At 44.9% G+C, this 144,179-nt stretch overlaps 1 protein-coding gene across 4 annotated transcripts; it reads right to left on the bottom strand.

Moving 5' to 3' along the window:
• Positions 1–52,625: 52,625 nt before the first annotated feature.
• Positions 52,626–127,748, bottom strand: HIC2 (HIC ZBTB transcriptional repressor 2). Of its 4 annotated transcripts, none has more exons than XM_080355250.1 (3): positions 127,658–127,748; positions 63,397–63,540; positions 52,626–57,213 (listed from the first exon to the last, which is right to left on the bottom strand). In XM_080355250.1, exon 3 carries the CDS (start codon positions 57,175–57,177, stop codon positions 55,468–55,470), a length of 1,710 nt encoding a protein of 569 aa, XP_080211376.1. In that variant the 5' UTR covers positions 57,178–57,213; positions 63,397–63,540; positions 127,658–127,748; the 3' UTR covers positions 52,626–55,467. The 4 variants fall into 4 exon arrangements, with proteins under 4 accessions (XP_080211376.1, XP_080211375.1, XP_080211374.1 ...); XM_080355249.1 differs by lacking the exon at positions 127,658–127,748 and adding an exon at positions 87,674–87,729; XM_080355248.1 differs by lacking the exon at positions 127,658–127,748 and adding an exon at positions 87,674–87,690 and having other exon boundaries at positions 63,397–63,561.
• Between the last annotated feature and the right edge of the window lie 16,431 nt (positions 127,749–144,179).

The following is a 144,179-nucleotide window of genomic DNA, read 5'->3' as shown; positions in this document are numbered from 1 at the left end:
ATAGTTGTCTTTTCAGTATATTTTTATTGCATTTGCAACACACTTGGAATAGGACTACTGTTTTATTATCATCCTTCTATAATCAGTACAATTGTTCTACTTTTAAGAAAACAAAAATCTATGATCTAATATTTTTAAATGGATTCAATTAAAATGAGAGAGTTGCATTGTAGGCATTATGTCAAGATATGCTTAAAAGCATGTGGCTGCATTTATACATTTCTGCAGGTAAAAAGCAACTTCATTCTTTCAGTCCCAAACAAGAACATGTAAGGAATAGAAGGACAAACAGTAATGTCTCCTAGTAAGACCAGAGCTCTGTAGTATGCTTTGCAGCAGGCTGTGCTGACTTGAGAACAAGACAGTTGCTGTTTACGTAGAAAGTTCATTCATAGAAATGTAAAGACACAATGAATAGCGAAGGAGAGGAACAGTGACAAACTGTCTGTGCTGCTTAGGTTCTGCTGAATGAGTTTCTGCATCCTCTGCTTTTATGAGAACCTGGGATCTCTGGCACTTGCCATTTTCAGCACCATTTTGTATGGTGACCTGGTGACTCCCTGCTGGAAAAAAAAAAGCACTCAGAGGATTAAAAAGGTCTTTTTTGGCCGCTTCCACCTTTCTTTGAAAGCTTTGCGTAGAAAAATGTAGCTATACCTGAAGAGGATTAGCCTGCTATATATCTGCATGGGTTATTATTCTATCACTCTATCTAGAGATTTTCATGCCAGCAGTTTACTGAATTCTTCTGTTGGGCAGTTGTGACAGTGTTAAAAAGTAGGTCATTTGAATGCACTGCTGATAACAGTAATGGATTCACACATCAGCTGGCTGCTCCATACACATGTAACCCCTGCCCAATGTCACCTCCAGAGTGGTTCACTCCCACGCAGTGGAATGTGCCATTTTGCTAATGCACATATGCGTACTTTGCATTTCAAACTAAGGAGAAAGGAGAGCTAAGAGCTTAGAAGGTGCTAGTAGTAGCTGTTTCCTACACGTTTTTTCAAAATCTCAGACCTGGGTTCTGTCACCAACCATTCGCAAAGGCTGCATGGCTGGGATATATGAAGGGATATTGGGATTAGAACTTGCTTAAGAAGTTACATGTTACAGGGAGGCTGTTTAGGAAAAAAAAATAAATTAAAACACCCTGTTTGTCTTTATGGAGTACACACAACAGAGAACGCATGTGGAATAAAGTCTGTGGCTGCTCAGTCTGCGAGCATCCTTTCTGCTTCCCTGGACATGTTGCAGCGTGCGCTGGTGCCAAGGGGTGTGTGGCTGCAGACCCCATAACCAACAGCTCTGCGTTGCTTTGCATGAGTATTTGTTTCCTCCTACTTTCAGGAGAACCTGAAACCAAGTTTTGAAGGTTGAAATCTTAAATACCGTGTGTACTTCCTTCTGCTGTCCCCCAAATGGTGTAAAGCAATGGTAGCGACCAGGAGCTGTGGTTACCTTTATGTGTACTGCTGTAGCTGCAGTTGGGCCAGAGGAAGCAGCACAGATAACTCTGCCCGCCCCAGGCAGCTCCTCAAGGAGCAGCCTCTGAGTGAGGGAGCAACTGCAAATGTAGTGATGCTAGCAGATCAGAAGGGCGGTGGCAAAGGGAATTAGCATTGTCATTTGGCTGCTGCATCCTGAACAAGAAGGGTGACCAGAAACTGAGACATTTAGAGCCTTCTGTAAGCATCGTCTGGTGAAGCAGGCTTTAGTTCCCATGGAGAGGATAGTGAAGTCCATAACCTCTACTTGGTCTCACCTTAGAGAGCCACAATAGTCTTGTGCTTGCTATCCAAAATTAAATCAAGTACAGAAACACTGCAGAAATCGTTTGCTTTTAAACAGGAAGAAGCAAAACAGGGCAAAAGCAAATCTAATCTCTTTTTGGAACCCACTTGTTCACATAGAACACCAGGACTGGGGTAGGTGTACTTTGAAGTACAAGTTAGGAAACCCCAAGAGGTGAACTAAAAACCTGCCAAAATACAATAGAGGCACAAAACACCGAGTTAACTATTTGCTAATTGACTGTGTCATGAAAGGAAGAGGGCATTACCCAGACTGCAGAGTGTGTCTTTCAGTAGTAGTGCTGGGCCGTACAAAATCTTACTCAATACGTGAAAGTAGCCTGGTTAAGGTCGCACACAGCCTTTGCCTTCCCCCCTAGTTCTGTTACAATCAAGAATCGCATCTGTCTTTGAGCTACTTAAAAATACTTTATTGTTGGGTTCGCTGTTCTTGTGTATTCAGGAATTGCTGATGAGACCAAAACCTGCAGCTTTAGAGAGAATGTATCTGAAGAGTCAGCAGTGATACGGTACCGCAGGCTGTTTCTGTGCAAGCCTGCATGCGGAGGTTGGCTTTTCTAGCGCAGCACAGCGCAGAGAGTTGATGGAAAGCTGAGTGTGATGCAGGCTTGGCTAATTGGAGCACTCCTGAGAGGATGTGAATTGCACAGTTTCCATAATGAGTAGAGAGAAAAGATAGTTTACATCCCCTAATGTAACAGCGTCAGGACAAGATTAATAGCAGAACCATGGCAGCGGTGTCTATCAGACACTTCATTATTGAAGAGACTGAGTTTCGCTAATGGTATTTTGCTGGTGGTGGGTGCTGTGAGTCGGTAGGCAAAATCCCTTCCTTAGGTCTCCTCCAACTTTCTTATCACCAAAGCCCAAGCTTATAAAGGATACATGAACACAGAGATTTTTTTCTTTCTGTTATGAGATGTGATTAAATTGTGGTTCAGCTTCCAATTAAATGGAAGTCATCTGAATGCATGATTGTCCATGTATTTCTTTATTCTGCTTCTGGTTTATACAGGATCATCTCAGGAAAGTTAATGAAGAATCATTAATTTGAGGTTAGGGAGATGGACTGGATTTGTGTAAACAGGCCATTTTTCTTCATATTTTGAGCACACTATACACTCTGGCCAGGTTCTCAGTGGTGTTAAGCTGTGTCTCAGCCTAGAGGATGCTTGTGTATGCAACTTGGGCAGCACAGATTTGGAAAGCAGTCACATTTGCTGGCACTTGTTGCCCTGGGGTGGGATGGCAGGGAGTATAACAAATCAGCATTGCATTCACCAGACTTGACTGGGAGACCTTTGCTCTGCAGAAGCATTATAGGGTTAGAAACCAAAGAGGTCATTTTGCCATCATTTCAGCTATTTATTAGAATACAAGCTGTGGTGGTTTTTATAACCAGGAAGGAAAGAGACCTTTGAGTCCCTTCTGCTCTAGGTAAGATGCATTCCTTTTTGCTGCTGGTCTGGGTGAAAATCGCAGTCAGCAATTTCTTATGGTCTATGCTGGCTAAAAGGCTGGACGTTTCTCAGATACCCTGTTTGCAGAAGGTGCCTTTATAACACAAAAACTACTTGGGTGAACACTAGGTAAGTGTCTCTAATCCCAGCATGTGATGGATAAAAGCTAATCCCATACTGGTGAAGTGGAAGTTTTAATACAAATTTAGGTCAGTTTTGTACAGTTCCTGCCTAGATTTGTGTGTCCGTTGGTGTGTGGACGCTCAGCTCTTGCAAGACATGGTGCCGACTGCCCAGGTTCCAGACCCTCAGTGGGGCCAGAACCATTTCTGGTGTTTGATGTGATGATAGCTCTGATAAACTTGGAGGCCCTGTTTTGCTCTGTCCTGTTGTAGAGTTTTGGGGTGCTCCAGCCTTGGCTTGGAAAGAAGCAGAAGGTGAATCTAAAATGCAGTAACTGTTTCTGAACAAATGCCGATAATTAGTCATTGTTCAGAGTGTGTGTAATGGCAGTGCTGCATTCTGTCCAGTAACTAAGAGGGGAAATTTTTGAAGCCTATGTTACAAAAAGCCTTGAGTCTGCCATAAACAATGGACATGCTATCGTCTGCAGAATTTTTCTCTGCAGTTACCATGATTACACACCTATGGAGCAAAGAAACCGAGGGTCTGGGGGTGCTCTGGGCATACAGACATGGTTCCTTGTGGCAGTCCATGTGTGCGCCCCAAGATGGTCACTTAAGCACCTGCCTGGCCTGCTCTTTGGAGTTTATTTGTATCTTACTGTGATTGCTGGGGTCATCTTAGAGTGCTTATAAACAGAGCGTGGTTCCTTCATGCTCTCTCTCTTTTTTTTATTTTTTAATGGAGTTAACCACAACTCAATATTTGTATCATTCGAGCTCAATTAAAAGCACACACTAAAAAGTTCGTGAATAGTCTGCTTCTAATGAAGAGGCATACTTTCATAACAGCCAACGTTCAAAGATGCTTTTAACAACGAGAGCGAAGGATTTACGATGTAAGTATTTTAGTCATTAAAAAATTGGGATTGTTTCTTTGGAAAAAACAAACAGGCTTTGGGCTCTTCCTACGAGCAGTATGAACTCAGCGGCTGGCAGCTAGTTAGCCCCCCTGCAGTATGAATTAATGATAAAACTGCTTTCGTTCAGAAGGGAATTTTATTGGGCAGGATGCCGGGTACCAACACAATGAGGTCTCCAGGCGCCCCTCCCTCTAGGGGTCTTCAATTACACTTCGTAATGAGCACTGTTTCATTAGTGAGGAAAGCAAAAGTCGGCACTAATTAAAATTAAATTAGGACACACTCAAGTTGTGACACACAGTGTGCTGAGATATTAATAAAAAAGAAGCTGCCTCAAACAAGCATGGACCAAAGGGTCAAGTGATAACAATTAAAAATTGGATGTGATGTCAATGCTGGATTTTTAACACTCCAGTTTTGGCTTTGTGTATGGAAAGATGATGTCTGGGCTGGTTTCTGTAAGCTGGAAGAGGCATTGCATCGAGATCTGTCAACATAATGTCTGACAGAACATTTTCCTAAAGCTTGCATACTTGCCAGAGTATTTCACAAGAACACATGCATGTGCACATGTGCCTGCAATCTGGTGTTCATGCATGCTGTTGAGCTGATGTGTGAAAATAAGATGTACATTTTGCGTGAAAACTCTGCATAAACTCTTGCTGACATGCAAAAGGTGTCTTGCTTCAGCACTCGTGTAACGACGCAGTGCATCTGCACTGTTATATATATATATATATATATACATAGAAAATATATACATATACTATGAGATGAACATATATTTTTCGATGTATATACTTCACATGGAGGCAGTAACTTCGAAGAAAAACTGAGTTCTAGTCCCAGCTCTTGTTCCTTTTCTGGGAGCACTAAGACTTCATTTACCATAATACTTGTGGATGCTCTTGACATTTTGTACATGAGCTGCCTTTAGGTTTAGAGCATTGCTGAGCTACCTTGCTGGCTCCCTTTTCACGTTTTCCAGCTTTTGCCGCTTTTGCCATGCTCTGCCTCAGGCCTTCTGCTGCTGCTCCTTGTCACCGGCTGTGTTGGGTGCTGCCGGTGTGCAGCGCGGGCACCCAGGCTGATCCTGCAGAGCAGTCACCCCGCTCCAGCTCTTCAACTGCATCCGTCTCAGCCTGGAGCTGATTGTTCAGACTAGTTGTTGTAAGCATTTTTGAGGAAAGCTCAGTGCCCGATTTAACTGTGGTGTTTAATTAAGTTGGTTCCAAAGGCATTTGCCAAAATATTAAAATATATTTGACCTTCAAAATGGATTAAATAGACATGATGTTCAGTGAGGCAAATTACAGGGAACATCTGTACATACTGTGTTTAAATATACACACGTGGAACTTGTTGGGTTGGTGAATGGATATGGAATATTCAGCACATAGAGATTGTAATCTGGAAAAGAATTTGTTCTTCTCAGTGAATATATTCTTGCGCATTAGTAAAATTGTGGCCAAGGCACTTCATGCAGTGTGCATCTGTTTGCCTATGCAATAATTATTAATGCTGCTCTGGTACAGCAGTAGATTGTGCGTGAGACTTGGGGGGAAAACAGCAGAAATAGCATCCTGCTGTTACATAAGAACCCTTGGAAGTTCAGGCCCCCGACCACCAGCCCACCCAACTGCCCACGTCATTATAAATGTATTTCAAAGAGTGGAGTAGGCATCATCACTGGACCATCCATCTTTTTGTGCGTAAGTCCTCTTTCCTAAGTGTTAAGGCAGTTGATGCCTTTAAACTTGCTGCTTGCTTAAATACCTGCTGTCCTTTCCGGGTGTTTCCTGTTGTGGCAACTACAAACAAAGCTCTCTGTCCTGTGGAGACTTCTCCGTTTATCTGAGGTAAAACTGGCAAATATTTAAGGCCCAGCACCGAAAGCTGACCGCTTACATTTCCTTAATATGTATTTACAAGACAGATCATGAAGCCCGTAAATATGTGTTATAATAAAAACATCCCTAATGCGTAACTGAATGCTCTGCCATAACTGTTCCACACGGGCTGTTACTCGCTGTGAGGGCTATAACCTGCATTGCAATAATTTCCTAATGTCTGGCTTGACAAAGACCCTGACTTCACTAGGTCATTTATTTACAATTCTATAAATGCTCTACCTTTTTAGTACAGTCAAAACATACATTTGTGGATCTTGTGAGGCTTTTGTTTCTTTTCTGGTTGTATTTGATTATAATGACATATATTTATACTATGCTTTCCATCCAGGAGGCACAGATACAGCTCAGATAAAATGCGTGTGACTTCACCAACACGGAAGTTGCTCAGAGGTGGAGCACAGCATCTGCTGAATACTGCACACAGGCCAGTTGAAAGACTTTTAAGAGATGCTTAAAATCCCATGAACTGCCTAGGCAATCAGAGCTAACTATCCAGAGCTGTTGAAAGTGAGTGTTCAGTCATACGAGACCTAATTCTGATTTTAGCTTTTAGGCACAACAGGCTAATGGTTTTGCTCAGTGCTTCAAACTATTAATTAGCTCTTTTGTAAAATCTGTACATGTGTAGAGTCAAGTACCAGCCCCAGTGCTACTCTGCTGAGTCCCAGGCTGCAGAAAATGAGTTTTATAAAGGAAAGAGCAACAATTCAAGCTAGAGTAGTTAGCAATAAGAAGCCACAGACACCTCAGCATGGTTGGTCACCTTAAAGGAAGTGAATCTGGAAGGTCTCAGATTTCCACATCCCAAAATACGCAGAGAGACCAGAGGGGTAATTTGCAATCTTAGGAGGTACCCACAGAGAGGTGCCCAGCAGCTGTGGGTGGATCCATCCCGTGGAGATGGCAGCACATGGCTGAGACGGGGCTGTTCCTGCAGCGCCTGGAGCTGGCGGCCTCTAGAGCCAACAGTCCAGAGATAAAGCTATAAAAAAAATTAAAAGAGTGGCAAGGGCTTTTGCCAATGCATTTCTAGTCAGAGTTACTCCTTGTCCCTTTAACCTGTGCTGAGGAAAGGTACCAGCGGGCTGTGGAGGAGTAAGCAGGCAGCAGGCACACACAGCACCGTTACACTGCCATGCCTGGTACCCGCGTTTCCTGGCGAGTTCCTCTTGCCTTTGGGTTAATTTGCTGGGGATTGCAAAGGAACGTGCTTTTGTGCTTGCTTATATTGTATCACTGAATGATACAGATCTTTGCTCTGTTACCTAAGACTGCCTGATCCCATTCAGGAGCCAGAGCCGTTTCTTTTTGCTGTACAGAGGTACTTGCTTTTGCCTGCTGCAGCCCTTTTTTAATGGTGAATGGAGAGTGAGTGTGTGTGTGTGTGATCGAGCTTTACAAATCCCCTTATACACAGCCCTTTGGCAACCTCTTTTATGAAATTTTTATTAGTATGTTCAGCAATGTGCATGTCCTCAGGAATAACAAACAGCACGGAGAGAATATATAGCCACTCAAATGGTCCAGGGGCTTCAGGAGGGAGGTGAACAATGCTACTTTAAATATTGCAGGATGGTTTACAACCCTGAGGGAGGAGGTGTGGGGGAGGAGAGGGGAAGAGCAGATGGGCACAGTGTCCATTTAAGGTGGTCTGGCACAGTTATTGGTCAGCAACAATGTGATTTATGTTCAGAGGCTGCTTCCAGCTCGTGCTTTTTCTCCTGAGTTTGCATATATGTCTGTCCCTGAAAATGTTACCTTAGATTTCAAGGGGTTGTGCAGCTAAGCTGTGCCATGGTGATTAGGTTTAAAGGTTGAAAAAACATTTCACAGAGTTCATTTTCTGTAGACCCGATGGATGCCTGACTTGGCTGATGTGCCCTGTGTTAGGGGGCTGACATGGCAGGTAATGCTGCCCGCCTTAGCTGCGTTAAGCTGGTCTCAAATCACAAGGAGATGTGTGCCTGTCAATATTTGTGCTGAGATCAAAACCTCTGGTAGGACCTGAAAAACATTCAGAAACATCACTGGCCATTATCCCAAGCACCAGACTGGCTCCGGGCTGTGCAGCATGGGGAATGATGAAACTGTGTTATCCTGGGCTCTTGGCTCCAGGGACTTGGGAACAGCACAGGATCCTTGCAAGGCCTGGGTGTTGGAGTGATCCTTAACAAAGAGCCTCGCGCTGCAAGGTTCTCAGTGTCTGTGGTTTCCACCCTGGTCAGTGGGAGCTGAGGGTTCTCTTGCATCAGGGTTGGAGCTGGGAGGTTATGCTGATTCCAGCAGCCTGGACTTGGAAAGAAATCACCAGGCTGTGCTGTCTGTACATCCCCAAATCACATCTGTATGTTCCTTGCTCCTTTTTGAGTGCAGGAGCCCTGAGACTGGTGAACACAGAGCTGTTACTTTCCTTAGGAGAAGAGGACCTGGTATCTACAGCAGTATAGGTGTCTGTGTACAATTGAGGCCTGGTTTATCTTTTAGTTGAATTTCGCTGAATAGAGCTGTATTTATGTTTGCCATTTCTCCTCCCCAAGTGACCCTTTAAATCTTGTTAATCCCTGCACTCCAGTCTGTTCTACTGAAATCCATGTCTTCCTGTAACTTGCTTCTCATAATCAGCCCATATGCCTGTGGCCCCATCTGAGGTGGAGGACGTGTAGCCTCGTGGTCAGCAAATGGAGTTTACACACTAGCAGCTCTTCTTGGCTTCAGTTTTTGCTCACTCCGTGATCCCCTGAAAGGCCTCTGACTTTTTGCCTCAGTTTCACCATCTGCAAAACTGTTTATTGCATTGCAAGCCTTAATGCAGTAAGGTCATTGAGGGAAATTATATATAAAGGCTAAGGAAGAGCATTTATACTCAGTGTGAACCTTGATAAGAAAATTAGCCTCATTCCCCTGCCTTACTACCAACAGTGGTATCAGACGCCATACTAAACTAAAATTGTCTATGTACGAGTTCTGGTTTACGTGTTTGCACTGGGATTATGCTGTTAATTGGCAGGGCAGCATGGTACAATATCACATAGTAGCATTAGAGGTGAACTGTTTTCTCAGCTTCAGAGTCTTTGTGTATGGAGTGATAGGCAATGATCCTCTAATGGCATGTGGAAGGACCAGTATTTGTATTTCCTTAAGTGCAAGATGATAATACACTATCAAGTATTCAGCTCTTCATGATGCTACAATAATACAAAAGGAACATGATATCACATTGAACAGAGACTGCGAACTTCTTAGGGCAGAAACCATCACTTTTTATAACATATGCACTGTCTCTAGCATGATAAGCTGTGTGTCCCTGAGATTAAGTATGCCATCAGAAAAATGTCACTATTGCCACCACAAGGCTTGCCTGTGTGATGAGATTTACAAAGAATGGTCTGATATTTTAGGGATGTACATGCAAAGTATTCAACAGTTGGCTGTCTGCTGCTTGGAAACCCAGTTTTGTCCTTAAGTGTTTACTTGCTTCAGCTGGTCTGGGGTCCTAGGCCTGTGGCAGGAAGGGCTGTATGACAACCTGCCTTGGTTTGCTGATGTCTGGAGCGTGCAGACACAATTAATCCGATGGAGCTGAGGGATAGGGCCAGGCATGTACACAGTGTGCAGCCACTGGAGCAGTCAGAATGGGTGTGACCCAACAGGAGGCTGGAAAACCGCCTGACACACTTGGCAAGTGGTGTAATGCTCCATTCTCAGAAGGAAATTCTTTATTGAACCCCTCTAGCAATGAACTTTTGGCCTGAAGCTGGAGTTTGGATTGCACAAGCTCAATAAATGTGTAATTATAAATACCAGAGACACACCAAGCACCCCCCATACAAGTAGGACCTGTTTCAGAAGTCGGGAAGGAGCAAACGTGTAGGCAGTGAACCCGCTGCAGGAGCCGGCTGCTCTGAAAGGGAGCAGCCCCTGCTCGGGGTGTGGGCCCTGCAGGAGATGGCTCCTGCCCAAGAAAGTGTCATCGGTCATCCTGGGCATCGCGGCAGCCAATCAAGCCAGCAAAGCCATCAAACTTTCAGCCTCCTCCTCAGGTATTGCTGCTTTGAATTGGCTGCTTGACAAGTGTGTGGTAATTCTGCTTTTACCTGAAGTCATTGCCTAATTTAGAGTTTGTTTGCAGCTTTGCTGTTCAGGAGCCAGAGCTGGATGGGAAGCCCACGGCTGTTGGGCTTTCTCTGATGTGGGAGATGGTATCATGCAGAGGGGGAGAATCTCAGCTTTCATAAAACATCAGTCTTCAGTCTTGGTGTTGTTTTTTTTTTTCCTTCCTCTCTTCTTAAATTAGAGTCACTACAATGTAATGCAGAGATACCAGAACCACTTTGCTGGTAGAAATGTACCTGCAGCAGCTTGAAGCTCAGCATTGGCAGACCTTTTCTGCTCCTCTCACTGCAAAGGAAGGTTGCAGAGGTCATGGTCCAGTGACACTTCCACATCTGTAGTACGGAGCTTGGAGTGGCATCAGGAGGGTCACTCAGGTGTTAGTGCTTATTTGGCAATTTCAGCACAAGCTGCATTTATGATACTCCAGGCTAAGTGTCCATGTGCCCACCAGTCCCAAAGTGAACACCCTGATTTTCAGCCTTATGACTTAAACTGTCAGTGTTTCACATACATCTGTGCTGAATGAGTCACGGCTGGGATGCATGAAAATTATTTACATTTTCATTTCAACTATGACAGTGTGAGGTGGTAGAAGAAGAGTCATCGCTCTTCTTGAGAAGCTGGAGATGTTTGTTTTGTGGGGTTAACCAAAACCATGTTAGCTGTAGCTCTGCCTGCACGTAAGGCTCCTGCACAAACCTCTGCTAGTTTGCACGATGGCGTGCCGAGCCCTCACGTATGGGGTGGATCCAGCACTGAAGTAAGCAAATGAAAAGGCTCTTGAGCACAAGGTTAGATGAACCCAGAGATGGCATATCGAGTCCTTTCTGTAGGCCAGGAAGACCTGTCCAGCCTGCTCACTGCGATTATTAGATTACCAGAAGAACTCAACAACCCTTTGAAAAGTCTACTGTGCATCTAACTCCGAACATCAGAATTGACTGTCATTGAAGAAAATCAGGCAGGGGTAAAAGCCAAAAAAATTGTTACTCTTATGTTAGGTTGGAGAGTGGAAAAAAGAATCCTCATCCTAGAACGTTTGGAGCAATCACCCCAGAGCTGTGGTGCACTGTGCGGCGATGCTGTGTTTGGAAGGCAGTATGATCGAGTAGGGGGTGTGTACACAAATGTGTGCACATACACATATATTTTGGGGTTAGCAAATGGAAATGTTTTCATTTCTACCTGAATATGGATTTATCTTTCAGCTTTAACATACCTACTACATGACTGTTTCAAAACTATACAACCAGTGATGGTTACGAAGCACCGTCAGTAATGACTGTCAGCCAGGGCCCCTGAAGGGTGATAAATAAAACCCCTAGGTGTGAGGGGCTTTATCATGGCTCTGTAAACTTCCTCAGTAGGTTTCTTGAAGCTTCGAAAGACATTAAAAGAGGTTGTGGAATAGCCTGAACGTTCGTCTGCAGGACACTGTGGATCATAGTACAGCTACAAGGTTTCTTGCTGTTAGAGCAGAAAGGGCAGTGTCATTCTAGTTTGGAAGTTTGCTTAGTGTGTTCTTTAGATGTGTATGTATTAAACAAATGTGACCAAATCATTAGTCACTGCACAGTTTGCTTATTTTGTTAACCCTATATAGGAAAGGGAAATCAAACATTTTTGTGACCATTTTAACCATATTGTTTTATGACCTTCCCAGCATCTTTTTCCTTCAAATTCTGTAAAGTGAATTCCCTTTGCCAGTCTTCTCCCTTTTTGTCTTTGAAGGCTGCTGGTCATATAACCTTCTGTTTCCTTTTGTTCTGCCTGTGGACTTCAATTTGTTTTGGCACTTTCTGCAATTGTGAAACTTGAAATTAAGATTTTTCTATATGCTGAATTAGTTGCCTTTGCCTGAGGTGTGACTGAGTAGGAGAATGTGGAAGTGTCATGTACACAGTTCAGCATAATATTTGTTTTAGCTGTAATCATAGTACAGCATTATAATATCAAGGCAGACTGTAGTTTATTATGGTGTACTATTGCAGTTAGTAAACAATGCTATCCGGTGTAATTGTTATAAGACTGCTTCAAGGATCTACCGATGTTTGCACTAGAAAACTAGATTTCAAGGGTTTATAATTCATTCATTATATATGGCCTGAAGGTGGAACTTAACATAGTCTGCACCGATATTGGGGAAATCCCTGTTCTCTCTGTACCATCCACTGGATCAGGGCCTATCATGCTTGGAGGAAGATCTAACCTCCTCGAGCTGTGGAGCCTTATCTTTATGGGTAGGAATCCGTGCCAATCCCTGCAACTGAAGATAGATATTTACTCTCTCCAGCTTCTAACAAATGTATCTTCTCTTTCTTTCTTGATTTGCTATCCAGTTGACTCATTTTACGCTTTCAGAGGAAGGGAGTGATAGAGAACGAAAGAGGGAAATGTTTCAGAGAGAAATTTGTTTCCCAGTCAGCAAAGAGGGGAGAGTAAGAAATTGCTGGAGACAAAGTCCCAGTTTCAGACAGCTTGCTGCTCCCTGACAGTCAATGTTTATTCCCTAATTTCCAGAGGGAAGGAGATGTGATGTACTAGAATTAGTCATACTGCTATCTCCCTAACCCCAGGGTGTGTTCCGGTGTGCCTTAACAAAACCAACCCCTTAACTGCCTTAACCCCAAGGAACCTCAGTGATGTGTCTGTAGGAAATTTTTGAGTTTTCTTTTCAAAAATTGCCCCCTAGAAGATGATCTTTCCTCCTCCTTAGAGCCTGTTGTCATATTAGTTTAGGATGAGGCTATCAGGATCAACATCAATCTTTGCGCCTTGATAAGGAACTCCAAACCCACTGTCCCTTTTTTTATGCCTGTCAGCATCATGATATCAGATACAGGTTTGGGGTATTTGATTATGGATCCGTACATATATTTATTTATTACTGATGCAATGCTTACAAAGAACCAGATGCGAATGTGAGAATAGACGGTGAGTCATAGAGGACATGAGTGAGCAAGGAGACTCCTGATACAGGTGCTGATGTCGCTGTTGTCAATGCCCTGGCCGGAGGCAGCGTGTGCTGCACACACCGAGGGGCCCTGGGCTGGGGAGTTTTGTTGTCAGAGTGGCTGCTCAAGGGAGCTGTGGTCCATTTGTACAGAAACACCAGAGGTGAGGTTTGAGATCCACTGGATCTGCGACTTAGCAGTCATATGTCCTGCAAACCTGGTAAGACAGTAATAATGATGTTAGCAGAGTTCAAAGTGGAAGAATTTCAGGGAGGTCTGCTATGAATTGCATACTCTTGCTGTGTGTTATGTGTGTACATTGATATTGAGGTGTAGGTAAGTCTGAGAGCACAAATCCAGGCACAAACACCAGAGCCGTACCCTTTCCCCGCTCCAAAGAAGAACACAACAAGGATGCGATTCCAGAATGGGAGCAAAATGAAGGAGCTGCGGTGGACTCTGGGAGAAGCAAAGCTCTGCAACTCCTTGCGAGTGCAGGAGCGGTGAGAGCTGGTATGTGTAGAGGTGAGCTGAAACCAGCTCTGCCCAGGTTGATTCAGGGGAATCCTCTCATTCCTCTCCTTTCACCCATCCTCCGTTCCCACAGGTTTCATGTGGGAGGATGAAACCTAGCTTTGCAATCAGAACATTGTCAAATTGGTAGTAATTGGCAATTCTATAAATAATCTGCAATAATAGGAACAAGTGCTAGGGGGAGCAGAAGAGCTGTTGGTAAAACACCCATCATTTAAACAGTAGGTGCTGCTGGTGACTTGCAGCAGTGGTCAGTAAAAGTCTCTATAAAATGTAGAACTAGATGCATCTAAAAGAGAGATTAGTGAGATTAGTGTGTTTTAGAGCTTCCTGACTGATCGACTTTATCTCTTTGAATTCTACCTAATCAGTTGCACTTACCTGCAATTGTAGTAGGCTATGTTCTTGTGTAGGAAGCAACACAGTGTAATGGATTAACTCAGAATTATTCACTATCTAGTGTGGTGCAGCTGCCTCTTGGGTGAAATACAAAAGTTAGTTAACCAACAAGACTTCACAGCAGAGTTTGGGAGGGGCACAAAATGCTGAGATTTTATGTCAGCTGCCTGGTGAAATCTGGAATAGTTCTGTCAGCTGTCAAAGGAATTGTTTGATTTATACCCATGTACAAAATCTAGCCTGAAAAATGTCTCCAGGAGAAACTGCTTCAAAATGTTAGCAATAATTTGGCCAGAAAATGGAGTCTAAGGCAATTTCTGCTGGGAATGCAGTTCACAGACGTATTTAAGCCAGCTGCATGCACTGGCTTGGATTCACATATCTATCTCTAGGCTGCACTCACAGGACAGAGCATCGTATGCATATAAGCTGTATTACTACACTGAAAAGCATTATGGAGCCCAAAAGCAGACAGGACAAAACCTTCTATCTCATCCCAACATCATGTGAGACTTGCATGTACTCACCCAAGAGGCATTCTCCTTTGCTAGTCTGGCTGGTTTTACCACAGTAGGGTTATGATACTAGCAATTTGATTATGGCGCAAGTGGGGGATTAAGGATTTAAGTTTCCTGTGGTATAATTTTATGATTCCATATGCAGAATTATAGTGATATTATTAGAACTGTCTACAGAAAAGACATTTTAATATAAAAATTTTGGCAACATTTGCATTTTCCTCTTCTTTAGGAAAAATTCTACTGCTGTACATCATTGGTTTGTTGCCTCGGGACTTTCTGAAGAGCAGAGATAGGTCTCTCCACTTGTCTGGAAGTTAATTTTTCTTCATTCTGCCAAGGGCCTTTTCCTTTCTCTATCAAACAGCTCTCAATACCATCCACCTTTTTCTCTTGCTTCCTGCGGACTAATAATCTACCTGTTGCTTCAGTAATCGCTGCCATGTTGACAGTACTTTGTAGATTTGTCTTCTTGTGAGTATTTATTCAGTTGCAAAACACTCTGCATAGCCATAGAGCATTCATTCATTCGATGGATGTATAAGGTAGCTCTTCAGTGACGTGCTAAAAGGACAGTGCTGATCTGAAAGCAAAGCTGCTCCACTCAAAGCTGGACAAATACAGACCAGTGGATGGCAAAAGCAAGTGTAAAACCCATTACATAAATCTTCTCTCAACAACAACTTCAGTCACAAAAAGTGAAGGCCGAGAGAAATTCTATAAATACACCAGGACAGGAAGAAAAGAGGAGGTAAATGCCAGGGAGGAAGAACAACTGCTTAAACTAAAGGCATCATTGTCACAAGAGCAGATGAGTGTCATCTAGGCAGTAGTAACTTTAGGCTGATAATTAGAAGGTTTCTAACCATCAGAGGAGAGAGACTCTGGAGCAGACTCCCAGCAAAAAGTGATGCTTTTTGCTGTATTGTCTTGGTTTTGTGTTGTTGTGGTTTTTTGTTGTTGTTTTTAATTATTGTTGTAAGCCGAATTTAAGACAGAACTCAGTAAGCTGGCATGAGGGATTATATTATCTGATGTACTGTTTGTGTTTGCACATGTCCTTCATCCTGTGCCCCTGCAGTTCTCAGTGAGCGGAAGGAGTTGGGAGGAGAATAGCATCTAAGTGAATGTCAGCCATCGACGCAGTGTGAGTTCATCTGAAGTGTTTTCATCCTTGGGCTGTGGGAGAGGAAATAGCCAAGAGCTCTCTCATGTGTCCCTGTGGCACAAACAATCATTCCCAGAACTGATTCCTGGTGTGTAAGGCCAGAAGACACCAGGAGGCAGGAAAACTCACCCTGGGGATTCTGTCCCTCTACAAAGCACTGCAGAGTGGTCCTCCCTGCTGCTGGAGAAGACAGGCCTGGAGCAGAATGTGAGATCTAAACAGCTATGGGCTTTGCAGCCTGTCAACTCCAAATCTGAGGTTGTAGCATGAGCCTATCTCCAGTGACATCTTGCTGAATTTGAATCACGTCTGCTGCTGCTAATGTACAACAGGCAGATGTGTGTATTCTCACACCCACTGCTCATCTGTGATTCCGTTCTTCTCTTCAGTAATTGTGAAAGTCACCTGATAATTCAGCTAAAAGCCCTTACGAGACATTACATAATGTCCTCGGAGAAACCCTGTCTGCTGCAACGTTGGATAGATTATTATGTAAAACTTTCTCTCTTTTTCTCAGTTGTTTGTTTTTGGGTGGGAACTCAGGCTGGATTTCCACTTGGCTGAACCTGAAAGGTTTCAGGTTTACACTGAATTGCTCCACTATTTTATTGATCTCTGGAGACGGTGCTGGAATTGGCCTTAGCATCACAAGTGAAATGAGTTTGGCTGGGCTCTCTGCAGTTGAGGCAGCACACCTGGCTATGCTCTGAGGTGCGATTCAGCTCAAGTGGTAACACTTACTCAAGAAAGCCCTCAGCTATAATGTGATGATTTAATTAGCATCACTGGACCAGCTCCATGGGATAAAACCTTCCCCCAGTACTCCTTTAGGACCGCAGAGCTTTCTTTATGCAGAAATAATGCTGAAGAGATGGTGCATTGCTTGCAAATGTGGGCAGGAGAGCAGTGGGCAGACCTCTGCTGAGCACGATGAGTACAAGGCAGGTCCCAGCTCACCTGCTGAAACTCCTGCCCATGGCTTCTCCTCCTTGGGTGGCTGTTGAAGGCTTGAGCAAAAGGACTGGCTGGCTTACTCTTCTTTTGCTCAAGACCCTGTGGCGCTGCCTGCTCTAATGAATGGCCCATGGGTGACACTGAGCTCCTGTGGAGGTCTGGAGGAAGGTTAGAATTTGATAACCAGAGCAATGAGGCACCCAGCTGTCGCTCAGCATCCTACCTCTGTCTGCGTCCTGAAAAACCTTCATCCCCAGCTGCTGGGGTGGAGATCAAGCAGAGCTCTACTAGCAGATTCCTGCGCTGAAGCAGTAGCAGACAAGTGACCAGGTGTTAATGGCCATTGTCACCACCACATCATTGCGTGAGTGCTGGAGGAGCTGACTTGTTTCTGTGGGTCTCCAACCTTGTCTTTGTTCTTGCACCAGCATCCTGCCCAGTTGTGCCTGGTGTCTAGCATGGCATAGTTCATCATCTGCCCCAGCAGAGACTGGAGGAGTGGAGCTGAGAGCCTTGAGGTGATGTCTGAATGGAGATACTTTCTCTGAAATGCTGCTTTTGGCTGCATGTTTCAAAGGAGAAAGAAAAATGTTATGTCAGTTCGAAGAGTTCTCTTTGCACTGAGATTTTGAGAGAACTTTTTCTTCTTGAAAACTGAGGTTAAGGAAAGTCAACTGCAGAAAAATTTCAGTTGAGGAATCTATCAAAAAGCGCAAAATATTAGTTTTAAAAAATTCCCCTATTGAGGAGGAGAAAAAAACCCCAGTGATTTTCAACAGCTATGTTTTTCAAAGGGCAATTTTTCCAGCCAGAAAAATATCAAGTATCTCTATGAAAATTGTGTTTCCTCTCTTGTTCACTTCTCCTTTTTCCCTTATTTGGGGCGTCCTGTAACAATGGAGAGTCCAAAAAGTCTTTTTTCCCCAAAGGTTTGCTCACCTCCTTGATGAACAAGCTTCAGGCTTGTCATGAAACCTGAACCCAAGAAAGGTTTCCTGGCTTCAGCTTTCAGTCTGATGTTGCACATGGCTCTGGCTCGAAGGATTGCTTTACTATTGGAGCAGGAATGGGAAATCCACTTGTGCAGAGGTAAAAAAAGATGGAAAGTGTATATGGGCTGCAGTGTGGAAAATCCAGCTGCAGGGCAGCCTCTCTGTCCCTGCTCCTAAACCCCAGGCTGGTGTTATGCTGCAGTTCTCACCAGCTTTGGCAGCTCAGCCGGATTGCTGTGGACCACCTTAAATGTTTTCCATGCCAGCTGAGCACAGAAAGCTGCTGAAATGGGTCTCTGCTGTGCAGTGCGCACTCTCTCTCAGCAATGCCCTCATGGTGACTCAGTCCTATTCCCAGCTTCTTTTAACCCACAGCAGGTCAAGAGTTTAACAAAGTGACTGGGGCTGGGAGCCAAGTCCCCAGAGTTGCAATCTGCAGCCAGCATGCCAGCATCTGGAAAGCGTTTGTGACCAATAAAAAATGAATGTGCAGACTCCGCCAAAGCAGCAATCGTTTGGCATCTCAAGCCCAGATCTTTACAAGATGATTCTTCTGAGGCTTGGAAAGGTTTGCCTTAGTGTTTTCTAATAAAAACAGTTCTGGGCTGGGCCAATAGTCGGGTGAATAGTGCTATGCGTCGCCACATGGGAGACAGCCAGCCGGGAATGGGAAGACGTTGCTGGAGTCCAACCGCTCCGCTGGCTGGGGCTGGGTGCCGCATGTCGGTGATGCTCCCGCTCAGGCCAGGGACGGGGCACTGCGGGTGCCACCGCAGCTGCCATTCAGAGAACACTCTGACCTTGGGCTGTTTTATCTGGTGACAAAGGACTCTGGGGGAAGGGCACACAGAGGAGCGCAGGGTAGAAGATACCCTGCTGTTAGGGCATGAAGCTCTTGGTCAGTTTGACAAGCACTGCCTTAGACTAACCCACAGATAAAGCAGCTTCCAGTACTCATCGGTCACTTTTCCAGCTGGTGCAGCTTAAATGCACCAGGCTGTCCTTGAAGGGTGCAGCTGCATTCCCACCTTTTTGCTAGTTCCATAACAGCAAGAGATCAGGGGGATTGTAGGGAGCAGCTTCTGGACCTTGTCAGGTACGGGGAACAGCACAGGTCCCTGTTCAACCTGTAAGAGACCAAAGAGAAGAGGTTTTGTGCATGTGTGGGCTGGTGCTGGAGTGGGACAAGCCTGCTAGAGGGGGTCGAGGAAGGCGGAAGGTGCAGCATAACATGCACATGCTGCCATTGATAGTACTTGCCAGCAGCTAGCTCATCCAGCCCTTGCTGAGCACATCCAAGAGTCCTAAGGATGCGCTGAACTCAGCACCCTGCTTTTCTTTGCAATGCTCGGTGGGATGTTTGTCCATATGGATGTTCATTGCCCGCTGGATTCCTTCCTTTCTGCTGCTTTATCTCTCTTCTCTGGAGTGACCGTGACTGGCAGTTGTGTACAAGCATCTCGGGCTGTTTGGGCTCCACCACCACATATCCTGAATTCCGCTGTGAGGAAACAAACACAAGTGAGTGGAAGCTTAGTAATTATTTTGCAAGTTGCCAGAATATTTTTTTCTGGAGCTAGATGGATGTTGTTCCTATGGTGTCATCCTTCTGACTGCAGAATCAGTACAGTGCCATGGCTAAAGCAGCACAGCTGGGGTGGAAGAAACCCCACAGCTACACCCCATCTTAACTCTGAAGACAGTGAAACTCAGAGTTGATTGTTCCCCTGATTCCGAGCATGATCTGCAGAGGGACCGCCACAGCAGAAGAGAAGGCTGGCATCTCAACTGCAGGATTAGAACACAGATACAATCCTGATGCTGCATCCTCCTGCATTTGATGTTGCCTTTGAGGGGCATCAAAACTGATGGTTGGGATGAAGATTCCTTCATCCTGTAAATGAAGAGGGTTTATTTTATTTGTTTACATTTTGAACTGCAGATATCTGAAGAAAGCTCTTCTGGGACTGTTAGGGCTCTGCCATTTTACTATGTTTGGTTTTGACTTGGGACCCTTGTTCTCACCTGGGTCCTGCTTGCAATTGGAAAATGAGACAGAGTTACCCAGTTGTCAGCTGCTGCATGTCAATGTGCTTTTTTTCCACATGTTTTCAAAGGGTAGATTAGTGTGGCTGACCCAGGGTAGGTAAAAATGGCATCATTTGAAGAGATGTAACTGGTCTGGGTCAACCTACAGTACTGTTAAAATTCCCCCTTGTGTTCCTAGTCTTGGCAGGATTAACAAAACAAAACCAACCCTCCCCCCGCCAACACATTTTACTTCGAGTTTGTGTCACATATGCAAAATCCCTCCAAAGGAAACTCTACCAAATCAAATTTATTTGCCCTGGTTTGAAAACTTCAGGTTGGGCAAAGTTGGCTTTAAATGTTGAGAGACTCTTGGCCAAAACCAGCCACAGTTCATCTCTCAGAACAAAGAGAAAACCAGATGCATATTTAGTTTTGCTTTGGGACATTTCTTGGAATCCTAAAGTTATTGTCACTTACTCCTGTAGTCATTTAAAATCAGTCCTTGGGCAGTGGCTGGTTCATATCAGCCATGTTCTCCAGAAGTGCCAATTCTTTTTCCTTTTGTTACTGTCCATGTTTTTTTGTGTGTGTGTGAGAGTTGCCTTATTAGCCCTAGTAAGAGATTATTTAGAGCTTGCAAAATATATCTTGTGACTACTCAGCACTTTCCATGCATCCCTGAGCATTGCTTCTATTTCCTCTTGATGGAGACGGGGCCTGGTCTCTTCGCTTCTGTTGTCCACGCAGCAGTTTCCTCACAGTATTAAAAACGTTCCACTTCCTACAGATGCTTAGATACGCTGGCCTGGGGCCGGGTTAACCCCAGCACTGCTGCTGCACTGACGGGCCTGTTGAGCCTCCCAGTGAGCAGAAGTGGCTTTGCTGACAGAGGGGCTAATGCTGCAGCCACCTTGGGAGGTGGTGGGGGTGCTGGGCAGGAAAATCCAGAACAAAAGCATAAGGAAGTGTAGAGCTGTGGCGTGTCCTAGGCACCTGGGCAGTGCCGCTAGCGTTGGTTTGGGTGCTGCAGCTGGAAGGCTGGAGGTGTGGAGACAGGCGACAGTCTGGGACAGCAGCGGGATGCCTGTGTAGTAATGCAGAATATACATCTCAGGAGGGAGGTGCCGTGCATGCTGGTGAGCAACAAGCAAATATTGTGGGCACATCACAAGGTGACAGTGATACACATATGAGACAGTTCTTGTAATGATCCTAGGGCTGGAAATCTTTCACCATTTTGATTTCTGGTGGCTTAAGATCATTAACTCTCTTGCACGCAGCAGGCTGCTGTCTGCGTGGTCACAGAATTCTGCTGTTTATCCCTAAACATGTTCAAATAAAGGTTGCTGCATTGTATCTCGGCATTCTCCATGGTTGCTTCACCGTTGTCCTCTTCCCTGCCTCACTGACAGTGAAGGGTTAAATCCCACTTTTCCCATGTGCCTGCTGATGAACTGTGAATATGCAGCTCCGACCTGTTTTCACGCATATGTCCCCCTCTATAATCCAGTCATCTTCTCCACTGTGGCACAGACCTGGGGGCTCTTCTGCAGCCTGGTATGGCAGGTCTGCTGCCATGGGATAAGGAGCAGTAGGTTGATTTACATAATAACATATGCAAATAAGACAAATCAGGGTCCTTTCATTCAGGTTTTAAGGGGACTCTGTCCATGGGCTGAGAGCAAAGGGATTTGAAAGGGTGGTTTTCTTCTCTTGAGCTCTTGTGAAACAGAGCACACTCTCAGAAAAGTGCTGCTGTTCCCAGATGTGTAGAGCCCAATGGCATAAATGATTAATTGTGCAAAAACACCTGATAACCCATCCCATGCAAATGCACTCTTACCCTCTAGGCCTACATCATCTGTTCCCTCTCCTAGAAGTGTGGACTGCATCCTTATGCAGGAAATGAAAGAAACGCCATCTCCGAGGAACAAAGGGAATTCATCTCTTCATCTGGTGGAACATTTAAAAGAGGTTAAGAGCAGCAACAGCCTCACACCTGTGGCATACCAGATGAGCGCTGGTGGAGACACGTGGGGAGGTCATTTCAATGTGTGCCCTTAAAAAGGCTACAGAAAGTAAATCAGAACACAGCAGTGTCTGTCAGCACTCAGAACGAGGACTCCAAACATTTGTGCTTCTACTTTGTTCGGTTTCTCTTAGTCCCGTTATTACCTCCGGCCTCGTGTGTGCTTCAGGAAAGCTCCCAGAGCACCAGAAGAGAACAGTGTGAGCCATCCATGACAAATTCCTCAGTCAGTTCAGTGATCTTGTTTCCAGCAGTGACCCTTGTAGGAGTTCCCAGTTAATACTCCAAAACAAATGAGGCTAACGAGGTACCTGGTAAGGCAGTACCTGTTCTTGACTTGCGAGGACAGGACAGGTACTAGCAGCATCACACAACTATTTAGCTGTCTCTTGCAGTAGTGGGACTAGAGGTAAATTGGATATGTTAATTAAACATTGAATGAAAAATAATGGCCTTTTGGCAATTTATAGTGCTTTGCCTTTAGAATTCCATTGATTTCAGGGCAACGTGTATCTTGCTGCGTCGTTCTGTCTGAGTGACCAACTCTTCCTTGAACGTACATGGAGCTTTCCAATTTGCTTTAGAGGAGGGAAAATATGGCCAGGTACCCTAGCTAAATGCCACAGATTATGGAAGGGAAGAAATAAAAGCCACATCCAACAGATGCAGTACCTAGGTGCTGTTGACTCTTCTATCCATTATGAATGGATTCCTTGGGTGGTGTTAGGAGGCTCCCTCTGACATCTAATTAAGCCACCTCTGGAGTCTCTTTACCCCTGGAGCAACAAAGTTGCCATAGGTAGGATCAGAGCTGGCTGTTTGGGAGTGTGTAAGCTGTTCCTGTCTGACTCTGCTGTCCTTGCACGCTCCATTGCACCCAGCAGGTCTCTCAGTTCTTCTAAGTCAGTGTCTACTGCAGACGACCAACAGCATCATCTGCAGCAGCAGGACATTTCAGAAGAGCAAAGAACCAAAGATCTTGTGATTCTTCTGAGAATTAACTAGTGCTGAAGAGAAATACGTCTCTGCAATCCTGCGAGCACTGTTGACACAGATAGTAATGAAGCTGTGTCCATCTTTTGCAGCTCTAATGCTCATGCAGCAGCAGTGCTGGGGGTATCCTGTGTTCTCCAAGGCTCACTCCCAAAATGAAGCTGAGCGCTGTTACTGCTGGGAAACACAGCTACTCTTAGCTCTTGATCTGAGTTCAGGCTTTGATGCCTTGGAGATAGGTCCTTACTATTGAGATCTGTTGAATTTGTATAGCATTTTGTAGTACCAGTGCACACTGGGTAGAACTAGTTAAGTCAGGCAGTGCTCTCTTGAGTTCAGTGCATGGCAGACAAGAAATTAGTACAATCTTCTTGACTACGAGTAGATAAACTTAGGTGGTAGCTACTGCCACTTCTTCAGCAAGTCTGTTAGCAGCAGAGGCAGGAAGAGAGGGGATTAAAGGAGGACTGGTAGCTTTTTTCCTTGAAAGGTGAGACTTTCAAAGCGAAGCTGAGTTTGCGTGACAGGCAGAAGCTGGGTGTGCCTGGCAGAGCCTCTCCTGTGGTCTCACAGAGGGTCTGGGTCTGGAAGGCTGGGGCTGCAGCAGCTTTTAAAAGTGTTCAGCCGTGTAATTTGATTCTGTGTTTTGCTTCTACAGTCAGTAGTGATGACTTTGCCATCTCTTGATCCTCGTCCTAGTGATAAGCCTGACCTCGACCACAGGTGTCACCCAGCATCCAGTTTGTCAGTTCTGACCGAGTCCACATTGGGTGGGATGGGGAGCACACTGACCAGCTCTGCTTTTACACACACAAGTATTTGCCATAGCAGAGAATCTTGCAAGTGTGAGTGTGTGTATTTATAGGGAGGCAGATGTAAACCACATTTGTCCTGTGTATCTGGCAGAGAGAGAGCGTGAAATATTTGTGACCCAAGTCATTGGCTTTCCTGCCATTTGTATAAAAATTTCCAGATGTGATTGTTGATGCCTCACCTGGGACCAATTAAAGGAAAAAGGAATATCCAGAACCAATTGTGTTCATGTGGATACTTTACTTGTTTGTGTATGTGCGTGCATGTGCCCATCTCTGTTGCAACGTGTGTGTTTTAAAGTAAAGCAGAATTTCAGTTCAAAGAACTTGTGTTTTCTCCTTCTAGAGCCTTCCTTTTGTCTGGATTATCCTTTCCTCCTCAAATTGTCCCTGTCCCACAAACCAGGATCAATTTGGATTTCTTAGACACTTTCTTTCCTCATATTCACCCTCTCACACTTTTCTCATATGCTTTCTAATAGCTACTCTGTGCCTCACCTTGATCACAGCAACTGTTTGATGCAGGCACAAGGTTTCCTGGAGAAGGAGGTTCCTGAATGCTATAAACTTCTAGAAGGACAGTGTGAAATCCCAGGGAACACAGCAGGGACTAACTAAAACAGGTCTAGCACAATGTTTGGACTGCTCATCACCAAGTGAGCCCTGTTCTCTGGTCTGTCTCCCACCCTCACTTTTCTCACCTATCACTTCTGCTGGCTCCATATTAGATTGTGCCTGGAGATTAATGTCCTGGCTCTCCGCTTCCACGCTGTGTCCACAAAAACTTTATCACCTGTTTTGTCTTCATTTTCTTCACTCTGGAAGTGATTGGAAACTTCTGTCCCTCTTGCTTCTTTTCTCTTGAGTTTCTCTGTACTTACTTGTCCCTCCCCACAGTCCTCCCTGAGTGTATTTACCAAACTACCTCCCTGCCTTAGTCACACTCTGCTGGAAAGCTAATATGAAATCATCCAATTTTCTTCCCTCCTTTTATTGTTGTTTTTGCAAGGGGAGTTCAAACAAACAAACATCCCCCCACCTCCCACCATCTGGTGCCTTTCAGGAGACTTAAACTCATGGCCAGAATGAGCATGTGGAAGGAAGGACAGGACGGGAATCCAGCTAGCTTGCAAAATCTAGGCACAGACCCAAAGACACAGACTTACTCTAATTTAAAGTAACCAAGAACAAAATTTGTACTTTTCTGCTTATCAGTCATCCCTTTTAGCCATGGTCAAACCCATTTTGTGTACCTGCCTCCATGCTTGCTGGTGTCACCCACTTTGCTGTGTGGGCACAAGGCCTTCCCTGTGCAAGCATTGATTCTCAAAGGGGAAGAATGTGGGGTCCCGTGTGCAGCTGGATTCATTGGACAAGAGCTCTGGAACCAGAACTGTTGCTGGAGGGCTCTTCCTGTGTAAGTGTAAGCCTGCTGTGGCAAGTATTAGGTCCAAAGCAAACTTTGCTTTCTCTGTCTCATTTTTTAGCATTCTCCAAGTGGACTTGAGTATGTTTATGCTTCTTTTCAATACAGAGGATAATTCAAATACAGTTGTGAATGGTAGTGTATGTTTTACATACACTTCAGTAAGAAGAAGTTTCCAGGGTAGTTATGTTTTAGCTCAAAACTTTAAGCTAGGATTTTATTCCTTTAGGAGCAGGTATTCATAGCTAGACTAGAATTGACAGTCATCTTAGATGATATGTTAAACTAGGACTACAAGTCAAGTGTAGATTTATCTTTTCTGTGTCTGTTGGGGAGAGATACACATGTGCTCTAACCAGCACATTATAGTCTTACTAAAATGAGTATTTTTGATTCTATGGAATACAATGAGGGAAATTATTCAGTGTGATGTAGTGCTCTGGAAAGCTTCTTTAACACTTAAAATTGTTCTGCTTCATTTTTTACTATTTCATAAGGGACAAACACATTCTGAAATTAAGGATATGGCTGTCATTTGCACAGTGAAGCTTTTAGGTGTCCATATGTACTTGAAGTGGTATTGTTCTCTTCTCGCATTCTAGCTGGCAGGGCTGTAAACCTCTCAGGCTTTACCCATATTACGCTGTCACCATCAACCCTTAACACAGACAACTTCTGCAGTATGGATAGGTGTATTTAAACTTCATTGTGATATTGGGGGTGTCAGGAGCTCCAGCTGCCTCGTACTGAGACTCTCATTCTACGTTGCGAGCAAGTAAGAAAATAAATGTGGTGCTATAACATAGCCCTGTCTGCTGTGTTTCCTTGCACACATTCCAGCTGCCCTGGGCTTTACACCACGCTGTGCCATGGCCGTGTGCTGCACACAGCTAGTCCTGGTGAGGAGGGGTAAAGATAAACTGAAGCAATGAGTTCAGCAATGCATCAGCCAGATTATCTCAGCTTCCTGCATGGTGCCAAAACTTCCCCGAGTTGGCTCTTTGATGCTTGGCCTTCTTGTCTTTAACCCTAGGAAGACCAGAACCGTGGTTTTCACCCTTCCATATGCTGTCAGCCACAGCCTCTCTGAGGAGGGGGTGAGACAACAGTGCCCAAAGGGCAAGTGTGGGAGGAGGGAGGGTGGGCAGCTGGAAGCCAGGGGGATGGGACACCGGCTGCTCTTGGTGCAGCCAGCACTGTGATGGCCCCAGGGCAGCGCAGGAAGACTGGGCTTAGAGGGAAGTTGGCTAAAAAAGATCAAATGGAAGATAGAAGTGTATGGAGAAGATTCCTGGCTATTGTAGAGCAGGGGAGCAGAGTGCTAATATACTGGTGGCATGATCAGGTATCTGGCAGGGTTTGTTTGCAGCGATGCCAAGCTGAATATTCTGCTGCAGAAATGATTTCTTGCTTTGCAGGGGAATTTCTGCCAAGTCCCTTCCTCTTCTGGCTCCCAGGTCTGGGTGTCTTGCCTAAGTCCTAGGGCTTCCAACCAGTTTCCTGGCCCCTGCAGACTAAGGCGATGCCAGTATTTCTAAAAACAGCCTGTGCTCTCTGCTCCTCCTCACTTTGGTGAATTCCTGCCTCCTCCCTTTCAAGCAATGCTTATTCAGCTTTCCTTGCTAGATTCTCCCCTGCTCTGGAGCATACTGAGCCCTGACCTGAGGAGTGGAGTAGGTAATGCAGGAGGGGCAATTTTAGGAAATATTCAGCCTTCCCTGCTATTACAAGACAGGTCTGACTGCTTTGAGCTGCTTTCTACCTTCAGCACTTGCTTATTTGTCCCAGCAATGCTTAAATGGACTCTTTTAAAGCTTTGTGTTTGTTTTTTTTTCTTTCCTATCTGAAGAGAAAATTGTATTGTTTGGGATCTAGCTCAGTTCCTGTGTACGCTAATGAACACTGGGCTGTGCTTTAAACTGTAAGGACTGGGGGACAAAGGCTCCGCCAGGTACGTGGCACCCACTGATGGGTGCTGGTACAGAGGGTGTCAGGGAAAGGGAACCTCAGTTGTGGCTGCAAGCTGGAAAGAGCTCACGTCCCACTGCAGCAGGGCCCCAGTCACCTCTTCCCCACATGAGCAGAGCCATTGCACTGGTGCAGTGAAGGTCCTGGAGGGAGGGGGTCCCCTCACCATGGGGCTGTGAGCTGCTGGCTGCCTGAGCAGCCGTGGGTGATGCGAGGAGCCAGTGGGTGACGCCAGGAGCCGGGCTCGGGGACAGGCTGCCTTAGGAGGCTGGGATGGTGCCATGGGGCTGGCGTCAGCTCTTCCAGCAAGGCAAAGCCCATGTGGGTCGGGGAGGGGGGAGGCCCGTGGGAGAGGAGGGGAGGCGGGGGATGCCTAAGGCAAGTGGCTCTCCCTGTTGTCTTGTATGTCAGACTTGATTAGATTTGGCTGGGGCTAAGGCCTCCACGCTGCGAGGGGTGGGGTCTGGCTGGAGGGGCAAAGGCAGGCCCTCCTTCCTTTATGTGCTGCTGAAAAGTGGCCTTTGTTGTGGGGTCTGCAGGCTTTGTGCCCTCCTGGAAGCAGTGCCCCTTTCTCCTTGCTTCAGCCCCCGAGAAAGATGAGCAACCCTGTCTTTTTGTGTCAGATCTGAGCTCTGCCTTGCTCCTGTGCTTGGGTCTCGCACTGACCCCCAGGGGTCGAGAGAAACATTTTTCCTGCTAGTTTGGAGTTGTTAATTTGAAACTGCATTTGGCAAGGATCCAGCAAGGTGTTAAGCTACTTTCAGTCGGGATTTCCCCCCAGGTCTCTCTCCCCAGGTTTCTTCAGCCCTTTGCGAAAGGCTTAGAAGAACAACTGGAGATAGAGACTCAAAATCTGCTGTTCCAGACCTTTCTGCAAACGTGGCCCTCTCAGCCTGAGTGATCTGCAGTCAACAATTTCCCATAGGGGTTTCCATCTTAAGGTTTTGTTGTGATAGTATTAATTTCGAGCAACATAACAGAATGGGAGTAAGCAGCAGTTGACTTTATGGACCCCTGGGCTCAAGGATGGATAATCATCCATCCCCTACAAACTGCATACAAAAACCTTTCTGTGTCAGAGAGCCACAAGATATGTACACCCCACAGACCAGAGAGCTCGGTGGGAGGGCAAAAGGTGGGTGTTCCAGGGAGCAATTTTTAGACCATGGGGTCACAGGAGTCTTGTTTCTCGACTGTGGGTCTGAGCTGGACTTGAACATGCCTCTGTGTCCAAAGATGGTGCAGTGATACCGCTGCATTGCTTCTCAGTGCTGAAAGCCTGGGTTGCGCAGTGGTCCCTGTGCCACCCCAGTGCCATTACTGTATGTTACCTGAGCTATGTGTGAATTGTTGTTGCGGTATGTACAGCTCAGAAGTGCCGCTGTTTATTTGCTTACACTCCAGTGTATATGCTTCTGTGTACAGTGGGTGGTTTATTTTCAAAGCAGTGTAGAAGAGATGCCCTTCAGGTCACTTTGTGAACATAACGTGCATGGTTGCTAACCAAATGCTGGGTCACAAGTCTGAAGCAGGGAACCCTTCCTAAGGCTGCCCGTCTGCATTCACCAGGGCAGCACCAGAAGAGCTGCTGCAGCCTCGTCAGAAGAGTGGGTAGGTTGCCATCTTGTTGCCCATTGCACCTACAACACATCGGTCTCTACACTATGGTCTTATGCGGGTTTTCAAGCATCATTTTATCTTGTCCAAGGCCAGGTAGCACAAGGGCAGGGAAACAATTTTCAGATGACAAGTGGTTTGATGGTATTTACTATGTGTTTTCATTGCTTTGGTTAAAATAATTTTTCGAGTACAGTAGATGGAGCTCTGGCTATCTGTCTTTGGGCAATGGATCTTTAATATGACCTGTCCCTCCTGCTGTGCCTTTTTGAATCTGGAAACAGTGGCTAAGCTAAAGATTTCTTCTCTGCAGACTAATTCTCTCATTGCCCTGGGCCTGCATAAAGGCTTGGCACTGCAGGGGTTAAATAGCTTGAGAAGGGTGGAGGATTCTTCAGCCAAACCCAAACTGATTGCACCTGGTTTGCTCAACCTGTGTGTAAATGACACCATGGTCTTCCCACCCCCACCCCAGCAAATGCCACAGGGGCTGCCAGGGTGTACGTGCAGGCAGGGCTGTATGAGCAGGTGTGGGGCCCGCAGCGGTGGGAGGCTCCTCGCCCCGGCCTGGAGCAGCCGTGCCAGGCACACGCACACAGGAGCCTTGTCAACTGTAATCGCCATCAGCCACTGAGATGACAGGGAGCCAAAGGAAAAAGTCTCCTTTGTTAAGATTTCCAGCCTCTTGTTAAACATACTTGTCGGTTACTGACGGGGCGTGGTAGGGTCTGCTCCTCTTGAGCAGGAAAAGTGCAGATTTTGTTCAGCGTGGGTCAGGCGGGGTGCTCAGCCCGTGGGTGGCTCTGTGTCTTGCAGTGGACGCGGCTCCGCGTTCCCAGCCAGGCTGGGTTGTGGTGAGACCCGCTCCCTCAGCTGTCCCTGGGGGACAGTGCTAGCTGAATGTGTAGAGGCTGCTCAGACAGGTGAGCATTGCTCTGCTGTCCTGAGGAGGTGATGAAGGGTTTGGCGCCATGGACTTGGGACTCAGAATTTAGTCTTAGGGAACTGCTAAGGAGGCAGTGAATTCCTTATAGGAAACTAGTCTGGAATTGTGTTCTGGGAAACTATGCTTCTTTCAGTGTGAGTGTCTCGTGCAGCTCTGAAGATGATCACTACCATACAGCAGAGAGGATGAAATTATTCACATTTATTGTCTCTTCTCCCACTCTGACTCCGGGGGAAACCTGTCCCTCCTTTGCACACAAAGACCATCATCACTGAATCATCTGGCTCTGCAGTAGCCCGTGATTTTTTACATGTCAATACATTGTTAATTTCTTGCTTCTGTGTCCACCTAGCATAAATTTGTGAGTATAAATGATGCTATCTGCTTATTTTAGTAAAGTTCTACCCAGCTCCAGTGCAGGGAGTTTGGCCCAGAGCTCCCAAAGGCTGACCTGCACTTGGGTTTTCTTTGGCATCGTATAAAGGCTCTGAGGTGAGTGGTAAGGGCTGGGGAGGTTCCATGTTGTGGCCCAGCTGGCGTGTGCAGCCACAAATAATAATTAATTGGCTCTTTAAGAAGTCTTGCAAACTCCCTTTTTTTTTTTGTTTTTTGGTCTGTCTGTCTTAAGCTCCTTTTAATTAACTTCAGTCATGTCCCAACACATCATCTTGGCTGAATCATAGACCTCACTGTGCCAGTTTTTCACATTCCTGAAATACACAGACCGCCAGTGTTGCGAATGCAGCTCGGAGGCAGCGGCTCAGAGGAAGTCGGGCAGCTCTCCTGGAACTCAGAAACTTTCAGGAACTGTTGTGAAATCGAGAAGCTACACAGACTGGCCTCTTTGCTTCAGACTCCCGTGCTGCCCAATTCCCAACAGTGTTGCCGCTTTGCACTTTACCACTGACTCAAGGAGCGGCAATTGTTGCAGGCACCTGTGTACAAGCATCTTTGTGCCTTTAGAAAGCACCTTTATTCAGGTTACAGTGCTTGGAGCGTACAGCTTTTTTTTTCCCCTTTCAAGAGCTTGTTTCTTTGTCACACTTCTTATTGCAAAGGGTCAGCTTTCAAGATCGTGGGGCATGTTAACAAGATACTCAGGCGTACTTAGTCACCAAACAAAGTCTGTGTGGCAACAGGACAAACTTTTGTGTCTCTTCACTAGAAAGCTTCAAGCCTTTCCTAAGGACCTTTTCCTTTAGAGGAATTTGGGGTTCTGGAGTGAGTCTTTATGCACTATGACCTGGCTATTCTCTCACCAATGCTGATGGAAATAATGCCAATGTTTCCATTGACTCAAAGCTGTATCAACACATGTTGTCCATTGGTCTATGTGTTTTGAGCTGTAGACTTCTGCATTTGATAACTCAGAATCAATTTCAGCACCTCAATTAAGAATATGTTTATTTTACTGAAAAGAAGGGTCTTATTGTAATCTCTTGGTACTTGTTTAAAGAGTGCAGCTTTGATAATGGAGTTGTCCAAGTTGGGAAGTCTAATACTAATTTGAAGTGTTAGTATTCAGTGGTTAAAAGCTAAAGCTCAGTAAATTGAGGTGAGAAACAGAGTGCAGCATTACAGTTGTGAGAATCTTTGTCCACTTGAATAGGGTCCCACTGTATTCTTCATTCCTAACCATGTTAAAAATCAAGTTTGGAAATAGTCTCCAAAAGAAAAAGGAATTGACTCAGGGATTCAGGATGCCTCTGTGCTCCATGCTGAGGAATAAAGGATTGCAATTTACCTTCTGCCCTTAATGAGAAAGGAAACAGGGCATTGTGATAGCAGGATCAGGTGGCATGTCCCCATGTGACAGCAGGTTCAGGTGACATGTCCCCAGGCTGTGGGTGAGGAGCCACAAGTTGCCCAGAAAACTCCTTCAACTGTGCTTGTGTTTCCATAGCAGCTCCAGGAATGGCTGCGCCGAGACAGACAGTGGTGCTGTGTTGGATTGTTATGGTGGCCAATTCTGAATAGGTGTGAGGAAAACACATATGGTAGCTGAGAAAAAGCAAAGAGGGGAAAAAATGCCTCAGCCTTTTGGGAAAAGGATAGGAAAAACAGGAAAGGTAATTGCAAGCAAGCACCAGAATGGAGCATGAGAGCAATGCCTGAATTGCTGGGGGCTTTCTAGAAGCTCTGGAGACATAGGCACATTGCAAATGGGTAAGATGCAGGAACAGCATTCGATAATGAGCACGAGAGTAAAACAAAACTGTCACTGATGAAGAATGTCTTGTCATTCCTGTGGAATTCAAGCTAATTCCTTCTGCATCTGGTATATGACACTTAGCTGTGTGTACAGACTCTGACCTTGCTGGACCAGCCACTAATATGATGTAGAATTTCCTTGTGTTGGGGAGAAAACATGTTCGAAGTCAAATAGCAAAATATACTGACAGTGGAAAAGAAAGAGAGCTTCAGGAGCGGTTTGGGTGAACAACTCAACTCTGTTGCCTGTTCTGGAATTAGGTGTCCGCTGAGACACAAAGGATTTGGGTCTTTCCAGTTCCAGCCTTAGGGAAAGACCAGGTAAGCTACAGTGTGGTAGTTAAGGAATATATTTCCTCTGACATACTTTAGTTCTAACTACTTGGCTTTAAGGAGCCTGTTAATCACTGTTAATCACTGCTTCCCAGTGTCCCAGGGAGAACACTGCCATGGATCTGGATGCTGCCAAACCCAAGGCAGCTTTCACTCCAGGTGCACAGAAAATGGAAACCTGGAGTGGGTTGGACCCCAAAAGAGGCACATATCAGAAGGCTGACATGCCCAAGTGCATGGCTGTAACAAGAGTGATAAACCCCGTCATGGATGTTATGATGATATTTTTCCTGAAATTCTTCCTCTCGTGAGTAGTAAATACTGGTTTCTAAAGCATTTACCGGGCACCTGTCCCAGAAGAAGTGCCTGAACAGCAAAATTAAAGCGTGGTGTCAGAGTGAGATGGCCAGACTCGGCCTTGAGCCATTGACAGCCCGTTTAACTCAGTGAGGTGCAGGAAGGAAGAAGGAAAACTGAGTCACTGGTTGTTAGAAATGATGAAAACAATGATCAGGACCTGATCAGAAAGACCACTTGGTAGCGTGGAGGCAAGGCTTCAGAACGCCATCGAGGAGTATGTTTAAACAAGTCATACAGTGATGTAATATCTTCAGCTATGAGTTTCTTTCAACAGACCGCCTTTGCCTAGGAATACTATGAATCTTCAGGTGTTGATGGCTGGAGTGTTTGTCCTGAGGATCTGGTGTCATACCTGTGTTTACAAGCAAAAATAAGTGCAAGTTTGTAGCAGCTTTTACACTACCCATCACTGTTTTTTCTTAGCAGTACTGCTTTTTGTAAGTGAAGGAGTTAATATAGCTCTTTCACACCAGGTGGAGACCCCACACCTCTCAGGGATGCGGGAAGGGGAAAAGCTTCTTGTACAAAAGCTTGGGATTACATGATGTGAAAAGTGGTGGGGAAATAGCAAACAGCTCAGTTAGCAGCACTCAGAACTGTGGGCTGCTGACTGGCCGCTGGTGCCTTCAGAGAGCTGACAGGGCAGCTACAGCTGTGCTGACTTCTTCCAGCTACTCACATAAATACATAAAACAGTTCTTAGCTTTGCTTCCCTGTGTTCCCCATGGCTGTAGCTCCCGCAGGGCTTCCCTAGCGCTGTGTGGAGATGGTGCGATTCACAGTACAGAAAAGGCTGGGAAGCTCCACTTTCCAGTATTGTTCTGTCTGCTTCCACCTCGGAAGGGCGGTTCTCAGATGTTCTGCAGGGTTGTGTACCAGGAGTTTTCAGCCTGTTTCCAGTTCCAGCAGAGTTCAAAAGAGGAAGATACTCCCCTTAATGTTTTGCATGATAACAAGTTAGGCAAGCATCATTTTTGGATGCAGTTGATGGGAGACTGGTTGCTGCCAGTGCCAAGTGGGCGTCTTATTTGAGACTATCAAATGATGTGTGTTGTATTCAACGCTTTGTTGGATTTCCTGCTTGGAAAGTCATGCGTATGCCAGCCAGACAGAGTTTTCTATTTTGGCATTAAACTAGTCTTGGCACCCAGTGCAAACTGTTTACTTTAAAAGCTTAATTTTAAATATAGTTTTGGAACACTTGAAAATGTCTACAAATCAACAGCAACAGAGAGGAGACTAGAGCATCATTTTTTTAACTCCTGTGTCATTTTGAAATACCTTAATCTGCTTTGAAAATACCTTAATAATAATCAGCTTTGAAATACCTTAAACTTTGCTTTATGCGAGCCACTTCTGGTTTATTCATGCAGTGTCTCTTGCTGAATTGGACTGTAGAGAATGGGTAGCTGAAAGATAGGTAAAAACTGAGACCATGAAAGAACATAATGGACAGCAACATTCGAAGTCCTTTTAGTATTGTTTAACCCTTTCTTGTGATGTATCACTGGTGGAAGGAGAACATATTCCATCTTATTGAGCAGTGAACAGAAATAGCCTGTGTTAGGATCTTGAAGGGCAGTCTCCAGCCTGCTGCAAAGCCAGTGGCCATGCTGACATGCAGTGCCATTAATTTCCACCTAGCAGAGAGGTTTTTAGAGTGCCAAGCGTGATGCGAGAGTACAAAACACTTCATTCATCAAAGCCGAAAGTAAGAAACTCTGTGTTTTTGGTTTTAGAAGTAACTTTTTGTACATTTATGACTTTTTCCACATTAAACATCATTTATGGTTTGGAAATTGTTCAGGCAAGAGGTATGTGGTTTCTGCTCCCGAATATCAGCAGCAGTTTTGCTAGGTTCAGTCTCTATTTTATGTTGACTTTTTTTTGGCTTTTCACTATCTTTCGGTTGGACCTCTTTGGAGCAGATTGCCTCAAGGAGAGCCCCTGACCTTCTTTCTAAATGCACACTAAGTGGTCTGCCTAAGGTAAAGATGACATTGGTATATGGAATTTGGGCTCAGAAGCCAGACTTCTGCAAAGTCCTTGGTGAAGAAGTACCTTTCCTGGGATGTTCCCTCATCAGAGCAATTGCTGGAACAAATTGAGAAATAGGAATTTCACACCTGGACTTTAGAGACGTGAGTTGATAGATTTTTCCATAGGCAATGTGAGAAGTTATGGACTAGCTGTTGAATTTTCAGTTAATTCTATTCCTGCTGAATAAATGGTAAAGCGCTGGTGCAAGATCTTGGTTTATGGCCTAGGACATCCATTTTACAAATCTAACTGAGATTTCAAGGGCCTTCTTTTGCAGACCTTTCTATGCATAAGTGCCACATTGGAAGTGAGGGTGGATGGAATTATGTAAATACGTTCTCTGTGCGTGTCAAAGCAGAGGAGACGCTGCGCTGGATGTGCTATTGTTCCTGCAGCATTTTGGATTCTAGTACTAATTCTTTCTTCAGCTGACCAGGCAGGACGGGATTTAAAAGCAAATGCTGTTTTTTTGCCTTTCTATGTTCAATGCTTCATCCAAGAAGAGCAACTTTTCTTTCCCCTGTCGATAAACACCCTTCAAGGGCCCAGTTACTCCACTGACTTATTAATGATAAATAAATGCTGTGGGGTGTCTGAAGGCAGTGGTGGGTGCTACAGTGCACAAACTTCGAGAGCTGCTTTTCAGCCTGGCCGCTGTCAGGGCTACATTCCCCTTGGACTCCCCAGACGCTACTCACCCCTGTTGTCCTCTCCCCACAAAACCCTGTGCTCCTCCTGCCCCCAAGGATGAGAGACTCATTTTCTGTGAGGAAACCGATGCCGTCACATGGGATTCATCCCTCAGATGTACTGGTGCAGGGGGAATCCCTGCCGTCTTTCCAGAGGTGTGCTGCCAAGAAAAATAGCACTGAGTAGACGTCTTATTTTATTTCCTTGCTCCTGCCTGAAAAAGGAATGAGTAAGACATCCTGCAATGTGTTAGGGGAGTTTCTTTCACTCTTTGGCCCTTTGCTTCACAGCCCAGCCACTTTTGGTGCTGGGTGCCTCTGTGTGTCTCTTCTCTGGTGCAATGATCATTGAGACAGAAGTTTGCAAGAGTTCCCTGTGTTGGTAGCCCGTGCAGAGCTGTCTGGAGCATGACACACGATGCCCAGTGCCTCTGGAACTGGGGATAGAAACCTGCTTGGTGAGAAAGGGTGTTGCAGCTATATTTTTACATTTGTTTCCATTTTAATGTTTGATTGTTTTCTTCCTGACCATGCTTATCCACCTGTGTTGCTGAATTTCAAGGAGAGAAAACAAAGCTTTTGTTTTGTTTCCCTCGCTTGGCTGAACTTTTTGCCCGTGCCTGCTGTGTACCCCGGCTGCTTCTGCAAGTCTAACATGCCTCTGTTTCTAAACCCGGGTTCTCCTTCCTGGTGCCCTGGGCAAGGGTTTGGAGTCTTTATCTCTGGCCTCCCAACAGCAGAACAGCCTGGAACAGCCAGAATTCATTCCCGTCCTACCCAAGTCAGGACCACAAACCTACGCTTGGTGGTGCAAGCTCTCCTAGCTCGGTCTGCAGCTTGATTTGTGATGGTTTCCCAATAATGGGAAGAGATGATGAAAGTAAAGACTCACAGATGGGGAAAGATATCTCAGGGCTGCCAGGGCAGCTGTTCGAGGTCTCTGAATCAGATGGAGACAGAACTCCACCACCCTCAGCTTCCCCACCCTCAAACAAGCCTTCTCCCATGTGCAAAGCAAAACCTGCCCCACCCGGGCCATGCCATTTGAGCTAATGGCCTAGTTAATAAATGGCACATTCCGAGGGTAATCCTGTCAAAGCTTTCCTGACATCCCCATTGATAATATTAACCACAAAGTGCTCCCCTGCTCATCTGATTAATACCAGAAGAATTCTACTTGATTAGATCATTACTGAGGGGAAATGTAGGAAAGACAAATATCCCAGGGAAAAATGAGGTTTTAGACAAGGGGAAGATCGCAAGTGTCCACGGTTTGTAAAGTTCTTCACCTGGAGGAGAGGGAAAGGTTTGTGATTGTCTTCTCCTCTCTGGCAACCCTTGCAAGAGTATGCGTGTCCCAGCCTTTCTTCTTTGCCTATAATTCATTCGTATCATGTTGCTATGAGCAGCTATAACCCAAGCAAGTGCATGCATCTTTGAAGGGTTGGAGACTTTGAATGTAAAGTCCCAAGGGCAGAGACCCATGTAATTGTTTCCTTGAAGAGTCTGGCAAGGTCACATTAGTGTGATTGGGAGCTTTGGCACACCGCTGAGAGCAGAGGGAGGAGCAGAGTTTCCTTCTCTATCTCCACCCTGCCATTCCCCTTCCCTGAAAAAGCTGGGATAGTAGTTTGGAGGCTGGGTAAGAAAACCAGTATTTTGGGAAAGATACTGGGCTGCTGCTCTCATCCTTTCCTACCCTTTCCAGAACTGTGGTTCTTGCTTATCTTACGTTGAGATAAATTATAGCTCTTCATGCCTCTCAGGCTGCCTGCAGATTCAGGCAGGCATCGCGTGATTCCTTCCACATGGGCTTTTAAGTATTTCTCACCCTGCAGGCTTCTAGACGTGGTGGTGGTGGGGAGGGGCTTTCTTAAATGAATGTGCAGATTGTGATATGGAGTAGAGCAGTCCGTCAGCCCTGTCTGCTGATGCTGGCTTTGATACCTGTGCTGCCTGCATCCTTGTTTCTTCGTCACGGTGAAGTACAACAAGGTTTGGGCACATAGATACGATCAGAACAGGAGCAAACAAACCTGAGCTGTTGTTATCTGTGTGTGTCACTGTGGCAGCTCCCTATAACTGGCATCTACTTCACTGACCAAAGCAAGTAGTAATGGGAAATAGAGGTGTGGAGGAGAGAAAAGAGCAAGTTTTTGGAGTTGGATATGATTAGCTGATCTGTGTAAATACTGGATGGGAGGGAATAAAGAGGACAAAGCCATTTCTCACTGATTTCTACTGTAAGGGTGTTTGAACATAGGAACAGGTTGCCCAGAGAGGTTGTGGAGTCACCATCCTCAGAGATTATTCAAAACTGAACTGGACAACCTGCTATAGTTGACTCTGCCTTGAGCAAGGGGGTGAACTAGATGATCTCTAGAGGTGTTTCCAACCTCAGAGATTCTGTGATTCACTTGCAAAATACCTGTTAGAGGGTAGTTGTGATAAGCTGGCTTGGGAGGTGAAACCAGCTTCAGAAGTTCTTATAGATCCCTGAAAATATCCTAGCTAAAAACAGGCTATACTGGAACATAGCCTGCAGACTCATTGATAATCACAACTGGGGGAAGGGGTGAACTGTAGTACTGCAGCAAAACTGGTGGAAAGAAGACATTTTTAAGCCAGCTCAATTATTTGAGGTAATCTGGCATCTAGTTACACTTGAGTCCCTGCCCCCAAAGTGCAGGGCTATGCCCTTCCCTGCTAAGATAGCAAGCTTGGCATTTGCCTTAAGGTATAAGAAGAGGATCTAGGAGGTCTAGAAGAGGAGAGCTGAGAGAGCTGGAGGCTCTTAAACAAGAATGAAGAAAGGTGATAACATCATGGAGTAGTTAAGGGCTGGAGGGACAATACAAGTAATACAAGGAGAATGAGTATGATTTGTTCTCCATATCCAGGACATATAGGAGAAAATGTCAAGGTTTTTAACTACAGCAGGACATTAGGAACAAACCTTTATAGCAATAACACTAATGAAGCCCTGGAATAAAGTGCACAGGTGGCTGTGGGGTCTGTGAAGGCAATAGTTAAAACAGAGTGTAAAAATTTCAGTCAGGGGTGGCAGACTGAGCTGACTTGGTTTGGATCAAGCAGGTGGATGGATGAGAAAGTCCTTTACTGTCCTCAGTTTCCGTCACCCCCTGGACAGCGGGAGTTCAAATGCAGCTGAGACCATGCCTATAGGAAGGGGCTCCTCTGTCCTTCGCTTAGATTTGAACTCACAGGGGAAAGCAACCCTGTGGTTTTCTTACCCTTGGACCTTCTCAGTACATGAGATGCACCATCTTGTGTAGCTTTTCACATCCGATGATGTCACCAAGTTCAGAGTTAGTCGTGGGTCTAGCTCCCCTCTTTGCAGAGAAGCTCAGTACCAGAATTGGCCTTTCTGCTGAGCTGAATGCTGGTTGTTTTCCTTCCCAGTCAATAGCCTTTCTAGAAGACCTGCGCACTGCAAAGTTTAAAGCCTGGCAATCATATAACTTGCTGCTAATGTCAGCTTGTGTAAAAATGTCGTTATACACTATGGTGGCTCCTAACACGGAGCAGTTCTTAGGAGAGGGAGTATGGTGGACAGACAGACAATCTGCCTGGAGTGAGAGAGGCAGCCTCTGCTTGCTAACTGATCTTATGGCAGGAGGGGAAATAAGTTAATAAAATAATAAAAGATTGTCCTGCAGAGTAATTTGGGCATCAGTTCCTGTATAAGAAACATCTCTAATCCATTGAAGGACTTTCAGTCCTGATCTGACACATCCACAGGGAATTCCCAACTAAACAAATCTTATTCCCCTCCTATTTGCGCCCTCCCACACCCTGTGACCACAGATAATGTTTTTAGGCATGCTCTGAGTAAGCACGGGGGACTGGACACCGCTGGCAAAGCAGGCGGTTGGGGTGATGAAGCTGCTTGTTTTGAAACGTCTTCTCCAGAACCTTCCTGGCATCAAAACTGGTGTTGGGAATTCACTCGCAGCTGAGCAGGGATTTTCAGGCTTTCACAGGGTTCGAAGTGGGGAAACTGAAATCACTGAGGAAAAGAAGTGTCCAAGTCCCTCCAAGGCTCCAGGTCATGGTACCTTTTCAGACCATTTCCCATTTGTCCCTTCGGTGGAAGGCGCTGGGCTCAGCTGTCTTCTGCTTTTTGCAGCCTGTGCTTTAGAGGGGCCCCCTCAAGTGTGGGCTGGCGTCACGCTGCCCTGGAGAGTCAAAACCCTGTAACGTGCTGAGAGAGCAGACTCTCCAGTCCTGGCATTTCGTTATATTCCAGCCCACAACCGTTCCCTTTCTGAGAAACCTAACCACTTTGTCTCCTTTATTCCCTCCCTCTCAGCTCCCTGGACACGTCTACTGCCAGGAGATGTCTCAGCCAAGGATTTTGAGCCAAGATATGGGGGAAATGGTTTAACCAGATGTGTGCCCATGCCTGCGACACTGAGCTTTGAGATGCTGTTATATAAAAAGCTTGCCACCTCCCCTGCCTCCCAGCAGCAAGGTGAGTAATGGGTGGGACAGCAGCATATCCAGAAAAACACCTCTTTTTCAAGGGGAAGAAAGTGAGGTTATAATTCGACTGTAAAAATTTGCTCCAGGCTGAAAACTTGGCAAACAAAAGCTTAGCTTAGGAGTGATTTTAAAGAAAACAACAAAAAAGCATGAAATAAATCAGGGCAGTCATTTTGGGTGGAGATGAGGGTCTAGCGCTTAAAGATCATTCTTTAGTAGGGGAGGAGAATGAATGGCTTGGAGTCGCATTTGGCTCTCAGCCCTGCTATAACTGAGCCGTTCAAAGCCAGGAGAATAAACTGAATACATGTCCAGTCCCTGGCCTCTCCCTTCACCCATTTGTCAGAGGAAAGCAAGGCCTTATGTACTCATTAAAGCAAAGTGGATGCAGATATGGTGGCACAAACTGAATTCCTCCTATTGTCACTTTCTAAATATGGGTTTCCTTGTAAAATAAATTGTAAAAGCACATAAAGTCACTGCAGCTCATCTTGCCTAGGAGGGGACAAAGAACATCTGTTGCTTTCAGCATTATGGATCTCCTCAGGTTGTCTCTCACTCTGTGCCTCCTTCAGCGTTGCGCAGTGCCAGTCCTTAACAAGCTGAACAGTTGAACAAGAGGATGGTGGCTCCTTGCAGCCCTTACATGGGCTGAATCCTCTGTGGTCCCTCACAAAGCTGAGGAGGAGGATAGAGAGCTGGCTGGCTGCATAGCAGCAAAGACCACAAACACAGAACTTGTCTCTAGAGCTTTCCATACCGTTACTGAATGTACATGGCACACATGGTTGGCAACACGGTTGGCACAGGCCTTGAGAAACAAAGACAGGACCCAGCTACTATGTCTTTTGTCATCTCCAGACCCCTGGGGCCCTCCAGCCTGTGTGCCCATACATAATCACATTGCCAGCTCCCTTTGTAGTGCTGTCATTGTGTGGTTTTCCTGATGGCCTGGAGCCTTCACACATCAAGTTAGGGAGGAAAGTATAATGCTGGCATTTTAGACAAGCCCCTCCGTGCACTGAATTACCTATCCACTTGGATATACGGAAAAGATTGCACAGTGAGAGTGGGTTACACACTGGAACAGGTTGAAGAGCAAGTGTTTGGAAGGTCCATCTTTGGAGATTTTTAGAACTCAATTGAATAAGACCTAGAGCAACCTGACATAGCTTTGCTGCCTCTCCTTCTTGCTATGCACACTTCTAAACCAGCCATCCCCTTGGCTGCCTGATGGAGTGCTTTAGCTGTAGCAGGTTCCAAGGAACTAAAGACTAAATGAGTGATCAAAGGCTTGTTAGATGTAAAGGACCCTTTCTGAAGTTTTCCCTCCCACTGCATGGTTAATGCATGTTCAGGTCCATCAGCTTAAGTGACATGGGCAGTCATAGTTTAGATGAGTTGTGACCTAATTCTGCTCAGAACAGGCTTCCTTTGAAAGGCAGCACAGCTTAAACCTCTGTGGCTTCTGTAACAGGCTTTGTAGTTTGTTCGCACGTGTTTTTGTCTGTGTTCAGAGGTCCTCCCTTCAAGCACCTCAAGGCTGTCTGAAGAACTTAGTGCTCTCCAGCAGCAGACAGTGCCAGGCTTTGCTTCTTATAAAAGAAATGCACTTTAATTCTATCCTTTCTCCAGACTTAATGAGGCAGGTAGAACCAGCCAATACAGAAACTTTTAGGACTAGGTCTATTTGTTAAGAAGTCTTGGAGAAGCTTTGTTTTGTGCTTCTGGCACTTTTGTTCTTGCAGTATTAAGAGATCTCTTACCTGTGCTGGTATACTGCAAAATTTGAGATCACATTGTCAAACATCACCTTTCTGAATATCTTAGTAGAGTCAACTCTACCCAGAATGTCAAGGAAGACTGTTCAAGAGATCTTGTTAAAGGGAAAGAAGCCTCATATTTTAGTCAGCTCTTATGATTCAGTGCTGACACTTTCTGTATTGTCATTTCTAGGGAGGACTGAAGACACTGAGCATGGAATTCAGCCTATCTTCTAGCTCCCCATGTGCAACAAAATCATTTACGGACTGATCTTCTGCTACTTCTCTCAAGCACTGGAATTTCCAGGTGCATGTGTTTTCAGGGCACAAGCAACTCCAGGAAAGCTGCTTCTCAAAAGGTATGTCATGTCTTGTTTAAACTAAAAAAAAAATGAAAAGGGTAAAAAAGGAATTAAAAAAAATACCTTTGGCATTAAAACAAAGTAAGTCTTTATTTTCCCTAAGCTTAACTATGCCTTGTACAAAAGAAAATGAAACTGTAAGAATGACTTAACAAAATGGGGATGAAGGTAAAAGCAAGGTACTGGCATTGGAAATAAGGTTAAATCAGAGTCCAGCAGAACGACCATGGCAGTGGAAGAAGTTTATCAAGTGCACTTTGTGTGCCACTGTGTCATGCTTCCCTTTGTTGCTCAAGAATGTTGCTTCACTGGTTCCTAGGGTGTGAAGGGGCCATGCTGCTGGGAGGATGTGCCCCACAGAGCGTGCACGAGCCACTGTTGGGCTACCTGATGCTCTCAGAAAGGCTGATCTCTCTGAAAATTGTTGTTTTACTTGTATTACAGTTTTGCTATGGGCCAGGAACTGGTCTGGGCTTTGTGGTCAGAGGTCTTCTGTAGTATGATAGTTTGCAAAACAGCTCTGTGCAGGGCAAAAGCATAATGAGAACAGGCAGGCACTTCAAACAAATGAAGGGAAGTTAATATGCCTGTGTAGAAAGTATTCACAGTGGTCAGGAGGCTTGGGAGATACTTCTCTGGTAAGGAGTTCAGGAGACTAAGCTAAATGCCCTCTAAAATAATGGAGATTCCTTTGCTGCCTTCAAAGGAAAGAGTCAGGACAAGAGCGCTCATAGACTGGGTTGTGTGTACACATAGAAAGCAAAGCACGGGAGGAGCCTTGTCGGGAAGCGTAGAGTGCACCACACGTGACAAGCCCTGGCGTATATACACCTCACCACTGCCATCAGCCAGGAGCCAGGCTAGGTCAGAGTTTACACCAAGGACCAACATCTCTCCGTGCTGCCAGTGTTTGTACACATCCCAAACTGCTATTGCACAATCTAGTATGAGTGGCACACTCTGCTCATAAGGGACCCCAGACTGGACGAACAGACAACATCTGCCTGTTGGGCAGGACTGCAGTGCGCTGCACATCTGGGCCTGCTTGCTTTCCTTCCTGTCCTCCAGTTCCCATTGCAGCCGCAGCCCTGAAACAAAGGCTCCCACTAAAAGTGAAGTAGTAGCTGTAGCATAAGATTCCCTGGTTGCTGCCCATGTGGCAGCTTCTGCTGCAGGCTGTGGGTTGTGTGATGTTAGCAATGATTCAATTAAGTGATTTTTCTGAATCCTTCCTCTTACAGCAGTAAGTCCTTTTGTGTGAACACTCTTAAACCAGTTAGAGTGGCCAGGAACCGATCAAGTGTATATTTGTAAAAGGAGGCCAAACTCTGCTTCCCTTCTCCTTTTCTGTCTGTTGCCTCTACCTATTAATAGATGCCCAGCCAGGCAGTTTGATTATGGTGCCCAGCTGATTTTTAGCTCTGCCCCTTTGGGATAACCTCTTCCACCGTTTTTTTCCTGCCCTTGGTGATCTCAAAGCCTGCTCTGGAGCACATCTTTGTGAGCTCTGGGGCTCTTTATCATAACAGCCCCTCCTACCCATTCCAGCCTAAAAGACACTTCCACAGGGCTTTACTGTAAAGGACCATACTTCACATGCAAAGGACTCAGAAAAGGCAAGGTATGACTCCTGTAACAGCTGTAACTCAGCCCTTTTTGCACACGTCTTGTTTTCAGTTAATATAGATGGTGTTAACATTAATGCCTTAACCCTTGAGGAAGCCAGCTAATTTCCAGGTTGATATGACCAGGGAGCTGGCTAATTTCCAGTGTTTTGGAGAGAGAGCCAAGAAGTACAATACCAGGGTGTTTCCGGCTGCTGGTGTTCTGAGGGGAGCACATCTGGGTCTGCGCTTCATCCTGGGCCTCCCCGCACCGTGTGCTGCCCCACTGTCCTCTGCTTGCGCCGTCACACGAGTGTCTCTAATGGCAGGGCTGCAAGTTCCCAGGCTGTAGCTGCGTGTCGGGATATCATCAATCAGAATGCCTAGAAGGGGGACGAACTGGCAGCATACTAACCTAGCCATGCAAGACTGGTGGCTTAAGAAGAGACAGCCACCTTGGTCGAGGAGTTTGGCATGAGTAGGATGTCGCAAAAAAGTGACACCGTTGCCCATGCACCCGCCGTTGTTACTGAAATGTGGATCTAACAAGGAAAAGGCTGTGGCAAGTGGGCAGGAGAGGAAAAGGGAGGGGGGATTTCAAACACCACAGCCCAGAGAAAGAAAACCCTGCGTTCGTGCTTGCGTCAGTAGCCTGTCTGTGTGCTGACCCCAGGCTCACCTGAGCCTTGGCAAAGCTCCCCTTTGTTCTGTGCTGGCGTTCAGAATCCAGAGTTATCCCACAGCCACTTTGTGACCCGTTCCACCCAGACAGCCTGCCCATGATTGCTTCATAAAGCAAGACCCAGGAATCAAAAACAGGGCATGTTTCCTGAGCAGAGATGGAAAACAGCTGTGCTGGAAAAAAGGAGGGGTTTGCTGGCTGAGCAGTGGAAAATACAGATCAAGGCCTGGTTGTGCAATCTTCTCTGGCTGGCCTTTGGCTGCTGCTGTGGCAAGGGGACCAGCTGGGGTTGGCAGGAGGCTGCTGCCAGGCTCGGGGGTAGCAAGAGCCTCTGCTGACAAGGCTAGAAACCCAGAGCTTACTTCTGCACACTTTACAGTTGCCTGAGAGGCTGATAAGTGACATGTGGTGATGCTGCCCTCTCCACTGTGCTGTGGTCAGATCTGTCTGGCCGGTCCCTTGGTGCTGGAATGGCCAGGCCTGTTACTGTAACCCCACATAGATCTGTAGGGTTATGGAGAAGCAGCATCTGCCCAGGTGTGGAGCTCGGTTCCGGCCTGGTGCTCATTCAGTGCTCACAGCAGGGGATGTGGTTATGACGTCTGGCCAGATTCCTGCGTCTGCGTCCTCAGCACCCGTGCTGGGGTGTAGGTGCATCCCAAGCAACTCGGCAGCGCACACACATGCAGTTCAGGGAGGCTGATCAAAAAGCCTCGGAGCTAGTGTCTGTTCTGCTATTGCTGTCCTCTGAAATCAAGGGAAGGCTGTGTCGGGTTCTTACTAGCTTTAGGTGCTGCTTGCTTCAAGTCAGGCTTCTGGAAGAGTTCTTGATTTTTATAGAATTCAAAATCTCTAACCAACGCTAAATGAACTTGTAGCTTTAACGTGGTGGCTGAGTCTGAATCCAGAGGCAAGAGGTGTGGGATTCTCTCTGTTTTTTTAAACCTAATTATTGTTTACAAGAAGGAGAGGATGGACAAGAACATAGAGGGAGAATTATGCTTTCACTTCAGAACCAAATTACCAAAAAAATTACTCGCTCCTGCTGAGAGAGCCGCGCAACATCTCTCTTGTCCCAGTGCTCTCTGTAACTAACCAAGAAACTAAGGTAAGGGGCAAAATGGTGAGAAGGCAGAAAGGCAGAGGAAGTAGGCAGGACCATCAATCACCTCCTAGGCTGTTACATACCAGCCACACTGGCCTCTCTTCTTAGCACCTGGAACAGCAGAAGACAGTATGATGAATGTTTTTCACTCTGTAGTGTTGGAGCTATGGATGCCCTGTAATTGCAGGGAGATCGTGCTTTCTTGCAACTGGCTCAACCTACTGAGCTGAAACATATGGATTCAGACCCTGCTCTGCAGCAGTTTCCAATAGCGCTCATCACTAAGACACAGCACAGCTGCAGAGGGGGAAAAACCCAACCCAAACCAAAACCCGATCACCGCTACAGAGCCCATGGAGGGAAAGAAGGAAAGTGTGATGTGGTGACCTGCAGGAGGGGGAAAACTGCAGAACTGAAGCAAGAGCAGTGTCCAGAGCAGTTGTGGAGGGAAGCAGTTTTGGTAAATCTAGTAGTATTTTTGGCCCTCTATGCCAGGTTTTGTAATCCGGGTACCTCAAAGTGTGGAGTAGGATGGATGTTGGCTTCAGATGCTGGAAGAACACAGTTGTAATTAAATTAAGACCAAGAAACAGTAGTGTTACCAGAAGAACGTGGTAACCTGAGGCAAGCAGTAATGTGCAGAGCTGGGTGAAAGCAGCATTACATTTGCAGTCTAGGGGCAATGGATGCAACCATTGCATTACTTGCACTTTAGGTAGTTTGTTTCTTGCCATAAAGGACCGCATAGTTCTGAGCTGGGAGCTGAAGACCATACCTGTGCCACATGGAAGGAGTGAGGGACTTAATGGCTCTGCTGGGAGCTGTGGGAGCCCCTTCTGTTGGATTCTTGGGGGGCAGCAGGAGGTGGCTCCCACTGGACAAGAAAAGAACAAGACTATGAGTTTTGCACTTGCTTTAGCTATTACTGGTTTAAGCCAGGTCACGCTGAACTTGGCACACAGCAGATTTTGCACAAGTGCACAAAGATCAATCTGTTTAAACCTGGGCAACGTTGTATTGCATCCAGACAAAAAGAGCCCAGATAGATACACAAAATTAATAGTTGGTAACAGCTTCAGCATTCTTAGAGCTGCTGAAAATTTGGCATTGCTTGCAGATAAAACCTGCAGTGCTTCAAAGTTTATTTTTCAATACAAACCAGGATGAAGGCATATTTTAAAGAAATCATTTGCAAAGTGAGGTGCTAGTCTCTTGGCTTTTACAGACTTGAAGTTATTCTTAAAAAAACTGTCCTTCCATTAAACTTCTTAATGAATATCAGCCATCAGAGTTCTCATGAGACAAACATTCTGCGTCTGTATCTAGTCAGCAGTGCCCAGATGGGCCCTCAGCTGTGGCTGAAACCAAATTTCATTTTAAAAAAATCACAAGTTTTGTTCCCCTAGAAAAGTTCCAATTTTGATGAAATTATATTTGCTGCAGAAAAGCAAAGCCCAACCTGTCATTCGAAGGTTTGACCCAATGTCTGTCTGTTCTCCGAGAGGAAGAAAGGTAGTGGAGAGGAAGCAAGTGTGGGTTTGGGAGAAGTCCTACCAATAAATGAGGGCAATGAAAGCAGAGGGAAGAATGTACAAATTCCCAGGCATTCCAGACATATCTGGTATCCTTTACATCCTGCGCTCCACACTTCAGTTGTACATATTTCAGTGTTCTACCGCAGGGGCAGCTGCATTTCACTTGTGAGTTATTATATGAAGAGTTTTGTATAGTTGTCATGGGATCTTATGAGATGAAAAGGAGCTGACCACAGCAAAGAAAGTAAAATAGAACATGCAGTCTATTAACTGTGCTGGAAACCACTTATGCCATGGAGAAATGGGTGCTAGGAGGCAAAAACTTCCAGAAGATATTAGAAATAAAGGAAAAGTCACTGGTAGCTGGAAAAAGAGTACAGGCTCATTACCACATCTGAGCTGTTGAAAAACAGCCCCTGGTTTTCTGTAGCTCTTCATCTGTTTTTTCTGTTCATTTTTGTCCTTCTCTTCAACCTTGCTGGGTAAAACACATCTCCAAGGACAAATAAAAATGATTTTCTTACCAGTGCTGCTGACTTTGCAACCTGTCAGAAAACTGACTAAACTTGAAGCTCCTTCAGTCAGTCACTTTAAAATATAGTCAGCATTGTGCTTAAAAAAAAAAAGGAGAAGAAAGAAATATATTAATTCAACACCAGGTTTACTGTGCTGCATATTAAGGCAATCCAACAGGCTCCCAACAGGAGAAGCAGCAAACAGCGGTGATGAGTAGCGTGATCAAGGCAAGTGTTGCAAAACACTGAGATTGGCTCTTGCATTACGGTGAAGATGCTGAGTTTGTCTCCATTAAATAGGTGTTTTATTGAAGGATCCTTAGGGACAAAAAAGCTGGCCTGGGAACCAGAAAACCCAGAACAAGGAAATGTTAATTCATTTTGCCAGGGTTGGTCAAACTTAACCTGCCCAAGGAAGAATGTCTGGATCTTAACATGTGAGAGGTTGAAACCTGCAGCAGGTGCTTTTGGCATGACAGCCGTCTCCCTGGGAGCACCGTCCCTTTTGACCAGCACCGCAGGCTGATGGAGAACCATAATTTATTTTAGGAAACTTTCCTGCCTCAGCTACTTGTCTCCTCCTCAGAGATGTGCCCAGGGAGTTAGAGTTACAGCCCAAAGAGAGTGGAGGGTTTATGGATCGGCAGGTCCCTCTCTGGCCTCTGACACACACTGCTTTCAAACTCCGGTTGGGACAAAGCAGGGGTAACTTCTCAAAAAGAGCCTCAACTTGCTCAGGGTCACAACAAAAAAGCTGCAATGGTGATTCCTCCGTTATGCGTTGCCTGCACACTTACTGTCTGCCAGCCTGGCCCATGCTGTTCATCCTTTTTATATTCTAATGAGTGTCAGATTTTGGCTTACGAGCAAAGTGCGGAGGTGCAGAAAATAAGTTGTGTGTGGCTCTTCAGGCTGTGGATGTGGGGGGTTCTGCTTTGTGAAATAGCTGGTTCATGTCCCTGGGAAACAATAAATGAGGGAGGAGAAAACACGGACAGAGTCAGCTATAGGAACAAGGTGAACTCTAGAGCAACAACAGGAATTTTTCAATCAAGCTTTTAATGAAAAGATCATAAAATAACAGTTTCTCATCACTGTACATTAAGACTGCAAATTTCTGAATGCTGAGATCATATTATAATTTCTGTATCTTTTTATATGACACTTGAGTTGAAGCCACAACTCTGTGTGGCTCTGACCTGAATTCAAGCTCTTGAAGGAAATGAACAGAACATTGCAGCAGGAATGTCGGCCTTTTCCTTGCCCTCCCCAGGAAACATCCAGGGCTTCTAGACTGACTGGTAGTTAAGGCTTAAAATTAACAAATAAAAGAGAGAGATGCAACATCCCTTTTTCAGTTGTATTTAAAATATTAAAATAAAATGGGGAAAATTATCCAGCCAGCCAGAACAAGATCCTCTCCTTGTAGAAGTTATCCCCAGCCGGTCAAAACTCCTGTGGAAGTTAGAGCAACGGTTGTGCGAGGTGCTTCAATTGGTAACTTGTGAATGAGAAAGCTTAAAAAGCGTCCCACTTCTCAGGGAAAGCAAGCGCTGTGAGGTGTGTCCCCCAAAGGCCAACAAATACACCGTGAGGTATTCTGTTCTAGACCTTCCCCACTGCATCCCACAGGGTCTGCTCCCTTCAGAAACACTGAGCTGGTGGGCCCTGTGTTGTGTGTTCAACACTGGGCTTCAAAATACTTAGGAAAATTGAGGAAGAAGGGGAAGAGGAGGATGATGATAGGAGACAGCTGGACCAAAAAATCAGGACGTTAAAGTATGTAGGACTTAAAACTTTGCAACAAGCTACTTGCAGCTATTGAAAGCAACCCCTAAATCTTCAAGGATATGGCTGGTTCTGGAGTACAAGAGTAAGCTTATGGAAAGAAAAGGTCCTACGATAAATGGAAAGACTTTGTTGATGTTGAGCAAATCTTTAAGTTTAAACAAGAATGAAGAAAAAAATGCTAGAAGTCTCTTTAATTAGCCCAGAATTACAGCTCCAAGCTCATTTAAATGAATGTTTATTCAAAAATGCCATCTCAGTGATGAGCATTTCTGCTGTCTAGGGAGATCTAGATGTTTATGTAGAGCCTCTCAAACCCATTTAAAATGTAGGGAGGTTTTGTCTCTGCTTTGCTTTTCCCTAAACTCCAGCTCATCTGATTGATTGGAGAGGTTTCTGAATTTGGCAAATATCCAGAAATCAACAAGCATCCTTTCTGCACGCTCATTTTTAAGGCTGTAGCAGGTCTGTAACTGCTAACTCCACCAAGACTGCAACAAGAGGCTTTGTAAAGCCCAGCTTTTCCTGGGAACTCCGTGACCACCTTATGCTATAGGGACTCTATGAACACCTTACGCTATAAGGACTCTGAAATATAGTTTGCAAGGCCCATGGCGGGCTGGCACAGAGGCTGTTGGGTTTGGCACGAAGCCTCCTCTACCTGTCTTAGGCATCAGCTCCCCGCTTCTGAGATCTTTATTGCTACCACAGTAAACAGCAAGCGAGGGCTGAAAGGGACTTGAGTAAAGGAGCCACGTCCTGTCCAGGCAGGACAAGGGACTTGTCTCAGTCACAAGCTGCAATCGGGAGCACACACCCGTTCCTCTGGTGACTTTTACCTTCTCCGGATTTTGCCAGCAGTCACCTCAGAATTAGTTTTGTTTCGCTGAGTGCTCTGGATGTTTCCCTGGTCAAGACCCACACTCCTGCTTTTCAGAACTGAAGCGACACGGTAAAATACTGCTAACCCAGACTTTGAACCTGCACTGCTGGAAAACAATGCTTTCCACACACACGAGAGAGAGGAAAAAACCAACGGAACAAAAACAACAACAAAAACCAAAACAGGAATCTTAAGAGAGTGACACTGTAAATGGAAACATTTAAATACAGCAAAACATAAATTCCTCTTCTATGCAAAGCTACAAAAGTCCAGTCTTTGTATTGTCTTCACAGGTTATGGTTTATGGCTATGCTGAGAGTCTCTGAGATTCTTTTTTTTTTTTTTTTTTTAATATATTTTTTTCATTTTTTTGAAATCCTGTAGAGAAGACCCTGCGGACACATCTTTGTATTTGCAACTTTCTGAATTACATTGCAAAACTGTGCATACAGAATCTGAGAAATAAATACATTCATTACTGCACATACATATTGATACAAAAACAACACTGTCAAATAGTGTTTGCACCATCTTTGTTAGATATTAAGACCAGGCAAAATTAATATTTCATTTTCCATCAGCCCCCCCTCAAATGTTTGAGGCGGCTTTGGTGTAGAAGGTAAAAGCTACAGAGGGTCAAGACTAATTGTGGGGAGCTTTCTTTAATATATATTTGTTTTTGGGCTTCAGCAATATTTTAGCAAACCATCTTCATTGGTCATCTTTAGACTGTTCTAACATGCAAATCAAGCTTAGGTTTCCACCTAGAAAGCCTTCGGAGTTTTGGTTGGGCTCTTTGTATGTGACTGTGAGGTCTGGAGTGAGTCAATCCAGCTGTTTAATTAAAAGGTGGCTCAGCTCAGGCCCCAGCACAGCTCTGAGCAGGAGGGACAGTGGGGCGCCCCTGCCCTCACCCTCTCACCAGCCCGTTAAAGCCACCCGGGCCACCACAGGGAGATCGGCCACCGTTCAGGGCTGTCCCTGCTCCTCCGCAGCAGCCACAAAGCCTCCCAGAAGCTGCGTGTCAATAGCTCTTTGGTGTCTTCTGTGATCTTTGTGGCTCCTGCAAACTCCCCCAAATGCACAGAGCTGGGCTTTGGGTTTTTTTTTTCTGGGAATTTGGTTTTGGATGTTTTGCAGTAGAGGATTGGAGAGGAGCTCAGCCCAGCTCCCCGTGAATAATGTTAAGGAGGTGTGCTGGGTACAGCAGCTCGCACCACCTTCTGCCAACATCCTTCTCTATCTCTAGAGCTTCTTGCATCTCTTGGTGCCCTCGGGCTCCTCTGAGGAAGAGGTAGGCTGAGATGCCTCCGCACTAGTGCCTGGGTCTCACCCCCAGCAACATCTCTCATGGGTTGAAGACGAACAAACAATTTCTATGTGCCATATTTGAATTGCCCTGCCTCTCGCCCCCCCGAGCAGCGCTGGAATGCAGGCTGGGGTGCGCATCTCCCCTCCCCGGGGAACGCTGCGCAGCCTCCCAGACAAACCAATGGAAAAAGCAAAGATTAATTTTGACTGGCCCCTAGATCTGTTGAGGTCTGAAACTGTAAAAGTTTATGTAAACAATGAGATAAATATATTAGTACTATTCTGAGCCAAGTGAGGTTCCATACTCATTCAAATGTGCTTTGGTTTAAAAAATAGTTTTGTGAATTTGGGTATGAGCTTCTTTATTCTTTTATACAACTTTTGCTATTTTATCTCTTTTTTTTTTTTCCTGTTATTCCGAAAACATTCTGGAACTAAGTGACTAAAGCATATACTTAAGCTGCCTGGCCTCTTCTTTTTTTTTTCTTTTTGTTTGTTTTTAAATTGTTTTATACCTCTTGAGGCTCTTTGTGTATTAAAAAAAAAAAATAAAATAAAAAAACAAGAACAAAACAAAACAAAAATGCAACTCCCTCCCCCCCACCCTAAAACTCTTAAAATCTTAAATATGAAACTAGTGTTTTGCTTTCTCATTAAAATACAGAAAAATGTTTGATACAATACTATGTCGTACAAATGCAGTTGAGCGTTTAGGCCCCAAGCAGGCCTGAAACAGTCCCTGAAGTTTTGAGTATTATTAGTTATTCATTATTACTGTCACAATTTGGAAAATGTTGTTTATACTCAATCTATGGAACACAATTTTACATAGCTACTTGAAAAAAAGAACAAAATTTCCTTTTGTACAATACTCTTGCTGTACACAGACTTTATGTCGTATTGTTTAAGTGCTGGGGAGGGGATAAAGTAAAAATAAAATAGCATTGGGTCCTGAAACTTCAACATGATTCTCAAGGCTTAAGAAGCAAATGAAGAGGGGGCTTCGGGATGGGGGAAGCAGCTGCATCACCCACACCCATGCTTGTGAAAATGGAATTAAGTGAGGGGAAGCAGGTTATTTGCCCACAGAGGAGCTGGCGGGTTCCTCGCCCCTCGGGCTGCTCTGTGTGGCAGCGCCATGTCAGCAAGCTGCCGGGCCACAACTGGGGGACACCCGCACCCCGAACCTGCAGCAGGGCGCAGGGAGCAGCCCTGGCCGTGCCCTTCTCGCTGGGGGAGCTAAAATCGGGTTTGAATACTCTGGTGGCGCTGGGTCCTCGCCCCGGGGCAGCGCGGGAGCCCTGCCATGCTGTGGCCTGAGCCAGCGCGGGGTCCAGCGCAGGTTTGGGTGGTTGAGGGGAGGGAAGCCAGGGGGAAAGTGCCAAGGAACTCATCTTGCACGGCTGTCCCCGGGCCCTGCTGGGACTTGCTCTGAGAAAAAGCTACATGGCAAGGCCTTCCCTGTCCTCCCCAAAGACTATTTTGGGGACATTCTCAGGGGAGAGTTGGCAAGAAATCAAGGAGAGAATAATTCAATATATATTCAAAATGTGGAAGTGCTAAAGACACTAAAAACCCACCTAACCCCCCAAAAGAAAACAGCGCATCTCAGCACAATTAGGAAAACACAAAAGTCCGTGCTCCCCTCTCCCCCCGGGCGGCTCGCGGGGAGCGGAGTGGGCAATGGCACTGGGAGGAGCGCGGGGGAGAGGGCGAGCGTGTTCCCTGCAACGTCACACCGGGCCGGGGCTCAGCGCCTTTGGGTTGCCTATTGCTTGGAGCCTGGATTCCAGTTTCCTCAGCTCATTCAATTGACCCAAAACCTTCTTATGGACTAATCTACCTTACTAAAAAAAAAACAAAACCCAAACAAAACAAAAACCACAAACAAAAAAAAATAAAACCCCAACAAACACAAACAAAAAAAAATCCCAATAGAAAAATGAAGCTTATATTTCTTTGTTTTAGTCAGACATGCTCACTTTTTTTCTTTTTTTTGTCTTTTTTCTTATTTGGTCGAAACTTTAAAAAGTTGGATTTGTTTTTTTAAAAAGAAAACATGAGGTTTGGTAAACCTGACGCATAGAAACTATACTGCTTCGAGTGGAAAAATAACCAAAACGAAACAAAACAAAAGAAAAAAGACAAGTGTAAACCTTACTCAATTCAGAAGGGATGATTCTACTGGCTGTGAATTTTTACCACCACAGTCACAGGAGGCTTGAAATAAGCCATAGCTTTCCACAAGGTCACGCCAACAAAGTCAAGAGGGCCAAGAATCAGTGGGCTAAGTTTAAGTTCTCTGTCTTCTCTCCTAAACCAATAGCAGCTGTTGGCTGTGATGTCTTATGCAGATGTTGCAAGAACATTTTGTTTCTTTTTTGTTTCTTTTTTTTTTTCTCTTTTTTGTTTTTTTTTTTTTTTTGTGTGCGTGTGTTAAATTGTCTAAAAGGGAGGATATGAAACACTTTGGTTTGCTTTTTCCTCCTCTCCCCCACCTTATTGCACTCTGGATTCTAGTAAATTATAGGCTGCTATGCCCTCACCCTCTGTCCTGCCAGGTGTTTACAGACTGACCCAGATGTGCCGGGGGAGTGGAAGATGAGGGGGACATTTTCCCCTCCCCATAGTATCCAGATTCAATAAACAAAGCTGGAAAGGGCCCAGAAAGCTCAGAGAAGTTTTCTTCTTTTATCTCAAAGTGACTACAACCAGCCAAGAGGCGAGTGAGCCAGCCCAAGCAGCCAGCGCAGCCTCTGACTCAACGTACTTTTTGCTTTGTCTTTGGCCGAGCTTTGCTTTAATATTTCTCTAGCTGACTTTTGATGGAAGGACAGGGTGGTAAAAATCCCTTAACTTTAATTTAGCTTCTACTTTTATACATTTAATTACTTACAATAAGAGAAAAAAATGCCTAATCTTTCACTAACCATCTTATTGTTCTCATGAATTCAAGAGGTAGCAAAGGTAACGAGTCTGTCCACACAGACTCGCTCTTTAGTGAGGGAGGAAAGCTAAAAACATACACACACACACAAAAATAAAATTAAAAAAAAATAATAAAAAAGTACCTAAGGAACTTGTAGCAAGTCCAGCCTACATCAAACCCCCTCCCCACCCACCCGCCCTAGAATTAACCTCAGACCTTCCAGTTCAAACATTCACATAAACGTTACAATGGTTTTTCCTTTAATAAAACAAGTACCTCTAAGCAAAGAATATTCATACGAAACTACTAGAAAAGTAAAGACGACCCCCTGCTCACTGAAAGAAATTCCCAGGGCATCCAGTCCCTGTTCAGTCATGGGTAAGGCAGAAGAGGTTTGCGTGTTTTGTGGGAAAAGGTGGCGCGTGGTTACCTGTGCCAAGGATAAAGATCAAAACCAAGAGAGGAGGGAGGGTGAGGAGGCATCGCCATTACTGTAAGTGAAGCACTGGGGCTGGTGCACACCGAGGTAGACGGCTCTCCCCACCATCGCCAGCCCGGGGCAGGGTGGTGGGTTCCACCACGGCTATGGCTTTCCCACAGTATCCCAAGGGGCTGCCAACCCTGTGAGATGGTCCACAGACACAGCTTCTGCGCTTGTTATTTCACAGCTACTTAGGCCACTGAAAAGGTGTACTTCATTTTACTTTTAATGGCAAGAAATGCCCCCACTGAGGTTTGTTTTGAAGAGAGGAGGTGAGTAGAGTGGCAGTAACATGAAGGAAAGAGGCAGGGAGAGGGAGCCAGCGCAGGCTGACAGTTCCCATGGTCCCTACCTGCTCCAGATAGTCAATATGCCAATGAAGTCAATGTGCAGAGAAAGAAGTGACATTTCTTGCCAGATCACCAAGACTTGGAGGGAGAGTTGGACTAAAGGCATCAGCTTGGCTGCGGACCTTTCTTTTTTTTAAAAAAAGGGAAAAAAGGAACTTTTTTTTTAAATGTTAAAGCTACATTTGTTTAGGCCTCCCATGACTGAACAGAGTATGGGGAGTTGCCCCCGTTTTGATTTTTTTTTCTTTTTTTCTTTTTTTTTTTTTTAAGCAGCAAGTCTACAGAAAGGTAAATCACTGCGGATGGGCTCGAAGCTCATTCTGGAGTCTTTGGCTTATGTGGGAGAGGTATGCATTCGCAGGTGGCTGATCAGATTGCGCTGCTGGGTGAATTTCCCACCACACAGTTGACATTCGTAAGGTTTTTCTCCTGAGTGGACACGCATATGCTCTGTCAGTCGGTACTGCCGGGTAAAGCGCATCCCGCATTCCTCGCAAGCAAAGGGCTTGAGCCCTAAGTGGCTGCGCATGTGCCGTGTCATGGTGCCCCGCTGCGTGAACATCTTGCCGCAGATGTTGCAAGGGAAGGGCCGCGTCAGCCAGTGAGTCTTCTCATGCTGCCGCAGCGTGGCCGGATCCTTGTAGCTCTTCTCACACACCGAACACTTGAAGGGCCGCGACTCTGCGGCGTAGGACTGGTTGGGATTGGACAAATCCTCGGCTTCATCCTTGCCACCATACGTGCCTTCCTCCTTGATATAAAGGTCTTCCTCGGTGTGCGTCTCCACGTGGGCGTTGAGCTGCTCGGAGCTGGGGAAGCCTTTGCCGCAGGGAATACAGACGTACAGGTTGTCACCGTAGGCCACTGGCTCAAACCCCTCCTGCCGGTAGACGTAGTTGGCACTAGTATGCCCGCCGCTCTCGCTCTCGCTCTGGCCGCTGTCATCACTGTTCTCTTTACCATTTTCCACCTCATCCTTACACGGGTAGGGTAGGTCTGCACCGTAGGCCCCAGCCAGACTCCGCTCCACAGACTTGGACAAGGGCCCCAGCAGGATGCCGTTGGGCAGCCCTTCGCCCTCGTCCCTGTCATTGCCCCCCTCCTTTCGGTCAAAGGCGTTGTCTTTCTTGATCCACTCCTTCTTGCGGGATGAGTGCCGGAGGCCCTTGCGCTGGCTGCTCTCCGTCAATGGGTGGTGGCACTCTTCCCCCAGGTCCATCTCCATGGGGTCGCTGCTGTCCGCCATGCTGTGAGGGGCTCCGACTCCAGACTCGAACGATGAGGCACTGTTGGCTGCGGGGGCTGAGGCAGATTGGGGAGAGCCGTGCTGGCTTTCGCTGTGCTGCGTGTCATCGTGGGAGGCTGCGATAGGGAGCGACGGGCTTTTTTTGGACAGGTCGAGGCCTAGCTCCTGGTCGCCAGTGCTCCCGTTCGCGCTGCTGCCCCCACCGCCGTTCTTACTGGTTCCCCTGCTTAAGGAGTGACAGTTCTCTTGGTTGGAGCTGCTGATGAAGACCTCGTCATCGGAGAGCTTTCCCTTTGACAGCTCCTTTGAGTGTGAGCCCTTCAACCCCTCATTTGACCCTGAATAGCGAGCTTGGATGACCGAAGCAGTGGAAAGTCTCTGACTCCTGGCAGATCTCCCGAGACCAAGGCCACCAGCCTTGCCAGCAAAGGACTTGCCGTTCCGCTTCAGCTTCTTTCTGCAGAGAGCTGCCAGGTCGTGCAGTTGGAGGTAGCTTGCTGCGGTGAGGAGAGCATTAAAGTTCTGTTCACCGGGCTGGTCAGTCGTTAAGAGCTTACCAGTATAAATAAAGTCCAAGATCTGCCGGAACACGGTGGGGTTCACCATGTCCGTGTCTAAGTTAATCAGGTTGTCATGCAGGACAAGGGATTTGAAATACATGCTGCTGGCTGCCAGGATGTTCTTATGGGCACGAAACAGGGCATTTTCTACCACAATGATCACGTCACAGAGGAAACCTTTGGCTCGTTGCTGGTTCAGCTGCAGTAGCAGTTGTTTGGCATGATTTGGCAGTTCCATCTCCACCTTCTCTTCCTTTCACCTTCACCTTACCACCTGCAAAACAGGAGGATGAGAGGTGTGAACCTGCTGTTCCCACTCGAACGAGTCTACATTTAATAGACCGGCTTAACACGGTACAGTCTATGTTAGGCTTGACACTGACTAAGGAGCTCTGGGTATGTTCAGCCCTGCAGGCTGTGATCCTGCTTGGAATACAGAGAAAATAACTTCTCATGCTAAGGTTTGTTTCAAGTCTTTCAAAAATCAGATTTGTAAGTCTCTTTTTACAAAAGCAGTTGTCATTGGCTGGAATTCCTGTTCAGAAGATACCAGCAGGAAGACAATAGTTCGGTACGGGGGCAAGCTGTTTCCCTTTCCTGACACAAATCTGAGGGGAGGATGGGGGAGCAAGGAAAAAGAAGAAAAAAGAAGCATCTACTTCACTGCCATTTACATATCTGAGCATGGAAAATAATTAGCATAAGATGCAGCTTCCCTGCTTTAACATGTAGTTTGTTTCTTGGCTCTTACATGTTGAAATCTTACAACACCCAGCTGCTCTGGGGTTGAGAAAATGACATGTAGCAACTAAATCCATTGAAGATGAAACTAATCACACTGAGGTGTGAATGGGAAATCTCCTTAAGAATATGAAAGGCTGCTTTAAAAAACACCCCCTGGCAATGCCCATGTCCCAATCCATCGCCATGAAGGGCTCGAATCAACCCCAAACTGGCTGAAACTCAGGATCCTGAGCTCACTAAATGCCACCAAAGGTCTTCAATAATCTGTTAAGTTCTTAAGTTAATTCTGCTCTGCCTTTAGTTTTGAAGGAATTTTGTTTATACTGATAGAATCAAGTAACCTATTTCATATCACAGTCTCTCAACCCTGAAGTATGGAGGAGAGAGGAAAATTGTGGTTACCTCTGTGTAGTTCATGTATTTCACAGACAGTATTTGCTGTGTATTTTAGTTTAGATACTGATATTGGCTTTCCCAGTAGTACGGACTGTATGAAATACCTACTTTGAGGCATATCAGAACTAATTGCAATTGCACATTTGGTAATGCTACAATATACAAAAACTAGAATTTAAATCTGGGGCTGCATTCAGGAATCCAAGATCCATTTTTAAACATTTTTCTTGAGTATTTTTCTTTTCAAGTCCAACTACCACTTGTAATGGGCATTTATCTGCTAAAGGTGATTTATAATAGTTTGTGAGGTTCAAATGTGGGAATTAAACACCAAACGTACAACAGTCACCTTTCGCCTTCCACTTCCTTCCTTTCCCAGTTTGTCATGTTATTGAAAGAGGTTTCTCTTATTGAAGAGGAGCAGGCCGTAAGTCCATAGAAATGAAGAGTTTAAATTTTCCCTTAAAATCATCATCAGTTAATGCTTTCAGTGCTTGTGAAGTCCCATCACCACATTCTATCCCATCAGATTTCAAATGATGAAGCATTAGAATGCATTATCTTCCCTCTGTGTCAAGTATGTGTACACAAGAAATGAGGAGTTACGCTGTCAATATTGAAAACGACCTCTCTCAAACCTGATTCTCATTAACCGTGATAAACAGAAAAAAATAATTTGGCAGAAAGGTAGTAATTTACATCATCCATTTCTGCAAAACCAAAAGATTTTGCTTCATGAAAAAAAACTATGGGAAAGTAAACAAATGTGATTTTTCTTGCAGTGCTGCTGCCTGACTAGCCTGGTACTTATATTTTTACCAACAGATCTGCCAAGCAGGTGCCTCCCTTCCTCCACAGGACACGTTTCCTCGCTTGGTTAGCGGATCAGCCTGGTACTTGGTTATGCACTTGGTAGGATTTTGTGGCCCCTGTTCGGTGCAGCAGCACCTACTTCAGCATCCACACACACCTCAGTGTCTCATTGCCCTGAGCCCTGGCTGGAACAGCTGCTCTGCTTTTCTGTTCTATATTGTTTCAGCAATGGGTGGGGGCCCAAGAAAATGGTGGATTCACCCTGTGCCTTTGTGCACATTAATGTTGCCAGAGGTGGCAGCTTTAGAAAGCGTGGCAGCCAAAAGGAGAGCGCGCCAGCATGCTGTGGTGCTGGCCAGTTAGTTCTTCTCCACCTATAGTGTTTCTGTCGTAGAAACTCAGCCTGCAGCATCACAAAAACGTGATAGAGACAGGGATTACCACCACTGAACAGTGTTAAGCACTTTAAAAAACAAGTTTTGCTTTAATTAGTTACATCAGAGTTGTAGCACGCAGGCAACGTGTCTGCTGCTAGTGGCTTGCTTCCAGAATTGCTGATTAAGAGGAAGAAGCAACAGCACAGAGGCACCAAATACCCACTTTTATCTAGCCAGGCCAGTGAAAACACTTACTTCTGGGTCACTGAGATATAGATTGATAGGGAAGGACAAAAACATGGCTTGCAACATAACACAGTATCTATATATACATATATAAATGCATCCTGCTCAAGAATAGCGAGGGACAGCCTACTGCTACTGTGCGATTGTCACTACAAACATAACGGTGCTTTTTTATGCATATAACATACAAAATCCCTGGATATGATTAAGTGTTCCATAAAGGACAAATATGGGAAAAGAAAGGAAAGGAAACAGCACAGCATTTTTTTTTTTTGCCTAAACAGACAATTTATTTTAAAAAAGTATGTTACTGAAGTACAAGTAAGCTTATTCGCCATTCATGTGGCACTTGAAGCAGAGGTCTAGAAATCTCTGTATACGTTTGTGTAAGCCTTTGCAAAGAGTCCAGGCTTGCTGGAGCTACTAATGGGAAATGGTTTTAGATTTTTGGGGTTTTTCTGGCTTAAATGATATTGAAACCAGGTAATGAGCCTGGAGGGAAAGCCCTGGAAACAAGCAGAATTATCGTTCTGCTTTATACTGACCTTCAGGAGGAAGATCATGTTATTATATTATTAAACCCCAGTATGTTCTGCAGCATAAGAATTAGCATAGTACAAGTTGTTTAAATTACCTGTATTTATCTCACGTACCAAATTTAACAGAAGTATTCATGTTCGGTAGCACAGAAGTATGAGGTAGGTTATTACCTTTAGTAGATTTTAAAAGCAGTGGTCAGGTTAAAGCACTGCATATCAAATTTGAATTTGTTAGCTGAAGTCTAACAAGGATTTAGCAACCCCAACAAAATGAATGTCATAGAACAATGCAGCACAACCTTCAGCCAAGCTTAGAGCCCCATGTTTAAAATTTCACCAGAATTGCCCACCAAATGCTTTTACCAGGATGGCAACATGGGGCAGAGAACACACCTTTGACTGACGTACCTTTGGTGACAAAAGCTTTATAGCATCAACGTGGTTGGATTATCTTGTGCAGTCCTGAACAAAAATAAATTCATTCCACATATTTTCCAGAGGTGACCAGTTACAAACCCTTCTGTAGCAAAGATGGGTTTCGGAGAGGGGGGAAGAGGAGTGTGTTGGAAAATGTGTTAGCAAAAGAGAAGCAGGCATTATTCTTTAATCTGTGGTATTCCTAAACCTTCACTTCTATCTGAAAGCGTGGGACCAAAGACAACTACAAGGTTAAGTCCAGTATAAAATTTAGCAGATCTTCCCCAGCAAATGGCAGGTGCAGCCTTACAAAGGCCTTGCTATCCATGAGTGTGCAGAGACTGGCTCTTAACAGACCCTGAACATTTGGATAACGTCTCCACCACCAATCATGACAACAAAAGCCCCAAAAAGCCCTGAAAACTCACATTGGTTTATATGTCTTGTATCTCAGTATCATCTGTAAGAACCCTTCCTTTTCTGATTTCTGCAAAAAGATAGAAAAAACATACTCCCAATTGAGGGGAGCCCTGGCTCAGAAAAGGCTCAGATGCATTTCTAGTAAAAACAAAACCAAACCTCAGACCTCAAGAATATGTAGATATCTCATCAGGGCCACAGTCGTTGAATTTTGTGTGCAGATTTCACTCTTTTGCATTTAAAATAGGATCACAGAAAGCTTTGGACAAATAGCACTAGACATGGTCATCTTTTCAGACTCAGGTTGCTTCCTGGTCATTCAAGACACTGTTTTCAGAGCAATGAACCTGCTCAAATATTCTTTAGCAAGTCGGGAATGAAGCAAGACTGAGGCTCTCCAGTACCTCCCCCGTATCCATGACACTGAGACACAGCACATGCAAAGACATGAAGAATACAGGGCACAAATCACAGAATACAGTGATGCTGCAAGCAGATGCCACACATCAAACAAAGCTTCGCAAGCTGAGAGCTGATAGCGGCTTCATAAGCAACACTGCCTGAGGAGCTGGTAACTGTGGGCTGCTGTGCCCAGCCTGGGGCACAGTGCTCCCCGGGGCACGGAGGTTGTTCAGGACACGCCGACTGCTCCAGGAGCTGAGCTGCTCTCACTACACAGCAGGAAAAACTTGATTTTCTCTGTTTCCACAAAGACTCTGGACATCACAGAAAATTAGATTGCCAAAGTACAGGAGAAGAGGAGTCCCCTCACCCCATTAAATAATATAAAATCTACATATTCACTACAGATTTGATTCTCTTTAATATCACTAAATCTCTTCCTAAACATAATTACTGAATGAATACTAAATGTATTATCTTAGCAACCTCTGGCAGGAGATGCTATTTGATTTTGTCTCTGAGTTATAGATTGCAGCATATGAATATTGTTTACCTTTTAAGAAGCAACACCAGTGAAGCAAAGAATCAATCAAAAACAGATCTAAGGAATCACTCATTTCACGTAGAGGATTTGTGGATGGATGAGAAGACTAGACACCGAGCACCTGAACAGTGAGCTAACAGTACTGCAGATAAAAACCAACAAACAGATTAGATGCGATACATCAAATTAGATGCTGTTACAGCGTTAGCCTGCTGTGCATGTTATAATAGACCTAGGAAAAGATTGTGGCCCGCTTATTTATTTCTCCACCTTCCCAAGCAGTTGTGCTGCGCTGAGCAAACACTGCAGCAGTGAGCATGGGCAAGAACAAGACAAATTTAAATCTTTTCCCACCACTTTACTTCTGACATTAAAAATGCTGTGTCCAGCTGCTACTGGATCTGGGTGAAACTGAAGCAGATTACTTCTGCACCCTTCAGTTTCACACAAAGCAACTTTTTTAGAGCAGTGGAAGACCCCATTGGGAAGAGAGCTTTCCTGTTGCTCACTGGCTCATCTGATCTTCCTCTCCCTGCATCCCAACAGAACCTATTTCCAGGACCCTCCCAAGGTGCCGTGGGCTTTCATGGCCACTGACCTTCCCCGCAGGAGCTGCAGTTGGCAGGTCATTACCCATACCTTGTAAAGATGTTCACATTCCAGAGCAGCAAAGACGTAGGGAGGAACACAGGATCTGGGTTAGCCCAAATGGTTCCCTATCCCCAGCCCCTGTGAGCAGGCAGACAGCAGCACTCAGAAGCAGAGGCAAGAACATGCACTTTCATCATTGGCAGTGGAGCAGCAAAAGCTCTGTGAGGTGGGCTCAAGCAGAAAACGGGATGCAGCACCCCTGTTCTTCTCACAGGAGTATCTGTCACTTCAAAATAGGCGAGACCAACACGTCAGGTTACTCAGGGAGAGGTCTGCAAAGCTGGGGAAGGGATAAAAAGCAACATGCGGGACAGAGCAGGATGTGCAGCTGATCTTGCAGGTGTAGACGTGGAAAGGAGGAGAATGGAGGATCATTTTGCAGAGGATACCACATCAGCAAACTTAAAATGGCTCTTGTTTAGTTTGTTACATTCCAATTAGTGCCAGGCAGAACTGCCCTCCTGGCTCCCTGCAGCAGCTCTTGCAGGACTCCTGCAGAAACAGTATAGCTTTGCTTATGGGCACAAGCACCTGTTCAATACCTCTCTGCGGCAACATTTGGACTTTAGGTATGTGGGCAATACATGCTCAACTGCTACCAGCTCCTGGCCCAAAAAGGAGAGAAGAAAAAGGTCAGATGATTTTCCCAGTGCCTTCTCTTTCCTGCTCTAGAAGGACAAGGAGAGCCCAACGTGGCTTGTCCCTTCTCTGCTGCGTGACCAACTGCCCAGGGAAGGAGAATCTCCATGGGTGAAAAGGGTAGGGGCCCTGTGTGCATGAAAGCACTAACATCAGGAGAGCAAGTGATTTCCAGTCAGTGCAAGGCTGCAGCAAAGCAAGAACACCTTGCTATACAAGCTGAGACTACGAGCAGTAGAATGCAGATTAACCACTTGGTTGCCGCTTACCATGCCAGGTACATTGGGCTAAAGGCACCTCCATCCAGTGCTGCCCGACGTGCCAGGTACATCCCATGATGTTCCATTGAAATCACAACAGGCCATCAATAGAACGTGGCTGCACAGATGCAGAATGGAGGACCAGCAGGGACGCTGTTAAATGCAATTAAAAAACTGCAATCAAAATTGAAACGTACATTTTAAAATGGCCACCTGCCTTAAATATGTAACTATTAGAACAACCTCCCCTCCACCCATCTCCCCAGAACTGCTCAACTGCCATGGAAACAGGGCAGAAGGCTTCTGCAGGTGTCTTGGTGACTCTGTCTGACCACCTCCATCCGGAACTCCCAAAGGCACTGAGCTTCTGGGGACCAGTCCATATATATCCAAGAACAGCAGATCCCGGAATGTCTGCACCACCTTCCTTCTGCCCAGAAATTCAGACAACTAAATATCACCATTTAGAAATGCGTCTACAGCAAGAAAAGCCTGGCACCAGAGCTTCACGCTCTCCTTCCCCACACAATACAAGCAATAGAAGAAACACTTAAGTGCTGATTCTCTGTGTTGTCACCATTTCCCTGTCCCTCTTCCCAAGCCTTTGAAATCCTGCTCTTCTAGGGAGGTTGTGGCATTGAGACAAGCCGAGTCCTTTGGCTTTTGTTACATCTGTGGTGCAAGCCAGGAAAAGAAAACACTGCATACTCTCTCTTATTTATAATGATGCTTCACTGATAATTTAATCTATGCTCTTGGAGACTGGAGATCAAGTTGATTCATGGTGAACTGTAGCTGGTACAAAAATTGAAAAAACTTAAGGTCTATAATTCCACCCTTCCCTGCCCAAAGGAAAAAGCAACAACATCGTATTTTCTGTGTCAGGGAAAGGCACATCCCACAGATACACGCAGCCTAGGGCATCCTCTGCAGTGTGTATCCTCCTTCCCACAGAGCTCCTGCACTCAGCTCTGGCAGGGATTTCTAGGATGGTCTTAAGGTAGGTGCTGAGCACAGGTCCCTCTCCGCAAGTGCTGATGCTGCCCCAGTGGAAAAAACAGACAAACAGACACACACAGAAAACAAAAACCACTTAGCCAAGCCCACCAGAACAGAATCAAGCCTGCAGCCTCACGGGGATTTAAAATAGATTTTTAGACCCTCATGGCAAAGTGAAACTTGTCACATCGATGGCTGCATGTCTCCAGCTGTGCTGCTGGAGATAGAAATCTTACGTTTAAAAAGTTAGAAAACATTATCATTCCAACCTTAAAAAAGGCAAAATGAAGATGACTTAGAATAATTAATATAGTTGGATGAGAGAGAACGTAACAGAGGACACTGGCCTGGCAAATAGAAAGTGTCTTCATGAAAAGGACACTGAATGTAAGGAGGACAGTTCTTCATTCTTCCTGGACATCTGCTGGGCTCAGGCCCAGGACGGTGTTCCCATCATTCCCACCTGCATTCTTCTCCCCACTGTTCTGTAACTAAATCCCTTTCACACTGAACTAATAGGTGTTTGTATCCAGATCACCCTGTTTTGACTCCTATAGACTGAAGATTTTAAAATCTTGTCAATACAATGAAGAAGTGAAATGTGAGTGTTTGCTTACCGACCTGGGCTCTGCGGAGCCAGGAGCGTTTGCTGAACTAGTCTGAAGGGACCACTGCCAGCATGAACAGCCCAGCCCACATTTACACAGCTTGCGACTTTAAGCATAATGGGCCAGAGCCCCAGGGATTTGGAGCTCCCCCCTCTCCAAGAGATCACACACTCTAGACTGCATACAAACAACATACTACAACGTCTGCCAGCATAAGGACTCTGCAGAACACCCAGCAATACCAGCAATACCTTAAGAAAAGCTGAATGCTGCATAAAGGTATTTCTTGGACAGATTTCGAGAGAGCAGCCCAAATGCAGATTTACACCCAGATTACAGCAATTCGAGTCTTGCTAGTGTGAAGCAAGAAGCTCTTCTCCATAGCTGCATTTCACCTCTAGGGCAGAGATTAGCAGAGAGCTGCTTCAAAGAGAGGTGTTTCCTACTGTTAGAACATCACGCTGCAGTCAGAAATGGAGCTTCCTGCCAATTCCTAAACAGACCCCTTGAATATTTTGTATTTATTTTCACTGCTGACATGAAGGAGCTTAAGACTACCCAAAGCCCTTAGTGGGAGGAGAAGCAGCTCGGACATTGGAGATCTTGTCAGGCAAAGCCAGGCACTAGAAATTCCTGCATATCTGCAGAGCACAGTTGATCTCAGGGACACAGCAGTGGCACAAAACAAGTATGGCCTCAGAAGCCAGGGAGCAGCAATAGACGTTGGGCTCTTCTGCAGCCCTGCAACAACTGAGCAAGCTCAGCTCCCAGTGTACCTGCATTGTCAGTGCTGAAGGCAGCTCTGATGTCCCATGCTAATCTAACGACTCTTTATTGCACTGAAGTACCCACATATTCAGTGGAGTAACTCAGCTTACACAGGAGGAAGGATGCCCTCTACCCACCCACCAGTTCAGGCCCCTTTGGTATGCAAAATTCCTCTGTTTCCCAGCTACCTTTGAGCCTTGATGGATAGAATTCTCCCTTTTTACAATGCAAGAATTTAGGACATGACTAAAGAATTGTTGCTACCTCCCAGCTAATCCTAGAGAGTGTTAGGCAGAATCAACAACTCTATGAATTACATGGAGAAGATGCTTCTGGTCCAAAAAGCTTGCAAGCTGTCCTTCGGTATGGTGGGCCAGAGTCGGCAGGGGTGGCACAGGGTGGCAGCTTCATGCTGGGCATTGCTCTGGGGGCACAAGCACACAGCACCATGGAGAAGATGGAACATTGTGACCCTTTTCCAGCTTTTCCCAGCTCCCTCCCAGCTGCAGCACAGCTTTAGGGCTCTGAGTCACCACAGGTACAAGCTGATAGCTGGGTTGTGAAATGCAGCAATACTGGAGCAAATGCATGGCCCTTTCGGCTGTCCCTGCAACTGGGGAGGGACCTCCAGGACAGAGATGAGGGAGGCAGCTGGGAGTGTTAAATCCACTGGTGATTGTGACTCAGAGCCCTTAGTTACTGGGTTTGTTAGAGTAAACAAGGCCTCAGAGTGCTGGGAGAAATGGGAGAGAGTTTGATAAAGATCTTCCCAATTGGGTTGCTTATTTTGCTTTATTGTGTGGACTCAGCAAACTTTTCTGCAGAGAGAAGTAGTCTGAATAGGAATACCTGAATACGGAATACTGCTAATATTGTGAACTTACTGCAATAGTGAACACTGAGCTCCATGCTGAGGGGTGCAGGAAGGACATGGGTAGTAACAGTCTTGGACCAAAATGTCATCTCTCTCAACCACATGCCAGATGCCAATGAGCACAGGAACAAACTTTGCTCTCTCATTTCTCTGCAACACCAAATCTCATTCCCTTATCTCATGCATACCTGCAAATGCAGGAGAAGCAGTTCTCCTTAACACAAATAAACAGCGCCTTAAATACAGCACCTTTTGCACTTTATCCACCACCTTTTCTTTCTTTGCCAAGACTTGACCACGTACACAGCCCTGTACCTCCCAGAAACATCTTTGTCTCTAAGCTTCACTCTTGTGAAGCCTTTCAACTAAACCCCTGTTTAAGAGTCAGTCCTAGCAGTGTATCAAGACTGTACTGCCTGCCAAATGTCCCTCCAAATCAGCTGCTTAACTGATCATCCTGAACCCTCTCTCATACATTTGGCTCTTTGCAACCACCAAAAAGTGTTTCTGCAAATCTGAGCCTGGGAAACGAGAGGATGCCAGAAAGCCATTATTGCTCTAAAAGCAGAAGAACTAACGGACTCAAAGTTTTGTAAACTGTCTGCATTGCATCCAAATCTGTCCAAGCTGAACATAACCCAAGGAGAAAGCAGGGTTTACTAATTTTACATTCTTCATTTCATTCGCTGCCTCTCCTCAACCACTACTTCACATTTTGACTGTTTTATTCCTCTGTCTTCTTCACTTGACACTTCAGACTTTCGTTAAACTCAGCTCACAGGCTCTAGGAGGTTGCTCTACATACGCTTTCAAAATCCACCTCTTCCCAGCAAGGCTCCCATCCTGCAGCACTGCACAACTGTGGTCCAAGGATGCAGATATGTCATGCGCATTTGACCAGCCTTCTCTGTAAGACCATGTCTCAGCTTTAGGGATCACCGCCCCAGGTGCGCTATGAAAGGCGGCTCAGCCAGGTCAGGGGGTATTGAAAACCTTGCTACAATCCAAAGCAAAGGATCTTCCTCCTTTCCTTCCCTACACACTGTCCAAATCAGGGATTTTCTGGCAGTCCTCAGAATGCACATACTATAGGCTCTTGTCATGAATCAAGACTTAAAGCATCTCTCCATTTTAAAATAGTGGAAGGGGACGAATGAGGCAGAGAGGAAGGTACTTTTGCCCCTGATTTGGTTTTGAAAAGGGAATTGGCAGCCTATGCATGTGCAGGACCCCTAGAAGCATTTTCCGCCAAACTATATACACAGCCCACAGCAAAAGATCCAGCAGCTCTGTGCATCCATTCCAGTCTGCTCAGCTTCTCCTAAATCAACACCGCCAGAAGGCAAGACAGCACTGTAACAAATTAGCACCACTCACAATTTGTTGAAGTTGCTGTTCCATTGTTTGTTTATTTAAAACACACGCACTCGCGCACACAAACCTCCCCAGCTTGCTCTCTGCTGCCATCACCCAAACTCCAGATTTGTTGTCTCATAGAGAGCGAAGCAAAGGCGGTGGATTAGAGCCATGCGGAGCAAGTCACCGCACTGGGACTCCGCCTGGGTTTGGCTTTTTCACTGCAAGCAAAACAAAAGAATGCCTGCACTGTTCCAGCCTGGAAGATCAAGGTGTCAAAATCTTTATTTTGGCACTTGACTAGGAACGTGTTGTTAAGAAAAAGAAAGAGCCACAGGCTTGAAGGGACCCAGCCCTAATAAAACTCTTAGTGCTAATGCTATTTATGAACATCCAAGGGATAATCTGCACCCCTTATCAGCCCACGAGATTATAAGATCTTTAAAATAGGAAACGTCTTACTTCATAAAGCACCGTGTAAGTTTACGAAGCACAATATTAGTGGTAATAAATAATTGTCAAAGTAGAGCAAAGTAGTGGCTGTAAAACCTTAAGAAGTACTGTCATTCCCATTTCATTCTGAGCTCTTGTAATACTGGACTAGTAATACTGTAAGTTGACTGGTTGTTCTGAGTTAGTTTACTGTTATGCACCAATCTGTTTTCATTTTAAGAAATTATTTGGGAAATGTGCTATGCCTTTATTTACACTGGAAAAATTAATGTTTATCGTGAGGTGATTACGACATGGGTGATTTTTAAAAGCTGTAGCAGATTCTTATCCTTCCACCAAATACCGCCTAGTTTGCCAGCACGTATCTGCGTGATTCCTTTACGTCTCCGCAGAGCACCCTGCGATCTGAGCCATTGCTTACCAGTTGTACCATGTACCCTGTAGTGGCAGCTTCTCTTTGATTTCTCTTGGTTTATACGACATTAAGCTCTGGGCCACTGCAGGTGTAGTTTAAAGGACAGTAAAGCAAGTATCATCACCTGAAACCTTTATATGCTTTAATTTATTATTTTAACTTTTGATTTTGTTTTCTGGCTTATGAATGCTCTAAATGTTTGCGTCTTCTGGCTGCTGTATCGTGTGCTGACAGATGCTGCATCATCCAAAGCGCCTCTGCTAGCCTGGGTGGAGCACGGTCTTTGTTTCTGGACAGGTGAACACTAGATAACACAGTTACCTCCGCCAGTCTGACCATAATTAAGGAAATCACTAGATTTTATACTCAGATTGAGACCTCTGCATAGAATTCAATGGGTGCAAAAACAATTAAGATTTTATTCTTCAGACAACACATGGTTTATCAAATGTTTAAATACTTGAGCTTAAGTATTTCAAAAGCTACTGACTTTGCGTTTGTCACCTTAAGTCGCTAAGCCATTTGTGCATTTATTTCCTGTCAGAATTAAAAACCCTTAAAGAGCGCAGCAGAATGGATCTCCCTCCTTCTTTCAGCACTATTAAAACCATCTCATTGGTAATTATTCTCCTCAAGATGGGTGTGGGGGAGTGAAAAGCTGGAGCAGATTCTATTTATAGAAGGTAACCTTGGGAAAAACAGGAGGTACCAGAGAAACAGGCATGAGGGGTGAAGTTGTGACAGTATTGAAACCAGGAGACACAGGTGTACCCGCTGCTTGTGCCAGAGAGCGCTGAGAACACAACCGTGGCCGCACCTCCTGCGAGGTTTAGGCTTGGCTGGCAGGTTTCATAGGCACTCAGATGAGAATTCAGAGACAATTCATGTATTTAAAAGCTTGAGCAAGATTCAAAAAAAAAAAATAAATCCAAACACACCAAAAGGCTATTTTAAAAGTTTGCTGGATCGCTTCCCATAGAGCTCTCCCCTCACAGCAAGGAAAGCGGTTAAAGAAAACAACACACCACACATACAACCCAAAAACCAAACCGAAGCAAAACAGAAAAACCTAAACAGCCAGAAGGACTGAAACCTCGGTTACACAGATGGAACAACTCAGCAGTTTTGTAGCTACACAAATAGGATCAGAATCTGCCCAAAGGAGTCATACATGCACAAACCACCGCTACCAGCCACAACAGACATTGATGCTACACCGTAGACTGGAAGGAAAAAATATAATACTACATCCTTACCACTCATATAACAGCACCAAGAGACTCCCAAAGGATACAAAACATCTGTTTAGCGAGGATATGTTTGGGCTAAAATCTCCCTCCTGCCATTGTGCATCCCCATACACCTATTATCCGGGATGCAGCTGCGTTTGGCCCCTGGCCCTCGGCTGCACATCACGCAGCCACACGCAGCTCTGTGACAGGGACAGGCTGTGCAAATGGTGGCATTGTTACTTCACAGTGCAGCTGGTCAGGACACGCACATCCTGAGGCTCATGAACCGGAGCAGAGCTGTTTCTCTTGCCAGCCATGGGGATGCTCTGGTGCCATCCAGCTTTCTCTGACCCATCAAATCAGTCCATCTAGGACTAATCTACTCCCTTCTCCAGGCATTTTCTTGGCAGGCTCCTCACTCAAAAAATTGTTTTAACAGCAGGAAAACCACCCCAAAACCTAAACCACAGTCAGGTCTTGTAAAGAACTTGAATAAGCGGCATCCTTCTTATCGTAAGGTATCCTCCAGCATGGATGCTAACACAGCTTTCACACACCCTCTTCCTCTGGTGCCTCGGCGTAGGAAGCCTGACAATAATCCCAAATGCCCAGACCCTTCCAGGACCAGTCATTTCACACACAGACCCATTCCAGACAATTAAAGTCTTAAAACAGGGTAGGTAATGTAAAAGCCCATTTAATCTTGTGCAGGCAAGAAATAGCAGGGACCCGCCTGTAGAAAAATTTTAAAGTATATAGTAATTCATCAAATTGATTTAATACAGCCAGCTGCACATGAGAACGCTGGCCCAGGCAGAAATAGTCCCCATAGTCTGCATTTGCGTACAAACAGGCAAGGTGCTTTGGCACAGCTACTGCAGCCTTTGAAAAAGTTGGTTTCAACATGTTGGGAAGGACTTGGGATTTTCCAGCTGTTCTCTAAGCAGGAGGCAATTCAGCGAACACACCCAAGACCTGCAGCAGACACCGCTCTGAAATTTGTCTTCATTATGTTCTAATTTTCACACAACTTTCTATTATTGCCAATAGGCAGAAAAAAGTGCTGATGAAATTTTTCATCTTTCTAAAACGAGAGGAAAGGTCAGGAAAGCACTGTTACACATATAAGTTGTTCTTTCTCTAGCAGTAGCCATAGGGAGGGCTGGGCTGGGGTTTACTGCTCACATTTTCCCTGTTATTCTTAAGCCAACAGATCAAATACGGGTGTCAGGTTTGGTGGGTTTCAAAACAAAAGGTGTATTGGAAGGGGGATTATAATGGGGTTTTCAAAAGACGGTAATTCATAACAAACAGTGACATTGCTGAGAAAATAACTTCTGCTTTGCCATCTTGCAAATATTACTTCTCCCCCCCAGAACAGGTTGAGTCACTGAGAGATACTCGAAGGTTCAGACAGGACCAACAACTGTGCTTTAATTTACTGAGATATCCGAAAATGACTGAGGAGTTTGGGTCTTACAGTGGGATGAGTGGCACAGTAGAAACTCTTAGTAATGCTGCCCTTCTTCATATGTGTTTTTATTATTATTTGTATAAAACTTCCATTATAAAAGACAAAAGTCTGGTTATTAGAAGATCTGTAAAGCACACCAGAACTTCAGAAGGACCCTCAGCTCTGACCATCTCTTATGGAAAAGAACAGGTTATTATTAGAACCCACTTTTTTCTTTAACCTGATTTTTATTTTCCTGGGAAATGTGAGAAAGTTTTTTTGTTTATTTTGGTTTTAACTGATCATATTATTTGAAGGATTTAGTGAGGAATCTTAACAAATCTGCAGAAGGGTTTGGGGGGGTGGTGTGCAGTTAGAAAGAGGAAAGCCTCATAAAAACAACTCTACCCCGCTCCAAACACAGGCTTTGTTCCTCTGCTGCACACACACACTATTGCCCTTTTGCCTCTCCCTGAGAGAAACAAATCCAAAAGATCTGGTGTAAAACGCCTGGAAATCACTGCGCTCAGTTGGACACGTGGTGGGGTGATGCTGGGAAGCAAAGAAGCAGCTGAAATTATACGGGAATAACAACAACATTCACTGAAGTTCCCCCTGGATACATGTCAGCATGTGGGAATGATGGATTAAGATGGAGTATTTGCATTTCCCAGTCAGATGCCAAGATATCAAAGCTGGCGCACCAAGGTGTTCTGGTGTTCCTTGAAGGGAGGCTCCAGCCATCAGCACTGCCTGGGTACAGAACTCTTCTGCTCGCAAGGATCTCTCTCTAACAGCGCGTGCATTTTTCATTTTAAAAAATATGTGATCTAGGTTAGTGCTCATAAAAGTGAAGGATTAACAGCTCCAGTGTAGCACGGGCAGCTGGGCAAGCTCTGCTGACAGATCCCTGCCAACACAGGCAGCCCCAAGTGAATTCTGCACTGTGCTCCCACCCACACGCAGGCAGTGCCACACTGCCAGCTTCAGTCAGCACAGTGCCACATTGTCACCTCTTCTTCTAAGGGCCACCATACTCCAGTTTGATGTTTGCATACAACAGGCCCATAGACACCTGAACAAATAGAGTGCAGCACTGAAACCCCTGTCAGACATCGTTTCTAAAATAGGCTGTAGCACTTCTGCATCATTGCCCTCTACAACACACCTCAGTGCTTTTATGTTCCTTCTCTTTTAAAGCCAGCGTTAACATTGACAGTGGCACATTATTTCCCATTATTTTCGCAGCAGAGAAAACAAAAACAACAAAACCAAAATCCCAACGCATAGAGAAATAGATCCATCATTACAGATGGTGTGATGAGGCATCATGATCTGTTTTAGCCCATCCAAGTCAGGGCCACCACTAAGGTCAGGTCTTGCCCGCTCCCTGCATCAGCCCTTGTCTGGCTCAGCCTTACAGCCTCGTGTCTACAGGGACAGCGCAGGAAAGCACAGCTAAGGATCAGGAACACTCCTCAAAGCTGCCTGTAAAGCCACATCCCTTGTGTCAGAGGTCACAGTAACAACTGAGAATTGTGCTTCAAACTCCTAAACATCCTCCAGTACCCAAGAACGTTGCTGGAAATAGGTGAGAAGATGACGGTGAGACAGAGGAACAATGAAGAAAAGAAAATTCTTGCAAATAATTGCTGGCACTGCATGGTGAGAAGATGGAGCAGAGCAGCACTCAGACCAGGATGAGCTTTTCTCCCACAGAGGAACAGAAAGAGATTCTCCTGACTGCCTATGGGCCTTCGATTCTTCTCTCTGACACCCCAATTTGCATAGTCAGAAGTGTGATCAATACCTAACTACTAATATATGTCTACTTTGTAATGATCTTAATTTCTAGATGCTTAACAGTTGTTGACCTCCTCCCTTGCAATTTTGTAGCAGCCCAGCAAGAATGAAAGTTTCGAGGTTCTCCCAAAAGTCCCCAAGATGCATCAGAAAGGGGAATCTGCTGCAGGGCTGCAATAGGTTGTCTCAGCAGATTCAGTGGGTAACAAGGTCTTCTGAAACAAAGTGTAATATGTGTTTCTGCCTGGACTTGCCAAAAGACCTTAATGCAAACACAGCCCCAGCAGAATTAGGATGGACTTCAGTGGCTCCCTTCCCCTCAGGGGTTTTTTTGTTTGTTTTTTTTGGGGGGTGTTGGGTTTTTTTGGGATTGTTGTTTTGAGGTTTTTGTTTTGTTTTGTTTTTTCCCCCCTCTCCTTCAATCCTGATGAAATTCATTACCATTGCATTTAAACTGAGGTTGCGATTTAAATTTTCCGAAGCAGGCAGGGCAGGTTTGAAAGCCTGACGTATCAGAGTTTATGTGCTTCCTGAAGAGCAGGGGTAGTTGCAGAATCTTCCCCAAGGGGTGCCTGCTTGGTCCCCTCACCCCCTTGACATATTTGCCATCGCACAGGCCACTGGATTCCTGGCAAGTCTAGCAGGCTTGCTCCTTACAGCCAAGCAGCCCCACATTGAAACATGCCAGTGCTTTCCTTGAAGGTATTTACAGTTTACTTTTAGTGCTACTTTAAGTTCAAAGGGGCTAGTAAAGCCCCATTAAGCCATTTACATCAAACTGGTTAGTTAATTATCCTGTTGCAGGCTTTAAATTAGCAATTTATAACCCCTTCCCTAGAGATGCCAGTATTTGGAAACAACTCAGCCAGGACATTTTGCAGGGCGCAGTTAAGGAACAAAAAAACCCACTGAACCCAACCACCCCTCCCTACCAAAAAGCAAAACAAACCAGAACAACCACGCAACACCACCGAAGCAAACAGCACCAGAATAAATGTCTTCAGTTTTTGGTTGGAAATCAGTTAACTCTGGGAGAATGCAGCGAGGACAGGGGGAGGAGAGCACCCCTGTTACCAGCCAGCAAGGACATGAGACTGTGTCTGGGCAGCAAAACACGTTGACATGCGGAGATAAAGAGCTCGCCTGGGAGGCACTGCAGCTAGATGAGGATGATGCTTCCCTCACAATGAGATATTTTGCTGCTTATTTCTAAGCTTTGCTGCTTAGAAAATTAGAAAGGTATTTTCTCATTCTTGTGTACAAAAATGCATCTGCCACAAGGAAGAAAAATGATTTGAGGCTTTGGTGCTGGTCAAACTGTGGATGCCAGTCTACAGGAACTGCAAAGGACGGTGAGCTCTGGTCACATCTGCTCACCCATGCAGGTGGGGAGGCTCTTGCCACACTGCAGCCACCTTTCAGGTGAGGATTGACAAGGTTCGGGTTTATATCCCCTTGCCATAAGGGTCACTGAGCTGCTCACAGCAAGCCTGTCTCATGGGCCAAGGAGCCTCTGCTCCCAGGATCTTCTCCCCTGCTGACAACACTTTGTTTCTGAGAAGGACAGTCTGTTGTCTCCTCAGGGTCTGGTTATTCCAGTCCACCCCACTCAGGATTCAGACCTGTTCTAGAAGGGAGTAATAACAACCTTCTCCCCAAATATCTAACTGCCCAAACTAACCAGGTCCTAGAGCAAAATATGCCTCTTACCCTCTCTTACTTATTTTTACCAGGCATTATTAGTTCTACAAACTATTGGCACACTGGGTGTTTATTGTCAAATTCTTTTCAAAATAAAGACAGGAGGAAAAGATTGCCCAGTTGCTACTGTTTTCACACAACAATCTGTCAGGTACAGGAGTGATCTTGGCCCCAATCCTGGAAGCTGTCCCAGACCAACAATCACTGCAAACCTTACCAAGAGCAGTAATCCATGGAAAAGAAGGGACATGTGGAGTGGGACCAAGGCAAACTGGGAGATTCCACATTTACATCAAAAAAAAGCACATAAAAAAGAAGTTGGAGAGAAAGTTTCCATTCTACTTGGAAGACAAGACAGATGGAATCAACTCATGACAGACCTGGTGATTTTTCACTCCATCTTAATACATCCCCTTTTCAATGACCAAAGGAAAAAAAAGTTATCTTCTACCAAACAAGTCTCAGATTAACTTAAAGTGATAAAAATCTAAGCAAGTTATATTTATACTATGCATATATACATATATATATATTTATACTATGCAACCATGAGATCTATTTTGCATTTGCTTCATTTTTTTCTGCATGGAAAGCAGCCATTTCACACCAATTTCTAGGATGGGGGCAGATGGGAAGAAGAGAAGGAAACACACTTGGAGGTTTCAAACCAAAGGGACAAAATGTTTTTGTACAAAATTTGGTAAGACAACATCATTTTTATGTGATTTACTGCTCCAAATTGCAAGACAGAGGCCTTATAATAAAAATAAAGGTAAACACAACATAAAATCTAAATTATCTAAAGGACTGAAAAACCCAACCCCACACATAGATGACATTCTCTGAATTCTCTGCCCTTTCTTGGGAGCAGTTACACCCAAACCATCACTCAGCCCAGAAGCTGTTCCCTCCCGCTAATCACTCTGGAATCACACACTAAGGTAAAAAAAGTTAAAATGCAAACACCAGGCTGGCCTTTGGAACAGCCCGGTGCTGACAGGCCGTAGGATTGCATAATATTAAGGAATTATAAAATAATGTGAAACTGGGGAGAAAGAAGCAAGCAAAGCCCTCCTGTGGATGAAATGAGAGTCCTTCCCGCTCCACCAACCCTTCCGTTTCCCAGGCACGCGGTGCCCAGGCCTGTGCCTAGAACAGGTGTGTCTCCTTAAATACCTCACATGTCACACTTGTGTCTCATGGACACAGTCCTGCGGGATTATATTAGTACCAGCGCATACCAGCTGTAGCTGCCCCAGGCCGTATCCTGTAACTCCTTGCACGGGGGGAGCTTCTCTCCTGCTCCCCGGGGTGTGCGGAGCCCCTCGCCACATGACTTTGTGCAGACAGACAGCGACCCTGCGACTGCGGCTCCCGAGCATTTGTGCTCTAGGGGCGAATCCATTCGGGGATAAGTGAAAAAACCTCCTCCAAGAGCAGGAACAAGGAGCTGCCAAGAGAAACTGAATGAAGGTCTCCAAGTTTTCCTTTTCTTTCCCTCCTCTGCGTTTATTATCAGCAAATTCTCAACTGATTTATGCTAAATAAACCCCCTGAAGCTCTCCTTTAAATAAAAAAAAGGATGCACAGCTAACAGAGCAAGGTCCACTCAGCCATTCCCAAGCAGAAAATGCTGACAGGGCACCAGGCAGATATGGCTGGTGCAGGATGAAGGAGGGACGAAGGAGAGCGAGCCTCATACATCTCTAAGTCAGCACAGGAAGAGACACCTCTTGGCAATTTCAACCTAATTCTTCACTAAGCCGTGGAGAATACTAGCTGCTGGCCTAAGCAGCTGAAAGAGCCAACAAGAAAATTTTTTAGGGCAGCAAATGCATTAATGGCTTTTTTTTTGTGTCGTATCTTCATGACGGGCACTGATAATAAAACAAGAAGAGCTACTTGGTTGGGCTATAGCTCTGCATCACGATATGATGGTATTCAGCATGAAAAACTGCCCCCATGCCATCCATCTTGGGAAAAGCATCCTGCAGCACTTAGCAGGGAGGCGGAGCACTGATGGATGCACAGAGCTGCTGACCATCGTGCATGGGCTCAGAGCTGGACGACCACAGGGCCCTGTAGGACCCTCCTGTCTTATCTCTCCTCAACAGCACAAGCGCCTTCATTTTCCAGCAAACAATTCTTGCATTCAGGCAACAGCTTTTAGGAGAGGGAGTACACGAGTGAGAATACATGCACGAGTCATGATGAAAAGTCTAATTTATGAGAAATCTACCACATCCGTAAGTTATTAACTCGGATTTCCAGGTTTGAGCACACATCAGGTTTTTCTGCTCATCCCTATGGTAAATATCTGCAGGCATCAGGAGCAGCCGTCAGGGATGAAGGCAGTGCCAAGCTACCTGTTCTTCTGAAGTGGCATAGGTAGAACTTTTTCAGTCCACCTTTGCTTTATTGACCCCTCGAGGATGGGTGATACAGTGGGTTCAGTGAACCCAACTCATCAGTCCAGCACAAGTCAGAAGCGAAGGGGAGTTCTCACATACTCTACATCCCAGTCATCTGTTCATCTCACTGGCCATCTCTGTTCAAATGAATCCAGAATAAGGCCATTCCATGATACTTCATTCTCAAACAAAAGAGCAGGACCCCGAAGTGCTGAGATCCATCTACTCCTAGAACTCTGTACACTTCTCACTACTGGCATTTCTCATTTTCCAGAGATCTCCAGTCTATAGCCATAAAAATAAGCATTAACCGCCAGGTGAACTCTTACTCTTTAACCAACTATTTATTACACTGGGTCTTTGATTACCAGGCAAACATCTGTTGCAAATGCCACTGCATGTTCTCAGACACCAGGAGTTTAAATGTTGAACAGTCTCCCATAACCAAGTTTTAGGCATCTTTACGTTTTCTTTATTCTTTGCCAACCGCAGTGTTAGTGGCTTCCTGGCCAGTTTAGCAGCCAGGCTGCTCAGAGCACTGAACTTCGCACATTTGTCATGAGATCTTTGAACACACACTGTCACGTCTTTCTCAAGCAACTTGAAACCAAATCACAAGAGCAGGTCTGTGTCCCCCACAGGCAAACCGAGCTGCGTTTCATAACTGTGCAATATACAGGATGTGCACTCCCAGAATGCAGAAACAATTATTTAAGAAGTCATTTAAAGAAAAGCCCCACATTTAGTACAGGAGTGCAAGCGTTCATTTTTCTGCAAACAACAATTTCAAACTTTGGGAAAACCAGGCCCTCCGATGGGCAACCAACCTCTCCATGCCCCCAGACAGAGCTGTGTGTGTTCCCACAGGGAGACAGCAGCGTGTGCGTTTTCTTTGAAGACTCAAAGTCTGGATTTCTAGGTGAGGGCAAACCAAAAATAACTCATTTCAAGTAGGAGTAGCTGAGAACAGATCTGTCCGTGAGTCTCTGTACAGGCCTCCGTCCAAATGCTCAACTCCCACTCTTGTCAGTACTTGCAAGCGTTTAATCCAACAGAGGTTCCTCACCAACCTCCAGCTATTGGTGACGTGCCTGCCTCGGGGCATCAAATCCTCGACAGCATCCCCTTAAATCAATTGGAGGAGTTTTATGGGAGAAAATGGCAAAAATCCTACTGTCATTAAGAAGAAAATTAGTGATCTAGTGCATAGCAATGATTAACCCAGTAACTATCCTTTTTTATCGAGGAACCAGACTCACAATTAAGATGTTTTCTTAAAATAATACATAAACAGATTACTAGAATGTCTTATACCATTTTAACCAGTGAAACTCCAGAGTTCAAATTACAAGCTATTTCACTGTTGGACTGTCTGCTTCCAGGGTCATAATTAATTTTATTTTTCAGAAGTTACAGTAGCAAACATTGACGAGGAGTGAAATAAGAAAAACCTCTTTAGGGCTCTCTTGCAGTTGGTATCAAACACAAGACAGGAGAACAGGAGGCCGGGTGCACTTATCCTCAGGGCAGCTCACACACCTTGAGGAGTGTGTAAAACACAGCAAATTCAAAATTCACTTGCCCATTTAAATTTTGGGGGAGGGCAATGGGGATGAGATAAAGGGGAAGGAAAAAAGGGAGTAACGTTAGTGACTTAATATATGAACACACCTTTCCCTTACCTGTGTATCACATCATGACAAATCCAGGAAAAGCCATGGCAATGCCATGCCAGCAGCTAAATGTGCTTTGACTCATTCATATATTCAGGTAGCATCCAGTGGAAGAGGAAGGATGGATTGAAATCAAAGTAATTTAAAGCTACCGATTTTAACCTTGGTTTACATTTACATTCTAGTTATTTTCACAAAGGATGACCAGTGGCTGGTCACTACTAAGCCATCTTGATTGACAACTAAATATAGTCTGCTCTCAATTTGGTATTATTTTCTGCTAACCAGAGAGCTGCACTATCTCCAGTTGAAACACTTATTCTATTTTGCAGTTGTTTATCCAGCTGACACTTTTCCTCATTTTATTATTTCAATAAACAGCCAATGACTATTATTAGACATTTTATTTTTCTCCTTTGAATCATACTGCTTGCAAATTCAAAGTGTAACATCCATTGAGAGTTTTCTGGCTTTGTTTTCTTAGCAAGTGTACTAAACATTTAAATCCAAACATGTTTAACATTTAAAACAAACCGTAGCTGATGATTTAAAACTGAATTCTCATTGCCTTGTCCTTCAAAGTGTAGAACTGGCATATATTTGTCTCCCATGATACGTAGCTCTTATTCACCAACTTAGAAAAGGAAAACAAGCCTCCTACATATCTTAGGCTTTCATTGTTTTCTCAATGAAATCCTTTAGTGCATTAAATAAATGAAAAAAGAAAAAATCTGCAAAACTGGCCTCAGGGTCTCCCAGCAGAAGCAGCTCCAGCTTTCAAAAGCCCAGCGCTTTCTTAGGCCCTTGTTCCTCACGCTTAGGGACAGACTTTCTGCCATTGGGCGTTCTGCCTTTTCTTAAACCTTTGGCAGAAGACAAATAGTGCTTGAATAAAGCCAGACCTAAGCTCACCGACATCTATGAAAATCATTTAAGGCAGCTAATGTAATTTCAAGTGAGTGTTTTTTAACAGGTATGTAAAAGATTGTTCAATTCAGTAGCTTTTAGTCACTACATCTATGATGCACTTGAGTTTTGCTCAACATCCCACAAATTCCTAATATAAAGTCAACTAAAACGTGAATTGAAATAAGCAATAATGGGGAAAGAGAACCACTGGTGCACCATGAAAGGAAGAGGTATGTGTCCATTTCCTACAGTGTGCATTCTGCTTCCCATTCTGTGGCATTTGTACTGAAGTGCTGTGATTGTGCCTGTCCACCTTTTATTTAGCAATTTATATGAGAGATAAATCCTTTTTGCCCCCAAAAATCTTAATGCACATGCCAAATGTAAAAAGATAAAGCTTAATTTGCAGTTGGGAAGATGGCAGAGGAACAGACAGACCTTCACCTGATCAGACACAACGTTATGTGAGAAGTGCAGGAGAAACAGGTATCCATGAAACCCTCCCATGCTACTTCCAAATTCATGTTGTCTTCACAATCCATGACATTTCACAAACCATTTCTGCACTAGTTCTTTATTTGTTTATTCCTTCCCATGGTAGCACTCACTTTTATAAAATTCACACCTTAATTGCTAGCACAAACCTGGCTGCCTCTCAAGCTTAGGAAGCCTGAAATGAAAGCTTTGCCTTTGCCTGCAGGGGCTCAGAGCTGGGCAGCCTGGCTGCTGCTGCCATGCTCTCCACAGAAGGTCCGTGTCATTTCTTTAAAGCAAATGCCTCTCATTAAATGATGAGGCACAGCTATGAGCTCACATGCTGCTTCTTGCAAATATGCGCGCCTGCTTGCTTACATGGAAGATTAGAAAGGAATAAAAGAGTCAATACATTTACTGCATGAACGTCAAAGCAAAATGAAACATTTGTTGTTCAAGTCAGAAGACTCTCATCCTGTGAGGAGGTCTGCCTAACAGTTTTCAGTATGTAAAATAAATGCAAATTTCACCCAATTATCCAATGATTGCTAGTAGGCTAATGGTGACTCATATTGCCACTGATGGAACACACCTCAGTTACATTTTGAGCAAGACCTGTTGTGCTTCAGCCAATCTAACAACAGGCTTAACCTGGAGAGGTGCATCGTGCGTGTAGCTACTGGTTTCTGAATGGTGGAGGATCCTGTTCAAGCTCATCCATGAGCACAAGTTCATCCAGTAACCTGACCGACGTGACTAAACCAGGAAAGGCAGCAGTGTGTTAGACACGGTACCAGGTCCTGCATCATGCTGGACAACCTGTTTAGATCATTTACCAGTATTGCTGGAGTTTAAGTTGTGGCTAGATGGCAAATGTGCAGAATGAATCATTGCAGGTTTTGGGAAAAAAAACAAAAGGATGCATTGGAGGGATAAAGCCAATAAAACCTCTTTGCTCCTTGCTGCAAACAGCAGTTGTTTTGCTGGTGTGGAGGGAGAAGCAAGCAGGGGAAGTACAACTACACATCCTTTCTTCAAAGGGAAGATGACTTGGTATGTCAGAAATAGTCTAGTAAGAATACTATTTCCCTTACCTAATGAAGTTCCTTGTCCAGTATTAAAGGAAAGTAATCTTTCAGCAGCATTGGAGCCACCTTAAAGGGCAATTTATAAAATAATGTAGGGGTTTGATGTTTAAACAAGCTTTTCCAGCAATTACTTGTTAATAGCATCCAGAGGCTCCAAGTAAGAAGCAGAACCCATCATCCCAAGCAATTTATAGTAGCAATACATGGAGTGAGACAGAGGACTTGAAGGGAAGGAAAATGCTGGGGGCAGGGAGAGGGGCGATAGTTAAAAACTACAAGTAAGATTGCTAAGTATACATAACATCTAAAAACTGGAATAAGCGCCAGTGCCATGCACCAAAGCCCTCTGGAAATACAAACTAAGAAAAAACCCGAGTCATTACTTCCTTGTTTCCAAATCAGCTCAGACCCAGCAGCTTTCCCGCAGCCTGCGCTTCAGAGAGCTCCAGCCTTTCACTGCCCCTGTGGCAGCCCGTGCCCTGGAGCACTCAGGTGTGCCAGGAAACGACAGCCAACAGGTACCAACTCATCTGCCCCAAGGCTACCTGGCATGCGAACTCAGAAGGGCTCTGAGAGCTGGAAGAGAAATCTCCCCAAGAGAAGGAAGAAACTCTCCCTGTTTTGCCTAGAAAACCCTCTGGTAGCCCTCCTTGGAGAGCCGAGCCGCGCGGTTTGTGAGGTGCGCTATTGCCGCCCGTGCTGCAGTCCGTACTCCTCCTCGGGGCAGGGGAACGCCACGCTGCAGCGAGCGAGCGAGCTCCCGGGTTCACGTGGAAGCATTCCAAGCTACTCAGCTTCTGACAGCTCTCCAACTGCTCCTCCACGCTGTATTGCTTTACATTACATTGCTCTCCCTGCCAGGAGGCACTGCTGTATTACAGTACAACCCTCTAGCAAAATGTACAACTGATTTTTTCACCTGCCAAATACCAACCGACTGTTGCCACTGCAGTCGCAACTGTAAGCCCTGCTCTATAGACTTCCCTGCTTTTGTGCATATACCAGAGATTTTAATATCTTGCCTCCTTTTCAGCCTTCTTCCTCACTTGTTGCTTCTCCCCTCCCTGTTGTGCTCCCCAGCCCTTTACACGGATGGCAGCAGCCTCGGCTTCCAGCCCAGGGTATCACTACTACTTGAGTTAAAACGCCTAAGCCAGCTCGTTAGTGCATTATCGGGCAACCCGACTGGCCGTAGCACCGAACACAGAAAGTGAGAAAAATAACTAGAAACGTTGTAGTGACTCACAACTTCATTACCAAACTCAGCTTTTTGTTGTCAGAATTTTAACAAAGAAAGCAGGCTACAGGGGCTTTTTATAACATACACATTTTTAAGGTATTAGGAGGCATTTGGCTCCTAATTCTCTTCATTTCAGTGTGCTTTTCATTACTCATGGGCTGCAAGGCAAAACTAGTTCCCTGCACTGCAGTGTAGCTGGTTTCCTTTGTAGTTTTGAACTATAAAAATAGCCATATTATAAGAGCAAAGGTCCAGCTCTCTGTCTGTTCTTCAGAAGCAGGCAGAATAGGGCCAAAAAAAATAAAGCACACAGTGGGCAGGGCCAGGGAGGAAAAGCAGTGAAATAGAGTACAGACAGTCTTCTCCCTTCCTACACCCTGTGCAACTGTTCCAGATCTCCTGATCCAGAGGTTGCATCCAGGCCATCACTTTTAATAAGAACTTATCTGTCCTTCATCGATTTTTCCATCTGTTTAGACTTCTGCTATCCATAATGCAGTTACCATGTGAAACTCATTGCCAAACTGTAGCTTGACAGAGCACCTCCTCATTGCCTGCTTTGAATCAATTTAGTTAACATAAGAACCATGAAGAATCACTCCATGCTCCTCTTCCCCCCCCTCCCCATTCATGACAGTATAAAACATCTGCAATTTCTGTAATAAGTCATCTCTTCTCTATGGCAAAGAGAGAAATCACACTGACAGGTTGAGACTCATCTTTGATGGTCTTTTCTGGACCTTCCCTAGCCCCCCACTGTCTCTGAGAGGTGGGAATCAGTTCTGCACACTGTTTAAGACACTGCACACTATGGATTTACATAGCAGCATACGGATGGTTTCTGTTTCATTTACCAGCTTGGGTAAACATCCAGATAGTCTGTTGATTCTTCAGGGAGTGCAGCATGTCCTCCCAGTTGGCCATTAGCCTTTCTGCAAGAACTTTTTGGGGACTCACCTCAGATAGTGCTCTTAAGTAGTCTGCTGAGACTACAGGTGAATTTTTTAATCTCCCAACAACCGCTGCCACAGATATCTCAAATGTTTTTTTAACTAATTCAAGCCAGTTAAACTCCCAGCTTTCAAATCCCAGCCATTTCCCCCTCTTAACATCTTCCCAAAAGCCTGGCAGCTTGCAGCTACTCAAAGCTCACAGCTACCGTCCTTCACCTGTACACCCAGGTGAGAAGTCCCACAAGCCCCAGAACCAGAAAGTACATGGTTCTCCCCAACAAGCAGGGGGACGTATTGTTGCATTAAAATCTGTACTGACCAAGGAAGGAAACTTGATTAACCGTAGCCCACTGAATGTCCCAGTCTGAAGAAATTTCCCAGGCATCTCCATATAGTGGGTGGCTGTCCTGAAGGATCCGTCACACTTGGCACTGGGATGCACAGTTCACTCCCCTGCCTATCTCAAGAGACCTGCTTCACCAAATATAGCTGCTGCATAGAATTGCTTGGCTTATCTCCCCTCTTCTTAGCTGAACTGCCATGGTTCCAAAAGCCCTTAAAATTAATGATAGATATGCTTGCAGATTAAAATCCATCTACCTGTGTAGAGCTATGCACATCACTTGTTCATAATAGCACCATCAGTCAGTGCTCAGCTGCAGCTTCTCTGAGCTTCTAAATAGCAGCTCAGCTACTGCCAAATGAGCAAATGCTGGGAGAAACAGAGCAGTTTCTTTGACCCCATTTCAGAGTTTCTGGGAGGTGGTTGTAACACACCATGAGGAAGATAACACAAAACAAAGTTATGAGCTGAAACACTGCATCTCATCATACCTGACCAGAAAACCGAGCAGGTAATTTGAGCAAACGCAGACTCTATGAACATGCGGTTCACAAAAGTAGCTCAAGACAGCTTAACAAAATAATAGCACACGTTTTACTTCCATAGTTACAAACCTCTGAATTTGAATGAGCAAACTGTAAAAACTTTGTACATCAACAAAATTCTACTACTACCCACAAGCATAAGATAGCATGCAAAAGCTAGGCAAATAACGCAAGCCAGTTCAGCATATTGAAATCTAAACCTTCCTTCTGGGTATCTCATTTTCTGAACATTTTGTGTGCAATGCCTGCAAAAATAACACAGAGAAGTTCCTAGGAAAACTAGTGTGGGATAGAACATCACTTTTACTCAATAGGATAAGAAATTCCACGAAATCTCACACTGGAGCTCTGACAAAGGCAAGTCAAAGTCAACCAGAGACCTGCCCACAGCCAGCACCATTACTTCCCAAAACTGGAATGAGAAGTTGTGTTTAAGTTTTGCACTCAGCCTCCAATGTTAGTCACCTCAATTTTCTCTTTTGAAATATACACACAATACACACACACACATATTTATACACACACATACATAAATCACTTCTGGTATTTCTTCTGAAACCCCTACTCTGACTGTTTTGAAGTGCTGGATCTAACAGATGGCTTCGCCAGTTAATTTACGCCCCGTGTTATAAAACGCTGCCGCCATCCAACGAGGGATCAGAACCCACTAGGAGCTTGAATACAGAAAACACAGCAGTCTGCTCACAGCGAACAGAGAAGTTGTCATTGCAAGGCAGTTTACAAAAAGTGTCTTAAACACTGTTACAAAAAGCAACAGTCCGTTCACAGCTACACCAGGCACAAAAACAAGTTTGAGTCACCAGGCCAGTTACTTGCTGCTCTTCAGGAAGGTGTGTGCAAACAGCTATGGAGCAGGTAGTGTCTCCTGCCTCACACTGGACTCCTGTCCAGGCCTTGAGCTGCAAAAAGTCAGCACATAACATCCCCTTTCTTTGGTAACCAGCTGAGAACATGGTGCTTAGCTTCAGCATAGGAGTCTAGAAACACCTAGTTCCAGCTCAACTGTTTCAGAGAAGATTTAGCTGAGAAGAACAAATATGCCCTCTTCAAGATAGATGTTCTGGCCTCTTGTGGGTAGAACTCTCCCAGCAGCACTTGCCAAATGATAATGTTATTGCAGAAATGCATTTAAACTCAGTTCTGTTAATATGGTCCTCTCCCAGTTGAGACCAGAGGATCTCTGTTCACCTGGTCTCTTCTGCACTTATCCTGCCATTGTTCCAGAAGCAGAACGATGGCTGGTGAGGGCAGGTTACCCATAGGAAGGGAATGGACTCTTCCTCTCAGCTCCAGAAAGAAAACAATGGGTGAATTTACTCTGCAATTTGAGAGGAGTATTTCTTATCATCTCGGACATTTGCATGAAGCAGCTTCCTCAGCTCTTGGTTTAATGAATAAAGGAATCAAATCCTTCAGTGCATGTTGCAAGTAACCACAAAGATTTGCCATCAGAAACAGCTATACATGGCTCTCTCTCCATACACATCCGCAAGTAAATACTTTCCAAGTGATCATCTGGGAGAGTGGAAGTGGGCAGAACTCCATGCCCAGCCAAGTTGACTCTCCAAGGAAAAATTTGGACAACACAATGCTCAGATTCTTGGAAATACTTTGCAGTGGTTCAATATGTTCAGTTTTTCCTCAAACAAACGGTTTTAAGATTTTCTAGCAAGCTGGTAATTTTCCTGCTGTATCAACTTTCTTGATACCTACTTGGGAGAAAATTTAGTTGATATATTAGCATTTGCATGGCCTATTTCTTTGTGCTGTGGAAAAAACCTCAGGGGAAGAGGTGAAGAAACTTGCCCCAAAGTCATAACGGCAGCTGCGAAACTGAAGGGGGACCTCCTGCTGTCACTCCCTTAACTTCTTGTCCCTTTGCAACTGAAGGAAAAGCAAAGCCAACAGGCAGGGAGATGAATGACAAACCTGCGCGGTGATCTGGCCTCAACCGCTTGAGCTAAAGCTGCTTATTACAGTCAGTAGCAGAATCACACCCATCTCTTCTCAATCTGCCACCTCACATGCTCCACTGGGGAGACACTACAGCCCATGGTCTATCCATAGGATCGGGCAGAAAGTGGTATCCAAGGAACTTATGATGGCAACATCTAAATGCAAGTATCAGAGCACTTTACAGTCAAAAAGGTCTTTCCCCCAGGCTGCTTAAAATTTGCGTGTTCCTGTGTAGCACTGAAGATAGCAGCAATGGTGATTCATTAAGATAATGATTTAAGTAGGAGGCTTAAGAAAGTCGGGGTGGATTAACATCCAAAGGGCTACAGTTGGAGCTTCTCCACTCCAAGCTGCCACCTTCCCTTCTAAGGAAAGGGGCAAATTCCACAAGTTGCGAGGACTACGAATTAACAGCAACTATATGCCACTACAATGTATTAAAGCACAAGGACATCACCTCTACTCCAGGCAATCCTCCTTGGCAAGGTCACGCATAACATTTTATGCTGCAGGAAAATTTTCATGGCATTATAAGTTATTGGCTTTTCCTTTATGTTATTGGTTTGTTAGTGTAGGTTCTCCTCGAAAAAAAGATTGTGCAAGTTTCTTTTAAACTATTTTTCTGTCAACCTCAATACAAGTTTTCCTCCAACCAGTTGTCTTTCTCCACTATTGAATAATCAGATGAGTTTGATAAATTGATTGCTCCCACATAATAATGTAAATATACACACTGGAAAAAAAGCACAGAAGTCCTTTCCACACCCCAACATTTAATCAAATTGTAATCAGTTACGAGTTGAAACACGCATTCTGTCCGTAACAGAGTTAATGCTCAGACAGTAACAGGCGGCTCATACTTCATCACTACTGAGAGAGAGGCCTTTGTACTGTGATTTTGATATAATACTTTCAGTTGCCATCTACGGAGACGCACAGGCAACCAGTTCTGCTATTCTGCTCACTCATAATAGTTGCAATAGGGCATCCCGGTGTATGTTGCCCACTCACCGCTAGCTGTGCTTGGTCTGAACGTCTTCTAGGCACTCTATCCCATGCTGAGTCAGTACAGAATAGCTCCCTAGAATGCAATTATAGAAAGAGTAAGGGTTTGTCTTAAAAAAGGATTATTCCAGAACAGCTATTCCTTATTAACTATTGCCAGACACCTCTTAATTAGGATGATGAAGTTAACTAGGAATAGCTCTTCGCTCAGATTTGTAACTTACCTTGATCTGAATCAATGACCCTGTTTAGATGAGCACTTAGTACAGCATCATACAGTCATAGCAACGGCTTCACCAGTGAAAATAGACTTATAGTTGCAATGAAAGTAGAGCTGGTGCGTGGACACATCTCAGCTGAGTTTGTTGTAAGCTGAGCGGAGGAATATGTAAAAAGATAGTTGTTCCTATAATGTTGGATCTCATCAGTACTGCGTGTCACATTTTGTGCTTCACAAGTCTCTGGATGTGCTTTGTTCAAACTTGGTTTATTCCTTAGATATATGGAGACCTTAACAGCAGGGAAATTTTTAGTTCTGTAGGTTCTTTGTGTATTAAGTTCTTAGTTTGCAAGATTTCTCATCCAAAAAATGGCTGAGAAAGTACCTGGCACATCTTGGATGCTTATTGAATATATTAAATAAATCAAACGTTTTATGATAAAATTCCATTCCCCCACACCAAACAGATGTATGTGCAAGTCAAAGAGGCTTGAAAAATTGCACTAAAATTGATTTTGCTCCAGTTTTCCCCAAAGGAAAAAAATTGTGTGTGAGTGGAGACAAAAACATGGAAAATTTCAGCTATCATGAACAACTGAAAAGAGAAATGGAAGAAAGAGAGAAGCCAAAACTGAACTTCACATTCAAAGTGCATAATTTATCCTCTCTACAGTGTTCTGTACTACAGGCATTCCTGGACTTACACGTAAAGTGAAAGTCTTTTCCTTGTGCTCATCGCACTTCTGGAGAAAAACACCAGAGAGCTTGATGCTGGAGCTGCCCAGCGCGCTCCAGGGACAGCACAGAGCAGAGAGAAGGGTCTTGGGTTGGTTACAGGTTCCAAGAGGCTGGAAAAATGATTGGACCCAACATAGCTGAGGATCTCTGTCACAAAACCTGGGGGAGAGTTACTTAGAGACACTTGCCAAGTCCTGCAGAGCAAAAATCTGGGAGAAATCTCAAACACCTACAAGTTAAAATACATACAAAGCCATCTCATGTTGCGTGTGTTATAGAATATGGTTTAATACACCTGCCTGTTAAACATCACCTTCTGCAGGGTTTCTATGCCTGAGGTCTGTGCCCAGGCACTTGTGTTGTGGCGAGGGGCACAGGGCAGAAAGCTTCAGTGAGCGTTTCCAAAGGTGAACTGGCATCCCAAAGGAGCTCTCTGAGATAGGCAGCACAGAACTCAGTATTTTGGGGTGAGTTTCAACTGCCCAACCTGCAAGACCATTTCTTGTGTCCCTGCTGCTCTTCATTCATACCGCACCTCCCACATTCACACCGACAAAGCTGGTCCGCCCTGTACACAGAGTGAATCAGGGATCCTGTGTCAAAAAATAGCAGGTGATCCAGCCTGCCATTACTTGATTGCAATATCTGTGTAACCATCAGTCTCCCTTTGCATGTAGGGAATCTTAGTCCATGTGTGTGATATTTCACAAGCAACTTTTATGGTTCTTTTCCCCATAGGAGAGAAAGAGAGACATGATAGAAAGGGGAAAAGGTAATTATAAATACATGCAAGTCAAATCAGAAAAAAAAACTGAAACCATTTCCAGTCTCTCTCTCCAACAAATTCCACACTCTCATGGTTGCTGGCACAACTTCACAGTAACCCCAAAAGATGTTCACCTGCTCCCACAGCACTAAGAAACAAACAGCAAAACAGGAACAAAGAGGCTCCCACCTAGGATGACCAACATAACCCCCTGACGGCGCATCACGAAGGGAAAACCTTATCATTATAGCAGAAGAAAAACAAACACACGCAGCTCTACTGCTGTGCACTATTAGCATCCTCCTCATTTTCTATATGCATCTAATATCAGGAGATTTATACGCAGGCCAAAAGCTCACGCTGGCAGGAGAGGAAAGTACTTTGGAGAAGAGAGGAGAGGGGAAAGAGGAAAAAAAAGCCAACAGTTTCTTGGCTTGTGCTCAGCAGGCTGGATGCATTCTGTGGAAGTAGGCCAAAGCGTTAGTTATTATATTCAAGAGAACATCTGAATCCCAGCTCAAGGGAGACGAGTTTGCGGCTCTCATTTATGCTGTATATCAATTGAATATCAAACCACATTTTCCGCCTTCTGAATAATAAAGCTTAATAGTTTGGGACTCCCATATGGTCTATTGTTAAAATATTTCCAAACGCTGGCTGCTGGTTTATTTCTGAAATCTTTCCTCTTCAGGCTTTACTTGTTTAAAAGATGTTTCTAGCAAAAGCTAAATATATTCATCTTTTAAATATTTCCAGAGTTTTAAGAAGGACTGAAAAAGGAGGGGATAAGGAAAAGCAAATATATTTTGAAATTGTCTTTTTTTTATAATGTCACATGCAAATGCTCGTTCCAGCAGAAGCAGCTGGTGCCACCAGGCTCTGCTGTGCAGAACAGGGGGTGCAGAAGCTTTCAGAAACCATGAGCTGCTCTAACAAAGGAGGACCACACAGACTCAAACCATTCACAAAAGGACCCAGGCCGATTATTTGACTATTACTTACAAGGAAGCTTGGCCAGTAACGTAGGCAATAAATACTGGAGAAACCTGTTCTGTGCATAACCCGGGTTTGTCTTTTCACAAGTCCTGCTCTCTAATTAGCTACTCATTCCTGGAGGGCATTGCTGATGGATGGAGTGTATCAATTTGGTATATTTAAAAAAAGTTAAGAAACTTGTTAAATAAGAAATGCATCAGCATTATGAACACTCTGCAGCGTGTTCGGAATAGTTTCTAGTGCTCTTTCCCAGTCACATCAGGAAAGATTATTCCTGTTGCTTTTGCCTTGCAGACAAAGACAGTGGCAGGGAGATTCTCTAACTTGCAAGGGCAGCAGCATCCTGCTCAAAGCCTGGATGGGAACTGAGAAATGCTCGACTTTTGATCCTGCATTCACCCCCATTCAATTAGCACGCGAGGACTCAACCGCTCAGTGAGCAGAAGTGAAACCCCGCGGCACGGCCGGGTTGTGCGCTGGTGTGAGCCCCAGCCCCACCTCGCCCAGCCCCTGCCCTCTCCAAAGCACTGCAAGGTCTCTCCAACAGCAGCTCTCACTGCAGCACCAGCTTGTCTGTCCTCCCGTCACTCAGCAGAGCAGACGGTGCTGAGCTGGGCACGGCCAACCGCACAAAAATGTAGCAGCTCCTCTGCTTGCTCTTCTGGTCCAGCCCTTGCTGCTGCTTCTCATTCCCATCTTCTACTTCCCTCCTTCTGCTGTGTGTTCCCCTCCCCACCATCATCTGTCTGTCCCACCATCACCTGCTCTGCTCCTCTGGACAGGTCTTCATAGTCAGCTGCCCTAACCCTGAAACTGGTTGCTCATACTTGTGAGCTGCCTCCTCCCCAGAAAGGAAGAAATTCCAGTATTTCAACATTTGCTCTCATCCCAATTCGGGAGAAAAACTGAAATTAGAGACTCTTTGTAGAACGGAAGTTCACAAGTTTAGGAAAAAAAAAAGCATTTGTGAACACCAGTGCATTTTGTGTCATTTGCAATGGAATATTTTTACATTACTGAAACCAAAGTTGGTTCATTTTGGTTTGGTGACCTGACCTGAGAAATTCTGTTCTGAGTCAGTTCACCATTGAACTGCTTTTATTCCCACAAGGTTGCATTGCCTCAGATGCTGCCGTTTGGCAGCCTGATAACTCCGGCCCCGCTTCTCGGCCAGACTCCCTGGCTGGATGGCAGTTCCCATCGCACACACCGAGGTGTCCCATGGCACAGCACGGCCCCCAGGAGAGCTATAACGCCACATGTAAAGCCAAGGCCCGTGGAGTCCAGCAGAGGAGGACGGGTACAGCAGACAGCAGCTCTCTGAGCAGCCCAGGACTGCCCGAAATCCAACACAGGGGTTTGAATCAATTATGAGTGAACACAGTGTTTTGAACCAATTCCAGACCAGTTAAAGAAAAGCAAAGCAGAGGGGTATTCCCATTCAGGTAGTATAGACAGGTCAATGTAGTATTTCTGGTAAAGAGCTGGTTTATTAATTTTACAGGTAATCAGAAACTTAGAATTGGGCTTTTCTAGGAAAAAAAAATAAAAATGTTTCCGTTTTAAAGAAACTGTATTTTCCCCTGAAAGAGCCGCTCCAAAGAAAAACTCAGATCAGCCTCTTACTGACCACAGCACCATCCTTACAAACTATCTCAAAAATAATACAGTGAATGAGGATCACTCTTACAGAAATTCCCCCAGCAGGGAACTTAAATTATAGCAATATCAGCACCGCTCTGCCTCCTACACAGCTCCTGCTGTGGCCCCCGGACTGTACGTCCGAGTTCATCAGCTCAGTATAACGACTAGTTTAGAGAGTCTGACGGGTATTGAAGAGGTTTTGCAACAGATGTCTGGATGGTCGATCCCGTGCTGCTTCCAGCCGAGGCACAGACATGGCTTTTGTGACAGTTGAGCAGAAACAAGTGCTGGTGGAGCTGCTGCAGGCTCTGAGTTCTGCCCCAAATTTTAGGGGTGCCACTGACTCATCCTCAACAAACAGCTCTTAAAACAAGCGGAGACAACTCAGTGGGAAGATTAGGATGTATTCACAGACAACTGTTTTAATAGTTTTCTTGCAAACTCTATGGTACTTCTCCTGTAATATGAGTTCTTACCTCCAGGTCCATATATCTGAGAGAAGGTAGAGTGCATGTATGGTTTTGATTTACTTAAGAAAAAAAGAAAAAGGAGAGACACTTAGCCTGTAGTTTCAGTGTTCGAAACTGCAATAAACCTCTCCTTTTAAACCCCATAACCTTGTGACTGTTTTATAGTTATAAGAAATCATAACCAGAGAAAGATTTAGCTTAACAGTGATCTGCCCTCAAAGACATTAATCTGTCACATCTAATAGAAAGGGAACAAGGAGACGAACCTTTCCTCTAAGTAATTCAAACAGATGGCGTATGCCTTCAGTAGGAACTTACTGTAAGTTGCCCCTGTAACATGGGTAAATTTGGCAATTCTGCATACCCAAAGATGCTGTTTACAAGTCAGTGTGAAAAATATCTCTGCATGATTTCCTTGTGTCTTGAAACCAGAATTCTCTGTGATCATATCTCACTGCTTTTGTGGTTGACACATCTAACCAGCTTTCCACCCACTTTTTCACCCCCTTTATGCCAGAAAGGTTGAGTCTTGCTTTTGTTTGCAATTTTTTCCTCTTCTCAAAGTAGTTCTTTACTTTTGAGGGATCAGCAGAAGATGATCAAGTGCATCATGCCAACACGTTAAAGCACAGTTTTCTATCAATATTTCAAATATTAACTTTGTATGCCTGGGCTTCTGGTAGCTTCTTTCTTACCCCATAAAGCACACAAAAGTCTTCAGTTTAGTTTCTCTTTTCTTTCCTTCTCCTCGCCTTATATGGGAAATAAAGGGTTTATTTTCTCTCTTTCCCTCTTCTTCCCCAACTTTTCTAGTTTTATCACACGAGTTCTTTTCTTCTTTCTCTTATCCACCATGTTTCTCCAGACTCACAGCAAAAAGCATTTCTGGATTGCCTTGCTCTGGGTTCCTTCCTCTCCTTTAAAGCAGCGACAAATGGCTCCTGGGACACTTTGCTCTGTTTCCTCTCTTGGAAGCAATCCAAAGCGTACCCTTCCTCAGGTCTGCCACTCAGCCCACCCACCCACCTATCCCCATTTTCCGCCCACACTGAACGAGCTGTAAGGCTTCCAAACTTGTCTAAAGAGCTTAATCCTAAATTCAGCTCGTTGTCCTGTAAGAGACCAGGCATGAAACCAATACCAACGCTTAAGAGTTCTCATGATATCTCAAAGCAGGTGAAGACCATTATTGTCGGATTCCTAGCATGCAACAAGGCTGATAGGAAGCAGTGAATGATATGGGGCAGCAAGAGACCAAATTCACATGGCACTGGCAGTCCAGGAGAGCATACTGAATTCAGAGGAGCAGTACACTTAGACACTGGTTTTCCAGACCACTCAGGAGAGGACTAGTGTTAGAGGACCTGAGGGTAATCCCCAGATTACCCTTCAGCACGCTCACAGGGAGCAAATGTCACTTTGCATGGTGAAGCATGGCAGCCAGCAAGCATGCTTTATGTTTCACGTTGATGAGTATTAACATGGAACCCGACTTCCCCTCCCCATTTTTTCTATAATTAAGGACTAGAGTGAATATTTCAATTCAGGCTACAATGGCAACAGACCGCAGCACTGCAGAATAACAGGAAAGGGAGAAAATGAAGGGAAAAAAAAAGAATCCAGGTGGTAGACACTTACTGCTCTGGCCACTGCACGAAATGAAGGCTTGAGTGCACATTTTTGCTTGATTGCATAGCTGTCTCTGCTACCCATCTAATCTGCTTAGAAAACTGGTTTTGAAGGATATGGTTCAGACATACCACTCGCATGGGGGGGGGCGGGGGGAGTGATGAGGGGGGAGCAAAAAAAAAAAGTGCTGCAGCTGCAAAAGATAAAATAGAGACAACTAATTTTCTCAGAGGTTGCAACACCACCTCTCCCCCTCCTCCACATGCAGTCACTGCACTGGCAGGATAAGCTGGAGATTCTCCAGCGTAAGCAAGAAGGCACAATAAGGTGTGCAGGCCCTTCTCCACCCCGATACCCGCAGCCCTTGGGGTACCGCAGGCAGCAGAGCTGACAGCCCGGCCGCGCAGCGGGAGGTGGGGACATTCCTCCGCCTGCTCGTTTCAATTGCGTTACCATTTTTGAGAGGGGGATGTGAGAAACACGCATTGCTGGATGTTATGCCGAGACAATAACGAGCGTAAGGGAGTTGCAGGCTCCTGTTGTACCAATTGGTGGCTGCGTTCTGAACTCTCATTGTGTGATCCGATTTCTCCTGTCATCCAAGCCATTTTTGCAAGCTCCAAGCATGCGTTCGTTTAAGCCATGTGTCCTGAAATTTAAACAGCTGAGGGGGACGGGAGGCATAAGGAGAGAGGAGAACCCCTGGATTGCTGGTGACAGTGTCTAAAATACACATTTGCACAAGGAAGTCTCACTTTAGATAGTCACTTAGCAAAACAACTACAGCTGCTGACAGGCAAGAGGTACAGTTTCAAGTGACCATTAGAAATAAAATAGGCCAAATAAATTACTGCAGTCTAAAGGGGGTGGGTGTGTGTGCTCCCACAAATGTAACAGAGATAACAAACAGATTACCAGTGGGTGACCCACTGTCAAGATTAGCAGACCCAGGTCTCATTTCAGTTACACCGGAGCAATGACATTACCCCAAATCTAGCAGAAGTGAAACCGAAATCAGAGTCCAACCCAGGATGTCAGGGAGGCAGCTGCTTTAGTTTTTTAATGCCTAGAATTTCAACCTAGTTTGCTTTGTTTCAGGAGTCTAAGCTGTCTTTGGCAGAAGGGCCAGCAGCCTTTGCCAGCTGCCACGTGATCTGCAGAGATGTCTTCTAAATGGAATTGGTTTTATTTCCTGAGGTGGGGATGGGGGAGAGGAGATGGGGGTTGTTTGTGATGAAGGCAGACTGCATGAGAAGTATATTAACATCTTTTGTCTCTTTCTTCAAAGATATATTTTCCTTTATTTCCTTTCCCTGCCCACATATACACTTACTCTGTCCTCTGTGCTCTTCTCCACATAGCCCCATCTGTTCTTTGAAAGTATCAAGAACACCAGTTCTGATCTTTGTGGGGTCTTTGAGGAGACATTGTGTGAGCACTTACTCCCTGACTAAAGTATAATACAAGGGGCTTTTACATGTGTATAAATAATTCTTAAGCTTTCCAAATATTAATTGCTTACGGAAATTGAACATCTGCTAACAATGAACTCCCCATACAAATGAGAAGATAGTTTCAGTCTGACTAAAATGCTTTCCCTTGCTAATTGCTAAGAATACCATTTTCTTGTCTTACGGTGGCAATTTCCTTAGTTCTCCAATTATCAAAATATTTCAAGTCCTTTCTCTTTTATGACAGAAAGGGAAAGGTCCAATTCCCATCTCCAACTCAACTTTCAGAGTCCTGCAAAACCAAGTGAGAAACTGGCAACTGTGACTAACCACAAAAGTCCTTGGGGCAGAGACCGATTACATGGGTTGCAGCGCCCACCTGCATTCCTTCTCTCCCCATCGCCCACAGTCCCCCACGAGTCTTCCAAATTTTCACAAGTATTATACTACAGACTACATCTGACTGTAGCAACTAGGTCCTGCAAGTGCAAAGAGGAGCTGAAATGCTGATAATGCGAGAATGCTCAGAATAGCTGGTGCCAGGGAGAGAGAAGGGGCCACCAGCTGAAGTTGCATCACACAAGGAGTCAGTCAGCTGGGTAAAAGCCCCAGATGGCTGCTTGGGAACAGGGAGCTAAAAGGGCTTTCACTGCTTGGAGACCTGCAGATCTCCTCCAGCTTCTCATCTCGCTCCCTGCAACTTGGTGCAGAAACATGACGAAAATGTTCTAAAACCCCACAGTATTTTATTATACAGGAAAAGCCACTAGTCCTTTGCATGAGCATGTTTTCTGCATCTGAGAATCTCAAAGCACGTAGCTACAGTACTTGCCCTCTGCACACCTAAGGGATGAAAGGCCAGGCCTAGCTCACTCAAGGTCAAATAGCAAGTTCAGCAGCAAAAGATGACTAGGACTCGGTTACATCCAAATCCCATTCAACCATTCTACCCATTAGATTGAAGATAAATTAAACACCCTTATGGCGTCAAGAATGACTAATGCTCACTCAGGTCAGCCTGGGATAGGGAGCTGGGAACTCGCACATCTCCTTCCTCTGCCTCCCACTCCTCTATTGCCACTCCAGTATTGTTCCAAAGCCCACGTGATAAGATTTTCCTAATCAGCAGTTAAATAGTTAATGCTTACATTACAGCAGATGGAACAGGAGTTGCTGCAGGGAAAGTATGCAGAGGGAAGAAAAGAGACAACAAAGAGGAAGAAGCAGGCAGAGAAACAATCCTGAAGGAAAGCAGTTTCCCCACTAAAAGGGGTGACTAGTTGACTAGACAATGTAACCCTTAAGACTTTGTCTAGACGAGGATAAAATATTGTTGAAGGCATTTGAGAGGCATAGTGTAGGTAAGGCTTTTGGCCTCTGAGCATGTGGTAGCCAAGGTAGAGACTAATTAGGACATGTTCACTAAGATGTCTTAATGTTCCGCTTTTAAATCCTTTCCCAAGAACTCAAAGCCATGCAAAGCAAAGGTCTCTGATGTTGTCCTAACGATGAAAAAAGCAAAGCTACAGCACAGTACAAAGAAACCAGAATGTCACGGAACCACTGAAGCTTCACATCCAGTATTTTTCATATGCTCATTGAATGCCTATGAACACTTGCATCTTAAAATATTCACCAACATTTTAGTGGACAACCTGCTGTGACATTTTTCCTCTAAAAATCTAATCAAAGCACAAAATGCCAATAGGAAAAGAGACCACAGGCTAACAGCCTATACTCTTGTGAAACTTCTCCTTTTGCTCCAGTATTTGCTTGGGCAGACTTGGGAAAGAGGAGGTGGTGAAAAAGAAGAGGGGACTAAGAAAAGTGTGCCCAGAGCCTTAGCAACATCATCATTTTGGTAATCCATTAGCAGATTTGTAATTAAAATCAAGTCCCACCTCGCTAGGGCAGCCAGATGCATCCACAGAGAACTTGTTCAGAGAGTTGTTACGATAAATACCAGGAGAATTACGAATGTTGTAGCTTCTTCTTAACCCTTCCAGCAGTATTTCAGGAACCGCCTGTCACTTTGAAAGACTGATCACTTTTCCCTCAGCTTGTTGCAGGCTCTAGGTGTGCCCCTAACCAAATAGGCTTACCACTTAAAAGCTTAATTGCACCTGTGGCTTAAACCTTCTCCCAGACAGCACTTGGGAGCATTTGGATTTGGGCGTTTCAGCTGTGGGACTGGCCTGTGCTCACAAACAGAGCCAGGCAAGTCCCAATAGCAGCCCCTGGTAAAAGCAGCCTCTGTGTGCCAGAGAGCAAGGGATGGGGATGACAGAAGTGCTTTTTCCATTTTGATCACATTTATCTGTATTTACATTTCCACAGTTGGGTTTGAGTAATGTCCACCTCCTTGTTTGTGACTGAGGGCAGGTTTCACAGTCTCACATTTCTTTTCCACAACAAAAAGATCAAAGTTTGAGCCACTTGTGCAACTTGGGTGTTTACAGTGAACTGGTCGAATCGCATGGCAAGCCCTCCCTCCCGCTATCAGTCTCACACTGAGTCAATCTCCTTCATTCCATACGCACCAGGAGGGGCCAAGAGGATACAGCCCACGTCTGGCATGATTATAACCCACCATTGCTTCCTTCTGCTCTCACATGGGAGCTGAAATACAGCATGCTAGGGAAGGGGTTAACATGTCCAGGTAAAGGCACATTCAGGGTCTTTTCTGCAGGGCTGACAAGCCCTTTCCAGGTTGTATTTTTAAAGAGGCTTTCTAAGAAAAAGCAAGCAAATGCTGTGTGGAGAACCACAATGAAAGAGCACGTTCCCTTCACTCACCTTCTCAGCATTGCCTGGGTAGTACAGACTCATAGTGCATCCTATTGCCACAGGAAACCTGTGCTGCCCTTTCAGAAGTTACTGCTGAAGGAAAGATGAAGAAATACAGTGTAACAGGAGTGCGTTCCTGCAAGCTTCCACATTCCTGATCTGATTCTGTCTCATGCAAGGATTCACAAACTTTCTAGGTCTCAGTTTTTTAAGCTATGAAATGGAGCTAAATTTTAGGGTTTTGTGAAATTGTTTTAACTGATAATTGGAAAGCACACATCTTCAGATGGAAATTGTCATATAAATATTAATGAGCTCTGACTACTGGCAGTATGCATGTCTCTTAGGAATCATAAGCACCATGGATGGATCAAAGAGAGCATGTAGCTCTAAGAGACAGAGTGGTGGGAGTTGGCTCTGTGTTTAACTATATTTTAAAGTAGATCCTCAAGACTGTTGTGGATATTCCCTATCAAGTTACAGCAGCTTTCAATTAAAATTACATTTTATCCTTAGGCAAAATTCCACAGTGTACCTTTTCATATTAGCCAGGCACATTTTCACTCATGTAGATCTTTCTTCTACACACATGCTGTCCTGTCTTTCTAAATAGGGGTCAAACCAACGGGGAAATAGGGATTTTCACCTCATTCTCATATAAATAAATACTCCTTACCTAATTATGTTACCAAACAACTTCCTGCTGTACTGGGGATGGGGTGGCAAGACATGGTATGAGGAGGTGGCAGCTGTTTGCTCTGCAGTGTTCACAGGCCAGATCAGCCTGGCATCGCTTCAGACACAGACCCATCTTCTGTCCTTTGAATAAATACAGCACAAAACGCCACATGGTAACGATGCTGCTTCTGTTTTCCTGAACAGTCATCTCCTGAGCATGGGCAGCACAAAACCTGGCTCTGGACAGGCTCGATAGGCCAGGGCTCCCAGCGGGGCTCTGGGTGGGTGTGCTGGTGCAGCGAGGGTGCAGCATCACAGCCCGGAGCTGCAGAGCCCCGGCTGCCCATGGAGCTCTAGCTCCCCATGGAGCCCCAGCTGCCCGTGGAGCTCTAGCTCCCCATGGAGCCCCAGCTGCCCGTGGAGCCCCAGCTCCCCATGGAGCCGCAGCTGCCCATGGAGCTCTAGCTCCCCATGGAGCCCCAGCTTCCCATGGGGCCCCAGCTGCCCGTGGAGCCCCAGCTGCCCATGGAGCCCCAGCTCCCCATGGAGCCCCGGCTGCCCATGGAGCTCTAGTTCCCCATGGAGCCCCAGCTCCCCATGGGGCCCCAGCTGCCCGTGGAGCCCCGGCTGCCCGTGGAGCCCCGGCTGCCCCCGACGTGTGCTGGGCAGGAGGCTGCGCGGCCTCCTCAGGAATGCGGGATGGCCGCAGGCCTCGGGAGTGTTTTCCAAAGAGCTGCTTGCATTTGTTTCTCTTAGGGTCCAGCAACCCTGAGCTTTTTTGTTGTTGGGGGTGGTGATGGGGAAGGAGGAAGGTTTGCTCTGTTAGGGTTTTTTTTTTTACATTAGAAGACAAGAGGGAGCAGGGCCTGAAGATTTTTCTTTCCCTGAGGAAAACTCGGTCTCATCAGCTGCCTCCTTGCCTCTCACAGTCTGTAACACCCGTGGCCAGGTTTCTGCCAACATCCAGGGCTTCCTAGGTGCTTTGTGAGCCTGACACGCGGCCAGCCGGGGAGTCTGCAGTGACCTGGCTCCTTGGCGGGACTGTGTTGTTTCCTCAGCAGACTCAGACCCATGGCCGTCTGTCCCGCTCACCCCGGGCACATCCCGTGAGCTCTGCTTTCTGCCCCTGCTGCTGCCTCCAGTTTTGTCTACACTGGGGCAACTGGGATTGATTGCTTAGTGCTGGTAGTAAGAACAAAAATGAAATGGCATAGGCACATTCAGGGTGGTTGTAATTGTGTCCCTGAGCTGCTTGGAGGGAGTACAGCAAAGAGATGGCTTTAAGAATCCTTACCTATACTTTGGAAAAAAAGGGAGAAATTTGGAAGATGCTCAGGACAGACAACATCTTGACAGCTAGAAAAAAGAATAAAAAGCCCCAGAAATTAATTTCCTCCTGGGGTGGCAGTAAAAGACAGGATGTTCACAACATACGGTGAGTGGTGGCTAAAACAATGGTCTAATAACTTAGATCTACTTGCTGTGTTCAGTGCTAAAAGACAGAAAACATAACTGTGTTTTGATACTAAATAACATAATTCTGGCTACAGTGCCAACAATTTTTAGGCAAGAAAGCATGAAACCAAAACAGAGGAATGGGAGGTTCATTTCTTCCCCTGGCCACACCAGGGAATTTTACATCTCACTATGAATAATGTTTTTATAACAAAAACAGGCATCAGTCCTAACAAATACCTCTCTCTAAACTCCGGCCCAAAAGAATCACTTTGGAAAAGGTCATACCACCTGTTCCCAGAGTTAAGTTAATTAGCACTTGTCCCTCTCTGTGTAAGGTCAGGGATCCTCCCACAAAGGACATACACAACCAGATCTTTAAAAGATGTACATATGCCCTCTTAAGCAAACAGGCGTCTTTGTAGTATCACTAAGATTCCCTCTGGTCATCCCTGTAGAAGAACTCTTAATTGGAAGGGAAGCAGACTGGGAGATTAGCGTAACCAGTGCTTTGCTAGGTATGCAGAGCACTGTACTGGTCAACAGAAATACTGGTCTTTTAGTACCAGGTAGCAATCTCGCTCCATCAGGATGACTTTTATCAGGTTCAGTATCAGCCTTTCATGCAAAATGAAATATTTGAACTATGGAAACGTTTTCTTATTGAATTTGAGAGATTTGCAGTGCATTTTCCTCTCCGACACACTTTGTTTCTTCTTATTCCATCCAGGCATTTGTGTCACATATAGTATTGAAGTATTTCACTTCCCCTCCACGTGACCAGCTACATGCATTGGGAGAAAGTAAATCCAGGTAAGACCTGCTATCATTTATATCTGGGTGAAACTGAAGTTTGATCAGCAGTGAAGGTCAACATACTGTTCTGTATTTTCTGTCCACAAAAAAGTTACACAGTTCATTTACTGAGAGAAGAAAAAAATAGCCTAGCCCGTACAGTTCTTGAGCACAGAAACAGTGTCACGTGTTGCCTGCCACGGTACTTACTGCTGGTTTATAACAGTAGTTTAAAAAAAGAAACCCAAACCCAAGTGTTTAATTACAGACGTGTCCATCCTAATCCAACTCTAGCATAGCGTAAACGATGTAGGATGCTAAACTCTGCTTCTTAAGCTAGGAACCTTTCTGACAGACATCCGTGACTGCATGCTCTGAGCACAGCCTCAAACCTGCTAAGCAAGACAGGACTACACCAAGGAGGGCCTGTACAAAAGGGTCCGGAGACTATTTGTGTCAGCTCTCTAAACCACAAACCACAGCTAGCCCTCCCTCTGAAGCACTTGCATGCTGCTCCTTGCAAAGCCGGAGCAAGATATTTTGGCATCCAGATCGTGGCCTTTGGGGGCCCACCCATCCCTTTTGGTCTCTTCCCAGTCCTTATCGCAGACTTGCAGACCCTCTCCCTGGGCAGCGGCAGAAGCCGGGGCACGTTTGCCTGCAGGTTGGGCACCCTTCTGTGTCACCATCACCCTGTTCTTCTGACACAGGGTGCAGCTTACCCGCCCTTGCTGGACTCGCTGATACCAAGAGTGGGGTAATATGTAGAGAATCACATCTAAGAAATGGAAAACTGGCAACTCTGGCATTTGAAAGAGGATGGAAATTCAGGATGTACTTGGCATTTCAACTTTAAACTTTGAAACAAGCAAGGCAAAACTCAGCTGTAGCAAAGGAATGGCTTATGGGCAGCTCAAACTTGTCCTAGACTTTCAAGCCAGTCATTTCCCATAAATACTCATAATTTTAAATATAAGAAAGGGGGAGAGGAGACAAAACAAACTGAGTCAACTGATTACTGCCTTTCTGATTCAGAGTCCTTAGCAGATGTAAGACAGAAAATTATTCTATGAAAAAGTTCCTTTTTATGTATCTGGGACAGCCCCCAAAATTTTTACCAGAGGGGAAGAAGAGGACAAGAACTAAACTGCGAACTTGTCCGCACCCTAGCAGGAATTCACTCATTTTTCACCTCCCACAGGTGTCATTAGCATGCTACTGAGAGCAGAAGAAAAAGCAGCTGAGATCAAACCCAAGCTGGTAACAAAGCTCTTCCTCTTGTCATCCTGCGATGGGCCAGAATTTCTGGCTGCAGCCAGTCTTCTCCTGAAAGGCTGGGTTCCTTCAGGGTCCCTTCTGAAAGAAGTGCCACACTGGGAACGTGCTGCAGCTGCGACACAGAGAGTGCAGAAGGCAGGAAGTCTGACGTTCACACCAACCTCAGCCCCTTCACTCACACCTCTTTTCAAATAGCTTTAGCACATGGAGCCCACATTTTCACATTCTCAGAACTAGCTTTATCTATCATATTGCAAGTTCAAGGGAATTTTTTAAATGGTATGAGTCCCTCTTTCCAAATTCAAAGACTCACTCCACTGAGAGAAACTTTTAAATGGGTTTTATAAACTCTTCTCCTCTCTGATTTTTGCAAGAAGTTGCTACACTCCCTTTTTAAATGATCTATTTAATTTTTAAAAACTAAAATACAGATTGGAACACCATACCAACTGTTGTCACAGTCCAAAAATGTCTGGATTTTCAAACTTAAGTCCACCCCTGTATAAAAGGGCCACACACATGTAGGTGTCAATCAGACTCGGTGGCAAAGCAGAGGGACCCAGGCTGAGATTTCAGAATGGCACAGACTTTCCTGGACAGAAAGAAAGTGCCAGTCCTCACTCAGCTGGAATAATTTTGCATTTTTCAAGGCAGACTTTTGAAATTTGACCTTAAGAAGCCAGTGCTTGATTCTGTATCTCCTGCTTTTCAGTGTTTGGTGACAGAAGCAGGAAGAGAGAAAAATAAAGAGAAATGTATTATTTATAAGGCTGCATCAAAATTAAACCTAATGTTATCATGTTTTTGCAGATAACTCAAGAGGTCTGTTCTGTGCCCAGATATTCTGTAGCTGATCCTGTGCATTTTTATCCCATTCTTTTAAAGAAACATTATCTCCATTCCTCTCCACTCAGCACCAGGATTAAAATAAAATAACATTCAAAGTATTTGTGGGAAATGGCAAACAAATGGCTAGTAAAGCCTGGAGATTGCATGGCAGCAGAAAGCCACATGCAGAAATCAGCTATGGCAAGTAACTAAGCGAGGACAACAAAACCCAGCATTGTCCAACGTTTGGACACTCAGCAAAAGGCTGATGATTGAGGGAAAGAGCCAACCCCACATGATACTGCAAGGGCTCGAGTACTATTTTGAATCAGGTAAACTAATATCTCCTGTACCTGTTCCAAACCACACAGTAATACATGAGCTCTGTTTCTACAAAGTCTGCTGGCTGCCCTCCTCGAAGTAGCATCTATCTTGGAGAAGATCTTGTATTTTCTCTTGGTCTCTGAAAAAGGAGCCCAAACAAGTGCCAGAGACACATGGTTTTGGAAGCCTTTGCATGTTTATCTTTACTGATAAGCCTGCAATCTTTGCTGCAAGCACATCAGTGTGTGTGTCTGCAGCAAAACCTTATTCCAGTCAATGCCTTCCTTGGAACAGCTTCCTCAGAACTGGTCAATGTGTTTAACCCTTTAGCAGCCCATAAAAAAGGCCTTGGTGTAGAAGACTTCTTTTTCCTACTAGAAGATGCATCATGTTTTCATATGTCTTTAAAAAACAAGAAAGCAAGTGAGGCAGCCTTGCTTTGAGACAGCAGTGGTGCAGATTATATACCTGCACAGATACAGGCGGGGGAATTTACCCTGAGAGAGCTCCATCTCCCCAAACAGCCTCTGGTTCTGTGCAGATCACAAGTATTGTCCATTTAAAATAAAGGGATGCAGCTATCTAAACTACAGGTTCAACACATGGAAATTCATTAAGACAACTTGCTGAAATGATTCCAAGTGATTGGAGACTGTCAGCAGGAGCTATTTGGATTCCTAGAACTGGAGAATCAACCATAATTTGAAGACATCCGATCCTTTTCTAGTAGGTTGACTAAACCTGCTCGTGCAGCTTTGCTAACACTTGAATTCTCAGTTGACACACACGCATGCATGCCAAGGGCAAATATCCAGAAAGTCACTGGGGACCTCCCAAAGCTGACATGCCAAGAGCTTGGGCAGCCTGAAAATTACATGTAAGTGGCTTTTCTCTGACAGCAGGTTCCATTTATTTCCTCCCACTTGCTCTTTCCCCATCTGCTTCCTACACCCCTGAGTCAACCTTCACCAGGCAAGTTTCAGTTAAGCATGTGCTTTGCCAGAGGTGTTTTTAAATTATGTTTTTAAAAGTTTATTTATAGTACACATGCACAGTGCATGATGCTCTCAGGGCTTCTGGAGACTGCAGCGTGTCAGGCATGACTTTACCAGGTGGAAGAAACATTAATTCATCAACTCATCCATAGAAAACCACGTCCCTTGTGTTTGTCAGCTCCTGTACTCCAACTCAAACTGGAGTGAAAGACAATAATTTTTACTCATTTATCTCCTACCCATTATTCATCACATCCCTGATCAACATTGTGGAAATTCCAACTGAAACATTTCAGAGGATGCCAACTGAACCTCCCCAGCTGATCTTTCGGCAAAACCAGCAGCCCATGAGACAACACGACGATTCTATGAACAATTTCCCATTAGGGCAAGAGTCGGAAAACAGTCCAATAAACAGAACTGCATGAAACTTGCAGTCAAAGTTCACACGGTCCAGCACTCCTTGCATCTGCAGAGCAGCCAGTTTCATCAAGCCATGTTTGTTCTAAATGGTTATACTTGACCCATGTGACCAGTTTCTCCTTTCATAAGAAAAGTATAACATGACCCCAAGATCATTTCCAAGCAGAAAAGCACATATTTCCAGAAGCAAATCTCTGAGCTGAAGTTCCGACCCCAAAAGCTACTTGTGCTAATGGTTTGGCTTTCCCAGCTAAATGCAATACAAGTCACAGAATCACAGAATCGACTGGGTTGGAAAAGACCTCAGAGATCATCGACTCCAACCCTTGGTCCAACTCTGGTCTGTTTACTAGATCATGGCACTAAGTGCCATGTCCAATCTCAGTTTAAAAACCTCCAGGGATGGCGAGTCCACCACCTCCCTGGGCAGCCATTCCAATGCCTGACCACTCTCTCGGTAAAGAATTCCTTTCTAATATCCAGCCTAAATTTAAGTCAGGTTTTATTGCACAAAACTTAGTTATTGTAGAGAGATCCCACATTGTGCCTCCTGGTCCATATCGGGCCAGGGCAGTGAGTATCCACTGGACAGGCCTTTCAAACCAAAGGGTGTGTTCAGGGCTGGATTTAGGATGAGTTTGACTTTCCTTGTTCTAAAATGACGCAAGTTGCTGAAACATTGTTTCCTCAACTGCACGGCAAATAAAAGCAGAGCAAGGACTCCCAGTAATGGCTCAGAAACCTCAATATTAGGAGGTGGCACAGAGGCGTTCTGGGAGGAGAAGAAAAGGATGTGGTAGACAATTTGCTAATGCCCAAAAACTCTCTCTCTAAAAGAGCCAGCTGCATGGCAGAATGCCCCAGGACAGGGCTGACTCCATCGCTCTTTCCACAAGAGCAACTTTTTCTAAATAAAGAGGTCTTTACACGCAGGACTGGGGAAACTTAATTCAGATGAACTAAAGTAGTGAATTTAAAGTGAATTAGCTAAACCACATTATATCTTTGTACAGACACACCCATTCAGTATTAAAAGGAAGTTTAATTTGGTTTATCTCATTTTACTGAATTAAAAGCGTTTTAATTCTAAGAGAGCCCGTGCAGGGATTAGTGGGTTGAACAAAGGATGAAGTTACATGCTATGCTGGAGTTCAATGTGGCATAGGAAGGCTCCCCACTTTCATGCTGAAGAATGCTCGTTTACCCTCCACTTAAAAATAACTAAAATTATAAATTCAATTATTCTAATTATCCATGCCTATAAATCTCAAGCTGCCTTAAAAAAACCCCTACCTCTGTCTCTGCATTCACATTTTGTTTCAATCAGAGGATATGTGTTCTTTAAGAGTGAAAATATCAGAAGGAAAAAGGACATTGATATCATTAAAAATGGGAAAAGCCAACAGCACATGAGGCATTTGTGGTGTTACTTCACACACAGAAAAGCCAGGCACCAGATCCCAGCCACATCTGTACAACAGTCTGCTTGTGGACCTGGATCAAGATTTGGCCTCCACCATTTCTATGAGCTACCAATCCGACCGCCTACCAGAGAGGACAGTGCTCAGCTTTTAGAATCAAGATTATTGTGCTGTTTGTAAGCAACTGGGTGTATCCCAGTGCACCTGAGCAGCACAGACCCCTTCCGGCATCTTCAAGGGCCATACAACACTGCAATTCAGCCAGTTGCTTGGACACAACCTTTTTTCATCAGAAGGCTCATCAAAAATCATTCGGTAATGGTAAACTTCTAACTGTCATTTAGGAAAAGAGATTTAAGCTCTACACTTCAGTTTGCCTAGGGCTGCTGGGAGACCTTGTGGCAAATCGGAACCACTGACTGTAGAAGTCCAGTCAGCACAAGGGAGACCCACCAACTGCTTGAAGTGAGAGCTGTCTGGTGACTGTGGTCATTAAACTGACTGAACCCAAAAGGTCTTCCCCCCCAGAATACATGCTGCTTTCCAGGCCACCCCTTTTTGAGTAGGAAAGGAAGGGAAAAAAACAATAAAGAATTTTTATTATGTATATATATATATATATATATAAACATCATTCTGGCTCCAGTGCAATCTTCCACAAGAAGGAAAACCAACTTCTCAAGCAAGTCAAGATTGTTAAACAGGAGACAGATGAAAGCATTGCTTCAGAATGCAAGGAAATCCCAGGCTGGCTGCTTGGGAAAAATTAACAATACATAATTGAAAAAGCACTCTGCCCTTCCTCATCCCCAAGGTGAACACAGGTCCTGCATAATATTGACTTCTACATCAGCACCAGAGGATGAAGCTATCACTTGAGGTCTTTCTTATTTCTAGGCAGGCCTCTTTCTCCCTTGCTTTGGATTGCTGGAGGCTATTTCACACCAGTTACCAGCACTGTTCCTGTGCAGCAGGACACGCTGTTCATATGTGCAGCTTGTGATGAAAGATTCAGCCGCTGGAGAACACCAGGAGGGAGGGAACTAGATAGTAGTTCTTATCTTGACATGCAATAGAGGTTCAGTGGTTCCCTGCTGGTGGCCTTGATTGCACACCCATGGAGCCAACCCTCCTGCTCTTGTGTTTAGAAGGCAGGAGTAGGGGAGAGCTCAGATCACACTTCAGAGGACAGAGTAAATCCTGTCATTTGGTAATACTGCCCAGAACACAGTCTTTCAGGATCTTCTCCAGGAAGAGCTACTGAAAGACCAGGAACATCGAGTATATTCATCAGGCCTAACACACAGGGAAGACGTGAGACACATCACAAACTCATATACAGACAGATCCTGTACAGGCAGAGGTATAAAGGACAGAGCAGAAGATGAGATACGCAAAATTGAGCACGGCACACACAGGCAACACAGTTTATGCCTTTAGCACAAGGGACGGGCTGCTGACAACAGGAAATCAAAAAAAGCCAGCAGACAATCAAATTTAGCAAACGAAATAAACAGGAGATGGAACAACAGCTGCCCAGAGTGATCGCTGGTCTACAGGCAACGATATCAGCAATGCACCAGGAAGCAATTTCACACCTTGCTGTCCCTGTCGCTCCAGAAGTTTGAGACTGGGGACCACTCCAACCCGGTGCACAGTGGTGGAGCTGACCTGTGGGCTTCTTTAGCCCCCAATTCAAAGAGTCAGGGAGCCAGCAAGAATGGCTTATGTGTAAGTATGTTGTATATGGTGCAGAACACCCAGCTACACCGAACACCCATGTAAAGGCTAGAAACTCTCTTGCCTTAAGGCATAAGCCAACCACTAACTTCCTCTGTGGGCAAGTTATTCCATAGTTGTTTGTTTTAGGAGTTCTTGTACCTTTCCCTCAAGCGTCTGGTGTTTGCCTCTCCTGGAGAAAGGATGCCAGACTAGACAGACAGATCATGGCTTCTTTCTGGTATGGCAATTACTGCATTCCACCCTGGAAGGGGGAGAACACACTGGGGAAAGCGTGGAATGTTAGATGGCAAGTTCCAATAACACATGGCCCCGCTAAATAGCCTTTCCTGTCCATTGGGCCCTGTGCAGTCATGCCAGGAGCACACGGCAGCACAGCTTGGCCCTTTGCATTCTCAGAGTCCTGTGTTCCACTGCAGAATTTGGGAACAAAGCTGAGCAGGGCTCAGCTCTCGCCCTGGAAGTCCTCACCCATGCAAGAAGCAGGATATTCGCATTCAGTAAATGTGTTACAAAACCAGGGGACAGACTGGAATTGTGGTCTGCAGACCTGCAATATTTAGAAAAAAAACTAGATCTCACTAGACACAGTGGTCCATCAGCATCAGGCTAAATCAGTCATTGTCCTATAGGATCTGTGCTTCTAGGGCTAAAAAAAAAGAGCAACCAAATTAAAAGTTTACCTAAAAAACCAATTCTCTGCAACCTTGGAGTAAGTCAACCCACTTCAGCAGAATAGTAAATACCTGTACCAGCCTATGAACTAGGGGCTCGGGGCAGCATTTATCCTTGAAATGGGCATTTGGCAAGGCCTCTTTCTTCCTTGGCTGGAGCCAGAAGGCTCCTAAGCTCCCCAAGACAACTGTAATCTAGGGAAACTTAGACCTGCCTTTCTACCTAAAAATCCTTCTCTCTGTTGACTTTGGCTCTCTGCCAGTTTAGCCTTCAATTCCAGGTCTCCCAATCTGAGTGTCAGCAGAAATTGCAAGTAGATATCTGTCCAGATTAGCTGCCCAGACACTATCTCGCTTGTGACCTGCTGCACGGATACCCTTCCTGAAAGCAGCTGCCGCGGCTGCTGCTGCATTTATCCACTGCAGCCCTCATTTCCACTGCCCATCTGCTGCAGGGGAGGCAGAGCCACACACATGAGACACAAATGACTGGCAGGGAAGACCTTGCCACACCAAACAATAAAAGCCAGGAAATCTGAAGCCTACACCTACCTAGTAATTCGTGCTGCTTTTTAAAAACAGAAGAATGTGGATAAGCAAACGCATGCACTCAAATGACTTACCTAACTTTAGACAAGTGGTATCTAAATAATGCTATTTTAACTTATTACTGTAACAAACACAAGAATTGATTTAATAACCTAATGTTGGTTTTGGACAGTAGAGGTCTGCATCAATGGACCAAGACAGTAATTATGTTATCAAATCAATGTATAATAATAGAACTTCTTCATGCATTGATGGAACTAAGCTTAGCTCTGCATCAGAAAATAATCCCTCAAAGATAGAGAATGAGATAGTATTTAACAAGAACCCCTTGTGACTGGATGCAGAGTTGTTATTTTCCTTCCTTTTCAAAATATTACTATCTTTAAGGTATCGCATGACAAGAAATTTCCTCTGATAATCTTTTATTGCTTGTTATTTAACCTCTACATCTTTCTGAGAGGTAGTCAATATAATTCTCCAAAATACTTAAGTAAAAGGGAAAGAACTACTGGTGCATATGCAGATCCATTCATTGTAAGCCTACAATAAAGCTTTTTCCGTCAAGGTACAAGCAAAATGACTTGGTGACATTAACTGGCGAGTACTTTGCATTCATATGGTATCTTTCATCTACAGACTTCAAAGCATCTGACAGGCGGCAGGCAGGCATTGTTTCTCCATCCAAGGAAAAAGCTGAAGCACAAAGTGGCAAAGTCTCCTAGAGAAGGTAAAATGATTACAAAAATCTGAATTAACTGATTCTGAGTCCTTAAAAATGAACTACTTTGCTCCCAATACAAATTACACATGCACCAGAGAGCAGAACCACACCTCACCCACACCCCTCTGAGAATTGCTAAGGATTCTTTAAGAATTTAAATTTCATTCATGAGAAACTAAACAAATACGGAGCACAAGAATACTCTTCTACACACAGGGAAATGATCTGAAAGCAATCCAAATCTGACGTGCTGTAGTGCTCCAAGGAGGAGTGCTCCTTGAATGAACCTCCAGAAGCACAGGTCTTCATTCATGAGGAGAGGAAGGGAAACCCCACTGCATAATCTAGCAAGTGTTTAAATAAACCTGTTCAGATGAAGATCTCTCCTCTCCAGAGAAAAACTAGCACTCTAAGAAAGGTTAAAGCAAGTAAACCTTGTTTCAGCTCTTCACCTTATTCTTATAACTGAAGAATTGCTGACTGCCTAGAGGACTCACATGGTCAGCAGAAACTCCTTTTAAACATAAAAAGGGAGAAAAATCCCTGCACAGTCCTATTTTAAAAGAAGTTTATGGATTCCTGTAAGCCTGAAAACAACAAACAAAAAATGATGCTGAGGCAACCTCTGGAGCAAGCAGGCTTTTAGCATTGGTCAAAGAGACGGCAATAGAAATATTTTAAAATGCACTCTCTGGTTATGAGATCTCTCATGGCCTGTGGAGGCGGATAATATTAGAGGCCACTAAAACCTAAAGTTTATTTTTCTTGAAGTTTTCACTTCAAATAAACCTTTGTTTTAAAATGTATGGGGCCAACTGTTAGAGCATTGAGGCCCTGGTTATTAGCCAGCTAGAGCTCATGAATTATGTTTAGTGAGAAGTTTATTGGCTCAGTAAACACCATTCCAGTTCCCCTCACCCCTGAACTGTGGAAGCCAAACCAAGAGATATTCAATGCCATGTTACCACTAGCACCAGAGCAACCATTATCTGATTACAGGCATTTTATTTTTCGTATGGAATTTGCTATTGCATCATTTAATACATGGAAGTCTTTAAATTTACCAAGGCAACTCACAAAGAGTAAGTAACTGTTTGGTCCTGTTTACCGTCTCCATTCTGGAGCAGGAATATTTGTTTCCATCTCGTAGCTTTCCAAGTCCAAGCACCGCAGAAATGCAATGTCTCGAACTCTTAGTAAGGCAGGAGTTTGGCAAGGAATTTAAAACACTGGCAATATTAGAGTGGGCAACCACTGGAGCTTTCTGATAAGACCATCCTGTGGAGCCAAGGCAGAGTACAGGGTGGTAAGAAGCTGCATTTATTTCCTCTTACTGCCGCTTTGTCTCGAGACTCATAGAAAGATATCCATTTTGTGTTCTGAGGGTAGGTGGCCAGAGGTCAGAGTTAGTCTGGTCTGTCTAAGATATTGCTCTTTTTGAGTTACACAGTCAAGAGCAACTTACACCCGTATGACTTACAGGGAGGGCTGGCTGCAGCTCAGACACAGTCCAGGTAGGATGCACGTGTACGCTCGAAACGGAGCGCAGACAGCAACGTGGCGTCAGCCCTGCCGAACCTCGCACCCGTCTGTGCGCAGCACCGGGAACCAGAGGTGGAACAGAAGGTAGGCTTCTCCAGAACTGGCAAGACTTACGTGTAGCTGTGCACATCCAGAAGCAACTTGTACTTGTGTGGCTGGCTTTGTTATGGGCACAAAGCCGTTTCATCTGGTTACCTTTCACTGCCATGAGCTAAAGCCTCATATACAGAGAGTAAGCAATGATCAGTCAGTGTGCAGTAACTCATTTGTGTGCTTGTTGTTCCAGTTCTCTGGAATAGCTAAAATACACCAGAAGACTGTACAGGGACTGTGTCAGTCCTTGAGGCAAGGAAAGTTAATTTAGTTGGAAGAGTAAGGATGCAAAAAAGAGTCCTTATAATAACAGTAGTCTGTTCTGGTAACAAAGTAAAGTGGAGCTGAAGGAGTTTAGGTTCTTCTAGTCGTCTCCATCAGTCACACCACCTTGGCTGAATAATGCATCTTTTCATGCCTCTGCTGCCTTTCTTACCTTTTGCCTATACTGTCCATTTAGACTGTGACATTCTTCAGGGAAGAGATTGTGCTTGTACAGCACCCAGTGACAGCCCCAGGGCTCTGCAGTCCCTCAGCCAAACAATGACTTTTATAAAGACTTTGCTATAGACCAATTTACATAACATCAACTATGAAATCTCATGTTCTCATGTAAACGCTTTTGCTGATGTCCTGAGATTCACGATGCCAAAATCCGACCACATGACAAGGAAGAGCCTTGGCAGCACAGATCCTTAATGTCCAACCGATCCCACAAGGACATGCCAAGGCCATATCATCACACCCCTAATGAAGCACCTCTAGGGAACCAGCACAGTTAAAATCTTTCCACCCCAGTAGTGGTGAAAGACAAGATACCCTTCTCTTTAAACTTAACCCTCTCCCTTCCAAAGAATGCCTGGAATTTCTACTATTTCCCAGCAGAGGCTGGAAGGCAAAGACTTGGCATGGGGCAAGACAGATAAGAGCAGTTGCCTTCTCTAGGTTTTGTTAACTCCGCATAATTGCTTAGGGCATGTGATGGTTAGAGAGAGACACATACACATCTGTCAGAGACAGGCTACAAATCACTAGTATAATTCCAAGCAAACAAAATCTAGTTTACAATGTGGCTGTGGTATATAAAACACCTCTGTAAAACTGCAGTATAATTCAGCTGCTGCAGGTTTAATTTACAAAGTAATGATATAGTTTTCCCTCTGAAAGACTGCCATGTAGGATCACTAAGCTGTTGAATAAAGTCTTTGCTGTCTTCTGGGACACATAGTAAAGGTTGATTGTTGTTGGAAGCCTCTCTAATCAAGCCACATTTTAATACCATGTTTTGCAAAAGGGCCCATATTGTCTTGCATGTGAATCCAAGTTCCTTTACCAGTTTAAAATCTGGGTCAGGGCAATTTGCTTACATTTGGAGTCCTTTTCCAAAATTAATGCTATGTGGGATTTAGAGTTGTAGATACAAGACAACCGGATAAACTGCTGTTATCTGCTTCGCATCACGCGCGTACCATCTACAGTTTTCCTGCTAAGCTTTGTTCACATATACAACCCACTTCTTCAGCAGTTGCACATTCAGCATACTAATGATATTATTCTTGGCCATCCTGTTAAACTCACAATATAAGTTAAATGCACAGTAGGGGGCCCTGCTGGATTCTCAACAGTTTTTAGATGGCTACAGATTACAGCTGGCCAAGGGTGGAAGTTTTGATAAGCAGTCATGAAGTTGAGAGCTTTTCTATTCAAATAGGATGTTGACTAGTGCTGGCTCTATCTGTGTCACTGCTCTGGTGATAACTAGATTACCCAAATGTCCCATGCTTAGGGCTGCAACATCAGCCCACTGCTTGGAAGCTCCAGTTAGCACTACATACAGCTGCAAATTGCTTAGCTGAGTTTCAAACAGGGATCACTCAGAATAACTGGGATGGTTGGTGTTCTGTTGGTTGCACATTGCCGTTCAGGGAGGTCCCTTTGGATTACTGATACGTTGTGTGATTTGAGTGCTGGCTGTCTCAGACGTTATTTATTTCACTGATTCCTGAGAGGCAGTTGTTAGCTGGGTCGTAAGCCCTCAACACACATGTTTAGGTCTCTGATCTGGACATTTTGGTGGCAGAATATCTGCTCATTAGTCCCACCCAGAGCTGGGATCCTGCCCAAATTTATTTTGGTACTTCTTGAAAGAAGAAAGACAGAAAGGAAGGAAAAGAAAGAAGCCCAAAGCTACAACACTGATTTCCAAGTTAAACTTAGTGGCAGAACAGACCTGCAAAGTGCAAAACAATAACAGAGAATTTTGATATTCACAGTTTCTCATATTATTCCTCCAGGTACAGAATATTGTATTTTCTTAATACAAGCCACTTCGGAGTGACAATCAATGAAAGATATTAAATACAATAAAAATATTTGGTTTAGGATAAAAATGTGGTTCCTACCTATGGGCTTGTAAAGGAAAACTCAGCAGTGTCTTACACTTCTCATAGGTAAATTCTGAATTTTCATCCCCTTGTTCGTGAGCCAGGCAGAATAAAAATATCCACCTACACTAAACCAAAGGGAGCCACTCATAACCCAGACACAACCACAACAGACATTCTCGACAGTCCTTGGCTTAATAGAACACTGCTTTGTGGTTATACCCACCACTAGGATTTCATCTTGCAAGTTCTGGCACATTTAATTTATTCCAGGTCATACATCAAATATAATATTAAAATTTAAGATGGCATTTGAGATTGAGAATTTCTTTTGCAGTGCGAGTAGAAAGAACAGTTGGGGGTGCGGGTGCATGAGGATATTAATACATAAACACAAACCAGTAGCCATCACTCAAGAAAAACAATTGGTCTTTAAGAGGGGAAAAAAAAGTTGTAAAAAGAATCAATTCCATTAAATAGCTCTATAAATCAATTCCACCAAAAATCAATGGGGAACTACATCCACAAGGTGCCAAGTAACTCCCACACGTCGGGTGCAACTGTCCGTGACGGTGGCCGTGACGGTGGCCGTGCTGCAGCTCTGCCTGTGGGGCCTTGGCCGGACAAGGGCTGGAGCAAGAACCCCCATTGCCCCTCGGGCTGCCCCTGCAGAGCTTCTGCCCTGCTCGCCCCGGCTGAGCTGTGCGCTGAGGCCTCCGGGGAAAGCAACAGCATCACGCATTTCCATGGTTTGCTTATCTGTGTGATGGAGCCAAAAGCGGGAGCAGACCCATGCTGCCTCTCACAGAGGCCACGCAGACCCCAGCGTGCAGTCCCTCTGAAAGGGCTGCAGAGGAAGACCCGTGTTACTGGTTAGAGCCAGGCGTCCCCCATGGCCAGCTCTGAAATGAAGCACGACTCTGGGATTTTCCAGCAGGCTTTGTGCCACATCAAGTGTCCTTCCCTCGCAAAGGGGAGCTGACTTACGCACAGACACGGGGAAGGCAGTAGAGGAAGATTCGTGATATGGGGCCCAGCAGCCACCAGCATGCAGTAAGTCACATACTGGTTAAACAAAACCTTGTTTAAGAACAAGTTCATGATTTCTACGTTGTGTCAGCCTTGACTGTTCAGTGACTCCCCAGTGACTGTGCCAAGCCACTGTCCTCTCACTTTCAAAGTGCAGCTCAGTTACATTTTCACATTTATAGGCTGTGGATGCCCCTTCAGTGACTGGAGAAACCCTTGGGGCTTTCATTTTGTGCTGGCAGCTCTCAGATGACTTCAGAAGCAAACCCCCTGGGGCTTTTGGTCTGTGTGGCAGAGCAGAGAGGGCACAGAAGATTCTGGCTTTGTTAAAACCTGCAGAAAAATTCGTGTCCTGTGTCTTCCCCTTCATGTGCTCCACATGTGCTGTCATGTCTCGGGGCCTATTATAGACAAACACTATTTAAGAAATTCAGACGTAGCATTTTTGCAATGGGAAAACTCAGTGAGTTGGCCTCTGCTATTCAGCACTAAGTACCAAACCCTGTTTTTTCCTGTTGTAATTGAACACCAAGCATAACTGAGTTCAGTTATTCCACACAGGAACACTCATATCTGGTATTATTCATATATATAAATTAGAGAAAGAGTGCATATGTGTATGTGTATAATAAATAATGATCAATTTAATTAGAAGGTTCAAGACTGTCCATGGCAGGGAATGAGACTATGTCCTGCTTCTCTCCAAGACTCTGTGACCCAACTGCACAAGGGATCTGCTCTGCAAATTGCATCTTAGCTGTTGGGCCCAATCTTTGCAATGAGCACCCTCAGCCTACTGATTTCAATAGGACTTGAGAGGATTTGATATCAAACCTTGCATCGGTCACAAGTTTGCCCTAGACATAACGGCACGCAATTCTGGGAAGCAAGACTTTGACTTAGGCTGGAGGTTTGAGGTCAAGAATAAGCGGGAATTGTACAACCAGAGGCTTCAATCTAACCACTGGTATCTAGCAAGACAAAGCAGCAACACATTCAAGTTTGCCTCTTTTGGAATGTTCCTTAGAACTTTATCATATGACTCTTGTGCTCCAGAAGAATCAATTGAACATTAGAATCATAGAGTTGTAGAACCATTTAGGTTGAAAAAGACCTTTAAGATCATCAAGTCCAATCATAAACCCAACATGACCAACATGTCCAGATCCTTTTCCGCTGGGCAGCTTTCTAGCCGCTCTTCTCCATTTTCTGGCTTCTATAGCAGTAGCCAGATTAAGTTCTAGTTGGGGTTTGGCCATTTTAATTTTCTCCCTGCATAACTTCACAGCATCCTTGTAGTCTTCCTGAGTTGCCTGCCCCTTCTTCCAAAGGTCATAAATTCTCCTTTAATTCCTGAGTTCCAGCCAAAGCTGTCTATTCAGCCAGGCCGGTCTTCTTCCTCACCAGCTCATCTTTCGGCACATGGGGACAGCCTGTTCCCACGCCTTGAAGATTTACTTCTTGAAGAGCAACCAGTCTTCCTGGACTCCTTTGCCCTTCAGAGCTGCCTTCCAGGGACTGTCAACCAGTGTCCTGAACAGGCCAAAGTCTGCCCTCCAAGGTGGCAGTTCTGCTGAGCCCCCTCCCTCTCCAAGAATCAGAAACTCTAGAATGTCATGGCCACTGTGCCCATGACAGCCTCCAGCTGTCACAAGCAGAAGGGAAGTGGGAGGACATCATTGGTAGAACAGCCAGAAGTTTTTCCTGCAAGACGCAGGAAATGTTCCTCGTTTTCCCTGTCCCTAAAAGCTTCTGCAATGATTCTTTCTTATTTACTGGGATATCAGTTTCATACAAATCAGGAAAAAAAATATTTGTGGCAAGTGGCCTTCAGGTATTATAACAGGAAGGATGTTTGCAGAGAGTTTTGAAACACAGATCTTATTCTGAAGAGCATCTTCATGCACAAACAGATGCTACACCAGCACGTACATGGGCGTAACCCTGGACTGTTTGGTGACTCTGAAGTTGTGGAGTAGCTTACAGTGAAGAAATTACTGTTACATTTATGAAACACAGCCCAAAACATGGTGCAAAATTTGAGTGGAGACAGAGAAAACAGAGGGGAATAGGCACAGCCCAGAGAATGAAGAGGTTACAGTGATATGGCAGATATGTAGAAATGGTTGGAAAAAGCAAATGTGTATACAACTGAGGATTCTGGAGGAAGCAAAGAACCCAACAGGTTAGACAACCAAATCATAAATAGAAATAAGCAGATGCTGGGGCCTAAGAGTTGAAGCCAGCACAGGGATCCGAAATGTCAACTTGCATTTAAAGACTATCATGGTTAAATCATACAGCAAACTGCATAACAGACAAATGAGATGAATTGAAAGATTAGCCTATGGAAATAGAGAAAGGATTGTAAAGATTTTTATTTTTTTTTAATCCTGCCCCTTCTATACTCAACAAAAAAAAAAATCTTAAATCCCATTTCCTGCCACTATAGGGCTAAAAAGTTAACACCATATTTCATAGTGGTTAACATGAAACAGGATTACTGTGCTGACTTGTTCTTAAAGAGCAAATACATTATAAAAACTAGATTGGGAAGGAGGTAGATTTCTTTCTGCCGAATCCTCTGACAAGAAGCAGAGAAAACGTATTTTTCTCTAAGACTCCTGGGGATGAACAGAATGAAAAAGTCTGTTGCCCTCAGTAGAATTTATGTATTCTTGCAATTGGACTTTTTTTGTTCAGTCATTCACTGTAGAGACTGACTTCATATGAATATGAATGCTTACACTCTTTGCAATTAAAGCAAAAGAAATGCTTTGTTTATCCCTTAAACTTTGAGTTTTTCAAATAAGCCAGAAAGGTCTTATGAGGAGGATCCAATAACCCAATGTCTGAATGCCAGACAACGAGCTGCCTCCTGAGAAAAGGAAAGATTCAAACCCCCTCCCAAGCCGACATCCCAGCCAGAGCCTTCTCTGGAACCAGAGCCTGCCTGGGACTTCGCTCTGGTAAAGCCTCTTATAGGGAGAGCACCTGGGCACCGAGTGTGTGACACATCCAGCAAGACTCCTAATGTCCTGCCCGTTTTCCCTTGAGCCTCTGAACTGTGACCTCAAAGCAAATGCATCTGAGAAGAATATACATTAATCAGACGCTCACTCCACCAGGCTCAGGATTTTTAAACCAGGGATCTGAATCAGCTCTATCGCCTCCCACTTCTCTCCTGATACAATTAGTCAGCATCTGCCCCGGCAGCCAAGCCGCTGCCTCTCAGAGGGGGGCCAAGCAGCTGCAGCCCCCCTGCCCGCTGCCTCCCACCGGGCTGCAGAGAGCGGAGAGCAGCTCGCTGAGCTCTGCCTGGCCAAGGGCAGCATCCCGGCCCTGCGCTGGGAGAGAGAGGAGCTGAGAACAGCCGCCGCTTCCAGCCTCTGCGATTCCTCGCTCCAGCCCAAGTGCAGGTTCAGACGTCTCCCAGCCACACCTCTCCCCACCTTGGGCCGGGGCCATGCCAGCTCCACACACCTGTTGTAGGCTTCCCCACATTTTAAGGGAATCCCCAGAAGGGGATTTGCAGGTGCTTTGCTCTCTTCAAAGAGTCCAGGCAACAAATCAGCTTGGGAAATTGGACCCACAGTATTTGATGTGGCGCTCTGACTTTTTCTACAATGTTCTCAGCCCACCAGGTTGGCAGGACTGAACTTTATAGCTAAGCATTTTGAAAGAAGCATGTGCTTTTAAAATCCAGTTGAATTTTTGCTAGGGAAACTTTACAAAGGCATCATTAGTATATCCGCAGGAGTTTTGCAATTCTAGGTTACAGGTGATTACAGCAAATAAACAGGCATGCAAGTCAGGGTCGGAAGCAGTCTTTTACTTAAAGCCCTCCTCACCAGGCACTTGGAAAATAAATAAAACCCCCGAGCAGTTCTGTTTTACCCAACAGCTATAGGGCTCCAGCCCCACTCCTCAGGCTGGGTTGTGCAAGCTCTTACTCCAGCAGTCACACTGAGTTCAAGCAAAGTGCCTGAGTAAGCATTTGCAGAATCTGACCCCCCCAGTCAGTTATCTATACTGCACCTATTTGTGCCTTGCATTGCAAGCTTTTTAGCCAGGGACATGGTCTGGATGCATATTGTCAGCTGCAACGTGCTTTATCTCCATTTATGGCATTACATCTAATTTTTGGTGCCAAGTGCAGCGTTACCCTTACAATGACTTCTATTAGAGAGAGTTTCCCCTTAAGACTGTGATCTGACCGACAACCAGTTGGCACTGTTCATTTCTTTATTTTATTGCAAAACTACCATGTTCATACTACCTCTCTGCTTCTTTAATTTCAAGCATTTTGTTAAAAAAATAGTAAGACAGGCACTGAATTACGGAAATACTACACCCTGGCATTACAGTGACTTGACTGGCGATGCTGCCATCCTTTTTTCCTGTGAAGGTTTTAAAAACCGGGAACCAAAACCAAAATTAAAGCAACAAACTTGACTGATTAGTCCCCAGCAGTGTGTAAGTTCAGCAGAGGCAGCCTGGCTTTCCCCTGCCAGCATTCCCCATGGGCACCGGCCCCTTTCCCCTCCCAGCGCGGCAGAGGGAGGGCTGGGCGGCAGCGTGGCACAGCGTGCAGCAGCGCCGATGGAAAAAAATCGGCAAGTTCCCCTGAAATGCTGCGTCCCGCATGCCACAAAGGACAGCTGCTACCTTCTCATTTACAAAAACGTGACCCCAGCCAGTCAATCCAGAGCCAACGCTGTCAGATGCCCTCCCACTCACCACTTCTGATGGTCAAAGCCATTGTGATGAAGCAGCTTCCCCTCCATCTCTAAAGGGGATGTGCTTTACTTTTGCTCCAAGGTTTTAGGGGGGCTGCTTTGGGTTTGTTGTCTTTTTTTACTTTTTGGTGAGGGTACAAGCCAAGCTGTTGTAAATAAACACAGAAGTAGCATGGGCCCGTGTGTAACCACAGAGGAAGTGAGCACAAATAGGCAAATATTCAGAATAATGTTAAAGTAGATGCAAATGGGAAATTGCTTGGACTCACCTGGACTCCTTTCCCTCTGTCTTGTCCAACCAGTTCATGGATGGGGAACATCCCAAACCTCTGGCATAAGGTATTAGATGCTCTGGGTGTTAGGTAGAAAACTACTGATAAGTCTTTCAAAAAGGTGCAGCTGGTGTCAAGTAGCCCAGATCCCATTTCATTTGGACTCTCAAAATTTGGAGGGGAGAGGGAGATTTTCTTTATTTGAAACTGTGGTGCTTAATCAGTCATTCGGGTCTGCTGGGAGTGGAAGCTGGTTTGGCTGGCTGTGGCCATGGCTTCTGTTCTGTTAGGGAAGAACCCTTGTGCAGCTTTCAGAAAGTCATATAAACATCTCAAAAAAGGTTACATGAAGATGCCAGACACAGCTATAAGTCATAGATTACTAATTATGAAGGCATTTTAAGATCCTTGGGTAGAAAGGATCTCTTTGCTGGATAGGCAAATATTTTAATTGCATATTCCAGTGATCACTGTTCCAGCAGGACTCTTAAAATATCTTTTACTTCCATGACTGTCCTCTGTTGTTTGTTACACCTCCATGCAGCTTTTAAATAACAGCATGATTTCTAGTACTACAGCACTATCAAATGTACTCGTTTTCTCTGCATTTGGTTCCACTTATAAGACAATGAATTATCAGTACAGCATTCAGCTTGAAATCCTCTTGCACAATTAACAGGGTGAAATATTAGACAGTAGCAGCTACTACTGGTATTTACTGTTCATTAAATGCTCTTGGATATTCAGCCCATCTTCAAAATATCACACCCTTACACAGAGATAGAGAGGTACAGACAGATTAAATTGCTTTTCCAGAGTCAAGCAACAAATCGCCAACAAATTCTCATACTCAACTAAATCTCTGTTTTAGCCACAAAAATAGAGATTGTCAGAACAAAGATAATGACTTATAGTCCTCTCTCCGCACTCAGATCACTTTTCCCTTACTCGGAAGCTGAGGAATATCACTACGGCAATTAAACCCATCACTTACAAGCAGCAACCAGAAACTGGGAGACCCAGCATGACTGGGATAAGCCAGCTGACTCCAGCTACTAAAAGAGGTCCACGCTTGGGGAATACTCAAGACATTCCTTCTCCAGAGGCACCACCCATAATAACAGCCCAACAGTCTCAAACACCTCTGCATCTTGGATGGATATGCAGAACCGCATACATTAAACTGCTTTTCTTGGAGTTCACTTAAGAATGCTGCCAGCAGAGGCAGTTTTGCTGCCAACACAATTTTTACCTGGAGCAAACGGAAGTGCTTTTCCAAGAATCTCCAAGGCTGTTGCGTCATGCGGCACGCTGGCACTGCACCACGCAGAACACAAGCTGCTGCTCTGCGCATCCTGACAGCGACTATTTAGAGCCATTTAGTTATTCCCGGGAAGAGACTGGCAGTGCAAAACAGACCTTCCAAAAAAACCCAGTGTTCACTGCAGGGGGATCTAGTCTCGTTAATATTTTCAATGCTGTAGCAAAAAGTGAGTAATTTTTATAGCTGGCATATTTCAATTTTCATTACCATTCTGAAAGGCGTGTTTGAGAAAGCGCAGTAGAGACTAAGAAACGTAGCATTTCTGAAGGACTGGAGGGCGATTGTCTCTATTCTTCCTTCCCCACTGTGGGTTTTGCGTAATACTAAAGTGTTAGTCCTTTGGCAACTTCAGCATTTTGAAGCTTTATTAGAATTATGTGCATGATGACAGCATTTACAGGCCCTTGCTAAGGTCAGGGTCCCATTGTGCAAACTTTTAAACATGATGAGCATTTATAAATATACAAGACAAACCAAGGACATTGTATTCTCCATACTTTAAAGATGAAGAAAACTTAAGTTGCTTAACTTTCTTCATGACGATAGCATGGAAAATTTAAATCAGTGATAGAAACTGAGCCCAGAGTTCCCTAGACCACACGCTCACCCAGAAGAATTTAATCTGTGCATACATTCAACTACTGCACCAATTCAAGTACTTATAACCAAGTTTTCTGGGTAAAACTTTTCAGGTCGTAAGTTACATTGCTTTTAAAACATGTTCAGCCAAACATCAGTCTGCCAACATCTGAAGAATTACAAAACAACTCTATTTATTGTGCCTTTTGGTGCTACATTTCTGGGTATGTACACTCCATAGATGTGCATGCACATTTATATTTTTAGTGGGTTCCCTGCCATCTACAACTTTGGTAGATATTTTTCCTGGAAGTTCCTGGAACATCCACATTTTTCTTTGAAGACTGGACATAATCATGTCACTAATATCACATTATCAAAGAATATTTGAACTGCTTAGAAAATGAACAAAGAACCTTTTTCAAGGACTTGAGAAGCGTGATGCAAAAAGCTCCACATGAGGACCATTCTGAATACTTTATAAGGGTAAACAGAAACTAGGAATAACAAAGCACATTAAATACAAGCAGCACAAGTTCAAATCTCACTATACATTGGCATAATTTCAAACCTTCTTTTAAATAGGTCTTGTTTAAAAAAAGAAGTCAGTCTTCAATTGTAAGCGTTTGCTAGTGAAGTTTTGAGGAAAGTCAATCCCTAAAGAGAGAAAGCCACTACTTTATTAATAGTTTCATCCAGTCCTGGGCAGTTAAGCTTTTGTATCAGGATCCTTTTGTAAAGGGACAGAGAGGATGGTTTTTTTCAGTTCTAGTTCAATAACTTGTTCTTTCAGGCTGGAGAAAGCAACTGAGATTTGAGGAGGGACAGAAGGGCTGGAAAGCTTACTGCCCTCCAAATCAAAACTAGCTGTTGGAGACTAGTAGCTAGTTCTAAACGCATAAAAGAGCAGCGTAACTAGAAAATAATCAATTCCTTTTTGCTCCAAGAACATTTCCTTTGCTTTGCATTTAAAATGGGGCTGAGTAAGATCACAGATTAAGTCACATAGGAGGGAACCTCAGGAGGCCATCAGAAAGTATTTTGATGAGAAAATATTTTCCAAATATTTTTATTTAACACTTCAAAATACTCTGGTTTAGTATTTCATTGAATTTAATGCTATATAGGAAGTTGCTTGATACATTTGTCAGAAACAATAACATAGTACATTAATTTTGTTTCTGATTTGCATATTAAATCATAGCTTGAATGTGTTAAACCCCATCCTCCTGCTTAACATAAAACAATACCAAATTTACTTTAAAGTTATTTTTAGTTGCACATCAACATGTTTTATTAGGTACGAACCAGTGAGATCCAGTCTTTCCACTGGAGAGTAACTACCCCATAGACAAACAAGCAAGCTTTAAAATCAGGTTTCTTGTGGGCTGATTTCAATTCTCAGTTAAAATCGGCAATGCAAATTACTCTATTCTGCTCTTTATCAGACAAGAGAAAAGATTTCCAAACTGTCAAACCGGCTGGTGGCATCCCGACACCGGATGGAAATGCACTGAGTGGAGTCCTGCGTGGCAGTGTCTTTATGTGACTCGTGGAAAACTGAATCCACGCACTGAATGGTTCTTTATCCAATGGGAAATTAGCCCATATTTAGGGGAGGGAATCTGCCATACACCCCTGTCACCTCCAGCCAGGCCAGGAACGCATGGGACCAGCCCAGCATGGCGAGCAGAGGAAGGTCGTTTACCATATGAGGCCTCTTCCCTGGTCAGTCCATTGTGTATCTCTTTCAAAACTCAGGGCAAAAGACTGATTTGAAGACAATTTCATCTCGCATCGTGTTTGGTTCAGCGGGGGAAGGGAGCAGACAGGGCAAACTGATATATTAATGAAAGCCACCCCCACTACCCAAGGGACTGAAGGACAGCGAGTGCCCCGGGCCAGCAGGCTGATGCGGAAGGCTCTCGACCTCCCGTCCAGAACCTGGGCGACCACAACATCGGCAAGTTTTTCCATCCAGCATCTAAAGCTGGAAGAGCAAGAGGGAGTTGTTCCTGGTTCCTGCATAGATCTTTCAGGACATTTAGCAACAGAAGCAACAAGTACACCCTGTTTTCAGGGTCGTTTTTGGTGGGAGAGCAGCCCTGATGACAGTTTTGAGCACAGAACTCCCTGCCCTTCTCTAAACTTCTCTTACTGCTGGCTGAAGACTAGGACCCTTCCTCTCCCAGCCTGGCTGTCGGTGTATGTGTCTTCTGACACTTTCTGCAGGAGACTCCAGAGCAGTTTGTCTTTTCTACATTAGCAAGAGAACCAGCGCTGAAGGAAGTTTCCCACAATAGGTCCATTTCCAAACGCCTCCTTGAGGGTTTCAGTTTAAAAGATCACTCTTTAGCTCCTTCAGATCTGCAGTGTGCACATCAGAAAATGTGATACAGTACATGTGTAATCCTGGATAAACTAGATTCCCCACCCCTTTCCATTAAGTAAAATCAGTAACTAGAATCCCTGTTTAGGATTTGTGATTACAAGGATCACCCTCCGCCCTGCCCTGGTCAAACAATACGAGCTCCAGAGCCGTCATTTCAATAATGCAAAACCCTGTTGCTTCCACTCCAGAACAGCTGACTTGAAGTGCATGCTAGGCTGTGCTTATTAAGAAAATGAGAAATCTGATATATAGAAAGAAAACACTGTGTGAGGATTAATCCTGGATTGCAGTTTGTGGCCAGCACTGGGCCGTCATCCAAACACAGATGAAAAAGAACAGAATTCCTCCCACCTGTCACTTCCAGCAGGTACAGCTATTGCACTGTTGTAGTCTTCCCCTTACAGCTATTGTAACAACCCCTTTTATATCAGCTTAAAATTCCGGATTGACCTCACTGTTTCATTTCTTCCTTGTTTTGTGGGAGCCAGCACTGGAGGGTGAATTTTCTTTCCAGGAATTACAAGCAAGAAGCGTGAGTAAGTTACAAGTTTGGACAGCTAGCTTGTAATACGCGTACACTTCAAGGAAAGAAACGCAGCTTAAAACTGGCGTCCTGTTGGAACCTGGAGATGCTAACTGAACAAGAAAATACAACTCTCAGGAACACTTGGTTTTTTTTTACATTATTCCTGCCGCTTTTGAGAGAAGTAAGCACACTGTCACTGCTGATTAAAAGAGACCTAAACAAACGAATGCAGTTGCTTTGCCAATGAGCTGCCGCACAGCAGAGATCTCCATTGCAATGCATTGGTCTTGCTCCCAATACTACCTCAAGATAAAAACCAATTTAAGCAGCCCTGGTGGTTTAATCTCTGATGTTCAATCCACACCAAATCAAAGCAGAAGTCATCTTTACTTTTAAAAATATGTTCTCCTGCTTATGGTTGGGTCAACACTCTGTTATTGCAATCCCACAGCTGAGCCCTGTTAATTTTTCTCCGAGCCCAGCAGGGTGGGCAGGTCTGCTGATGCTGAAATGGTCCTCCTTCCCATTGAGCTTTGCCTGTCACAATACAGCCAATATAATGGCAACGTCACAAACGGGATTCTGCTTTCTCCCACTCCAAGACCACATTCGCTGCTGCACTGAAATGCCGCTTTGTGGCAACGTTCTTCCCTGGATGTTGTCAGAAACTGTGGTGCTGTTCACACACTTTAGCAGTCAGATTTGGTTAGAGGATGGAAAACTTGGGTTTTCTGTAGAGAAAACATGACAGCCTCACCATGCCAGTACCTCTGCCTGTCAAACTACGATGTGTTCATCAGACTGGATGAGAGCGTTAAAAGCTGCAGTCAGCACAAACAGGAGTTCTGATATGAGGACAAATGCACCTCAGTTTTCAAACATTATCCTATTTCCCTACATCTATCATCAAAGAAGGCAGCAGGAGCTCAAAGAATAGCCATGTACTATTTTCTATAGAAAGTCAAAGGAATGCACAATGTACAGTTTATGTTTGACAGTTCTTAATTACTGTAGGCTGTAAAGATGCTACGAAACAAGAACTCCCATTGCAAGATCTGCTGTTCACAACTTCAAATTTCATGCTGTGACCACCAATTTTGGGCTGTGGTGGCTATTTTAGGAAGTTTCAACCCATTACGCAGCCATACTGATAAGCATTAGGTTGTGCTCTAGTTGTTTTAAACAACTAATCAAAATTAATTGAACACATACCCTCCTGGAATAAGGCCTCTCACCTTCTCTTTCTCTCCTCTCTCCCCCCACCCCTTGTCACACACTGGCTTCTGCCAAACAATTCAGTACTGACACCACAGCACATCACGTGAGACCAAGTGCTTCGAGCATCTTGCGATACTTATTACTATCTACACATCCATAAGTCATTCCACCCAGCAACGTATGTGAATACTAACATGAGCTCCTTCTTTATGCATTAAAGATTTAGAACTCTCTCGGATTCTTGGAAGAAGCTTTTCCCCCCGTACACTGAAAAATCATCTCTTCCATATATGTGGATCTTGGCTGCATTTCACGTAGATTAGGAAGCATGACATATGACATAAGAAAAACCTGCTATATCCTCGGGTTCTCCCATTCCTCCTGCTCACACCCTTGTGGCCACGCAAGTCTGCTGAGATTAAGCGATGGATTTTAGACGCAAAAGAACAAGGCACTAATGCGGGGTTTCCTTACCCGTGATAGAATGGAAAGTAACAAATGTAAGAGGTTGCTTATTCTTAATGCTGATCTCCAGAGCTAAAATGATATGTCAGTAGCAGGTGGCAAGTTTGAAGACCCCCCTCCCCTCTCTCTCTTTTTTTTTTTTAATAAATATAACAAAGGGCACACAGATTTGACCTAATGGGTCAACCATCAAAAGTTAAACTGATTTAAATAATTAGACCTAGAATGTCAGGCACCACTGCAAATAATTGCTCCTAATGCTTTTAGGATTAGATTGCTAATGAAAAGGCGCAAAAAGGAGGCCACTTGCAGTTGTGGAAATAAGTCAATTTTCTTTCCATATGTCATTTTCTCCATGTAGATTTGCTGTGAAATCCTAAGGAGTCATTTACAGCTTTCTCTCCAGAGCTGCTGAAGTATATACAATAGTTCTGAGTCATAAAAAAGAGCAATAAGTCATCTTGAAATACTCGTTGTTTATACACTGTATTTATCAAGCACAGCAAACATCTGCTCATAGTTCTGACATTTTCCAATGAAAGTGACTATTGCATATTGTTTTCCCCTTTAATTTGTGGAAAAACATGGGAGCCATTCAAATATAAACAGCATTCCGCAATAAATTTAAACCAGTTTTGGTCAAAGGACAGTTTATTAGCAGAATGTCATTTTGATGCTCCTCTTAACTGGTTTCTGGCTGCTCTCTCAGATTTATTCTAACAGCTCAGTAGCATCTAGGATGATTTCGGTAACCGTCTGCTAGAACCCTTGGTTTCATCTATAATTCATTATTTGATGTAAAGGTATACACCCGCCCCGCTCGCAGAGACTGAACGCCAAGTTACCCGCCTCTCGAAGCGCCGAGCCGGCCCGAGTTTTCAAAGGCTGCGGATTTCGCAGCAGAAAGTTTCGAGTCACCAAATCCCCGTGTGTAAATAGGCGCTCAGCCGAGCGGCGGGAGCAGCGCGGCGGGGCCGGGCGCGGTGTCCAGCGGCCGCGGGGCGCCGGGCGGAGCGCGCCTGGCGGCCGCGATAACGGGGAGCGCGGGGGCCGCACCGAGAGCCACCCGCTCGCCGCGGTGCCCACTGCCACCTGGGGCCGGTCCAGCCACAAGTCAATAATTGACTTCGCCCGCCGGCTCTCGCCCCGTACAAACGGGAGCGGGCGGGGAGCGGGCTGGGCGCTGCGGGCACCGCGGCCGCCCTGCGCACCCGCGGGGCTCCCCCGGGGCGCGCACCGCGCAGGGGGCCGCGCATACAACCTCCTCCCACCCCCACTTCCCCGCCGGCTCTGCTTTGCTTTTAAATGCAATCAGAAAAACAAAAAAGCCCGGCTCCCCCCGCCGCCCAGCTGGCACCGGCACCGGCGAGCCCGGGGATGCAGGGCCCGGCCCGGCTCCGCGGCGCCGTTCACCCGGGACCGGGCAGCCGCGGGCAGCGATCAGCCCTCCCGGCTCCCGGAATTACAGTGTTACGCCCCTCGGCAACAATATTGCCAGCCTGGACGTACAATTTAATGATTTTTTTTTCAACCGGGTGGACAGCTCTGCGCCTGGCTGGCGGGGCCGGGGACGCGCGCGTTTCCTCCGGGGGCACAAAGCCGGGCGGGCAGGGTCCTGCGAGCCCCCGGCCGCGGGAGGGTGCGCGATCCTGCGCTCCGTCCATTGCATCCGAGACGGTGCCGTAACAAAAGCCAGAGACCCGCAGCGACGGGCAGGGCGAGAGGAGCCGGCGGGTCCTTCCCTCCGCGATCCCGAATGGCCGAGGGGAGCGGCGGGGAAGGGGGGAGCCGGGGCAAAAGTTCACCGCGGTCCCAGTAGGGCAGGGGGTGCCCGGTGGGGCAGAGGCTGGCGCTGGGGCTGGAGGATGCCGGCCTGGCTCGTCGCCTTGCAGCCCCGCGGATGGACTGCGAGGGGGAAGGAGGCGATGCGAGTCCCGGGAGCCCCTTCCCTGCCCTCTCCTCCACAATGCGGCCGGATCCCCGGCACAAACACGCCCCCCGGCACCCCGAGGCTCCGCTCCCTCCTTTCGGGGAAAGAAAAATAAAATACGGCTCAGTTGCAGTGGGCAAGTGTGTATGGGGAGAAGGCTGCAGCTCCGGGGCTGCTTGCCCGCCCCGCCGGTCACCCCCACGCCGGCCCCGGCGGGCAGCAGCTGCGGCCCCCCGGCCCGAGCCCACCGCCGCCGGGGAAGGGGCAGCGCACACCCGTGCGCACACACACACACACAAATGGCACGGGAAGAGGGGGAAAGTTTCCAGCCGCTTTAACCAAATAGCCAACATTTGCAACCCCCAGACAGGCGCGGTGGCGAATACACCGTATGCTCGCCCCGGCCCCCAAAGCAACGGGGCAGCGCGCTGGGCGGGCGAGGGGAGGGGGCCCGGGGCATGGAGACAGGGGGCAAGGGGACAAGAAAATTATCTGTATTTTTTTCAATGGAATTACCGCTGGTGCCGGGCACGGCTGCTTCAGGGCAGGGAACAAGGGGACACCCCCGCCACCCCGGCCACTCTCCCGGGTGGACCCATGCAGATGGGCAAATAACCGGGGTTGCAAATAAAGAGCGGGGGAGCGGGGCTGGGCTGCACCCGGAGCCCGGCAGCGCCCGCCCGGCCGCCCGAGCGGGACGCGCGGCCCCGCGCCCCCGCCCGCGCCCCGCTCCGCGTTACCTTCTTATTGCATCTGGAGCAGCAGCTTTTCTTCCCCTTCCCCTCTCCTCCTCCTCCTCCTCTCCCTCTCCTGTCCTCTCGGTTTATACCAGCCTGTTCCTCATCTCACAGCCTTCCTCCCAGCGCCATCTTGCAAGCTTGTGACGTTGGGAGCCGCTCACCCCTGACCCACATTTGAATAGAAGCCAAAATGAAAAAAAGAAGAGGAGAGAGAGAGGGAGAGAGGAGAGAAAGAGGGGGAAGAAGAAAGCGGAACAAGGAGAGGCAGGGAAAGCTGCAGCTAAGCAAGTGCTGTGCCAGTGTGGAACAGCATCGGCTCCCGCTCCCTTGCCAGCTACTTTAGTAATAAGCGATTTCCTGCTTTTGCAATAAATGTTGCCGCGGCGGGGCTGGGAGAGGGACGGCGAGCTGGGTAATTCCCAGCGGGGGACCAGGGCTTCCCCCAGCCCGAACCGCCCTCCCTTCCCTGCCACCCACACCCCGAAACCCAGCCCGACCACTGCCCCCCGGCAGCCCGAATACTGCTGCTCCCTCACAGGTTTTGAGCAATGAAAAAGGCATTTATTAAGATTATTTCTCCCATCACTGCTGAGGTCTCAAGTGTTTGTTAAGGGGAATTATATAGATTATAGCTTGTTCATGTATTGGAAGCTGAAATGAGCTTTATACACAAATGAAAAAAAAATCCTCATCTATAACACCATTTGCATATTAGCTTTTTATCACTCCTGTCTATTTGTTAAGGACTGACAGTGCGTTTTGCACCATCCAAGACATAGATGAAGACACGGCCTTTACACCCATAGAATCCATAGAAATCTGAAGTTTTGTTTTGTGCTTTTTTTTTTAGTATTTACTGATAGGAATTATATCGAGGGGAAAAGTTATTTGTGTTTTGCATCCCTGGTCCTGCAAAGACTTTCATGCATGCTTACCTTTAAGCACATCAGTAATCACACTGAGCAAGCAGGGGCTATTCAGATGCTTACACTAAGCATGTACACAGCCTGCGAGCTCAAACTATTATTTTGTAAAATGTTAAGTGAACTGATATTACCTTCATTTTACTGACCATTGCCACAAAGTACGACTCTGCAGAAATCTAAATTATACCTTTGTAGCACTTTCTTCCTTCAGTAGCTAATTAATCTGTAATAACAGGAGCAATGCATATAAACATCTTCATTGTGATCATGCACAGGAGTTCTTCCACTTTCCCATGTAGGAATCACTGCATGAGCTGCAAATGTGAGATGACGTTTTCTTCTGTGCCCTCAGAGCCACCCATAACCAAAACTTTCTGTAGCCTGAGCAAGGTGATTCATTAGCAAAGCTGAGCCTACCATTTAACACATCTCTAAGAATTCCCTAGTAGCCTCAATGCCAGCAACTCTGGCGCTTCCTATGCAGGTCCCTGCAGTTCTCCTGCACCTCAGCTGGGTCCCAGCCTGAGCTGTCCTTCCCTGGTAATAAAGATATTTTCTAGTTGCTCATCCAGAGTTCAAAGTTTTTGCAGGAGATGGTTTCTTCAGCTCTACCAAAGTGGCTTGAGGAGCAAATAAAGATAAGGCAAATCACAACAGCCGTATCAGAAAGGTCTGGACTGGTGGTTTGTTCACAGTACACTCAGTAAAGAGCAGAACACTTTAACAGTGGTGAGAACAGCAAACCTGACTGTCAGCACAAGACCCAGTGAAGTAGATAAGAATCAATTCAAGACTCTTCCCCCACCGGGAAAGTTAATTTAAGATTGGTGGTGCTGCTCTTAGCTGTATTTTAAAGCTAAGTGGCCTTGCAAATAGCCAGGGAGGTGTAGGTAGCCATTTGCTTCACACTGTGCCAGAGGAATTGGTAGGCAAATACACAGAAGTCCTTGTGCTATGTTCTCTAAACAGGGGGAAAATGCATCCTGGAGTTATTTCAGGCAGGTTTAGACATCTTGGTTTAGAAAGACCTGCTTCTTGAATCTGTGTGGCATCTCAAGACCTCAATGCCACCGTCTGCCCTCAACCTTCCTTCCTTCCTTCCTTCCGCTGAATCTTACCACCCCAGAAACAGCGGAACAGTCCGTGTGCCCCTGCCAGTTCACAGACCAACATCTGAGTTCAAACCCGCTTTCATCAGACGTTTGAACAAAGGTGCCAAGGCTTTGCACATGAATGGCTTGAGGCACAAGCATTTCAGTCTGTCTGCCAACTTTGTTAGGCAGGTGATAACTTTTGGGAGTGAAAGTTGGAAAGAAGGGGAGAAACATCCTAAAATGCCACCGCAAGATTTAGTCTGCAGAAAGCTTTAGTTGTATTTGAATCTTCTCTAGGTTTAGGGACAATCGGGTCTGAGCATCCCTAGGGAAATGAAAAGATAGACACATTCTCAGTGGAGAGGAGACAAAAAAAAGGACAAAAATTACGTGTCTGGCACCTAGAAATGATATGGTAGGATGCAGCACTGCATCCAGCTTCATATTAAATGATAATTATAAGGTTGAAAAAGAATTAATGAGAAAGCCAGACCTGGCGCTGTCACTAGGACCACGGACATCTGTGGAGAATCTGATGAGCTGAGTAGAAGTGTGACCACACCTACCTGGCAAACATCTACAGGCATGCAAGGCAGATACCATGATACCTGTAATGTCTCCAAGCAACCACAGCCAGAGAACTTGCCGTCCAAACAGAGGGTACACCCTCAAGTTCCAAGAAATCACACCCAGTGTGGGCACATCTGGCACTGGGTGAAACATGTGCCCGTGTACGTGAAAAGCAAACGCGTTACTGAGGTACAGAGAACAGCGTCGGGGGAAAGGCCGGACTGGAAGGGTAGCGGTGGCACTCTGGTTACAAATGCTGTGGCGCAACGAGCGTGTTCTGAAGGATGGTTTGGGCTAGTGGATACTTTGAAGGAAAAGGCTCTTCTGTTTCCAGCCAGATACTTGTGATTAACTTTGTTTTCAAATTTTGTCTGACTGGGCTTTTTAACATTTATTTTGAAAAGAGCACAGTCAGGATGGCAGCAGCGGGTTGTGCCGGGTGCTCTGCAGACACAATGAAAGCGGCAACTTCCTCCTCAGTGTGTCAATGAATATGTTGAATACAAGGCATCCAAGGCAGCTATGATGAACAGATTTTTGTCCTGACAGTACACAAAGAATTCAGAACAGAATCCAGAATTTCACTCCATCCTTATATATTAACCCTCAGTATCTATTCACAATTGCTCTGTAATGCTACTTTCAGACAGATAAGGTTAATTAACTGTACCCCCCCCCCCCCGCCCCTAAATAACTTAGTGTTTACAAAATACTTAGACTCAAATCAGGTCAGTGGCTGAAACCCAGAAGAATTTCAGGGCTTTAGTTTGTTTTTAGTAATTTTCAACCAACTGGTGGGTTCAGAAGCAGCTCCGGTCCTTCGTAGCTCTGCTAATAGCAAGTTTAAACTCATCATATAAACGGAAGAGGACATGGGTAGAATTGTTATAGTGGCAAACGAGTGCTGTGGATGAGGAATGAAGTAATCTGAGCAAAGAAAATGCCATTGCAGAAAGTAAATAGAATAATGACCAAAGGGTGGCCATGTGCCCTTACGGCTCTTCAGTGCCACCTGCCTTCGGTCCCAGCGCCGGTGGATGGCCAGTGCCATCTAGCAGGCAGAACAGTTGCTTACAGTACTGAACTGATGGGTGAAGCTGGGAGGGAAAAGTTGAAACTAAAAGGGAGAAACTATAATTCGAAGAACAAAGTGAAACATAGGGCAGAGAGTTCCAGTGTATCAAAGTGAAGGCGAGGGCTGCTGATCAGGAATAAAATTAATTTAGCTATAAAAGTAAAGTTTCTTAGCAGAGGTGTGCAGTTGTTATCTCTCCAGGGGCATAGTCCTGACAGCGCCACTAAAAATGCTGAGGACCAGAACATCAGATTGGAGCTGAAACAGGCAACCTCTGAGGCATCGTAGTGACCCAGGAAAACTGTGTGGAATAGTAACACAACAGTGAGTGATAGCTCATGAAATGAAGTTATTTTGTTGTCCTCTCAGTAGAAGTCCACCTCCACACTCGGACATGTGGCTGGAAGGTCTTTTCCAACAGTTGCCAAAGTGTCCATGGAGGAGACTCCAATTTTATGCTATGATGGATTTTGAAGATCTTTTGTCTCCTAGTAGCAAATGCTCTGAATGAATACGCTGTCCTTGGTAAAGCCTCTTTATCATTAGCTGGATTAGTTGGTTCCCCCTCTGCTACCTATGGTCTTTTGACTGCAGTTGGTGGATGGACACAAAGAACATCTCACTTTGACCTTTGTGTTACTTTATCTTAATTTCTTATATCTGTCGCTATTTTTACTGAAAATCAAAATACAGTCTTTTAGGAAAATGATACGTAATCAAGGAAGATCATAAACTGTAAATGTGATGTGAATCCTTAGTATCAGAAATAGCCGCGAAGGTCCCCAATTGGGAGCTGGCTTTCTGCTGCAGTGGCTCACAGATCCACTTGGCTCTGCATTGGTTTGCATTTCGGGTGTTCTGTTCAAAATCATGGGGTTAGAAATCCAGTTTAAAAAAATAAACAGAAGGTAACAGTTTGAAAAATTAGGCTAGTCATTCAGTGTTTGTACAAGGTACTATTTTGTACACTTCTGCTTCTGTTGCATTCTCAGTGATAGAAAGTTTTAATTTCCTTGGAAGAGAAGAAACATAGAGTATTTTTATTGCTACAAGCTGAAGCCTCTTGCTAGGCGTTCTGGCATACACAGGGCTGATGCAAGGGGTTTTGCGGCTCTAATCAGATAAAAACATTGCTTCCATTATAACAAGATCTTTGATTTCTGTTGGCCTGTGAATTTCATTGCTAATATGTTCACTCTGGTACCTATCTACAAAACATCTGTATTTAACTATGTCTACCCTGTTAGTGAATATAGTCTGTGCGATGCATAATTTCACTAGACTATGACAGAGCAATAAAAAGTAAGGAAGACAACTGATGAACAAAACTACTACCTGTGTGTGTTGAGAATAAAGTGAGATTTGCTGAAACTAACTCTGAAATAGATGTCAGGACGAAATTAAAACAAAAATACATAGAACTTGTACTACTATGAAGTGTGTGGACAAGGAAAAGAAGAATACTTTTGTACCCAAAATCTGAGTGAAAGCTTTGCCATAGTTTTTAAGAGAAACAGTGAAGTTCAAGAAGGGAGCAAAACCAGCATGATTGGTTGGAATGAGAGCATGAAAATGGAAGTTATCACAGTAAAAGTGAAAGCACATCTAGAAGAGCTCAAGGTTTTCAAGTGAGGGAAACCAGGTATTTTCCATCCTGGAATTCCAAAGGAACAAGTACCAGATTGGTAGCAAGGATTAGAAATATTTTTATTTTTAAAATTATTAGAAAGTTATCTAAGTAGCCACTGAAGTCATTGACCTCAAGACCATTTCAGGCTTTCAGAAGAGTTTTGAAGAAAAATGTAATTAACAAGAAAAAGAAAAATAGCCAAAGAGAAGATAAACAGGATGAAATGATCCCCCAGTGCTGATTTTGTCGAGTATCCTGAACTATTTCTTTGCTGAGATAACTGGTTTTCTAAGCAAGGGGAAACGTAGTAGATCTAATCTATATGGATTTTAGTCAAGCATTTGATATAATGCCACATGGGAAGTTATTAATTAAGATGGAGAAGATGGGGATTAGTACAAGAACAGTAAAACGCATAAGGAATTGTCTGAAGGAGAGATGCCAATAGATTACCATTGGGATAGAGAGATTACCAGTGATTCAAGACTGAACTTGTTTAATATTCACTATAATGATCTATTGCCATTTAAGCTGGAATATGCTGAAGAGGTTTTGTGATGAAACAGCCGAGAGGCACCGTGACCGACGGGAGCAGAGGGTCAGGGCTGGTGGGCTGGAAGGCAGTGAAAACCGTGAGCAGTGGAAATGGGATGCAGTTCTGTACAAAAACAATGTACATTTGGGATGCACACCTTCAGCCAGCAACAATTAGGCAGCATCTTCAAGCTGGTCATCAGGGCTTCATCTGCAGGCAGTGAAGGACAACAGCTCGAGGGTGGAGGTCTATCCTGCCTCTTGGCTTCTTGATTTAGGATAAAAGGAACTGTTCTGTCAATGTGTCTGTCTGTCTATTGACTATATAGAACCCCGTGCAGAAGCATGAAGAAAAATAGGTTGTCTCGAAGGAAGAAAACTGACTTTAAAAAAAAAAAAAGGGAAAAAAAATGGATGCATTAGTTTGTCAGTGGATGACTGTGAACCAGTACTAGGAATGACAAATGTGATCCTAGACAAGGTTCTTCCAGTAGCAATAGGAAGGCACCGCTGACATTACACAAGGCACCGCTGGACCATCATGTCTGCTGTTGTGTAGGATCTCATCACAGGTATTGGGACAGATTTTAGTCTATCAGGATGTCCATGGGCATCGTAAGAGCCACAAGCTTTCCAACAAGAGCAGGGAGGTGAAAAATGCACCTGCTTTCCAGACAAATGCTGATTGTGGGTATGAGAGATGTGCGGTGTGTTGCTGGTGGAGGCTGGGAATGTCCGAGGTGCCAGGATCTCCTCCAGTCTTGTGTTTCTAATGTTACAGATAGGAAGGTGTTGGTCATCAAAAGCACGTGTATACTTTGACTAGCTTTGGTCCTGGTTTTATTTTTTTATGTTTACTTATAAGTCCATATATATGTGTGTACACACACACATCCATCCATAAATATATATTTAAGTGAAGTTTTACTTCTGTTGCTTATTGAGTGGCATAGAAATACAAAGCTGTATTTTGTATTGTCTGTAATAACCCACAGAGCCGTCCAGTATTTGTTAATGCGCTACATTTCTGCGTATTCCTGGTGTTGACTTTTGAAGTTATAAGTAACCTAAAAATATCTTCCTGTCCTTACATTAGATAAAAATAATAAGAAAAAAAAACCCACCAAATTCAGCTGTACATAAAATCTTTTTGCTTTCTTTGTGTGTAGGTACTTTGAGTGTCAGTATGTACAGTGTGCATAAGTAATTAATGTTGCAAGCTGGAGGAATGAATTATTGTCAGATGGAGGTAAAGCATACAATATGGTCAAGTAAGCAGTTCCAATAATAGCTGTGCTTATAGAAGCAAAATGCAATAGAGGGCAAACTCTACAGGTTGCCAGATTGGTGTCAATGTGGAGCTTTGTTGCCAGTTGGTGACCAGGGACAGCAGAAGGATTGGTTTTAGCTGAATGCTTTCAAGCTGACGTGTTTACCACACGTAATGAGATTGCTTCTCAAGCAGTGGCAGTTAAGCAAAGGGCATAGGTAATTTTAGCTTGATTTAGTTGGTGGAGGTCTAACTAAAAGCCACCTTTCCCTCCCTCCCTAACTTGGCATTTTGGCGTTAGTTACATCTAGGTGAACACGAGCCATGCGCTGTCGTTGCTGGGGCAGCCGGCTCAGGGCAGCATGTGCCCCTCCAGCTGGGAACTTAGCTGAAAAAACAGGAGTGTTGTATGTTGTAAGGCAGCCGGCCGGTGCAAACTCCCCAAAGCTGGCACTGCCCAGGGTGAAGGACAGACCCAGGGAGTGCTCCAGCTTTGGTCAGGCCACAGCAGCGCTTTTAATTAATGTGGTAGAGAAGATGATCACAAGATACAAAGGGAACAAAAAGACTTATTTCCATACAAAGTGGACACCAGAATATTAGGTATGTTGTAGCCCAGCTGAAAACTGCCCTTTAAAGCCAATGGCCCTGCAAATACCACTTTTTATATTGTATAAGAGAAAGAAACTACAGTTCCCTTGATAACATGCACACATATATACGTGTGAGTTAACTGGGTATCCATGGCCTCAGAATCCGTGTCACACACACAGACACATACACACGCTCACACACTCAGGGCACAGCTCCTACGTGGTTTGCTGCCTGTCCTGCATAACTCTTCACAAACAAGCAGAGTTCATTTTCAAGCTGCCCAGTGTGCAAAGATAAAGACTGGCATGGAAGAGCCCATGGGTAGCTCTCTGTACTTACTGGTATCAAAGGTCACTGAATGCTAAAAAATAAATATGTTCCAATGCCAGCAGGGCACTGGTGATCTAAGATAAAAGTTTCTCTACCACCAGAGTGATATTTTCTTGTTTGGTACCAACATGGACTGTATTTACTGGATTTTTCATGTGCTAGTGGAAATATATGGGCGTGAAACATGTTTTGCTTTACGCTGGCAGGGGATCTGCTGCAGAGGCCAGCCTCCTTGCTCTAGCGTATGCTTTGCTGTTTTCATGGAGAGCGGCTTTTGTGTGCACCTGAGCTGCGACGCAAAGAAATTCACTGGGTTCTGATACTTTTCATTCTTCTTATTTTTCAAAAGTGTTGGATTTTTCTACCTGAAAGTGCTTTTCTGTTTGAGTCTGTCTTCACTGGTGCTGGTGTAAACCCAGAATAACTGCACTGGAACCACTGGGATGGTATGGGTGAAAGGGAGAGGAGACTCCAGCCCAGTGCACGACATTGTTAAACAAGTTCATAAGCACCATTGGTCAGTTCATATTAATCTTCTGTGATTAGCGCTGATGACAATGGGAAGCCTGGCAAGTCATTTCATACCGTGTAATGCAAGGTGACTATAGTTCAGCGGACAAAGAACAAGAGATGGGGTTTTTTCAGGAGCAGACAGAAGACTGGTTATGAATGTTTGGAGCGATTTAGTTCCATTGTTTTCAACATCGGCAGCGAGGGTGAGTGGTGCTTGCTTGCAGATGGCCACAAGCAGTACCAGTTTAGGGCTTATGCATGGGAACACAGACCCTTCGCTTCTCCTTCGTCTTTTTAATACTTGCATTGTGTTTTTTTCCTGCTGTTTCTCTGGAGGCACAAAATCTCTGGCAATGTCCTCACACTGTCTTAGCCTGAGGACAATGTATGCAAAAAGCAACATGACTGAGAAAAAAACAGGATTCCTGGTGCTGTTCTGTTGCCCCTGGGCCGAGTGTCATTTACAGCAGCTTTTAGCCTGCTCTAAGCAACAGTGGTGCAGGGACAGGGAACTACAGGTATCATTGACTTGGGACACCAAAGACACCTTGGTGGCCACCTGGCATCACCCACATGGTGTTCACAGGGTGAGGAGGTCTCCAGCACAGCTCTGGGCTGAGTCAGAGCAAAATGTTTGCAACTTTTGCTTAACTTCTGGTGACAAATTCCATGTTGTAAGTTGTGATGCTGGCTCCACTCCTTGGTGTAGTGTTTGCAGACTGTGTGACATGTTACCAGGTAATAAGGTAATAGTCTACTTATCCGAAATGTGCACTAAAGATTGAGCTTGGTACAGAGAGCAAAACAATATATATCATCAACAATAGTTGCTGAAAAGTAGCTTGCCAATAAAAAAGCGGCATTTAGGACATTGCATTTTTCAGTTGCTTTACGAACACTGGAGAAGGATACAGAGCAATCAAATTTGTACTCATAATTGCACCAATAGAGAAACAGACAAATCTTCCTTCCAAGTGCTCAGGCAAACAGGGGCCAGAGGAAAATTCTGGAGTGAAGGACTAGAAGTACGTGGTTGTGAAACAGATGGACACCACTGCCCTTTTCATCCAGTGTAACAGATACTCTGCACTTGCTCTCCCAGAGACAGAAGGCAAGGGATGGCTCCTGAAGAAAATCATTGCACCTTCTTGCATATCAAGTGGCTCATCAGTACTTGCTGAATGAGATGAGAACCCGACACACAGGATGAAGAGGACTGGAGTGGAACAGCCAGACACCTCTGCAAGCTCTTCCCATTCTCCTGGAATCGTTAACAGCACATCAAAAAAGGCTCAGGATTTGCTTTAAGAATTGAAAACTTGCCCAGAGGCTGAGAAACAACATGACGTGCCTTTGGCCGCAGGAGTCCATGTCAGAAACTGGTTAGAGTACAAGCATTTCTGCATCCCACTCCTCTGCTTAGATGAGCAGCCCACGCCTCTGTAAATCATACAGGAGGCACTCACGCTACTCAGGCTTTACGTGCACACAGTAAATCACAGAGGCTGTAGTGAGGGCAGACCCATCTGCCCGCTGGGGGCATTGAGGCAGCGCTGACTCTGGTGGTGGTGACTGAGTTGCCACCATGCTCTTGCTTTATTTTCAAGTAGGACATGGAGCCTTCTGGTGCAGAAAAGGGTTGTTTCTTCCTTGTCTGTTTTTAAGCGTGCATTCTAGCTATCATTCAATCTGTTATGAAACACTTAGGATAAGATCAGTGAGCTGTGGCAAGACAACACTGACAATTTCTGGATACTGCAGATCTTTTTGGCACTTATCTCTTTGATTACAGTCCTGAATATGCAATAGAAACTACATTTTCCCACTCCTTTATAGTTACTGCAGTTTCCTTGGTGAGTGTTCCCAGCCCCTGAAACTCCCGTCTCCTTCATTACCAAAGTTATTCCGAAGTGCTGCTGACTGGTCTGTTCTTTACCTTCTCTGTCCCAGTCTCTTTGCAGCCCCACAGTAGCTGATGGTATCAAGAAACAGCTTATCGTTGCTATATAGGACAAACTTTTTGGTTCCCTTGGTTCTCTACAGGGCAATCAGGTGAGACTTTACTTATGGTGGCTTCGGTAGGGGATAAGACCCCATTTCTGACAGTAATTCTGTTTGTGTGAATCACATCAATCTATTTCTTGAGTGAAGCATCTCACAAGAAATTGATCCCACTAAGTGTCTTCCACTTGCATTGGAACTGAGAATATTGGGTTTTTAGTCCATAACCACAAATGCTTTGAGACTTGCCTAATTGAGACGCTGTGTCTCCCTTTCTGCAGGGATTTCAGCAACAGAAATCAACAGAGGCAGTCTTGACTTAGAGGGGCCTTATTGTTTTCTCCCCACTTCGGAAATTACTTTGTCCAAAAGGGCTGCGATTTGTTGGCTCTCAGAGAGTGAAACCGTGAGCAGTGTGAGCGGTCTCGGTGACAGAGCGAGGAGCTTGCTTGTTTTGTTACTGTGATTGCTTGGCTGGGTTTTTATTAGTCGCAATGGCTTTCCTGGCTCTGCATAGAGCAAAGTAGTACAGGACAAGAATGTTTCCGAGGCACTGGAGAGCCACTTTTAGGGCCATCTTAAAATTATAGTAAAGAGAAGTAGTTAATCTATTCCTTTTATTTTTCTGGTAAAAAAGCAAGAATGAGATAAAATATTAAAATAGAAGTATTTTTTTAAATGGACTGATAAGCTGTTAAAAATGCATGTATGTATGTTATCGTTGCTGCTATTCCTCCTTTAAACAAGTGGCTATATTTTGTTCTTAATTAAGAATTAAAGGGTTTGTAAGCACGTGTGCAGTGCAGACCCCAAGTGATTCGGAGATGAGAGTAAACCGTGGGTTTTTTCAGCTAGTTGGGTTGAAATTACTTGCCACTTGAATAGCATTTGCAACAGCATAAGGCATGGAAGCAATTTTTCTTTTGTAAGAAGATGAAAAAGAAATAAAAAAGGAGTCAAAGAGTAAGCAGGCTGAATGGGCCATTAGCACCAAACTCTAAAGATGCAGAAGTCAAATAGGATAGAAAGGCCCCATAAATTTTTACAACTCCTTGGAGAAAAACACTGTGATTATTTAAACATGAAACCTTGCTTTTCTAAAATGCTTAAAAGATTAATATAGAAATGTCATACTGTGGCTGCTGGAGGGATTATCCTTAATGGGAATGTTCGAAGTTATTTTAATGTAAAGCAAACATAGCCACCGAAGAAAGATCAAAAGTGGAACAAATTCAAGGCTCTTAGTTTCAGGAAAATGAAGTTTGTCAAAAAACTATTTCTACTCTGTTAATTAGAATGAGCAAATTCTCCATAAATACTGTATATATATATATGACATAGAAAGTGATGACCTCATCTAATTAGTCATTACCTAATCCAATCAGTAGCACAAGAGCAGGGCTTAGGTCTCTCTTATGAAAAATATCGTTCTCTTTTTGGCTTGAGAGAAAGTGTATTTTTGCTGGTGCACATTTTTGTGAGGTCACGTGCGTGTGTGCGAGCAGCTCTGCCGCTAATCTGCAGCACGGGCAGGGAATGCCGGTCACACGGCGCGGTGGCGAATGCTCCCAGAGCTTGTGCTCTTTTCCATGCAAGAGCAAATTCTCTGCCTTTTCGTTTTCTTTTCAATCTGACATTGTTGCTGTTTGGTTGGTTGGTTTTTAATGTAAACTGACCGCAGAGAAACATACTGCTTTGGTGTCTATGTAAGCCTTTGAAGTCTAAATCCAAACTTCAGTGTTGCTAATTTAGAGCAAGAAATGAAGTATTTTCTTTGCCGTTCAGGACAGCAATTCAGTTTGCTGGCTGTCCTTGTCTGGCCGCTGCTGCAGTCACACACCTGATTCCCTCCGTCTCCCATTAGCACTGCGAGACTATCAATTCCCCGACTTGTTTTTTCCGCCAACGTGAGGCACAAAACCACACGACAGCAGGCAGCATTCCTCACACATTGCTGTCCTTGTTCCCCCATGGAAGGGCTGGACGTGCGGAACACAGGTTCCTTTAACATTTCTTTCTAAAAAAATCCATCATGCCAGTACTCAGCCTGAGTCTGCTGGTTTGGCTAAAAAACCTTCCCAGAAATTAAGAATGTGCTACATCATTCTACCCCATGCAAAAATTCACTCATTCAAATGTTTAGTGTCATATATGAGAGCAAGCTATTACTGGATAGGAATATTTTTCTTGAAAATAATTGCAAATATTTGTAGGGAAGTTGTGTTCAAATCTGTTGTCTCTCTCCCTTGTTTTATCCTGAACAGAGATATAAACTTCACTGAAATAGTTGTCGGCTTTTACCTGCTTGAAGCCCTGCAAGTAGTCAGCCCGCAGTTTTCAGCTCAGACAAGATACCATCTCCGTGTAGTTACTACTCACCAGAAATTTCACTTCAAGCTGAAATCCATTTTTAAGAGCTCTGTGAGCAAAAGACAGTCCTGACGACAAGGGACTGCGGTGCCTGAGATGTGCCAGTGGAAGGAAGGTCTTAGTTATAATACAAGGATTTAGTTAATTGTCAGGATTATTATGACTTAATCTTCCTTCCTTGACTCTGTAAAAAACTATTCATTGACCAAGCCGCAAGCAGTTTTTGTTGGAAGAAGCTAAAATGTATCCCAGAATATAGACAGTAGACATGGTGAAATGGGGCTCAGTATTTACAGAGTCAAATACTTCATTTATAATGGAAAACAAATTCACATTAGATTGTGCTCCAGAACTGTACCTAGCAACTCTTGTTAGCATTATTTTTACTTTCTGCCAAATCTTTTTAAAATACTGTGAGTTGGTATGTAGCAGCTTCTCTCCATATAGTTCTGGGAAACGCACTGTTAGGATAAAATGGGAGTCCTATAATGTCCTGATGCACACTCTAAAATGCCAAATGCATTACTGTTTTCCTCACCAGTCTGGAGTCACTATGATGAAACCAATGCCATCTATTTTTTTGTTATGAGCCATGGGCTAAGTAGCAAATGACACAAATGAAGCGGCTGTGGCAAAACAGTCAAGCTGTATGTTAAGCAAGTGTGCACCATTCCTAAAACAGACAGAGGGCTGTAATTCTTGCTTCCCCAATGTTCCTTTAATTTGCAGCAGTATAGAATAACACAAGAAAAATAATCTGCATGCTCTGTTCCTTCATTAAAATATGATTATTTGATTATGATGTCAAATGCAGGGTAAGAGCCATTGCACGGAAGCTCAGAATTCGCAGCCTTGCCCAGCAGAGCTTGTGCTCCTGCTCACACATCAGTGCTCAACCCAGAATTCGCAGTTGCAGTAGCAAGTTGAACAGAGAACTTGATTTACAGGGTTGTGCGATCATACCTGTAAACATCCTCCTTCCTCTCTTGAATGCAGTGCTCATCGCTCATTAATTCCCTGCCCTCTCCCATCGCCACACGGTATTGCCAAAAGAACTCATTTTCATAACTGACTTGCCAGCTGGTCACAAGGTTAACAGAGCTGAAACCAGAAATTGTCCAGTAACAAGGTGCCACATGCAGAGTGACAAGGCAAGTGTCCCCGGCTGCTGCACTGAGGAGCTTCAAGTCTGACAGAGCGAGCGTGTATGGGACAGGACGGGGCAGTTTCTGTGTTCAGAAAGAATCATTATAATGTTGAAATTAGTTCTAGCACTGAAGCTCTACAAGTGGCGTCCACAGAGCCTGAGTTTCACCCTTCTTACCGATTAATCCTTGCTCAGCCTGTTGATGCTGCCGGAAAGACCCGCTACCATCTGTGCTTGGCTTTTGGTTTTGGATTTTTATGTGAACATAAACTTGGTAGTTTTCATGTCATTTCACATAAGGACCCAAAAACTAGAAAAATACCTTAAGATGGAAGTTGTTTAAAGCCGTTAAGCTTTTGCAGCACTTTCCATACAGCGGGGTGCAGTTTCTAGTGTGGAAAAATAAGGGACTGACTCTTCCCTGCAGGTAAGTGGCTTGTGTTTCCATTTACACCTGCAAGCAGAGAGGGATCCCAGAGTTATTGATGCAGACCAGTGATGGCTTATAGCCGAAGCAAGGGTATGAAAGTAACAACAGAGTAAAGGACCGGGCCCCAAAATTCACGGGTTCGTTTATAGTTGTGCTTATGCCAGTTTTGCACTTGGAAAAAATGACTTCTTCATAAAATAGTTTCATTCTGCA

This window comes from Nesoenas mayeri, assembly GCF_963082525.1.
Source record: "Nesoenas mayeri genome assembly, chromosome: 17".
Classification (NCBI taxonomy): Eukaryota; Metazoa; Chordata; class Aves; order Columbiformes; family Columbidae; genus Nesoenas; species Nesoenas mayeri.
This window is presented reverse-complemented; position numbering and strand designations above follow the sequence as displayed.

Excerpts from the sequence above, each read along its gene's own strand:
- HIC2 (XM_080355250.1), bottom strand. The coding sequence starts at position 57,177 with ATGGAACTGCCAAATCATGCCAAACAACTGCTACTGCAGCTGAACCAG.